The 101,503-nt window shown below is 36.3% G+C and overlaps 4 protein-coding genes, 1 long non-coding RNA gene and 1 pseudogene across 11 annotated transcripts; 2 read left to right on the top strand and 4 right to left on the bottom strand.

Annotated features, from left to right (window-relative positions):
- Nucleotides 1-10,121: 10,121 nt before the first annotated feature.
- On the bottom strand, nucleotides 10,122-76,255 carry LOC104237899 (disease resistance protein At4g27190-like). Of its 7 annotated transcripts, XR_011404270.1 has the most exons (4): nucleotides 27,378-27,993; nucleotides 24,802-27,254; nucleotides 11,499-11,566; nucleotides 10,122-10,363 (listed from the first exon to the last, which is right to left on the bottom strand). XR_011404270.1 is itself a non-coding variant. In XM_070165000.1 (3 exons), exon 2 carries the CDS (start codon nucleotides 26,651-26,653, stop codon nucleotides 24,842-24,844), a length of 1,812 nt encoding a protein of 603 aa, XP_070021101.1. In that variant the 5' UTR covers nucleotides 26,654-27,254; nucleotides 76,244-76,255; the 3' UTR covers nucleotides 10,123-10,363; nucleotides 24,802-24,841. The 7 variants fall into 7 exon arrangements, 6 of the variants coding, with proteins under 6 accessions (XP_070021101.1, XP_070021097.1, XP_070021098.1 ...); XM_070165000.1 differs by lacking the exons at nucleotides 11,499-11,566; nucleotides 27,378-27,993 and adding an exon at nucleotides 76,244-76,255 and having other exon boundaries at nucleotides 10,123-10,363; XM_070164996.1 differs by lacking the exon at nucleotides 11,499-11,566 and having other exon boundaries at nucleotides 10,123-10,363.
- Nucleotides 14,796-15,170, bottom strand: LOC138882638 (uncharacterized). The gene has a single exon (XM_070163243.1). The coding sequence runs from the start codon at nucleotides 15,168-15,170 to the stop codon at nucleotides 14,796-14,798; it is 375 nt and encodes a 124-aa protein (XP_070019344.1).
- LOC138882637 (uncharacterized) lies at nucleotides 31,200-34,565 on the top strand. The gene is made up of 3 exons (XM_070163242.1): nucleotides 31,200-31,296; nucleotides 31,399-31,982; nucleotides 34,551-34,565. The coding sequence occupies exons 1-3, from the start codon at nucleotides 31,200-31,202 to the stop codon at nucleotides 34,563-34,565; spliced, it is 696 nt and encodes a 231-aa protein (XP_070019343.1).
- Nucleotides 54,058-68,588, top strand: LOC104237897 (nudix hydrolase 8-like; annotated as a pseudogene).
- Nucleotides 68,820-77,638, bottom strand: LOC104237900 (disease resistance protein At4g27190-like). The gene is given in 3 exon segments (XM_070165002.1): nucleotides 68,820-68,959; nucleotides 69,916-72,385; nucleotides 77,371-77,638. Coding segments are annotated over 2 exon segments (2,466 nt in total). The 5' UTR covers nucleotides 77,407-77,638; the 3' UTR covers nucleotides 68,820-68,959; nucleotides 69,916-69,955.
- A 20,658-nt stretch (nucleotides 77,639-98,296) lies between these two features.
- LOC104238539 (uncharacterized) lies at nucleotides 98,297-100,817 on the bottom strand. The gene is made up of 2 exons (XR_713903.2): nucleotides 100,236-100,817; nucleotides 98,297-98,616 (listed from the first exon to the last, which is right to left on the bottom strand). It is a non-coding gene; the product is annotated as an uncharacterized lncRNA (long non-coding RNA).
- Nucleotides 100,818-101,503: the final 686 nt, after the last annotated feature.

Here is a 101,503-nt window from a genome sequence, read left to right as displayed (position 1 = left end):
TCGAGAAGGGGTGTTTGGCCTATTTGGCATATGTTCGTGATTCTAGTACTGAGGTTCCTTCTATGGATTTTGTACCTGTTGTTCGTGAGTTTTCTAAGGTATTTCCTTCAGACCTACTAGGTATGCCACCCGATAGGGATATTGACTTCTGCATTAATTTGGCTCCGGGCACTCAGCCCATTTCTATTCCGCAGTATCGTATAGCCTCGCCTGAGTTGAAAGAATTAAAGGAGCAGTTTCAAGATTTGTTGGATAAAGGATTTATTAGACCGAGTGTCTCGCCTTGGGGTACACCGGTGTTGTTTGTTAAAAAGAAGGATGGGACGATGAGTATGTGTATAGATTACCAGAATTCAAACAAAGTCACCATCAAGAACAAGTATCCATTGCCGATGATTGATGATTTGTTTAATCAGCTTCAGGGTGCCCAAGTGTTTTCTAAGATTGATTTGAGATCTGGCTACCATCAGTTGAAGATTAGGGCATCTGATGTTCCTAAGACAGCTTTCTGCACTCGTTACAGGCATTATGAGTTCTTAGTCATGTCATTCGGGTTGACAAATGCCCCAACAACTTTCATGGACTTGATGAACCGAGTGTTCAAGCCTTATTTGGATTACTTCATGATTGTCTTCACTGATGATATTTTTATTTACTCCCGCAGGTGAGAGGAGCACGAGCAACATCTTCGAGTCGTTCTTCAGACTCTGAGAGATAGTCAGTTGTATGATAAGTTTTAGAAGTGTAAGTTTTGGCTGAGTTCAGTAGCATTCTTGGGTCACGTCGTATCAGCAGAGGGTATTCAGATAGATCCGAAGAAGATAGAGGCAGTCAAGGACTGGCCTAGACCCATATTAGCTACAGAGATCCAGAGTTTCTTGGGTTTGGAGGGTTATTACCATCGTTTTGTGGAGGGGTATTCATCTATTTTGGCCCCGATCACCAGGTTGACCAAGAAGGGTGCCTAGTTCATATGGTCGGACGAGTGTGAGGCGAGATTTTAGAAGCTCAAGACAGCTTTGACCACAGCGCCGGTGTTGGTTTTTCCCACAGGTTCAGGGCCATATATAGTTTATTGTGACGCATCTCGTATTGGACTTGGTGCGGTGTTGATGCAGGATGGCAAGGTCATTATTTATGCTTCGCGGTAGTTGAAGATACATGAGAAGAATTATCTGGTTCATGATTTGGAGTTAGCATCCATTGTTCACGTATTTAAGATTTGGAGGCACTATCTATATGGGGTGTCATGTGAGGTGTTCATGGATCATAAGAGTTTGCAATACTTGTTCACGCATAAGGAGCTAAATTTGAGGTAAAGAAGGTGGATGGAGCTATTGAAAGACTATGATATCACCATCTTATATCATCCGAGGAGGCCAATGTAGTGGCGGATGCTTTGAGTAGAAAGTCAGTCAGCATGGGCAGTCTCGTGTAGATTCCGGTCGGTGAGAGATCGCTTGCTTTGGATGTTTAGGCTTTGGCCAATCAGTTCGTGAAGTTGGATGTTTCTAAGCTCAGCCATGTGTTAGCTTGCACAATCACTTATTCTTCTTTATTGGAGCGTATTCGAGATCGGCAGTATGAGGATGTAGCACTCATTTGTGTGTCCTTAGGGACATGATGTAGCACGATGGTGCCAAGCAGGTTACATTAGGAGATGATGGAGTTCTGAGGATGCACGGTCGTATTTGTGTGCCTAATGTGGATGGACTTCGTGAGTTGATTTTAGAGGAGGCCCACAGTTTCCGGTATTCTATTCACTCGGGCGCCGCTAAAATGTATTCGGACTTGCGGCAGTATTACTGGTAGAGGCGGATGAAGAAGGATACTTTTGCATATGTGGCTCGGTGTTTGAATTGTCAGTAGGTAAAGTACGAGCATCAGAAGCCTGGTGGTCTGTTTCAGAGGATTGAGCTTTCTAAGTGGAAGTGGGAGCATATCAGTATGGATTTCGTTGTTGGACTCCCGCGGACTCAGAAGAAGTTCGATACAGTATGGGTTATTGTTGATAGGCTGACCAAGTCAGCGCATTTCATTCCTGTGGCAGCCTCGTATTCTTTCGAGAGGTTAGTTGAGATCTATATTCAGGAGATTGTTCGTCTTTATGGTGTGCCCGTGTCTATTATTTCTGACTAAGGTATGCAGTTTACCTCACATTTCTGGAGAGCAGTTCAGCATGAGTTGGGCACACGAGTCGAGTTGAGCACAATATTTCATCCTTAGACGGACCGACAGTCCGAGCGTACTATTCAGATTTTAGAGGATTTGTTCTGAGCATGTGTTATCGGCTTTGGAGGTTCTTGGGATCAGTTCCTGCTTTTAGTAGAGTTTTCCTACAACAACAGCTACCAGTCGAGCATTCAGATGGCTCCCTATGAGGCACTATATGGTAGGCGGTGTGGGTTTCCAATTGGATGGTTTGAGTCGGGAGAGGCTCGGTTGTTGGGAATAGAGTTAGTTTACGATGCCTTGGATAAGGCTAAGATTATTCAGGATAGGCTTCGTACAGCTTAGTCTAGGCAGAAGAGTTATGACGACTGCAAGGTTCGTGATGTGGCATTTATGGTCGAAGAGCGAGTGTTGCTCCGGGTGTCGCCCATGAAGGGCGTGATGAGATTTGGGAAGAGGGGCAAGCTAAGCCCTAGGATCATTGGTCCTTTTAAGATTCTTGATCGAGTGGGAGAGGTGGCTTATAGACTTGCGTTGCTGCCGAGTTTGTCAGCTGTGCACCCAGTGTTTCATGTGTCCATGCTTCAGAAGTATCACGACAATCCATCCCACGTGTTAGACTTCAGCACTGTCCAGTTGGACAATGATTTGACCTATGAGGAAGAGTCGGTGGCCATTTTGGACCGGCAGGTTTGTCCGTTGAGATCGAAGAGTTATCCTTCTATTAGTGTTTAGTGGAGAGGTCAGCCTCCCGAAGAAGATATCTAGGAATCCGAGTCCGATATGCAGAGCTGATATCCCCATCTTTTCCTCGACTTAGGTACTTCTTTTCTATGTCTGTTCGTGGACTAACGATTGTTTTAGAGGTAGAGAATGTGATGACCCAAAGGTCATCACTTATTTTAAAAGTAAATGCTATGTTTCGAGGTCTTAAAAACCTTTTTTATCTTACCTCAATTTGCGTGCGCAGTCTGTGCATATATCTGGAATGCTTCTATGTGAAAATTTGATAGAAATGCTAATTTGGCCTTTAAAAATTGAATTTAAGTTGACTTCGGTCAATATTTTGGGTAAACGGACCCGAACCCGTGATTTGACGGCCCTGGAGGGTCCATAGAAAAATATGGGACTTAGGCGTATGCCCAGAATTGAATTCCGAGGCCCCAAGCCCAAGAAATGAATTTTTGAAGAAAATTGTTTAACTGAAGTCTTAAGAGTTTTTGGAAATTTGAACGTATTTAAAATTGATGGTATCGGACCCGTATTTTGGTCTCGGAGCCCCGTACAGGTCTTATATGGTATTTAAGTTGAGCTTGTAAAATATGGTAAGAAATGGACTTGGTATGATGTGAATCAGACCCTCGGTTGTTAAAATTTGAACTTAAGAGTTATTGAGATTTTCTTTGATTTTGATGCTAAATTTGTTGTTAAAGATGTTATTTTGGCGGTTCGATCGCACGAGTAAGTCTGTATGATGTTTTTGAGTTAGTGTACATGTTTGGTTTTGAGCCCCGAGGGCTCGGGTGAGTTTTGGATGGGCCACAGGATGTTTTTACACTTAAGAAAAAATGCAGGTTTGTTGTTTCTAGTGTTCAGGTATTTTGTTCATTGCGTTTGCGTTACCCCAATCGCGAACGCATAGAGTTAATTAGTTGGGGGTCATTTTGTGCTATGCGATGCACCCTCCCCTCCGCGATCACGAAGTGCAACTGGGCCTGGGGGGAGGGGAGCCCAGTACTCTATGCGAACACAGCCTTGCAACCGCGAACGTGAAGGCCACTAGCCTGGTACTCTATGCGAACGCGGGCAGGCCCACGCGAACACGATGAAGGCTTGCCCAGCTATATTGAATCAGATTTTAAAATGGGCATAACCCTTTTCTTCCTATTTTTCGAACTACCAAGCCCTAGAGACGATTTTCTTCACCAAAGTTCATCCCCTAAGTGTTGGTAATCAATTCTAAACTCTACTCCTTCAATACCCAACTATTTTCATCACGTTTTAATCAAAAATCAAGAGTTTTCATGGTAGAAATTAGGAATTTGGGTAGAGTTAGGGCTTTTTGAGTAATTAGAATTTAGACCTCGTTTTGGGGTCGGATTTTGAAACTAATTGCATACTTGGGCTCGTGGGTGAATGAGTGATCGGGTTTTGGTCCGAACCTCGTGTTTTGACCAAGCGAGCCCGGGGTCGATTTTTGACTTTTTGGGAAAAATGACAGAAAACCTATAATTAAGCATTGGGTATGAATTCTTTAGCACTTATTGATGTTGTTAAATTAATTAGGACTAGATACAAGTAATTTGGAGGCGAGTTCTTAAGGAAAAGCAGTGTTTGAGGCTTGAGTTGGTCGTGGAGGTTTGAGGTAAGTGTTTGGTTTAACCTTAACTTGAGGGATATGAGTTGTGTCTTATTTTTTATGTGTTAATTGTGGAGTACGACATATAGGCATGATGACGAGTGTCTATACGTCGGTGTCAAGCATGGTCGTGAGTCTCATATTGTAGTTGTTATGACTCCGTTGTGATTTATTAAATGCCTAATATAATGATTTTCATTGTTCGTTCCCTTGCCGGGATGTTATTGTTTATGATATTGTCTCCCTTGCCGGGATGTTATTGTTACGACATTGTCTCCCTTGCCGGGATGTTATTGCTTAAGATATTGTCTCCCTTGTCGGGATGTTGTTGTTATACTCTTGTTCCCTTGCCGGGATTCTTTTATGATTAATGTTGATTTGTAAATGGGATCGGGTGGCACGCCACCACAGTGATATTTGAAATGGGATTGGGTTGCACGCCTGCAACAAGATATATGAAATGGGATCGGGTGTCACGCCTCCATGGTGAGATATGAAATAGGATAAGGTGGCACGCTCCACAGTGAGATATGAAATAGGATCGGGTGGCACACCGCCATGGTGATATATGAAATGGGATCGGGTTGCATGCTTGCAACAAGATATATGAAATGGGATCGGGTGGCACGCTGCCATGGTGATATATGAAATGGGATCGAGTTGCAAACCTGCAACAAGGAAGAAATGAAAGTGAATACTGTGTTTGTTTTCCTTATTCTGGTTAGCATTTAAATTTTTGTTTCTTTACATTCCTCTTTTGGTATTCTGTTGATATCTGATACTCCCCACAGCATGTTTTCCCCTCCCATCTTTAGCTGTAATTATCTGCTTTTATTTTTCTGCTATTTATGATTTAACTGCACATGTTTATTTGGTAGACTGGTCCTAGCCTCGTCACTACTTCATCAAGGTTAGGCTAGGCACTTACCAGCACACGGGGTCGGTTGTGCTGATACTACACTCTGCACTATGTGCAGATCCCGGTGTTGCAGATTTTGGACCATAGTGAGGTGGCTGTCTTCAGTCCATTCAGGCGAGCCGAGGCAGTCCTGTAGGCGTCCGCAGGCCTTGGCATCTCCTTCTATCATTTCCTTCTGTTTTTACTTATTCAGAGATAGATTCGTGTATTTCTATTCAGACTTCATTTTTAGTATTCATAGATGGTCCGTGACGTTGTGATATCAAATTCTAGGTAGAGTTGTACATAGACTTCCGCAGCTTGTATAAATCTAAATTATCAAATTTCATCTTCCACACTGTTTTTGTTATTATTATTTCCGCTGCTTTTGTTATGTTGTTTTGAAATTACTAAGGGATTAAAAAGGAAAATGGTTAAATAATTGGACTAATTGGCTTGCCTAGCTTTCACTAGTAAATGCAATCACGACTCCTGATGATGGGAAATCTAGGTCGTGACACTTGAGGACGGCCGTCCGCAAAACAAACGAAATTGAACTACTAAAATTTTGAGACCATAAGACCTTAAAGGCAATCCTTGATTTTATAGGCCATGGACACCCCTCTCAGGGCTCGAAGTGAAAGAAAAAATAAGCCCAAAGGGCAAGTTTCGAACTAAGGAGGCTACGGCCAAACTAACGTGGATTGGAGATGTCCAAAATCCGTAACAAATACAAAGGCCTAAGGGATACTTCTACTTCGAGTTCGAGCATGTCCTCACTCGATCATAAAAGCCTAAGGGCTATCTTAACCCGAATTCGAGCAAACTCTCACTTGGGGATTATCTATAAAGCCTAAGGGCTAACTTTGCCTCGTATGAGCAAATCCTCACTCGACTATAAAGCCTAAGGGCTAACTTCACTTCGAGTTCGAGCAAGTCCTTACTCGATCATAAAATCCCAAGGGCTATCGTAACCCGAGTTCGAGCAAACTCTCACTCGGGGACTATCTATAAAGCCTAAAGGCTAACTTTACTTCGAGTTCGAGCAAATACTCACTCGACTATAAATCCTAAGGGTTAACTGCACTTTGAGTTCGAGCAAGTCCTCACTCAATCATAAAAGCCCAAGGGCTATCTTAATCTGAGTTCGAGCAAAGTCTCACACGGGGACTATCTCTAAAGTTTAAGGGCTAACTTCACTTCGAGTTCGATTAAGTCCTCACTCGATCATAAAAGCCCAAGGGCTATATTAACCCGAGTTCGATCAATCTCTCACTTGGGGACTATCTATAAAGCCTAAGGTCTAACTTTACTTCGAGCTCAAGCAAATCTTCACTTTACTGTTAAGCCTAAGAGCTACTCAAACTCTAGTTAAAGTGGTCATTCGGGGTCCATCGATCTCGGTCGAAAGAACAAAGCCCGAGCATGGATTACTTCAAAGGTCTCCCTCCAAAACTGACACTTGGTGCACTCCTTAGCCCGAACTTGAGCGGTTTCTTTTTGCTGAATAATTTTAGATGTTTTGGCTATTTTGTTTTCGTAAGCAAGGAAGAATAGAGATTGGAATATTTGGTATTTCGGGAAGAACAAGCAAAGAAAGTCAAAGACTCAATTTGTTTCTTGTCTTTACACTCCAAAAAACTATGGGACTATCTGTATACTGTCAAAATTGGGCTTGTATAATTTTGCATGATTGACCGAAATCGGGGTGGTAGATCAAGGCTCGGTCTCAGTTATATCGGACCATGATACACATATGGGTTGGTAAGCTCGTGGATCAATGGTTGATCAAGATCGAGATTGAAATAGGAAAGAGATCGAACGAGATCGAAAAACACCTACCAGGTCGAATAACAGAAAGCCGAGATATTCGTGATCGGGCAAGGTTTGTGGTGGAAACCTCGACACGTATCAAGTTGGGACTGGTTATTTAGCCCATTATGATATTTACTTCCATAATTAGAACTATACCATAAATAGGATTCCTCTATTATATAAAGAGGGCCCTAATCATCTTATAATAATCTTACATTCACGCATATTAAAGCAATGCAATACTTTATGTCTAGCTTATATTCTTGTTCATTAGTTTTCTTATTTCTTAACTATTCGGATACTGATCAGTTCGAGGGCACTCAAGCTCGAGGGCTGAATACTTTCCAACAATGGTTTGCTTTATCTTACTGTTAATTTCTATCACTAATCTTTACATTTATAAATTGGTATTTGGTGAAAGCACGTGTCCTTAAAACCATATTATAAGTTTAATTATTATCCAATTTTTAGGATAAATATTAATTTATCTAATTTATTGATTGACGGGGTTAATATTGCTCGTAGCCTTCTCCCAAAGTACAACTCGCCTATTCAAGCTAAATTAACGCCTATATTTACATGGAATTAGGATTAACAAGAACGCATTTATAATTCCCGTATAATAAAAAAGCAAGGCGATTAGTTATATTCCTATCCTAACCGCAAATTCGTTCCCGATACTCGAGTTCAAGATCTTGGTCTACTCAATCTTATATGCAATCTAGAATTTCCTCTCCCGAGTTCAATCCTAGATTCGTAAATAATATTCAATTGGTGATCAAACAATCAAATAATTAAGCACAAGATTGAATAAATAAACCAATATGATAAAAATAAGAACAATTCAAGTTTCAAACTACAACGTTCATCTAACACCAAAAACTCTAGAACTAATAAACTATGAGATTAAAGGAAGAGAAGAGAAGAAAAACTAGTTAGATGCCTCCTCCAAACGTGGTGTGTATTCCTCCACATGAATTCTCCTTCAAAGTCTGTTAGATATCCTCCAAATTAGGTTTAGGACCCCTTTTATACGAGTTGCGGGGGGGGGGAGGTCTTGGGCCGAAATAACCTTATTCCGGGCGAAGTTGGAGAGGTTTTCCGTCACCAGCGTCCAGATCAACGCCCCATGCTGGCCCTGACGCTGGATTATTGAGCATTCTACCTGGAGCGCCACATGCGGCATGGGGCGCTGCCTGTGGCGCTGAAAATTCAACCTTTTTTTTTTCCGTCCGTTTTGGCTCTAATCTCGCACCTTTCGCCCCCAATTACTTCCGGATGATTCCTACATATACAAATACCACAAATAAGTATAAATCAATAAATTTCACATTCGAAATCTACAAAACACGAGTAAAATTTGCGGCAATATACATATACGTATATATACTTTAAGCTAAATATCAATTGACATAATTGATCAATAGATATTCATGATAGCAATGGAGTTCTTTAAATTGGATGTTCTTTGGATTTTAGCCACATAATATTTGTTGACACTCCAATATATACATACTTTATTACATCAGCTTTATAGGGTATGGTATATAATGTTGATTAATGATTGCAAAATATTTACCTATGAGGCTATGAATCAAAATTAATTATAGGAACTTTAACATCTTATGTATAGTTAATAATATTATTCTCCATCTATACATCCAGGAAAATGACACAGTCGCTATTTAAAAAATTAAAATTTCTTAAACAATGTGTTTTCAAAAATTGTTTAAATACTTTTAACTATAAAAAATGATAATTCATACGGAGTAGTATTTTTTATGTAACTTTTAAATATGACTTTATTTTTTTATAAAATTTGAAAATTAAGAACCAACTTCACATTAAAATTTTCTATTTTTTAGAAAAAATTGAAAATTTACATTCGGCTTTACATTTTAAAAAACTTCATATTAATTCAAATTACGTCATTCTTGTTGATAGGAAAATGAATTATTCACGAAAAGGAAAGAGAGACGTCCACCTAAAATTAATTATTTCTCCAATTTATCAAAGGATAAGATAATAGTGCTAACAACTAAATAATTCATAATTAAGATAAGCAAATAATCAGGAAGCATGATCTACCTACCTGTTTTTTGAAAGTAATGAAAGATGACCCAAAAATTATTTCTTTTTCTGTCTCCGAATTCCTTGATAAATAGTTACTTGCATCTTGTGTTTATGGGAGCATCTTGTATTATAATACCGAGTTCATTTGAATCCTAATATTTTCTATGCGGAATATAAATTTATTTGAAAAATTTACTAAAATTTACAACAAAAATAAATATGAATTCATAACTTTAGGGGTTGCTCTAATGGTAAGCAACCTCCACTTTCAACTAAGAGGTTGTGAGTTCGAGTCACCCCAAAAGCAAGGTGGGGAGTTTTTGGAGGGAAGGATGATGATAGTCTACTTTAGAAATAGCCTCTCTAACCATGGTAGGGGTAAGGTCTGCGTACACACTACCCTTCCCAGACCCCACTAGTGGGATTATATTGGGTTGTTATTGTTGTTGTTGTTGTTGTTGTATAACTTTAAAAAATATGAGGTTCAGTGTTAATAATTTTCAAGGCTGAACCCATAAATTTTAAATCCTTAATCTGCCTCTACTTAATAAACAATCTTGTTATATTTTGCTTTTAATGTAGTTTATTTTCTTTATAAATCTGGATTTGGTTCTGTGAAAATAAATTCTATGATAATTGTAATAGTGTTTGGTTTGTGATGGAATTTTGGCACGACCCCAAAATCAACCCGGTCGTGATGGCGCCTATCATAGAACTAGACCAGCCGACACAAACCCAAAACCAATCAATTTTTATTCTTAGGATAAAATCAAAGATAATTAACAATAAACCTTTAAAAAATGTTTAAAACAAAATAACAGTGCAGAAAGAAAGCCCGACATCGGGATGTCACTAGTCATGAGCATCTACTATCACTGTCTGACAACATTAAGACCAACATGGTCGGGAAAATCACTGAATACAACTAAGGGAGAATGTGGAGGGAGGAAAGCAGGGCTGCGATCGCCAGACAACTACCTTGCTAACTCCGTTTAACCTGCCACTGAGTAATCAACACCTGCCATCGGGTTCAGAAATTCCTGAATCTGCACACAAGGTGCAGAGGGAAATGTGAGTACGCCAACTCAGTAAGTAATAAAAGTAAATAGAGACTAAGCAATAAGAAAAAACATAACCCATATTATAACACCACAATAAGTACAGTATGTTTCCAAATAGTATATAAATCAAATCATCTCGTTAAAATTCCAATTTCAGTAAAAATCCTCTGAAAATGTCTTTCAATAATTTTTCAAACGAAGTGATAAAATAATGAGTAAAAATAGTGAAAACATAATCAGCCCCTCAGGCAAAACTCACTCGTATACAGCCCCTCGGGCAACATAAATCACAAACTGCCCCTTGGACAAGACATGTATCATAAACCACCCCTTGGGCATAACATCAATAAGAACCAACCCCTCAGGCTACTTCACAGTCACTCGTAATCAGCCCCTCGGGCACAACATGAATCAAGGTCAGCCCTCGGGCAACATCATATCACTCACTTTGGGTACTCGCGTTCACTGGGGGTGTTTAGACTCCAGATGGGCTCGTACAGCCCAAGCTCTACAACAATCCATCTCGTGGCATAAATCAGTCAGTCCCTCGGCCTCATAACAACAAGCCACCTTATGACATAGATCAATCAGGCCCTCGGCCTCACAATATCATGAATTAGTAACAACCTGCTGTGGCGTACAGCCCGATCCCATAACATCCTCACAACACAGGCCCTCGACCTTACTTAGTCAGAAACCTCTCAAGCCACTCGGGCTAATAATAAAATAAGGTGTTCAGCCCAAAATATCATTTATAGTATCAAAACGGAGTAAATAAGGCTGAGTTATGAAATCAGTAAAACACTACATGACTGAGTACATGTATTAAGTCAAAACAGTAAGAAATAGTAGTAAAGCCCCTAAGGGTCCAAACAGCTTGGCATAAGGCCCAAATATGGCATTCAACCCAAAATATAGTAATACTTTCCAAAGCACAGTAGTATCAAATAGTTTTCAGTCAAATATGCGACTTAATAGTCGTACGGGACGGACCAAGTCGCAATACCCAGTGGTGCACGCCCACGCTCGTCATCTAGCGTGTGCGTCACCTCAAAGTAGTGAAATGATGTGAAATTCGGGATTTCATATCCCCAGGACAAGATTTACAGTCATTACTTACCTCAAGCCGGACAAAACTCTAACCCGCGATGCCCTTACCTCTCGACTCGGCCTCAAATCGCCTCGAATCTATCCAAAATCAGAATCATATCATCAATACATGCTAAAGGAACAAAACCTATGTAAAAATTATCAAATTAGATCAAAAATCCCGAATTTGCTCAAACCCGGCTGCCGAGCCCACGTCTCAAAATCCGATAAAAATCACAAAACTAGAAAGATGATTCACTCACGATTCTACCCATATCAAATTCACCAAAATCCGGCGTCAAATGGACATCCAAATCCCTAAAACCGATTCTCCAATTATCTTCCATTTCCCCCAATTTACACCCCAAATTCCCAAATTAAATGATAAAACTCAAGACACAATCTTGGAATTTAACCAAATTTGAGTGAAGATCACTTACTGTCACGACCCTAAACCCGGACTCAATCGTGATGACGCTCTCGTGAAGACAAGGCCAGTCGACACAACACACAATTCATTTTAAACAGTTAAATAGCATAATTAAGTCATGAACATGTTCAAATCCCAATAGAAATAGTAAAATAGTATAATTTGCGGAAAATCAACACTGGCCGACATCGGGGTGTCACCAATCATGAGCATCTAACATAAGTCTAGAACTATGAAAGGGGAACTACACAGTCTATTACAATATCCGGTACAAGAGAAAGAAATATAATAAGAGGGAGAAACACTGGGCTGCGAACGCTGAGCAACTACCTAGTGAACTCCGAAAATTTGCTAGAAGCTATGAACCCTCGCTAGCAAGACCTAAAATGCCTAAATCTGCAAATAGGGTGTAGGAAGTAAAGTGAGTACTCCAACTCAGTGAGTGATAATAATAAATGAAGGCTGAGCGATAAGAAATCACGTAAAAATACAACAACATGCTATAAGGAGGCAGAGTAAAACCAGTAAAATATAATTAAACAGTGAAATCTCATAAAACACCTTTTAACAGTTAAACAAGTAAATGAAAGGCAGCTAGAAAAGATAAACACATAAAATCTGCCCCTCGGGCACAATGTCAACAGAATCAATCCCTCGGGCAATAACATGGAACAACACCAGCCCCTCGGGCTATATCTTATATCACAATGGGTACCCGCGCTCACTGAGGGTGTGCAGACTCCTGGAGGGGTCTTTACGGCCACAGCGCAATATCAAGCCATCTCGTGGAATAATCACATAGGCCCTCGGCCTCATATCAACAAGCCACCTTGTGGCGTACAAATCTCAGGCCTTCAGCCTCATAATTAAAATCAGTGTTTCCTCACAACATCGGCCCTCAGCCTTACTCAGTCAGAATCTCATAGCCCCTCGGGCAACAGTAAAACAAGGTGCACAACCCAAAATATCATTTAATGTGTTAAAATAGAGTAAACATGGCTGAGTTATGAAAACTATAGAAATAGCATGACTGAGTTCAAATGTAAAGTCAAAATAGTAAGGAAATATGAATAAAAATCCCCTAAGGGTTCAAATAGTTGGCACGAGGCCCAACTATGGCGTTCAATCCAAATCATGATAATAGCAAATAGTTTTCAGTCAAATACATGGTAAAACAGTCATTTGGGATGGACTAAGTCCCAATCCCCAACAGTGCACGACCCCACGCTCGTTATCTAGCACGTGCGTCACCTCAATATAGCACAATGATGTGAAATCCGGGGTTTCATACCCTCAGGACAACATTTACAATCATTATTCACCTCTATCCGGTCCGGACTCTAGCCTACGATGCCCTTTCCTCTCGAATCGGCCTCCGGATGCTCCAAATCTAGCAAAAATCAGAATCGAGACGTCAAAATATGCTAAGGGAACGAAGCCCAAGCAAAAATAATCAATTTACAACATAAATCCCAAAATTGGTCAAACCCGAACCCCAGGACCATGTCTCATTCCGACAAAAATCACAAAACTAGAATCCTTACACTCTCACGAGTTCATACATAACAAATGCATCAAAATCCGACCAAAAACGACCCCTCAAATCCTTAATCAAAGGTCTCCAATCTTAAGCCCTAGTTTTCCCAATTTTTAACCTTTAATTTCCATTAATCTTAGGCCAAATTAGTGAAATAATACCATAGGAACGAGTTTTAGGTCCAAAATCCTTACCTCAATGAAGTTCCCTTGAATCCTTCTTCAAATCGCCCAAAAAGCTCCAAAGACCGACTTAAAAATGGTGGAATAGCTCAAAAATCACGAAGGAATGAATTTTGATGCTCTGGCCCAGGCATTTCGCATCTGCGGCCCCCTCTACCGCTTCTGCGGTAATGCTTTTATGGTCCAAGATGCCGCTTCTGCGGTTTTCACTTATTCCCCAGCTTCTGCATCTGCGGTGCACCTTCCGCACCTGCGCCATCGCAGGTGCGGCTCCTCAGCCGCTTCTGTGGCTCCAGCCTTCATAGCCCCTTTTCTTCTTCTGCGACTCCTAAATCGCTTCTGCGTGACTGCACCTGTGGTCCCCTAGCCGCAGGTGCGGTTATGACAGCAAATTCCACACTTCAGCTGCCAAACCAAATTTTCAAACTCTCCGTCAACCATCCGAAATCACCCCGAGGCCCCTGAGACCTCAACCAAAAGCACAAACATAACCCTTAACCTTATTCAAACTCGTACCAATCTTTAAAACAACCCAAACAATATCAAATAAACCAAAACACATCGAATTCAAGCCTAAGTTTCCAAAATCTTCTAAGTTACGCTTTGATCAAAAAACCAACCAAACCACGTCCGAATGACCTGGAATTTTGCACACACATCCCAAATGACACAATAGAACTATTGCAACTCCCGGAATTCCATTCTGACCCCTATATCAAAATCTCACCTAACAACCGGAAAACGCCAAAAATCCAATTTCGCCAATTCAAGCATAAATCTACTACGGACCTCCAAAACACGTTCTGCTCACAGTACTAAGTCCCAAATCACCTACCAAAGCTATCCGAACCATCAGAACTCACAGCCGCGCCCTTTCTTACATAAGTCAACATCCGATTGACTTTTTCCAACTCAAGCTCACTCAAAAGAGACTAAGTGTCTCAAACATTACCAAATCCTTTCCAAACCCGAGCCAACTAATCCGAAAACACATAAAACCGATAACCAAAGCAATAAAAAGCAAAAATGGGGAAAATAGAGCTATAACTCATGAGACGACTGGCCGGGTTGTCACATCCTCCCCCGCTTAAACAAACGTTCGTCCTCGAACGAGTCAAGAAACATACCTAAAGCCTCAAACAGGTGAGGACATCTGCTCCGCATCTCCCGCTCGGTCTCTCAGGTTGCCTCCTCCACGGACCGACCTCTCCACTGCGCTTTCACTGAAGCTATATACTTTGATCTCAACTTTCGAACCTGACGACCCAAAATAGCTACTGGCTCCATATCATAAGTCAAATCAACATCTAACTGAACCGCGCTGAAATCTAGAACATGAAACGGATCACCAATATACTTCCGAAGCATAAAAACATGTAACACCGGATGCACACTCGACAAGCTGGGTGGTAAAGCAAGCTCGTAAGCCACCTTTCCAATCCTCCGAAGCACCGCAAAAGGCCCAATGAACCTAGGACTCAATATACCTTTCTTTCCAAACCTCATAACACCCTTCATGGGTGAAACCTTCAATAGAACCTTCACACCAGCCATGTAGGACACATTCCGAACCTTCCTGTTAGCATAACTCTTTTGCCTCGACTGCGTTGTACGAAGCCTCTCCTAAATCACCTTCACCTTTTCTATTGCATCCTGAACCAAGTCTGTCCCCAATAGCCTAGCCTCACCCGGCTCAAACCAACCAACTGGAGATCTACACCGCCTCCCATACAAAGCCTCATATGGAGCCATCTGAATACTAGAGTAGTAACTGTTGTTATAAGCAAACTCTGCGAGCGGTAGAAACTGATCCCATGACCTTCTAAAATCAATGACACAAGCGTGCAACATGTCCTCCAATATCTGAATAGTGTGCTCGGACTGCCCGTCCGTCTGAGGGTGAAAAGTTGTGCTCAACTCAACCTAAGTACCCAACTCTCGCTGCACAGACCTCCAAAATTGTGAAGTAAATTGGGTGCCCCTATCTGAAATGATGGAAATTGGGACACCATGAAAATAAACAATCTCCTAGATAAAGATCTCTGCCAACTGTAAGCACGTGATTTTTGCCTTATGAAAGAATTACTCCCAAAAAATTCAAAGTAAAACAATTTTCCTTTGTGTGCAATTTTTGTTATTTTTGTGGTATTTTTGTATAATTATTTGTATTTTTATGAGTGCATGTTTATTTGTTTTAATTAATAAAAATATAAAATATATCACATTTTCATTTAGTATTTAATTAAGTTTGTTTTACAAAAAAATGAAAGTCACAAAAATAGGAATATTTTGCATTGTTAGCATTTAATGTCAAATTATGCAATTTTATTTTAATTGGTGTTTAATTGTGTATGATAATTTTTGTTAGGAGTTAATTTAGTTTGTAGCTCAATTTAGAATTTTAGTTTTATCAAAAATAAAAAAAAATAAAAAAAAGAGGTCTATAAAACGTTAATATTTGAATTGAGTCTAATATAGCTATTTTGACTATTTTACCTTATTTCTTCGCAAAAGAAAAATTACAAAAAAAATATATATGTAATTAGCTTATGTATTTCTCATAAACTTGAAAAAATACAAAAATAATACCTTATTTTTTATACTTTATATAATTTCGAAAATTATAAAAATGTAGTTTTATTAATGTTTTGTAGTCATTTTAAACTTAAAAAATATAGAAATAGTACTTTATATTTTTATCGTTGTATAATTTCGAAAATTATAAAAAAAAGAGTTATTAACGTTTTGTAGCCATTTTAATCTTGAAAAATACAAAAAATAGTACTTTATATTTTATCTTTATATAAAAAACGAAAATGACAAAAATAGTTTTATTTATGCTTTGTAGCTATTTTAATCTTGAAAAATAAAAAATAAAAATAAAAAGAAAGAAATAGTTTTGTTTTAAAAGTTAGTCTTATTTTTGTAGTTATTTTGCTTGTATAAGATTAATTGAATAACATCGTGTTTTATTCTCGGGTCCGGGCAAAAGAATAATTTGGGTTTAAACTACCCGTTTTTAGGCCTAATTTTCGGACCTAGCCCATAATAATCCGAGTCCACCACACATGGGGGACACGCATGGGGAACACGGACGGAACACCACACACGGGGAACCCCACCATGCATGGGGGACACAAGTCTTGGACCCCTAAACGTGGGGTACATGTCCTTTGTACAAGGACAAAACACATGGGGGATGGGAAATGAAAAAGGCTGAAATTTTTTGACAAGGGGGGACAGAACGTGAGAAAAGAAGAGGATTGAAAGAATTTTAAAAGCAAACAACTTTTTAAGAAAAGGGAAAGGGACAGAACGTGAAAAATGGAGAGAAGGAAGAAAAAAGCTACTGTTCATCTTTTTCTTCATTTTTGAAGAAGAAGAAAACTGAAGGAAAACCCAACCCCACTGCTTCCTTTTCTTTTATGTCCAAAACAACCTCACCACCACCCATTTTTGCTTCCGTCGACCACCATCCCGTCGACCAAACCCCACTGCCCAACACCCACCAAACCCCGCTGCTCCTCACGAGCAGTGCTGCCGCTACTGCCCTCCCGCGTCTGCTACTGTTCCCCATCGACCACGCCTCACTACTTCAGATGCTCATCGACCAAACCCACTGCCCCGTCGCTGCTGCTTGCTACTGCTGCTGCCCGTCGTCACACCCCAGCCCGTCGAGCAGCAGCTGTTCGCTGCTGCTGCTGCTCCTCACGACCACCTTGTCTCCTTCCAGTCAGTCCGCCACAGTCCAAACGACTAGCTTCTGCTTTGTCCTTTTTCGACGTCCACAAAATAGTCCGTTCGACCTCCAATAGTTCAAGTCCGAGTTTCAACTTGGGTTCGTTCAAGTTTTAGATTTTTTTTTCTCTTTCAAGATTATTTAGTTCATTTGATTTATTTTCTGTTATGGTTTTTGGTTTTAAGTGTTGTTTGTAATCTTGTTTTTGTTCATTCTATTTTTCGGATTATTGAATCTTTGTTTAAAATGTTATTTTTGTAAATCTTGTCTTGCTCATTAGTTCTCCTTCTTCTTCAAAGACCTTTTATTTGGTCAAGATTTTTCTTCTGTTTGTTTGAGTGTGCGTTGTAAGCTACATTCGATTTGAACAACTTCGTCGAATAGGTAGTTTATGACTGCTCTGTTTGGACGAATACAACATGAATCACTTCGTTGGTCTGTTTTGATGCTTGAATCATTTGTGTGAATTTGACTTAAGGATTGGTTGTAGCTATGTAGTGATTTGGTGTAGTTGTAAATCAGAGAGGTTTAAATACAGATTGCTAAAAGTGAGGGCAAGACAATAATAATAGGGAATTTTCAGGGTTATTTTTGGGTGTTAAATTTTTTTAAATGTTTAGTGTTAGTAGTCTGCCAGTTGAATATTCAGTGTATAATTAAAATTAATGAATTATTTAATGAAAAGGGAAATAGCAGTGCAGAATACATCCTGTCTGGTATCTTTAAAGGTGGAAAAATCAGAAAATAAGCATGGGATTAATGATAAAAGTGTATAGATGCACATGGGAGGGAATATACAGGCTGAAAGTGAAAAACTTTGAATAAATAATGTTTAGTTCTAGCCTATAAATAGGAGGAGTTGATATAGAGATAAGGGGACTGGAAAATTTAGAGAAGAAATTTTTTTCAGAACTTCAAAGTGAGAAATAGGCTAATTTTTTCAGAATTAAAAGTCAGTCTTTGAGAGCTAAAAATTGAAAGTGAGGTCCTTTTCTTTACTACTGAAATCAGAACTTTGTTACTGCTTCTGTGGATTGCGTTAGTGCTATTGAATTTTTAGTCAGGCTTTCCGGGATTTTTCAGTTTGGTTCTGACCATTGTTACACTGGTTATTGCTGGTTTTTGTTGCTGTTATTTGCTGTGGGATTCTGTTGCTGTGCTACTGCTGTACATTGTTGCTCCTGACCTCTTTTCTCTATTTGTAATTCGAATTCCAGGTACACATTTGTACACTCTCGGCTTGAAGCGAAATGAAATATTAATCAGGCTTTGTTCCTGTTGAATCCCTCCTGTTTAGATTTGTGTTTGAATATAATTTTCCTTTCTTTGTATAAAAATGTAGTCGATTAATTAATGAGTAATGGGGTTGCATATGTATAACTTCTTCATCTAATAATGTTAGTTTAAATTAATCAAATACTAGTTAATTTGTTTTGATATTATGGTGTGTCAATCTCATGTTCTAGTATTATTGAATAATAGAATATAGAATGAAAGCAGTTTTTCTTTGTACAAACTCGATCGCAATTTTCCATTCACATTAGCCGTAGACTAATAACTAATAAGTTATATTTTTCAGCATGTAATTAATTGAGAAATTTTCTTTTATTTTTAGAGACAAACTTAATAGAAGAAATGTAGTCACTGTAGGTTTATCCTTAAAAAATAAGAATGAGATGAGCCTCGCCAAATAAAAATACAAAATTGCGGGGCCCTCAGTAAATATTTGCTTTAAAATTGCTTAGACTTCGGGATGGATCGTTTAGTAAAATTCCACGGCCCTACCAAAGTAGATGATACGCTAGTCGCTTTAGGCGCGCCTTTAATAATTTAATTTTCTTAAACTCGGGTGCACATTGATGTGACCCAAATCCAAATCTCAACGGAGTCAAAATGTGTCGACGACCACGGGTACATTGATTGTAACGCGGTTCGGGATATATTTTCACAACGTTGCAATTCCTTGTAGAAAATAATAATAACAATTATGAAAGCGGTAAAAAGTTAAAATTTGCACATAAGTTCATATTTGTATAAAATCAGATAATCAAGCCGAATATAACAGTTGAGCGACCGTGCTAGAACCACGGAATTCGGGAATGCCTAACACCTTCTCCCGGGTTAACAGAATTCCTTATCCGGATTTCTGGTACGCAGACTGTAATATGGAGTCATTCTTTTCCTCGATTCGGGATTAAAATTGGTGACTTGGGACACCCTAAATCTCCCAAGTGGCGACTCTGAAATAAATAAACCAATCCCGTCTCGATTGTCCTTTAATTGGAAAAACTCCCTTGCACCCTCGCGGGTGCGGAAAAAGGAGGTGTGACAGCTCTGGCGACTCTGCTGGGGACTTGGCCCAGAACCACTGGTTCAGGGTTAGAAGTCGAGCTTAGAATAAATTGTTATGTTCAGCTTTATCTGATTTTGTTACATGATCTGTGCTTAATGTGCTAGCTAATTCCTTTTGCCGCTTTGATATTTTGTGAACTGTATATAAACTGTGCCGAAACCCATCTTCTCTCTGAGTCTTCTGATTCATGAAGAAGGGTGTACTTCGTACGACTTCTTTTCTGTATAGTGTCAAGTCCCAATTTAGAACGAGGTTTGGATAAGTCGCAAAGCCGGTGAAGCTTCTGTATTCCCGGACTGCCGCCTCCTCCTCGGCTCGAGCTGTCCGCTATTGAAGCCAGGTCTCAGACTGTGGTACAAGAAGTTTGAGTCTGTTATGGGGGAGCAAGGCTACAAGAAGACTTCTTCAGATCACTGTGTGTTTGTACAAAGATTTTTTGATGACGATTTTATCATCCTCTTGCTATATGTGGATGATATGTTGATTGTGGGCAGGAATTCTTCTAAGATTGACGAGTTGAAGAAACAGTTGAATAAGTCTTTTGCAATGAAAGACTTGGGTCATGCTAAGCAGATTTTGGGCATGAGAATTACTCGTTCGAGAAACGAAAGGAAGCTTTACTTATCACAAGAGAAGTACATAGAACGTGTACTGGAGCGCTTCAATATGAAAAGTGCTAAGTTGGTTCGCACACCTCTTCCTGGTCATCTGAAGTTGAGCAAGAAGATGTGTCCAACAACAACGGAGGAAAAAGAGAGAATGGCCAAGATTCCTTATTCCTCTGCCGTTGGAAGTTTGATGTATGCAATGGTATGCACTCGACCAGATATTGCTCATACAGTCGGTGTTGTTAGCAGATTTCTCGAAAATCCAGGAAAAGAGCATTGGGAAACTGTAAAGTGGATACTCAGGTATCTAAGAGGAAGCTCTCATGAATGCTTATGTTTTGGAGGGTCAAATCCAATTTTGAAGGGCTATACAGATTCTGATATGGCAGGTGACCTTGATAACAGAAAATCCACTACTGGATATTTGTTTACTTTTTCAAGGGGAGCTATATCATGGCAGTCGAAGTTGCAGAAGTGTGTCGCACTATCTACAACTGAAGCGGAGTATATTGCGGCTACTGAAGCTGGCAAAGAGATGATATGGCTCAAGAGATTTCTTCAAGAACTTGGATTGCGACAGATGGAGTATGTTTTCTATTGCGACAGTTAGAGTGCAATAGACCTGAGCAAAAACTTCATGTACCATGCGAGAACAAAACGCATTGACGTCAGATATCATTGGATTCGTGAGCAAGTGGAGAACGAATCATTTCAAGTCAAAAGGTTTACACGAGTGAAAATCCTGCAGATTTGTTGACCAAGGTGGTACCAAGAGACAAGTTCGAGCTATGCAAAGAACTTGTCGGCATGCACTCAAACTAGAAGATAGTGCTACCTCCTCTAGATGAATGAGACTGGAGGGGGAGATTGATATGGTGTCCATCTCATTCAAATGATTTGGTAGCCAATTTTGTTGACTTGGTTTGGTTTGGTAGCCAACCTTGTTGAATTTGTATAATTTGGTAGCCAATTTTATTGACTTGGTTTGGTTTGGTAGCCAACCTTGTTGAAATTGTGAAAAGGGTGTGTAAATTGTCAAATATTGTAGGCTTTAGAGAGTGAGGTTTTGGCTATAAAAGGAGAGCTTTAACTCTCATTTCTATACACCAACAAAGAGAGAAAAGAGAGAGCAAGGTATTCCATAAACTATAAGAAAATAGTTTGTGAAGAAAAATAGAGTGTGAGAGATATTGTAGTGAGGTGGAAAAAATCAAAAGAGTGTTTATTTCTTTTGAGGGTGTAGTGGTCTTAGGAGTATTTTTTACTCGTTACTACACAGTGTAAAATTCCTCGCTATAGTGATATCAGTTGCTCTTCTTGGCCGTGGTTTTTTTCCCTTATTCAGAAGGGTTTCCACGTAAAATCTTGGTGTCATTATTGTTGCATTTCTATTCTTGCTGATTTAACCATAACTTAGTGTTCTGCGTTTATCACTAATACCGTGAATACTATTTTTACGGGGTTTATTCCCAACAGTTATAATTAATTATAGACTCTTGAATTAATTATTATATATCAATATGGTACACAATGTAACATTTTGGTATGCTATACAAATATATCTTATTTGATAGTTAAACTCAATAACAACCCAAATTTCAAAAATCTACTCCAAAACCTCCAGCAAATTGACTAAAATTTTAGCAACAATATATAAATTGTCTTTTATGCTACTTCAACTCAATTTCGACTCAAAATCCAAAAGTTTACTCCAAATCTCGACCAAATTAACTCAACATTTAGTTACAGTTGTCAATTGATATTTTAATCACACACCAGTCCAAATCGAATCAAACAATTACAAACTCGACAAATTCAATTTATGATTTTCAACTTTAAAGGTTTTTCAATGGTTGATCTAATTTTTCTTACAATAAATCACTAGGAACTTCTCAAAAAATATTTGAAATAATTACTTGTAACACTGCACATACAAAATAGTTATTTAGCTTATCATTAAACCATATCAAATCTCACTCATCAAAATCACAATAAAAACCTGGGCAGTGACTCGAACAAACTGGGGCGGATTTACCTTAGGCCAAGCGGTATCACGTGACACCGCTTGGTCAGAAATTTATATTAAATATGTATATATAAGGGAAAATTTCACATAAGAACAACTGAGATCCCTACCTTTTTATTTTATAGCTCATATTTCAATCTACAACCAACTAGCCCAAAAATAATAGGCTAAAGATTCAATATCCAACTCCAATAGGTTCTCAAAATTACTATTTAATTTTTAAAAAGGATTGCTGAAACTTTTAAGTTAATTTTCGAATCAGTAACTGTAAACCAAATATTAGTTCAACAAACTAAATCCATCTAGATAGTAAAAATTAAATTTTTAACAAGCTGAAATATGTAGGTTTAGATTTCGAATTTGATTTTGTGAGAAATTTGGAGTCGGTATTATCTAAAATTGTTAGAAACAATATAAGGAGGTTGTATATAAAATTTGAAGTCATTTAATGGAGATTTGGACTGATTTTGAACAAGAATTGCAACTGAAAATCGTGGAAAAAGTTCGTCTACAGACGTTTGTATAAAGGTATATAAAAGCGTATAATAGTATATAAGATGTATTTATATACTCATACACACTATTATACAAGATTATACATAATTATACAAAAACTAACTTCGTCTTCTTCATTGCGTTTTTTCTGAAATTTAACTCAAATCTTGCTCAAATCTACTCCAAATCACTTCAAATTTAAATTTTGAACTCCTTTTGATATTTTCAATCAATTGGAACAACACCCAATCCAAACAACTAACAAACTCAAAAAAAATTATTTTTGAAACCCAAGCTTTGAATGGCCTTCAATGGTGGAATGCTGAATCTTTAATTTTTTTTACATTGCAACCAGGTGACACAGGGGAGAAGCAGTAATGCGGACAACTCCTTGAAGCATATGTAGAAAATGTGAGAAGAAAAGAGAGTGAAGGCAATGTTTGTGAGAACATAAATTTAACTCCATAGCTTTTAGAAGCAATGGTTGAAAGAAAACAGAATTTGAATTTTCTATTGTTTTCAAAATATGTATAATATAGGCTATGTCAAATAAAACTTAAAAATATGGGCCATTTTTTGTTATGGTGTGAAGTCTAAGTGTATTTTCTTATAATTTTTTCTATATATAATTAAAAGACAGAAACAAAATACAGTAAAAAAACTTCAAGTGACACCACTTGAAACAAAAAACTGTCTAGCTAAACTGGTCCGACGCCTTGTTTTTCTAGTATAGGTCGTGAAGCTTCATTTATTGTCGAACTGCTCACTTCTTAAAAGCACGAGAAATTTTATTTTGAGTGAGATATGCCATGTAATATTTGAGTGAGGGCATTAATTGCTTGCCAAATGGCACCTGTGGGACCGCAATTAATTTAAAACTAAAAAAAATACTCCCTCTCTCTCCATTCACCAAACCGTTCCCCAGTGCCCCAACCCCCCTCCCCCCAAAACGCGCTCCTCTCTCTTTCTTCTTCTTCCTCCTCCTCCCATCACCATATAGAAAAACAACCCATCTACTATTATCTTTTTCGGTTTCAAAAAATATTTCAAGTTGCTCTGTATTTCAGTCTTTAAAAACAGCTTGAACACCGTAGAAAATTAAACAAAGCTCATGATTCGAAACTTTTTCGGTATTTTTAAGTTTTCTAGACCTAACCCATCAAATTAGAAATCAATAAAAAAAAGTGAAATATTTTGTATATATACACAAGATTAGAGAGAAACATACACGTGCAAAAAAAAGGTAACTTTTCACATTAGTAGATCGATAATTTGGGGAGGGACTATATTAATTTTACTAATAATTGTTGAACCCCAGTAAATAAAAGACTCTTTCGTTCTTAATAGAGGGGACAAAGATACATGGCTGTTGTGTTTGAATTTTTGAACATAAAAGTTTCATTAGTAGATTGTGAAATTGTGAAAAGAATATGAGGAGATTTGACAGAGGGGGTGTATTGGGAGGAAGAAGAAAGTGGAAGATAGAGAAGCGGGGAGGGATGAAAGGGTGGTGGGGGGACTGGGAACGTTTTGGTGGAGAAAGAGAGGGAGTATTTTTTTTTTTAGTTTTTCATTAATTGAGGGAAGAAGGGATTAGAGTATTTTGTTGCTTGCTTCTTCAGAAGAAACGGGAAGAAGGGAAAGGGGAAAGGGAAGCTTAAAGGAGGAGAGAGGTTGGTAAGGCAATTGACAAATGGGTGGACGGGTAATAATTTTGGTTGAGTTAGGTATGTATAGTAATTATTATTGGGTTATTATTTTAGGTTTTGTGGGCAGTTAGTGTAGTTTCCTCAAATAAATGAAGAAGTCTCGGAACATTATGAACACTTTCGAACAAAAAGAAATAGTACAAAATCAATGCCCAAATTATTAGTTTTTTTAAAAGGATGCTAGTGGGCGAATAATCAAGTATAGTACCAAACATTTTCATAATTGAGAAATCTAAAAATTTATTGGTAAATCACCTGAAATGTAGTGGAAGTAGCCTCAACTTTGATCCTTCTGTCAGTATTGAACTGGTTGGAAACAATGCTCTAAATTTGACTTGAAGTTGTCGGAATCCCATTCCAATTGGTTCCACCATTTTGATTCTCCTCTTATTCCTTTGACGTTCTTGGAAGTTTGAATAGACAGAGGCAGTTTCTTTATTTGGTTGCAATTTGTCAGGCTAAGCTCATCCAGGTGTTCCCACATATTCTCTGGCTCGCCTAGAGTTCTTAATTTTGGACAGCTACTCAACAGAAACTTCCGAACTCTTGGAATTTCTGAGTTGACAAGTGTCGTCTGACTTGAGCCGCATTGCACAAACAACTCTACCAGCTCAGTACAATAGTGAATTTTAATATGTTCCATGTGATTTGGTACAGAAAAAGCTCCACCAACGTTAAACAGACATCTCAATCTATGACAATCCGAAATATCTAGTCTGCATAATTTAGAAAATCTTAGACCCAGAAGATGACTGATATCAGATACACTCTCTAAATTATTTATCCCGGCGAGGCAGAGATATTCCAGATTTGGCAGAGGGTCAAACCGTCCGCTTCCTTCTTCGGCTGGTTTGAAATCACAATCACAGTAATGTACTATAAATTGTTTTATTCCACTAAAACTGTTGTATGCAATCAACTTCCTGAGACCCATGCAGTTAACCAAGTACAAATTTGAAGCAAACTGCAACATGCCTGAGAGCTCTCCCTTACTGAAAATTTCACAATTGGAGATAGTTATAGTCCTTGGTGAACTGTAGAATTCTACAGGCATCCAAGTGAAATCTTCCCCAACTACAATGTGAAAACTTTTCAATCTAGACATCCAGGTGTGGTCTCTATTAGAAACTGATGACCTATCCAATCTGATGTAAAGAGAGGTCAGCTTCTGTAGAGAGGAGAGCTCATCAAAACAAGTTGATAAAAGACGGCAACCCAGCACATCTATCATTTCAATGCTTGCCAACTTGAGAAGAATTCCTTGGTCGATGCTCTTCAAATGAATTGCAGTTAAACAACTCAGATCTGTCAACTTGTCCATTCCTTGCGGCAGACGATGTAACCTTATATCATCACAATCAAGCAATTGCAAATTGCAAAGATTACCAATAGGTGGTAACTCTGTCAACCCGCGGCAATCTATTAGTATTAGAGCACGTAGTTGATATAAACTATTGATGGAAGAAGGCAGTGCTCTAATATCAGTTCCACTCAGATTCAAAACTCTTAGGGCTGGAAATGCCAAAAAGAACGTATCGGGAATTTCCGCAAGGCCACGATTGTCTTGCAAAAGTAAAGTTGTTGTCTCTGGGCATTCCATGAAGGAATCAGGTAAACGTTCAATTTTGTTGCTTACAAAAGACATTCTCTTGACAGAAGCTGACATTTTAATATGTGATATCTCAGACAATCCAAGTCCAGCTTGAATAAGAGAGTTGTGCTTCCCCAAGGAATTATCTATCCATATAGCAACATCGCGAACCACGTCATGCATCTTTACAGAATCCCACTCATGGCCTTGTAGTAAGCAGGCATCTTTTAGAATCTCAATCATTGTAATTCCCCTGTTGTAGGCTTCTTCATATGTGTTACGTTCTCCAAGGAACCCCTCCGCCCACCAACAATGTATGACATCATTTGGTAAAATAGCCGCTGGATATAAGGAGCAATACAAGAAACAACTTTGAATGTCACCTCCCCTTTTGTTCACATGTTTGCTTCTTTGCTCTGAGGATAATTCAATATCCTGAGATTCTAAAGAATCAAAACTCCACTTAATGACCTTGTAAACATTATCTTTTACATTTGTGTTGTGAGGTTCACACATTCTAAGTGATTCCAAAGCTCGACCCTCTTCTTGCCTCTCATAGATGCTCCGATGACAGTGATTGCTAAAGGTAATCCATCGCACTCCTTTGCAATTTCCTTTGCAACTGGTTGAATATGCTCCAGATTGGCAATATCTCCCGCATTTTTGACAAACATTTGCCAAGATTCATCTTCATCAAATGTCAACACCTTCATTTCGGTGTCTGTTTTCATTTGCCTACAAACATCAACAAAACGAGAAGTTAAAATTACCTTGCTTCTTGCGGGAACTTCAGGTTGGGGCACACCTACATGATCCAAATTTATAGCTTGCCAAACATCATCGAGTATAAGAAGGAAACTCTTTTCTTCCTTGAGCCTCTTATGAATTATGCCGGCAATGCGTACAACGCTTTCCTCACTGTCTACCTTTAGGTTTAATCTGTTGGCAATTTGTGCTTGAACCTTTCTTATGTCTATTGGCGGTTTGGGCACTGTAACCCATATCACAACACTAAAAGACAGTTTAGAGCTTCACGTCTTTAGGAGCTCATTGTTCAGATTCTTCACCAAAGTCGTTTTGCCGCTCCTCCCATTCCCCATACACCAATGATGCATACCTGAAAGGATTCAAATTACCCAAAAAGAAATTTACCCACAAGTCATGGATGGAAAATTGATTATAAAGAAGAATTTTAGCAAACTAGAGCAAAAAATTGGTTTAAGTTCAACAATTAGTTTACCTTATCATCTTCTAATAGTTGTAGGATTTCGTTGAGATTTCTTGTTGCTGTTGACTGGCCTTCTATTGATGGTCCTGGGATGTACTCCACTTTTTTCACCTGGTAATTTTCTACCACCAAACTGGATCCAAAATTTTCTCCCATTTTTTTATGCTCGGAAAGTTGATCTCGCATGATTCGTGCTTGAGTGGAAACTTGCGAGCGAAGACTGCAATTTGGACAACATTTATATGCAACCCTCTTAGCCGCTGCAATGTCTTCTTTCATAGATTCCCAGTCAGTCTCCAGCTTTTGAACATCTTCGACCCACTGGAGAACCTCTGGTTTTGGTTTATAGCCTTCTCCCTCAGCTCCTTCCACCTTCCCTTTGATATCATCTCTAAACTTTGTTAAATTCTCCATTTCCTCTCTTACACTTTCAACATTTGATGTGAAACGGACAGTATTTTCAATCTTAGGATAGATGCATTTACACACCTTCTTCCCCGCCTCAACAACAAAACCACCTACTGCATTAAAAATTATTTCCATTGAACAATTCCTGAGACTAAAATTTTCGCAACTAGACAAGAGTTTTTATTTTATATTTTGGACAGGAGCAATTTATTGATTGAAAGTTAATCATATGATCTAGGATTTTTGTCATTTATTGCACTTAATTTGCAATATACTATATGTAATCACCACTAATATTAACAATACAATAAAAATACGAAATTATAATAATTATATATATATACTATATTAAAAGTTGACATCAAATGATGAAAGATGACATAATTCTTCTAATCAAAGGGTGGCATGAATAAAAAAATCATGCAAAACAAAGACCATGAATTTTTTTTCTGAAGTATTCATAAGAATACGTGTTGATTAGAGTAACCATTAAAAGAATTAGATGGGTGTACATGGAGAGTTGAGAACACTCAATTATCTGTTTCATCGGTTATTTCTTTTACCAAATTAAATTTTTTATTAATATAACAATTTGAGAAAAAAAATGCTTTGGGCATTATAATTGGCAACAATATAATTTAGAGTTGTCCATGAATACGACACTTAGAATATGTTATGTAAGGGGATGCTAGCAGAGGCGGATCCAGGATTTTAAGTTTATGGGTTCCTGTCGCAATTTCAAATTAATATACAATAATAATTGGGTTCACAAATAGATATTTATAGATATTTAATAAATTTGTAAACAAAAATACAGAGTCTACGCAAAAGTTACTGGGTTCCCGGGAACCCGTATACTACACGCTAGATCCGCCCCTGGATGCTAGGCTTATGATTGAAAGCCAATATTGAATTTAGTGGAGGCTAATTTCAATGGAGCAATTAAGTTAAACGTAAAATTCAGGTGGAATTGAATAAATATTGTCAAGTTAAGAAGGTCCCGATTTATTCGGAATATAATTCTTATATTCATTCATTCCAAAGTCTAGGGGCTTAGTTTAGTTAGCTTTCTTTATTAGTTATGTATAATACAATATACTAATGTCGCCTTCTTTATTTTGAGCAGCATATTAATTATTATTAAATAGAAATAAGTAGCCGATGATTATAAATCTATATATCTATATATATATATGGCAAAAAAAGTGCTGACTTGGCACCTCTCTTTGGCCAAGAAACTCAATTATCTTTTTTCTCCCTTTTTTTTTTGACTTTTCCCATTCATTTCTCCATTTATCTTATTTTTAATATAGTCCAAAAAGTCTTTAAATGCAATTAGTCAACCTTTTACCCTCCACTATAACTGTCTTCATTATTAGATATCTTAATATGTATTTATGTATTCTTTCAAACTTTTTCCCTCCCCCACGTTGCTATAGCTTTGTTAGCAGCCAACTATAAATTAAAACAATCTACTTTGTTAGCAGCAATCTATTCTCTCTTTCTCCCGTATTATTTTTTCATGTTATAATTTTTGAACATATTTTTGGAGGTTTCAGATGGTAACTAATCAAGAACATCATCTTGAAGAAAATTTATAGTGAAGGCGAGCTCTGAGGATATATATAGGGTTCAAATGTTTGACGACTTTTGGTTGTAGGTGATGTATTGAGAGTTTAATTTTATTATAAGCCATTATGTAGAGCTTTGCGAGGTAGGCTCTTGCTGAGATTCAATTCTGTGAACGCAAAATAAGTTATCCTCTCGGTGGCATTACATGGTATATTTTCCTCTTTTTTATTTATTTACAATATATCATAGTGTCTCGATAATCAGTAATTCAGTATAGCATGTATTTTACCTCACCAATTGAAGCAATTTGATTGTTTTTACTATTAATGGCATATATTTTTTTTCGAATGTATTTGCTTTCCTGTCGTTTAAGTTATTACGCTTCAATAAGGTTCAAAAAATTCTATGTTACCTATATGTCTTCATTATCTAAATTACAATAAGAAAAGAATAAATAATCATAATTTAAAATTTGACTTCATTAGTATTTTTATTAGTTTGCAATTTATACTCCGTAACTTAGAATTTTAAAAAGAAATTAAAAGAAAGAAAAATTGATTTATTGAAAGATGCTTTGACTAAATAGATAACGCTTGTGGGGGATCGGAGATGATGAATCCATATTAGAGTGGTGGAAGAAGGTTTTAGGTGTTTTATGTGATGTTTTGCTTTTATTATTTATCTTTTACATTTTTCTTATCACAAAATCTATCTATCTATCTATATATATATATATATATATATATATATATATATATATATATATATATATATATATATATATATATATATTGTAAATGACAGTCATATACAAGTTTAGATCTCCTGCTTATATACACTCATCATTAATTTGAATTGGATTTGATTTTAGGAGAACGTCGTATCAATGAAGTTCTTGAGAACGCAAATACGATGTCCATCACATCGTGAATTGAAGGTTTTATTGTTTTAATAGAGAAAAATAGAATAAATTAATGCTTGATTATTGTAAAAGGTAAATCAACATTGAAAAGGTATTTACATTTGAGAAGGCAATTCATATTTTGCTTTGTCAGATCTTGTGTACTTTATATTTATATCTTAAATAAGTAGTATACATTTATTCACACACATATTCACGCCACTAGATGTTTAACTTTATAGACGAAAATTTCTATTAGATGAATATGTTTCCATCTTATCCCAATTTCCCTCCACATTTTAGGTATTATTATGGTCCTTTCATTTATTTTGTGTGCGAAGTATTCTCAATTTTTGAGGTTTTACAAGTATTTTTTTTTTTTTTGTTTATGTGAGGAGGATTCTTTCTTCTCTTTATTTTATTTTTGCTTAACATAATATCATAAAATACAAACTACTACTCTCTCTATATATATATATAAAGAAAGAGAAAACTAAAAGTTGTGTTGGATTTTTGTCTGCAATAGAGAACTTTTTGTTTGTTGATAGGGATTAATGATGATAAAACCATAAATAAAAAAAAATTAATTGTGTTACGACAGAAGATATACAAAAGATGAAACTAATCAAAGCGTACTACGTCCACTATCATTCATTATATGCTCTTGAGATCAATAAATTTGTTAAATCTCACTTTTGCTATTACATAAAATTTGATATTATTCCTAGAGATAAAATACTAGAATAAGAATTATATTTCAATGGCCAATATTAAGGATGCCTTTAAAAGTTTCACGGCATGAATTATCTCAAGACCATGAGTTTACAAATTAATTTTTATCTCTTTTAGGCTACTTCTTTAGTGTTTATTGACCTAGAAAATCGTATGACAAGGTTCCTAGAGAAGTTCTATGGAGAAGCTTGAAGGCAAAAGGTGTGTCGGTTCCCTACATTATGGCGATTAAGGATATGTATGATGGGAAAAAGACACGGGTTAGGACAGTAGGAGGCGACTCTGAGGATTTTCTGGTTGTTATGGGGTTACACCAAGGTTCTGCGCTCAGTCCGTTCCTATTCGCCCTGGTGATGGACGCGTTAACACATCACATTCAAGGGGATGTGCCATGGTGCATGCTATTCGCCGATGACATAGTTCTGATTGATGAGTCGCGAACCGGTGTTAACGAGAGGCTGGAGGTTTGGAGACAAGCTCTTGAATATAATGGTTTCAAGCTTAGCAGGACAAAGACGAAATACCTGGAGTGTAAGTTCAGTGCTGAGCAGAGGGAAGTGGGCGTGGATGTGAGGCTTGAATCACAGGTCATCCCGAGTAGAGACAGCTTCAAGTACCTTGGGTCGGTTATCCATAGGGGAGGGGAGATCGACGAGGATATTACACACCCAATCGGGGTAGGATGGATGAAGTGGAGGTTAGCATCTGGAGTATTGTGTGACAAGAGAGTGCCACTGATACTCAAAGGTAAGTTCTATAAAGCGGTGGTTAGACCGGCCATGATGTATAGGGCTGAGTGTTTGCCGGTTAAGAAATCACATATCCAGAAGATGAAGGTAGCAGAAATGAGGATGTTGAAGTGGATGTGCGGGCATAGTAGGATGGATAAGATTAGGAATGATGATATTCGGGAGAATGTGTGCGTGGCTCCCATTGATGACAAGATGCGGGAAGCAAGGCTCAGGTGGTTCGAGCACGTTCAGAGGAGAAGCCCATATGCTCCGGTAAGGAGGTGCAAACGGCTGGTGGTGGAGGGCTCGAGAAGAGGTAGAGGGCGACCTAAGAAGTATTGGGGGAGGTGATTAGGCAGGATATGGTGATGCTTCAGATTTTCGAGGACATGGCACTTAATAGGAATATGTGGAGGTCGAGTATTAGGATTGTAGGTTAGGAGGTAGTTAAGTCTTGTCTTACGCCATAACTTTGGGAGACTATTGAGGCCCATTGACCTGGTGACGTGGCAGGCCTTGATGAATAGGGATTGTCTTTGTCTTTTTTCACAATTTTTTGGAGTTTTCTCTAATTTATTCTCATTTACCTAAGACAAAAACCACAGTTAATTTATTAGAAAAACCCAAACGTTTCCTCTTTTTTTCACCGCCAGCCGTAACCCTACAATTTTTAACAAGGTCTTTCTTCTTCCTTACGATAATTCAAAACGATGATCCCTCTTCTCTCTCTACTATGAAGGAAAAAAAGTTGTTTCTGTTTTGTTTCATATATTTCTTTCTTCTAAGTTCGAACAACCCTTTTCTTTTGACTCCAATCTCTAGAAATCTATCTATCTCACTGTCAGAATTGCAGCAACCATCATCTGAATCGGAATTCAAAAGTTCCCATTTAAGTTGGTAAATTAAGAAGAAGAAGAAGAAGAAGAAGAAGAAGAAGAAGAAGAAGAAGAAGAAGAAGAAGAAGAAGAAGAATCCTGGTAGCTTTTTTGTTTTTTTAAAATCTATCAAATACAAAAAGTTAATTTCTTCTAAAATTTCTGGACCGAAATGTCTCTTTCAAATCTGATATTCTTTTACTTTCTGCTCTCTTGATATTGGATTGTGTTTCTGGTATATGTCCTCTCCAAAGGTTCAAAATTTTGGTAGTTTGACTTCACTTTCTTGCTGATTCGACCACAAAGTGAAAGAGACTCGTCCTATTCCAGGAAAAGATTAACCATTATTATCATTTGTTGGTAATGTCTTTCTTCTCCCTTTCTCTTCTAAGTTACTTTTTTTATTAAGATCTACTTCTACTTAATTATTGTGCCTACTATCCGAATCTTTTTACTGAGACACTAACATAAACTTACGAATTTGGTAAGTTTCTAGACCAATATTAGCTATCTTAATGATAAATATTTTATTGTTAAAATATATTCACACTCGACGTTTGTACCATCTTAGTAAATTTATAATATGTTTCTTTACATAATCGTTAGAACTTAATTATATCCAATCAATACGTTTTTTTAGATGGAAAATAGACAAACACATTAATTTGCTGATTCTTTTGCCCATGTTCTTTTATTTTCTTTAGTGGTAAACGAGAAATGGTATTGATTTGTGTCAAAGTTTTACAACGAAAGCAATAAGGTAGACTGGTGCCCTGCTCTTTTCATTGAGTTTGTCCTTCATTTGGTTAATTCCATAAAAGTTGATATAATTTTTTTGGTTTGGATTATATTAGTATCATGTAGCTAATCATATGTATTAGTCAATTAGGATACCCGGAATAAGTGTTTTAACTTTTTTCGTGGCTGAATTTTGACAATTGTGATTGAAAAGCTTGAAACTTTACTCACCAAATTTGATAACTTTTTCTTACGGTTTATATGTTGGTTGTATATACAAATTTATGTGCTTTTCAAACGAAAATACATTATGTGCTTATTTTCCAACTTTTGAAGTGTTTCCCATCTCTCTCATATATATATATAGATAGAGAGAGAGGTGACGTGACACCTCTTCTAAGCCAGGATCTCTATTTATTTTATTCTCAAATATTTGTCTTTGTTCTATTTTTAGGATGTATTAATTTATTATTTAAAAGAAGAAAAACTAATTTGATATGACTTCTCTAAATAGTTGTGTCCAATCTAAATAAGTAATATACGTACGTTCTTTCCTCCCCTTAAACTCATTCATAACATAATTACTTCCATATTTATTCGTTTTTATTTCCCATTATTTTGATTAGTTTTTAATGTGTTCTTTTGTAGTTCAAGTCTATTACTTGACTTTTGAGGTTTTGGTTGTAATATATAGGGATTTTAGAAGTTTCAGTTTTTCATCACTTCCCAACATGATCAAAGGGGCATGAGAGTCTGGTAAAGGGCACTTGGTAATAGCTTTTTGTTTTCTCTATTGGTTGGTATATATTTTTTGCTGCGTCTTGCATATCTTTGTTAGCATTAAAATATTTATACCTGTCAATCATTACATATTTGTGAATGGATCTTTCCTAAGATATCGTTACAAAGTTTCTTGCTTTTTAGGTATTCTAATTACGAGTTTATGTTTTGAAAAAGAACAATATTCTATCTTCCATCTTTGGTATAATTCTGCATTTTCCTAACTTTTTTTGGTCTGGTATCACTCTAATATTTGCTTTTTCTCTTTGATTATTTATTCTTTGTATTTATAGTTCAAGTTGTGTTAATTTATAGGAATGTGGTTTATGCGTATTAGAATTTGACACTATCATTATTATGCTATTCAGATTGGTACAACTTTTTCATACTTGATTGGTGTTTATTTCATGTATCTCTGTATTAATATTTTTTTTACTTTTTATATCAGGTTTTGGCAGAGTAAAGAGTCCAAGCATGTGGACTCCAGTGAAAAACTTTGACCATTGCCTTTTCCCGTTCTATCCGATTTCACAGTGTTTATCTTGAAAGTGGAATTAGCTTTTGGCACAGTATGAGTCCAACCATATAGATTCAGGTGAAACTTTTATATCTTCTTCTTCCTTCCTATTTGGCTTTCCAATATTTTCTTGACAGTGTTATTTGCAAGAGACGGACTGAAAAAAGAAAAACTTAGATAATCAGATTACTATATTTAATTGTTGAAAAGATTGAAAGCACCACCAGTTAAGAATTATAGTCCTCTTTCCCTTTCTTTCTTAAGGCAAAAATTCAAGTAGTGACTAATTATAGAGAAGTTGAATGAATAAAGAAAAAATTGAAAGAAAGAGATGAAGTGGAGGGGAGGGGAGAGGGGTGGGTCAGAAAAAATCCAAAGCGGGTTTCAAAGATAATAGATCAGATACTTAGAGTGGGAGAAGGAATTGGTTTCTTATGATCTGCAGAAGTAGTATAGAAGCCTCTGTAGACACGTAGCAAAATATATTTTTCAGTCTATTTCTCAAGCTATGTCACCATCATCAAATAACCAACCATTTTTATTTATTTATTTATTTATCTCTTTTGGATTTCCTCTGGACATGATTTTGTTCTAATCTATGTTTGTTTCCTCACTTTGTTCATGGTGTTTCGAGTTTATTTTGGCAGTAGTAGTGACATTGTTAATATGTCTACATTTAGTCATCTATTTAATGGCATGGAAGCTTTCTCTCTAATCATACATCTCATAGGTTTTATGTTAGTTTACTTGCATACTTTTAGACCTCTGTCGAACTTGTGCTCTGTTCATAGCGAGTGAGAAATTATTAGTAGCTCCATTTATATATAAGGCTTATATTAGTTCCATGTTAAAAATGAGTTGAACCTAAAAGTTTAGAGGATTTAAAGGGGAAAAAACTCGAGTATGATATCTTTTAGCTTCATGATTCCTTTGCTTGCTTTAATTTTTTATCCAATTTGTACAGTACTTGATAAGTTTATTCAAGTACAAAAGGTACACCTTTAATATTCTGATAAGGTTTTTCCTAAATTGGATATGCTGATTGAGAACTCCTTCCTGCTAATTTTTCTCTATCTTATTAGTTTTGGAGTTGAATGTTCTGCACTCAATATCTCTTGGTTTTCGGCTTGATATTTCGAGATGGATATAAAGCATATCTATATTGTAGTCTTGCATGTATGATGCTACTGCAACTTACTAATGATATAACTATTATTTTTATGCAGGGTTACAGCTGAACATTCAAATAATAACCCTCCAAAGCAACAATGACAGTTGCTAATGTGAGACATGGCCAAATGGGGAATAGTCCTGCAGACTATAAAGAACTTATAAAAAGTCTGACAAGAAAACGATGAAGTCTTGTAACTTTTGTTAAAAGAAAATTCATATATATTGCAATTGAAACAAATTCGAATTAGTATTGAAGTGAGGAAGGTGTTGTGAAAAGCTTATAATCATCCCATGATCCAAACAAAGGTGTACCATCCTTTTTTTTTTAAAAATCAATTTAGTATATCATTCTTTAATTTACACTCTCAAAAAGAATATGTAATTTTTATGATTTCTATTTGTGATAAACGTTCAACTCATTGAGCAAGAGGAAAAAATTTGTCGCTCTTATATTCGTTGCAAGTGCATTACCTCCTTTTGTCGATTTTGTTAGAGAGATGTTGAGAGATTATACTGTAGGAATATATATACCACAGCGGAAGCAATAACAGAATCTTATTCACGTGTAATCTAAACAACTAGCACGTATGGAGATTTTAGGATTACCTCTTGAAGCGTAAACACAACAAATCTATGTCGTTCTCCAGTTCCTCAGTTGAAAACACACCAGCAGATTTCCACAGTCTTCTACTGTGTTACCCAAACAATAACCGAAAATAGAGAATTTTGGGTGGGCAAAACTAGTAGAAACCGCAGTCATAATCGTGTCCAAAATGTCCAGCCCTTATATCCATATATATAGCTGCGTTTTAGGTCAAAACCGTTTTCAAAACCTGTTAGGTTTCCTTCTCCCACTAAGGGACGGTTTCCACGTTTTCTTTCCCACTAAGTAACAGTTTCCACTATTTTCTATTATTTAGGCACAGTAGGGACCACAGAATTTAATTAACAAGGCTTCCTATTATGATATTAATTTCGAAATTCTGAAACTAATTTCCATCATAATAAATTACGAATTATTCCACTAAAAATTCGTAATTGCACTCCTTAGTTCAATTTCGAAATTCTTCCATAAAACCTTATTTAACTCCCCATGTTAAGATTCAGATACTAATCAATCAAATTAAATTACTGACTATTTAATTTATTGATTACTTCCTTTAGACTTACACTTAACTTATTTCATGTGTCGGATACAAAATCCACCGGCCGGGTTTACACATGAAAACTTATAAGCTTTCATAAAGGAGTATCATCAATCTCAAAATCGAGACATGGATTCCATCAACTAATTATTACTTCGCCAATGTATATCATTGTTATCCAATTTACCAGGCTTATTGACTCGCGAAAGAATCTCGCTTTTTAATAAATCAAAACAACAAGTGACATACACAGTTAATAATAATTATATCAGGATTAAGAGTATAAATACATTAAATGGACTAGAGAAAGTACTTTATAAAGTCAGTATAAAATACTCATCTCTACTTGATCCGTTCAATACATACAAAATGTACTAGCACAAGAAGTTGGAATTAAACCATTCCCATAATCAAGATAAATTATATTTAATCTTGTGCTACAATCATTCCGATGATTTGTCCAATTCCATCATTAGATTGTGAACATTAACTTTTATGTCTTACAAGAACCGATGATTTAATCTTCCGTGTATAAGCTAAACTCTATACACTAAATCATCTACTATGTAAGCAATGGACGCACAAACCAACACATGATCTATTTAAAATGAAACTTTATTGAATTTAAACAAGTAAATAAATAATTGTTCATAAAGAATACTATAACAATACGCATGGCTTATAGTATATTCTAACAATCTCCCACTTAGACTAATAACCATGCGTCTACAATTTTGACACCCATTCCTTCTACATGCTTATCAAAAGTCTTCTGTGGTAAGCTCTTAGTAAACGGATCTGCCAAGTTGTTCTCTGACGCAATCTTGGTGACCACTACATCCCCTCTCTGCACTATATCACGAATTAAATGATATTTACGCTCAATGTGCTTTGCCCTCTTATGGCTTCGTGGCTCCTTTGAATTTGCAACCGCACCACTATTATCACAGAAAAGCGTAATTGGCGCTTGAATCGAAGGAACCACACCCAACTCTCTCAGGAAGTTACCGAGCCAAACTGCCTTTTTGGCTGCCTCAGAGGCTTCCACATATTCGGCTTCCATGGTGGAATCAGTAACACAAGTTTGCTTGATACTCCTCCAACTTATGGCTCCACCTCCAAGAGTAAACACATTACCTGAGGTAGACTTTCTAGAATCTCTGTCTGATTTGAAATCCGAATTAGTATACCCAATAGGTACCGGTCATCCGAATGGTAGATCAACATGTAATCCCTAGTCCTTTTCAGGTACTTGATTATATGTTTAACCACCGTCCAATGCTCTTTCCCAGGATTAGACTGAAATCTGCTAACAACGCCAACGGCAAAGCAGATATCAGGCCTAGTGCATAACATAGCATACATGAGGCTCCCCACAGCTGATGCATAAGGGACCGCCTTCATCTTTTCTATCTCTTCATCAGTCTTAGGAGACTGATCTTTAGATAGAGAAATTCCATGTCTGAAAGGAAGGAATCCTTTCTTGGAATCATGCATGCTAAACCTGGAGAGTATTGTATCAATATAAAGACCTTGGGACAAGCCTAATATCCTTTTCTTGCGATCTCGCAAGAGTTTGATCCCAAGGATATGAGCCGCTTCTCCCAAATCTTTCATATCAAAATGTGTGGACAACCACTGCTTAACTGAATTCAACATGCCCACATTATTTCCTATGAGCAGTATGTCATCTACATATAAGATCAAAAATGCCACTTTGTCCCCATCCAACTTTTGTATACACAAGATTCGTTAAGACACTGATCAAAACCAAAAGTTTTAATCGCCTTATCAAAACAAGTGTTCCATGTCCTAGATGCCTGTTTTAGTCTATAAATGGACCTTTTAAGCTTACACAACATGTGCTCTTTGCCACTTTCCATAAAACCGTCTGGTTGCATCATATAGATGCACCCATCAAGACTTTCATTAAGGAAAGCTGTCTTGACATCCATTTGCCAAATATCATAATCATAATGAGCAGCAATGGATAAGAGAATCCTTATAGACTTAAGCATGGCTACCGGTGAGAAGGTTTCCTCATAGTCGATCCCTTCTTTCTGAGTAAACTCTTTCGCTACAAGCCTTGCTTTAAAAGTTTGTACTTTTCCATCTACACCTCTATTTTTCTTATAGATCTATTTGCATCCAATAGGTTTAACCCCATCAGTTGGTTCTATAAGATCTCAGACCTGATTAGAGTACATAGACTCCATCTCTGATTTCATAGCAGCAACCCACTTATCGGCATCCTTATCATGTAGTGCTTGGTCGTAATTGACAGATTCGGAGGTAGGCTCCTCAGGGATCCTATCATATGATTCTCCTAAGAGCGTATAACGAACTGGCTATCTTATTTCTCTCCCACTACGACTACGCACTACATCAGTTGCAACTACTTCACTTTGATTTTATGGTTGAACCACAACATCATCAGGAACTTGAGTCTTCATGCTATCCACAGGGATATCAACGACTTCTTCCTGTTGTGCAGTCTGCTCAACATGACTCCCACTACTTTGTGGTAGTATGACTGCGGGCACTTGTTCTTGTGGGACATTAAGTATATTGACATTTCTCCCACTACTAAAGTGCAATGGTATGTCAAAATTGACTTCCGGGGTTTGGATATGGTCGTTTTGATTTTCAGATGACTGAGTTTCCATTCCTTTGCTAAGTTCCTGTAAAACGAGTTTACTTCTAGGAACATGGTTCATCAAATAGCCCTCTTCTAGAAACTTGGCATTTGTGCTAACAATTACCTTTTTCTCTTTAGGACAATAGAATAAACCACCTTTCATCCCTTTTGGATAACCTATAAACACGCATACATCCGTTCTTGCCTCCAATTTATCCGTTTTCCCCTTTAGCACATGTTCCAGACAACCCCAAACTCGAATATGCCGCAGACTAGGCTTGCGCCCAGGCCACAATTCTGTAGGAGTCAAGGGTACTGACTTTGAAGGAACTAAGTTCAGAACATAATTCGTTGTTTCTAAGGCATGTCCCCAAAAAGACGAAGGCAAATCGGAATAACTCATCATTGATCTAACCATTTCCATAAGAGTCCTATTTCTTCTTTCAGCTACACCATTTTATTATGGAGTTCCAGGTGCAGATAATTGAGATGTAATTCCACATTCTGATAAATAACCAATGAAGTCCGTAGAGAGGTACTCCCCACCACGATCAGATCGTAGTGTCTTGATATGTTTATTATGTCGCTTTTCAGTCTCAGTCTTGAATTCTTTGAACTTTCCAAAACATTCAGATTTCGACGCAACAATTAAATATATCCATATTTTGAGTAATCATCTATGAAAGTCACAAAATACTCAAAACCACCTCTTGCTTGGACATTCATTGGACCACACAAATCATAATGAATTAACTCTAATTTATCACTTGCCCGATTTCCTTTTGAGGGGAAATTTCGTTTTGTCATTTTTCCTTCTAAACAAGATTCACAAGTTGGTAGTGCCTCCACTTTCAATGAACTTAAAGGTCCATCCTTGACCAACCTGGAAATTCTGTTTAGATTTATATGACCCAATCGCAAGTGCCATAAATATGTTTTACTCAATTCAGAAGAACGTTTTCTCTTACTAGGTAAATCAACATTATTCAGTTCTTTAGGTGGTAACAGTTTAGGAATAGAGTCGACAACAAAAAGATCATTAATTAATGTAGCCGAAGAGAGATAACGTTTATTATGAGTAATAACACATTTATCAACGTCATGACAATTAAAATCATAACCATCTCTCATAGCGCTAGAAACCAAAATCAAATTCCTTCTAACGGAAGGTACATATAATATGTCTTTTAAAGCTAAAACTCTACCACTACCAAACGAAATACTAATATTTCCTAATGCTAAAGCTGGGGTTGCTGAACCGTCTGCTTGATAAACATTGATTTCTCCTCTACTTAGCCGCCGCGTTACCTGAAACCCCTACAAATAAGTGCAGATATGATTAGTGGCTCCCGAATCTACACACCATGACATGGTAGAAACAGCCGCTAAAAATGTTTCAACGACAAGTAGATGTAAATCACCTGGTTTATTTTTCAGCTTGGCCAGATAAGTTGGACACTGCTTCTTATGATACCCGGGCTGCTTGCAGTGATAACACTTGCCCTTAGCCTTTTTCACACCAGCAGTCACGCCACCAACAGAGGGTTTTTGAGCTTTTTTCTTTTTCTGCCCGCCTCTCGGCTTAGAAGAAGAACCTGCCTCAAAATTCAATGCCACAGGAGGAGCTTGGGACTTGATAATAGTCTCTGCCGACTGCAGCTCATTCAACAATTTCGTAAGGAACAAATCCATTTTGTTCATGTTATAATTCAGGCAAAATTGCTGAAAACTGTAAGGCAAAGTCTGCAGGATCATTTCAACCTACGTGTCCTTATCAATGTTAGCTCCAAGGACCTCCAGTTCATTCAGAAGACTCATCATCTTCAGAACATGGTCCCTGACCGATGAACCTTCAACCATTTTGGTATTCATAAGGGCTTTCATGGCAGTCTGCTTAGCTGCACGATTCTGAACTCCGAACATTTCTTTGAGATTTTCCAGAATGTCATAAGCAGACTCCATCGACTGATGCTGATGTTGCAGAACATTCGACATGGATGCCAAAATGTAACACCGCGCCATCTCATCAGCCTTAATCCATTTCTGGTAAGCCTTCTGTTCATCATCTGTGGCATCATCTCCAGGTTTTTCTGGACACACCTCATCGAGCACAAATTTGTACTCTTCAGCAATTAGAACAATATCCAAATTTCGTTTCCAATCAACATAATTTGGACCCTCAAGTTTGTTTTGGGTAAGAATGGCAGTAAGGGGATTGAAAGCAGTCATTGTCAATCTGGGAGACATTAAATATTTAAATAGATCAAATCAGTTTGTATTATGAACATTAAAATTCAAAACACATTATATATATACAATCTATGCACCTTGAACAACAAATTTCGATGGGAAAGAAGCTATTCTTGCAATATACATATATAATGACAGATTTTCACTCCATAAACTTAAACAGGTCATACTCAGATGGAGAGTAAACTGTTAGTTTAAGCCAAGTGAATATCAACATTCAACATATATTAGTCCCATTGAACCAACATGCATACTCAGATGGAGAGTAAATACAAATAATCATTGACTAGTATAACATAGTGATTATTCATAATATTTTTATCTGATATGGAAGAAGACCTACGTCAACGTGTAAAAATATTATATCACTAATTTTTTAAACCCGGGGACCAAGGGAATTGATCCCCACAATTACTGGAATTAAAAATAACAAAAAAAATTCAGAATTTTAGAAAAACAGCAAAAACACCATCTAAACGACCCCAAAAGCCCAAAAAACGACTTCACTCATGACTCATGAGTACTGCTCACTGGGCCGTTTCGCATGGACCTGCCAAGTTTCAGGTCAATCGGAGTCCGTCACCTTTTTGACCTCCGATTTTCTGCCCTAATTCGGCAAAACTTGTTTTTCTGTTTTACATGATAAAATTCAACTTTCAGATTATTCTAACTCAATATCACCAATATTAAAAGGATACATCAAGTTTTCAGAATAATCAACACAATCCATAACAGATAATCACACAAAAAAAAAACAGTGCAGGTTTTCAGAAAAACAAACTTTGCATGTAATTCAAAACTTGCATATAGAACATGATATTAATCCTTATGGTTTATCCTAATTATTTAATTAGACGTGAGTAGGCTCTGATACCAATTGTAGGAATATATATACCAGAGCGGAAGCAATAACAAAATCTTATTCACGTGTAATCTAAACAACTAGCACGTATAGAGATTTTAGGATTACCTCTTGAAGCGTAAACACAAAAAATCTATGTCGTTCTCCAGTTCCTCAGTTGAAAACACACCAGCAGATTTCCAAGTCTTCTATTGTGTTACCCAAACAATAACCGAAAATAGAGAATTTTGGGTGGGCAAAATTCTAGTAGAAACCGCAGTCATAATCGTGTCAAAAACGTCCAGCCCTTATATCCATATATATAGCTGCGTTTTAGGTCAAAACCGTTTTCAAAACATGTTAGGTTTCCTTCTCCCACTAAGGGACGGTTTCCACGTTTCTTTCCCACTAAGTAATAATTTCCACTATTTTCTATTATTTAGGCACAGTAGGGACCACAGAATTTAATTAACAAGGCTTCCTATTATGATATTAATTTCGAAATTCTGAAATTAATTTCCATCATAATAAATTACGAATTATTCCACTAAAAATTCGTAATTGCACTCCTTAGTTCAAATTCGAAATTCTTCCATAAAACCTTATTTAACTCCCCATGTTAAGATTCAGATACTAATCAATCAAATTAAATTACTGACTATTCAATTTATTGATTACTACTTTTAGACTTACACTTAACTTATTTCATGTGTCGGATACAAAATCCACCGGCCGGGTTTGCACATGAAAACTTATAAGCTTTCATAAAGGAGTATCATCAATCTTAAAATCGAGACATGTATTCCATCAACTAATTATTACTTCGCCAATATATATCATTGTTATCCAATTTACCAGGCTTATTGACTCGCGAAAGAATCTCGCCTTTTAATAAATCAAAACAACAAGTGACATACACAGCTAATAATAATTATATCAGGATTAAGAGTATAAGTACATTAAATGGACTAGAGAAATTATTTTATAAAGTCAGTATAAAATACTCATCTCTACTTGATCCGTTCAATACATACAAAATGTACTAGCACAAGAAGTTGGAATTAAACCATTCCCATAATCAAGATAAATTATATTTAATCTTGTGCTACAATCATTCCGATGATTTGTCCAATTCCATCATTAGATTGTGAACATTAACTTTTATGTCTTACAAGAACCGATGATTTAATCTTCCGTGTATAAGCTAAACTCTATACACTAAATCATCTACTATGTAAGCAATGGACGCACAAACCAACACATGATCTATTTAAAATAAAACTTTATTGAATTTAAACAAGTAAATAAATAATTGTTCATAAAGAATACTATAACAATACGCATGGCTTATAGTATATTCTAACATATACAACAAGCACTAAGATTTCATTTGTGCTATACTTGATTGTTCTGTGTATACTTCCTCAAATGATCATGATATGATAGTGACTCAATTAATTCTCAAAGTCAAAATTTTAGTGGACTTTCGAGTGGTTGTTTCCATTTCAAGTGTATGTTTCAATTAGTTCAACTATAGATATCTTTTACCAAGTCTATCATATGGAGGATAATTAAACCTCGATTTTTTATTTATCATTTTACTTAAAACTTATATGTTCTATCTCCACTTTATTATCAGATGATATATTTCATAAATTTAAATGTCTGTTACAATCGCGCGAAGCGCGAGTAAATTAACTAGTGTAATAATATTTATATGCAAATATTATCTTATAATGATCGTAAATACTTAAAAAGGGTGTGTTTTTCGGAGGCTTGTCATAATTCTGTTGGTAAACAATCTTTTTAATTTGCTATAGCCGTTGGCTGCTTTTGAAATCAGCATATACATTTATATAAAAGCTTTTTTACTATAGCCGTTGGGTGTGCTTTTGAACTAATATTCTGCCAAAATCTTCTTCTTTTTCTTTCCTTCCAACATTGCAAATATATTGATGTTTCTTTTCCTTCAATCTTCTACTCTAACATTTAAATTTCTTTTTATTGGTTCAGTTTTGTGTTAAAAGAAATTAAAAGGTATAGCTTTGATTTTTTTGGTAGGCAGTGTGTATTTAACAATTTTGTACCATGTGGGAAATTACTATCCTAAAAATAGCTTTTTGGAAATGCCTAGCCTACACTTAATTTATGTTTTCATAAAAATCTCTTGCATCATGATCATTTCACACACACATCCAATTATCTTGATCTCAATAAATAAATAACTATATGATGATTCGCATTAATTGATCACTCACTCACATAAACTTGTACGTTATTCTTTCATTATTTATTCAAGATTTTGTCTAAATAATATTAATATTATTTACAATATCATATATTCCATCACTCGACATACACGTGCAACGCATGTGCCGAGAAAATAGTATATATATATAATAGTTTATTGTACCAAGTATTCCTCCACGTACTCTAGGGATGGATCAAGTGCAGAGGTTACAAATTCATGAACGCAATAATTTTTGCCTAGATCCTGTATTTGTATTAAACTTAAAATCGTTGTAGGAACCTACAAATTTTAAATTCAGGATCCGCTTCTGATTTACCAGAGTCCTGACAAATGATGATTCATATGAGATTCAACAATTCTGAACTAGAAAACACTCGGTTTTCATTTATTGTAGGTGTAACCAACTTGCTATAAAGGATATAACAAAAAGAAATAATAGAAAAAGAGCCCCAAAATAATGATCTTTATTAGTGCGTAAACTGATTATATACCACCACTGATAATCACCAAAATCAGCGATATTCAATGGGCGAAGAGCACTATCTCGAGTAAAAGCTTCCACGACCGGTTAATCAAAATGAGGACCCCAAATTGCATGAGCAATAGGTCATACATGTAAAGAGTCCTGTACCCACGACTCAAAAATTTCCTTATCAAGCTACATGAAACAAATTTCCGGAAGTCCACATAAAAATTATTGCTAAGTGGCCGAAGTGAGAAGCAAAAATATTCTGATAAAGATGTTCTTCGATAATATCATCATGACTCTCGAAGTACTCTACCACTTTTACAAATCTCACTCATATAATCTCGATTATTTTATGTTAATGTAAACACTTTTACCTAGATAACAAAGTATTTTTTGTTCATTCATATTCTTACTGCAGGTAAATTATTTTGATATTTTTCTTTGCGCGTCCTTAGTGGATCTTAAATGCGTAATGAGTGGATTTCATTTTTTTAAATATTTTTGAAAAAATGGTCCAATTTACCCCTCAAAGTTTTGACTATAATTCTTAATTACCTTTATGTTGGAGCTCTTTTAGGAGTCAAATAAAAAACTTTCTCCTAAACTAGTAATGTAATATTAGAGAAAAAGTTTAACGAAATAAAAAATAGCTTAATTTAGAAGATTACAACAAATTTGATCCATTTTCTTATTTTATTTACCATTTATTTATAAGATATTTCCTTGCAACTTAGGATTTTGTTGACATAACTAATCAATTGATATTTATTCTCCATTTGTACATCCAGCAAAATAACACAGTTTGTAATGACCCAAAAGGTCATCTCTTATTTTAGAAGTCAAATATGTGTTCTGAGGCCTTAAAAACCTCGTTTTGTCTTACCTCGATTTGCATACACAGTCCGGGCGTATATCCGGAAAGCCTTTATGTGAAAATTTGAGAAAATGCTAAATTTGCCTTGAAAATTGAATTAAGTTGACTTCGGTCAATATTTTGGGTAAACGGGCCCGGACCCGTGATTTGATGATCCCTAAAGGTCCGTAGAAAAATATGGGACTTGGGCGTATGCCTGGAATTGAATTTCGAGTTCCCTAGCCCGAGAAATGAATTTTTGAAGAAAATTGTTTAACTGAAAATATAATGGTTTCTAGAAATTAAAATGCTTGATTTTGATGGTATCGAGCTCGCATTTTGGTTCCGGAGCCCGGTATATATTTAATATGGTATTAAGTTATGTCTGTAAAATTTGGTAAGAAGAGGAGTTTGTATGACGTAATTCGGACCCTCGGTTGTGAAAATAGAAACTTTAAGAGTTCTTGAGATTTTCATTAATTTTGATGCTAAATTCGTAGTTCTAGGTGTTATTTTGGCGATTTGATCGCGCGAACAAGTCCGTATGATGTTTTTAGACTTGTGTGCATGTTTGGTTTGGTACCCCGAGGGCTCGGGTGAGTTTTGGATAGGCCACAAAATATTTTGGACTTAAGAAAAATTGCTGGTGTGTTTCAGGTCTGCAGGCTTCGCGTTGGCTCGCAAATGCGAGCATCGCATTTGCGAAGACCCTTTGCATTTGCGATAAAAAAGGCTGGGAAAGGGACCTTCGCAATTGCGAAGTTCATCATCGTATTTGCGATAAGAACATGTCGCAATTGTGAACAAATGTTCACATTTGCGATAATAGCAGGCCTAAAAATTCTTTGCAATTGCGATGTAACATTTGCGGGGTTCGCAATTGCGAACCACTGATCGCGAATGCGATAACTGCGACTGTTCAAAAAGAGTTTTAGATGGGATTTCAACTCATTCTCTCAAATTTTCAAACCCTAAGCTCTCATAGGTGATTTTCCAAAGAAACGTTCTTCCCCAAATCATAGGTAAACAATTTCTAACTCATTTCATTCAATCTACTTCATCTTTTTACAAGATTTTATCACAAAATCTAGGGATTTTCATGGGAAATTGGGTGTTTTTGGGAATTTCGAAATTTGGTGATTTAGACCTCAAATTGAGATCGGATTCCAAAACCAATTGTATATCCGGGCTCGGGGGTGAATGGGTAATCGGGTTTTGGTCTGAACTTCGAGTTTTGACCAAGCGAGCCCGAGATCGATTTTTAACTTTTTGGGAAAAATGTTGGGAAACCTATAATTAAGCATTGGAATTGAGTTCTTTAGCATTTATTGATGTTATTAAGTTAATTATGACTAGATACAAGTGAAAATTGGAGGTGAAATCTAGAGGGAAAACGATATTTGAGGCTTGATTTTGGACGTGGAATTGAGGTAAGTGTTGGATCTAACCTTAGCTTGAGAGAATAGGTATTGTTGTCTTACTTGCTACGTGTTTAATTGCTGAGTACGATGTATAGGTGTGGTGACGAGTATCTATACGTTGTTGTTGGGTCATAGCACGCAAATGAGCTTTATACTTGTAACTATTGTGTCTCTTATCACGTATTATTCGTGCGTGAGCTGGTTACTCTTCGTGTGGAACAAGTTTGGTTATATTTTCTTGTTATTGGGTAATTGTTGAGTGTTGATTCAAGTTGAGACTTACATTGTGAATTTAACTATTGAAACGAGATTGGTTATAGTTGATTCCCTTCCCGGGATATATATTGTTTCTATTGTTTGGGTGAGAAAAGAGTGATAAAGCACGAAGGGTGATGTCGTGCACATTCATACTTATGTATATGGTGAGGAAAGAGTGACAAAGCACGAAGGGTGATGCCGTGCACATTTACATTTATATTGATGCATATGGTGAGGAAGAGAGATAAAGCACGAAGGGTGATGACGTGCACATTTCTATTATTCATATGGTGAGGAAGAGTGATAAAGCATGAATGGTGATGCCGCACATATTTTTATTATTGATTGCATGGTGAGGATTGAGAGTAAAAACACGAAGGGTGATGCCGTGCATTTTCTATTTGTTGTGATTATTTGTTGTTATCGGTTCAAGTGCCTTAATTGTTTCATTTCCGTTATTTCTATGTTTCCTTATTCTGGTACCCCAGAGCATGTTGCCCCTTATCATTAATTTCTATTTAGCTTCTATTATTGTTATTCTGTTAGATATTGTTTAACCGCATAGGTTTATGTTGGTTGTCGTGTCCTAGCCTCGCCACCACTTCGTCGAGGTTAGGCTCGATACTTGCCAGTACATGGAGTCGGTTATACTGATGTTGCACTCTATACTTTCTGTGCAGATCTCGATGCTGGACCTTAAAAGTAGTGCTTGGGTTGCTACCTTCAGTCCAGTGGAGACCCAATATAGTTCTGTAGGCATCCGTAGGCCCTGGCGTCCCCCTTCTATCCTATTTATTCTCTGTTTATCCGCTTTACAAACAGATGTATATTTCTTTGTTCAAACCATTGTTTAGTATTCGTAGACCATCTGTGAGTTGTGACACCAGTTCTGGGTGGAGTTTTATTACGGTTTTATTTTTTGTATTAAGATAATCTGTTAAATTTTGTTCTTCAGCATTCATTCCGCTGATTTACTTTTGTTACTTGTAAATTGTTAAAAGATAAAGGAAATAGGTGAAATAATTTGTAACGTTGGCTTGCCTAGCGAGTACAATGTTAGGCGAGTATCACATTTGCAAAGACCCTTCGCATTTGCGATAAAAAGGTTGCACAGGGGACCTTCGTAATTGCGAAGTTCATTATCGCATTTGCGATAATAACAGGTCGCAATTGCGAACAAATGTTCGCATTTGCAATGATAGTATGCCTGAATATTCTTCGCAATTGCGATGTAATGTTCACATTTGTGGTCACAAATGCGATAACTGCGACTGTTCAGAAAGAGTGTCAGACGGGATTTCAACTCATTCTCTCAAATTTTCAAACCCTAAGCTCCCATAGGCGATTTTCCAAAGAAAAGTGTTTTCTCCAAATCATAGGTAAACAATTTCTAACTCATTTCTTTCAATCTACTTCATCTTTTTACAAGATTTCATCACAAAATCTAGGGATTTTCATGGGAATTGGGTGTTTTTGGGTGAAATTTGAGAATTTTGAAATTTGGGGATTTAGACCTCAAATTGAGGTTAAATTCCAAAACCAACTGCATATCAGGATTGGGGTGAATGGATAATTGAGTTTTGGTCCGAACTTAGGTTTTGACAAAGCGGGTCCGGGGTCGATTTTTGATTTTTTGGGAACAATGTTGGGAAACCTATAATTAATCATTGGAATTGAGTTCTTTAGCATTTATTGATGTTATTGAGTTAATTATGACTATATACAAGTGAATTGGAGGTGAAATCTAGAGGGAAAGCAATATTTGAGGCTTGATTTTGGCCGTGGAATCGAGATAAGTATTGGGTCTAACCTTAGCTTGAGGGAATATGTGTTGTTGTCTCACTTGCTACGTGTTAAATTGTTGAGTATGACATATAGGTGTGGTGAGGAGTATCTATGCATTGTTGTTGGGTCATAGACTCATAACATGCAAATGAGATTTATACTTGTAACTATTATGTCTCTTATCATGTATTGTTCATATTTAAGCTAGTTACTCTTCATGTGGAACAAGTTTGGTTATATTTTCTTGTTATTGGGTAATTGTTGAGTGTTGATTCAAGTTGAAACTCGTGAATTTAACTGTTAAAACGATATTGGTTATATTTGATTCCATTGCCAGGATATATATTGTTTCTATTGTTTGGGTGAGGAAAGAGTGATAAAGCACGAAAGGTGATGCCGTGCACATTCATACTTATGCATACGATGAGGAAAGAGTGATAAAGCACGAAGGGTGATGCCGTGCACACTTACATTTATATTGATGCATATGGTGAGGAAGAGAGATAAAGCACGAAGGGTAATGCCGTGCACATTTCTATTGTTGATTGCATGGTGATGATTGGGAGTAAAAACACAAAGGGTGATGCCGTGCATTTTCTGTTTGTTGTGATTATTTGCTGTTATCGATTCAAGTGCCTTAATTGTTTCATTTTTGTTATTTCTATGTTTCCTTGTTATGTTACCCCCATAGCATGTTGCCCCTTCCGGTTAATTTCTATTTAGCTTCTATTATTGTTATTCTGTTAGATATTGTTTAACTGCACAAGTTTATATTGGTTGTCGTGTCCTAGCCTCGTCACTACTTCGCCGATGTTAGACTCGACACTTACAGTACATGTGGTCGGTTGTACTGATACTGCAATCTGCACTTTCTGTGCAGATCTCGATGCCAGACCTTGTGAGTAGAGCTTGGGTGGTTGCCTTCAGTCCAGTGGAGACCCAAGGTAGTCCTGCAGGTGTCCGTAGGCCCTAGCATCCCCCTTCTATCCTATTTCTTCTCTATTTATCTACTTTACAAACAGATGTATATTTCTTTGTTCAGACCATTGTTTGTAGTATTCGTAGACCATCCGTGAGTTGTGACACCAGTTCTGGGTGGCGTTTTATTACGATTTCGTTATTTGTATTAAGATAATCTGTTAAATTCTGTTCTTCCGCATTCATTTCGCTGATTTACTTTTGTTAACTTGTAAATTGTTAAAAGATAAAGGAAAAAGGTGAAATAATTTGTAACGTTAGCTTGCCTAGCGAGTACAATGTTAGACGCCATCACGGTCCCTACGGTGGGAAATTCGGGTCGTGACACAGTCGTTGTTTAAAAAGTCAAATTTTCTTACACAATGTGTTTTCAAAAATGTATAGTATTTTTTATGTAACTTTTACATATGGCTTTATATTTTTTTTAAGATCTGAAAATTAAGAACCAACTTCACATTAAAATCCTCTATTTCTTAGAAAAATTGAAAATTTTATATTCGCTTTACATTTAAAAAACTTATACTATTTCGAATCACGTCATTCTTGTTGATAGGAAAATGCATTATTCATGAAAAGGAAAGAGAAACGTCTACCTAAAATTAGTTGTATGTCCCATTTATTAAAGGATAAGATGACAATACAATAAGAGTCCGTTTGGCTTAGCTGATTTAGAGTAGTTGATAAGCATTAGCTGCTGAAAAGCACTTTTAAGTGTTGAAACTGATTTAATAAATAAGCAGTTACGTATTTGGATAAAAGTGCTGAAATTAATAATAAGCAGCTGAAACTGTTTGAGTTAAAAGTGTTGATAAACTATTTTTATGTTAAAATGACTTAAATGACTTTATAACAATTTACACTACTAAAAACATCATTTTCTTCAAAAATTTAGATTCTACATGGATTCAAACACAAAAATAACCTATTTATCATGTTATTTTAATTATAAAAATGATTAGGTAAATTTTTTTTTTATAAATATAATTTATGTTATGATAACTATACAACCATAAATTAGAACGGGTGGAGTGTAAATTAACAAAAGTTAAGAAAAAACCTTAAATAATGCATACATTATTTGTAGAGAAGAAATATGCACTTAATATGTACTCCATTATTTATCAAGTATATACAACGTAAAATTATACAACTAAAAGAGTAGGAATCATATTTGAGGCTAACAGTACAAGTCACATATGTATATCAATATGAACAAGACAAGTGAATCTCATTACCTCAAATTGCCGACAGAAACGGGCTGGAGACTTGCAGAGGCACAGGCTGCTTAGGTTTGAAGAACTGAGAGAGAGTGAAACTATACGAGGGGTTTTGTTTTAAAAAGAAGTATTTTAAGGATAAAATAATAAATATTTTGGTCAAACCTAAAATGCTTATAAGCTGAATTTGATAAGTTGGGGGAGACCAACTTATGACTTTTGACTTATTTTTGGCTTATAAGCACTTGACTTAAGCCCTTTTAATTTTACCAAATGCGTAGATAAGCCAAAAACTGTTTATAAGCTAGTTTGACCAGCTTATAAGCTTAGCCAAACACCCTCTAAATAATTCGTGATTAAGATAAGCAAAAAATCACGAAGCATGATCTACCTACCTTTTTGTTTTTGAAAGTGATGAAAGATGACACTGCGTACTGTATCAAAAAATTATTTCTTTTTTTTTCTGTCTCCAGATTCCTAGATAAATACTTATACACACCCGATATTTATGGGCGGATCTAATGTTGTGATATCGGTTCATTTGAACTCAATACTTCCGATGTGGATATAAATTTATTCTAAAAATTCGGTAAAAATTACAACAAATAATATATATGAACCTCTAACTTTAAAAATTATTAGGTCCAATGCTAACAATCTCCAAGGTTGAAACCAAAAATTTTAAGAGAAAATGACACTGTATAGCCGCTCACAAAATAGTAGTCGAAAAATATATATTTTTTGTATATATGTACAAAATTTATACAAATTTTATATTCTTTTTTCGCTACCAAATGCAAATAGTTTCTGGTACGGACTAAAAGTGAAAAAAGCCTAAATTTTGAATCCTACATATTTCTCTGCCGATATAGCCTAATAAACAATCTTGTTTTATTTTGCTTTTAATGTGGTTTATTTTCTTTATAAATCTGAATCTAGTTTTGTGAATAGATTCTTGGATAATTGTGAGACAATTTGTTTGGTTTGTGATAGAATATCACATCAGAAATGATTGTGTATTTTTGAACTCTTTATATAACTTGGACAATCTTCAATCTTTGAGCTAGAATTTGGGGTTGAGTTAGTCATATAATCCAAAGTTCATTCTTATCATGGTATCAGAGCTAAGCCCCTAATGTTGGATTGCTTACACTCCAGTTGGCAAGTCTGGACATGCATTAGTGATGAAAGCTTTACGCAACACGAATTCAGATTAATCAGGATTGAATGCAATGGTAGGAAGCACGTCTACTTTGATAAGCTTTCCGCAATGCGAATTCGGATTAATCAGGTTAAGTGCACATACCCGATAGCAAGTTGGTCTTCAATCTTTGAACTAGATTTTGGGGTTGAGTTAGTCATATAATCCAAAGTTCATTCTTATCGTGGTATCAGAGCTAAACCCCTAATGTTGGATTGCTTACGCTCCAGTTGGCAAGTCTGGGCATGCAGTAGTGATGAAAGCTTTACGCAACACGAATTCGGATTAATCAGGATTGAATGCAATGGTAGGGAGCGCGTCCACTTTGATAAGCTTTACGCAATGCGAATTCGGATTAATCACGTTGAATGCACATACCCGATAGCAAGTTGGTGAAACCCCCCCCCCCCCTCACACACAAAAAAAGAGAAGAGTAGAGCTATACTCCTCTCCTCTGCCTCTTCCATTGAGCTTCCTCTTCACACTAACTTTACCTCACGCTGCTCTTTCCTTTCCATTTCCTCTCAGTTTTCCTTTCACTTCCCTTCGTTTTCTACACTAAAGTTAAAACAAATAACTTTAAAAAAAATCTTTTTTTGTCATTTTAATTTATTTTATACAAGGTTCCTTTTCAACCACATGCCATATTGCCAAAAACATAGACATCTGCTTTAACTTTATGTCAATTTCCATGTCATAATTCATCTCCTTTGTATACTATCTTCTTTGTTTTTTTTAGTTACAGTTCTTGACTGGTTTTGTTCAAATTTTAGTTTTCTCGGGGGGGGGGGGGGGGGGTGAAAGAAAATATCTTGTTTTTAGCATTCAAAAAACGAATCTTCAACTTTTCTTTTTAATATATAAATTACGTGGTTTCCTTATCTGGGGTTATTTATAAAGCTGTCAAGATTTTGGGTTTTCATTTGGACTGTGGAACTGAACTGAAGAATTAGTTTAAATGGAGCTGAAATATGTTGATTCTAAGGCAATATCAATGTCTAAATCAGTTGGTATGGGAATGATGAAGTTTTCTAGTTCATTTTTAGACTCGAAGCTCGAGTTTGGTGTCAATGTAGCTCCCAAGTTTTGTTCCCGTAAAAAAATGTGTAAGCACATCGTCATAAAATGGAACAGAGAAAGTACTATTTTTGTGCTTAGACTATTTACTTATTGTATCCAGATTTTGGAGAAACCCAGACATAAGCTACTTCTTAGAATAGTTGTTTCTGCTATGTTGCTTGGACCCTCCAAAATTGTTGTCGCACCAGTTTCGGATCCTCCAAAAATGCATATTGAAAGGATCCGACACACACCTGGTGGTATTTTTCAAGAGTCCGAGCGGGTTTAATTTTTTGATAGTTGAAGTGAAGAGGAGAGTATGTTTTGAAGGACAAAGCATTAGCTATGCAGATAAAAGCATTTCATGTTTGTCATTTAGTTGTTGTAATGTTTGTTGGGTGTTTCATAGTTAACTCGAGTTCAAGTGTTCAATAGGTGTAAATCTTAGTTGAGGTGTCTAAGTGAAAAAATCAGGCAAGTTTAAGGGGCCGTATGCATTCAGCCTCATTCGTTCCGCTTCTCTCATGTACTAAGAGATTTGTGTTTCTTGTTGAATTATGTGTCCAATTTGTAGACGTTGTGGTCACACAATTCAACATGGAATGAGATTTCAAGTCCTGACGCCATCGATTAACATAATATTTCTGCGTTCTTAGCTAAGAAAAAAGTATCATGCTCGCAGTTGAATCATACTGTCAACATAAAAGTGGTTTCTCTCTAATATTTCCAGTCATCCGTTTTAGACGAGCTTAAGTTTGTGAATTCAAGTAAGTCCGCTCTTGTCAAAATGGCTCTACAATGAGGCAATATAAAGCGCATAATTAGCTTTTAGAGATGCATTTCCTGTTTCTAATGCAGTCATTAAGAAGAATATTATCGACGCGTTATTAGATAACATCACTGCTGCTGCTAAATGAGAATGTTGCTGTTTGTATCTGACAATGAAATTGAAATATTGTAATGTTCTGTTTTACCTTCATGACTTTTAGTGAAGGCTTCTTATTTAAGAACTTCTTATGATGCTACAAGCTCAGTCACCAAAAAGAATTTCTTAGTGGACACTTTTTCTTAGAGATAAATGGTACAAACCGTACAGGTTTGATGCCTCTGATGATGAATATGGAGGGGTAATCGTCAACGCAGAAAGACTACCATCCAATCCAGCCAAATTTACGTCTGTGCTTCGTGCATCTCTCGCTCATTGGAAAGTGAAGGTACTTCATTAGCAGCAACTACTATATTAGAATAGTCGCAAACTTCATGAGTAGATTTGTTGTCTGGTGTTGATTACTACATAGTGTTATCAAAGGCGAAAAGTGCAAAAAGGCTCTCAGGTCCTTTGGAGCTTTAAGCACAGAGCAAATAAAGTGTGTGCTTTAGTGAAGAAAGGCGCAAATGGGAAAAAGTATAGTCCAAGACTAATGATTATAAGCATGAATTGAAAATATACGGACAAAGAAATTGAAAAAGATCTACGACAAAGTGAAATATCATTTGTTTAGCATCGCTTACACTCATTGGCAAGGAAAGTACACCTTAGAGCCTTGATGACAACCCTAAAGTGCCTGCTAAGCGCTCAACATGTTTTGAGCCTCGCTTCAAGATTTAAGCGCGCTTTTGACAACATTGTTACTACATGGTGGAAGCCATTGCATTTTCACTTCTTTTCTCTTTATTTTCAACAACTCTTGTGATTATAAAACACATTTTGAATGTTTTCCAAAAAAATTCACCATTTTTGTCAAATATCATTAGATCTTATAAAACACATTGAGCTAATTAATGACTCCCATTGCAGGGGAAGAAGGGAGTTTGGCTTAAGCTACCAGTGGACAAATGTGATCTAGTTCCTATTGCAATAAAGGTATTATATCACTTTTCTTAAATCTGTAAGTTTTGGCGTTAGTTCTTTTGATATTGAATGCTGGCTAAAAATAATGGTCAAACTCTAAATTTTTGTAGGAAGGATTTCAGTACCATCATTCAGAAAAAGGACATGTCATGTTGACTTATTGGATACCAGATGAACCCTGCATGCTTCCTTCTAATGCATCTCATCAAGTTGGAGTTGGAGGTTTTGTGATCAATGATAAAAATGAGGTGCATATTTTTCTATTTGGATGAATCTCCTATTAACACGTATAAGCTTATGAAGATCATTATGCTTGAAATATATCGAGGGTCTATTGGAAATAGCCTCTCTACCTTCTTAAGGCAGGGGTAAGGTCTGCGTACACACTATCCTCCCCAGGAAGTGGATAGTTTGACCCTCTGCCAAATCTGGAAAGTCTCTACCTCACCTGGATATATAATTTAGAGAGTGTATCTGATATCAGTCATCTTCTGGGTCTAAGATTTTCTAAATTACGCAGACTTAGATATTCTCTGGTGTGTAAGCTTGAGATGTCTCTTTAACGTTGGTGGAGCTTTTTCTGTACCGAAGCACCTGGAACATATTGAAATTGTCAATTGTGATGAGCTGGTAGAGTTGTTTGTGCAATGCGGCTCAAGTCAGACGACACTTGCCAACTCAGAAATTCCAAGAGTTCAGAAGTTACTGTTGAGAAACTGTCCAAGCTTAAGAACTCTAGGCGAGCCACCCAATACGTGGGAACACCTGCAGGAACTTACGTTGATAGATTGCAACCAAATAAAGAAACTGCCTCTGTCTATTCAAACTTCCAATAACATCAAAGTAATAGGAGGAGAATCAGAATGGTGGAACCAATTGGAATGGGATTCTGACAACTTCAAGTCAAATTTAGAGCATTGTTTCCAATCAAATTAATACTGACAGAAGGATATCATTATTTAAATTGCAAGTAAAACACCTTGGTAAAAAAGAAAATATCATATATAGTATAAAAAGGTATTACAGAATTGGGGGATTGAAAATAACAACAACAAGCCCAGTGATGTCCCACAAGCAACAAGTGGGGTCTGGGGAAGTTAGTGTGTATGCAGACCTTACCCCTGCCCTTGGAAGGTAGAAAGACTATTTCCAATAGACCCTCGGTCAAGAAAGATAATTGGGGGATTGGAAATGGAAAGGTAAAATTGGCATTGCGTAAGATAGGAGGGTTAGAATGTCTTGTGTTCAAAGTTGAGGTGTTCTATTTTTAACAGTTGTAGTTTTCACCCTTTTGTAGCTAAAGGAAAAAGGTAGTCATGAAATGGAAGATATTTACATTTGAAATGTCTGGAAGTGATGATACAAACGGTTGTAAATGGTTTTAATACAATTCCTCTATTTTCTTTTCCTTCCTTTCCCCATATTGACTCAAGCGAATTCTTTCATTACCTCCCTGGACTGATCACTTTTATAAGGTCTTAGATCCACTCTTAGCTTTACCTCGGGAAACTTATACTTAATAAAAACAGATTTAGGGTGTATTTGGTAAGATAAAAGTCATTTTCCAAAAAATATTTTTCAAAAAATGACATTTTTTTGAATTTTTTTATCATGGTAAATGTTTTTTATTGTTTGGTTGGAGAGTCCAGTACCCGCTGAAGTGAAATCCACTTCAGCATCATCAACAGGCACAGAAGAAATGGAAAAAATTGGATTTGTAGACTCTCCTCAAGATGGAGGGGAAGAAATATTTTCTAAACAGACTGATAATATTGTGTAAGTGTTATATGAAGTTCATACTTCAAATGTTACCAAGTATGTTGAGCTTGACTCATTGTTGCCTCATGCAGGAGTGGTCTAGAAAGGCATAAGAAGGAACTTCCTGCACCAGAAAAACAGAGTTTCGAGCCAAAGTTAATCGGTGGAGTTTGTTGTGATGCATTTCGTGTCTTATATTTTTTCAGCCAATAATTATTCCTTGTTTGTACTATTTTTCTTCTTTTTGGTTCTGATATTTTGATTGCTTGACTATATATTGAGTAATTTTTTTTGTTTAAGTTGTGTTGTGTAGTAAACTGGTGTTGTATCTGTGCTTAAACACTTCCGGGCATTCTTAAATTGTACATTCAAAAATTTGGCATATGTCCTTGCTTTTGTACAATTAGGAGCTAAAGTGCCATTGAGGGATGAAAAACTTTTTGGATAATCACTTGAAAAATATATTTTACATATATATAGAGTCAATATCTTGTAGATTACATATACACAAAATGACCAAGTGATGTTAGTCATTGTGAGTGGTGAAGTGTAATATCCATGCTGATTGTGATGCTAACTGGCTTGACAATTCAAATATGGATCATTAACTGTGTTGAAGTACAATGTGGAAAGTTTGTCATCAAATTTGGAAACCAGTTGATGGACAGACAATTCGCAGTAACGCTTCCCTAGTCGAGCGATAAAAATGTCAATTATTTTCTTGAACATGTCATCTCCTTGTATTAGGGGCTGCTTCACAAACTCAGCTAGAGGCATCCACTGCATCGCGAACAGAAAGGTAGGTTAAGTAAATGTGAGGTAGCATAAAACCACACACACTAGTCAGAATTGGGTCTGACTCAACTCCTAAAGCTAGATCATGAGGTGAAGATTGTCCAAAATCATATAAGAAAAGAACTATCACATTTTCCCAGTCAATATGAGATACATAACATCCCTTGCACGCCCAGGATTGAACATCTTGTGCGTGGACAATATAGTGTGGCCAAAGCCAAGAACATGGATGGGTGTGACACAAAGCCAAGAACAAGGATGAGTCTGAGTTTGTCTGAGTCTGATACTATGTTAACAAATATGGCCATTGGCCTAATTTAACATAAAAAGCTAGCTCGTCGGGCGAGGAAACAACAAATTTCCCCAACCCACGTGGAACATTAATCAATTTTTATTGCTTGTTAATTTATACAATATGCTTACCTTAGCGGCCTTAATTTCTAGATCATCAACCATGATCTGTTTTGACAAGGGTTTTAATAGGCAAACGAAGAACAAGTCCGACTTTTCAAAGGCCACGTTTTGTGCATGCCTGAAAGAGGACATTGATAGGTGTTAATTAAAAAATGGAGACTGTAAAATAAACAATTAGATTCCAAAATTTTACTAGCATTTCACTTGACACTTTAAACTAAATTTTGGAGTGTGATTGTCTCAAATAGCATGAGTGAGAGCAAGAAGCTCAATTAAGCTTGAAGATGGGACAGTTTTTATTGTAGTTGGAAGAAAATAAATCTTATATTTCTATATCAGATGCACATCCTTTTTGATCCATTTGTTACATCAGAAAACAAGAAGTATCCTAAATAGTGAAGTCTAGGGGAGCCTCGGCTCAATGATAAAAGTTGTCGCAGTGTGACTTCAGTGTGACCAAAAGGTCACGGGTTCAAGTCGCAGAAACAACGTAACCTATTGTATAAATTGCAAGGTAAGGCTATGTACATAAGACTCAATGTGGTCCGGCCTTTATTCGAACCTCACATATAGTGGGAGCTTAATATACTGGGCTGTGTTTTTTTAGAAAGCAAGAAGTATTCTAAACTTCTACATTCTTTGTGTGTCTGAGACAAAGTTTGCTCGGATACTTATCGTATCAACATTTCATGTTCTTAAAAAATAGCTAATATAGCTCTTCCTACCATTAAAAAAAGGTATAAAGTAATCACGATAACTATGGTCCTTTGAAGAGGAAGAATTTTGTTACCTGAAAGCCATAACCTCCACAAATTCAGTATCAATCTGGAAAGAATAATGAGAAAGAAAATTCTATCATTTTAATTGTTCATTATAGATTGCTTGTCCAAGTAAAAAATATGTTTAAGTGTGGATTTCTTACCCAAGTTTTCTCCTTCACTTCTCTCACAACTCCAGTAAAGATCTCCTCTGACTTTATTTTGACACAAGAACAATGTTTAAAGAGTATGAAGCAGATCTCATGTTTCATTATTTACCTCAGTCAAAAAAGTGACAAAGATGTTAAGGTCAAATTGTAATACAGGAACATACCTCAAGAATGAAACCAGTTCGTATTTTCCATAAGCCTGAAAGAGCCGGCGCAAAATGTTTCTCTTGTACGATGAGCACCTAAATCAGTATTTTATTAGGCTATGGGACAACACCACCAACAACAACAAAAAATACAGTGTAATCCCATGCGTGGGGTTTGGGGGTAGTGCGGCGTACGCAGACCTTAACCCTACCTTAAGAATGTTGCGGAAGCCAAATGTATATAGTGTGAATAAGTCACAACTACTATACCAAAAATTATGACAGCCACCAAATAATAAATAAGACAATAAAGCAACAATAAAAGGAACACCAGAATTTACGAGGTTCGGCTAATTTTGCCTACTCCTCGGACACAACCAATATTTTATTCCACTCCAAAAATACAAGTGAAATAATACTAAAGAGAGAAGATACAAATGCCTTAAACAGATGAGAAGGCAAATGAGAGGTGTGTTTAAATCCTAAACATTAAGTCTTCTTTTATAGGGGGAAATCCCCCCAACCCTTCTTTTCCCACTGATGTGGGACAAAAGGTTTTGCCAAATTCAACAAATCTCCACCTTGGCAAAATTTCACATCTTCAATTTTCTCTCAATAACAAATTTTGATTGTGTCTTCATCTTCAATCTTCAGTTTTCAACAATGTTGATCAAATCCAAACAATGTTGAAACTTGACCGCAGTCACCACCTTTGTCAGCATATCAGCAGGATTCTCCGTAGTATGAATTTTCTTCACTGTGACTCCACCTTCTTCTATGATTTCTCGTACGAAATGATACCGAACATCAATGTGCTTCGTCCTTGCATGATAAACTTGGTTCTTCGCTAATTGAATAGCACTTTGACTATCACAAAAAATTGTGATACCTTTTTGTTCAACACCAAGCTCCTTTAGCAATCCTTGAAGCCAAATTGCCTCTTTCACAGCCTCTGTAATAGCCATGTACTCTGCCTCTGTTGTAGACAAAGCAACTGTTGACTGCAAAGTAGACTTCCAACTAACTGGTGCCTTTGCAAAAGTAAACACATAACCAGTAGTTGATCTTCGTTTGTCCAGATCACCCGCAAAATCTGAGTCACAATATCCAACTACAGACTGATTGTCTTCCTGCTCAAAAACTAACCCGACATCTACAGTATTATGAATATACCGTAGAATCCACTTCACAGCTTGCCAATGCTCCTTCCCTGGATTGTGCATATATCTGCTAATAACTCCAACAGCTTGTGAAATGTCAGGCCTTGTGCAAACCATTGCATACATCAAGCTACCAACAGCATTTGCGTATGGTACCTTTGACATATACTCTCGTTCAGCTTCATCCATTGGCGACATAATAGTACTTAGCTTAAAATGGGAAGCAAGTGGAGTACTAACTGGCTTAGTCTTGTCATCTATGCCAAAACGTTGAAGTACTCTCTTCAAATATTCCTTTTGAGATAAACAGAGTTTCTTTGAACGTCTATCTCTAATTATCTCCATGCCAAGAATTTTCTTTGCCTCACCCAAATCCTTCATCTCGAACTCCTTCTTCAGTTGAATTTTCAACTTATCAATTTCTTCCGAATTCTTGGAAGCTATCAACATATCATCAACATATAGGAGAAGATATACAAAGGAACCATCTTTAAGCTTGTGCAAATACACACAATGATCGTATTTGCTTCTCTTGTACCCTTGCCGCAACATAAACTCGTCAAATCGCTTGTACCATTGTCTAGAAGATTGTTTCAATCCGTACAACGATTTTTCAAGTTTGCACACCATATTTTCTTTTCCAGCAACTTTGAATCCTTCTGGCTGAGTCATGTAGATTTCCTCCTCCAAGTTTCCATGTAAAAATGCAGTTTTTACATCCATCTGAACTAGTTCCAAATCCAATTGTGCTACCAAAGCCAACATAATTCTAATGGAGGAATGTTTTACAACTGGAGAAAACACTTCATTGTAATCAATTCCCTCCTTTTGAGCATATCCTTTGGCCACCAATCTTGCTTTGTAGCGAACATCTAATTGGTTAGGAAATCCTTCTTTCTTTGCAAATACCCATTTGCACCCAATTGCTTTCTTTCCCTTCGGGAGATTGGCCAATCTCCATGTATGATTCTGATGAAGGGACTGTATTTCATCATTCATGGCAATCCTCCACTTATCTTCTTCTGAACTTTGGACAGCGTCTTTATAAGTGGTAGGAACATCATCAGCTACAATTGAGGTTGCACAAGCAACCGTCTCTATGAGACGAACAGGTTTCGTTATTGTTCTTTTTGGCCTGCTGGTTGCTATTGATTCAAGTTGTTGTTGAGGTTCCTGAGTTGGAATCTCCTCTACTGGCTCTCCTTCCAGAGGGTAATCTTCATTTGTTTCCTCCTCTGCTTCTTGTGTAGGAAAAATAAATTTTCCCTCAAACTCCACCTGCTTAGAAGCACCTTTATTTTGTTTGGTATCTTCTGTTACCTTATTTACCATAGCAGATTCATCAAAGGTAACATCTCTGCTGAATATTACTTTCTTTGTCATAGGACACCATAAGCGATATCCTTTGACTCCAGAAGTAATTCCCATAAAAATAGCCTTCTTTGCCCTTGGATCCAATTTTGACTCTGTCACATGATAATATGCAGTTGAGCCAAACACGTGCAAAGAGTCATAATCTACAGCAGGCTTTCCATACCATTTTTCAAATGGTGTCTTGCCATCAATAACAGCAAATGGTAAGCGATTAATGAGGTGGCATGCATATGTAACTGCCTCAGCCCAAAATTCTTTGCCCAAGCCAGCATTGGACAGCATACATCGTACCTTCTCCAGCAAGGTCCGGTTCATACGTTCTGTCACTCCATTCTGTTGTGGTGTATGTCTAACAGTGAAGTGTCGGACGATGCCATCATTTTCACAGACCTTATTGAAATGATCATTTTTGTATTCACCTCCATTGTCTGTGCGAATACACTTGATCCTCTTGCCTGTTTGATTCTCCACCATCGTCTTCCATTTGAGAAAAATTCCCAACACTTCATCTTTGCTCTTCATTGTATACACCCATACTCTTCGGGAAAAATCATCAACAAAGGTTACAAAATAGTGCTTCCCACCCAATGAAGGTGTTTTGGAAGGACCCCAAACATCAGAGTGTACATAATCCAAAATGCCTTTAGTATTATGGATCGATGTACCAAATTTAACCCTTGTCTGTTTCCCTTTAACACAATGCTCACAAAACTCCAAGTTGCAAGCCTTGACTCCTTTTAACAATCCTTGATCTGATAGAGTTTTCAAGGATTTTCCTCCAGCATGTCCCAAGCGCATGTGCCATAGCTTGGTTGCTTCTGCCTCTTTGTCGTCACTGGATGTCACTGTCGTTGTCCCAATAACTGTACTGCCACGATAGCGGTACATATTATTATTCTTCCGATTAGCCTTCATTACCACTAGTGCACCGGAGCATACTCTCATCACTCCATTTTCTGCAATGATTTTGAACCCTTTTGATTCAAGGGCTCCCACAGAGATGAGATTCTTCTTCAAATCTGGTACATATCGAACATCTGTTAATGTTCTAATCATTCCATCGTGGTTCTTTAATCGTATTGAACCAATCCCATATGAGGTAAGAGGGCTGTTATCCGCTGTGTGAATAATTCCATATTCTCCTTCTTGAAAATCCACGAACCAGTCCCTGTTGGGACACATATGATAGCTACAAGCCGAGTCCATCAACCATATGTCTGATGATGTTGATGACTCTGTTGTAACTAATGAGAAGTCTGAATCATCACAATCAGCTACATTTGAATCCATAATGGCCTTTCCATTATTATATTTGGCCTTATTCTTCAACTTCGGACAGTCTTTCTTCCAGTGCCCTTTTTCTCGACAAAAGGCACATTCATCTTTGCTGGGTCTGGATCTTGACTTGGATCTTCCCTTCTTTGTCCTCGTTTGATTTTGAGGACGACCCCTCACAAATAGTGCTTCTCCTTCTCCGCCCTTCTGTTTTTCTCGCTTTCTTTGTTCATAGCTGTACAAAGCCGAACAAACTTCTCTGAGAGAAACTTCGTCATTTCCATGGAGTAGAGTAGTTTCAAGGTGCTCGTACTCATCAGGAAGTGACGCCAACAACATCAAGGCCAAGTCACCATCATCATAAGTTGTATCCATATTTTGCAAATCTGTGACCAACTTATTGAAACTGGTGATATGTTCATTCATCGTGGTACCAGGAACATAGGTGAAGTGAAACAGTCTCTTCTTCATGTACAATTTATTTTGACTGTTTTTCTTCAAAAATTTATCCTCCAGTGCTTTCCATAATTTACTTGCAGAAGTTTCCTTTGTGTATGGATATTTCTGCTCTCTAGCAAGGTAGGATCGAATGGTACCGCAAGCAACACGGTTGATAATTCTCCAATCTTCTTCTCCAATAACATCTGGTTTCTTTTCTTCAATGGCCAGATCTAGCCCTTGTTGAAAAAGGACATCTAGAACCTCGCCTTGCCACATCCCAAAATGTCCGGACCCGTCAAATATTTCTACCGCAAATTTCGCATTTGACACAATTCTTGTCATAAGCGAAGATGCCAATGATGACGTGTTGTTGACACTTGATGTAGATTCTTCTTGTTTATTGTCTCCCATATTTGACACAAATATTATTTAATAGCTGACGACACAAATCAAGATTATTTCCTTTCTGATGTAGAAGATCAGACTAAGCTGCAACCACAGAGCATACTCAGACAGAACCTTGACTCAGTTACCAAGATAAATCTTTTCTGATGTGGAAGATCAGACTATGCTGCAACCACAGAGCATACTTAGACAGTACCTTGGCTCTGATACCAATTGTTGCGGAAGCCAAATGTATATAGTGTGAATAAGTCACAACTACTATACCAAAAATTATGACAGCCACCAAATAATAAATAAGACAATAAAGCAACAATAAAAGGAACACCAGAATTTACGAGGTTCGGCTAATTTTGCCTACTCCTCGGACACAACCAATATTTTATTCCACTCCAAAAATACAAGTGAAATAATACTAAAGAGAGAAGATACAAATGCCTTAAACAGATGAGAAGGCAAATGAGAGGTGTATTTAAATCCTAAACATTAAGCCTTCTTTTATAGGGGAAAATCCCCCCAACCCTTTTTTTCCCACCGATGTGGGACAAAACGTTTTGCCAAATTCAACAAAGAAGGTAGAGGAGCTGTTTCCGATGGACCCTCGACATATTTCAAGCATAATGATCTTTATAAGCTTATACATGTTAATAGAAAAATATGCACCTCATTTTTGTCGTTGATCACATCTTATAAAATACATTGAGCTAATTGATGACTCCCATTGCAGGGGAAGAAGGGAGTTTGGCTTAAGCTACCAGTGGACAAATGTGATCTTGTTCCTATTGCAGTAAAGGTATTATATCACTTTTCTTAAATTTGTAAGTTTTGGCGTTAGTTCTTTTGATATTGAATGCTGGCTAAAAATAATGGTCAAACTCTAAATTTTTGTAGGAAGGATTTCAGTACCATCATTCAGAAAAAGGACATGTCATGTTGACTTATTGGATACCAGATGAACCCTGCATGCTTCCTTCTAATGCATCTCATCAAGTTGGAGTTGGAGGTTTTGTGATCAATGATAAAAATGAGGTGCATATTTTTCTATTTGGATGAATCTCCTATTAACACGTATAAGCTTATGAAGATCATTATGCTTGAAATATATCGAGGGTCTATTGGAAATAGCCTCTCTACCTTCTTAAGGCAGGGGTAAGGTCTGCGTACACACTATCCTCCCCAGACCCCCGCTCATGGGATTACACTGGGTTTTCTGTTGTTGTTGTTATTGTAGTCCCATAGCCTAATGAAATACTGATTTAGGTGCTCGTCGTGCAAGAGAAACATTCTGCGCTGGCTCTTTCAGGCTTATGGAAAATACCAACTGGTTTCATTCTTGCGGTATGTTCCTGTATTGCAATTTGATCTTGGTCGCTTTTGAGTTTTGACTAAAGTAAATAGTGAAACATAAAATCTTGATACTTGACTCCTTAAACGCTGTTCTTGTATCAAAATAAAGTAAGAGGAGATCTTTACAGGAGTTGTGAGAGAAGTGAAGGAGGAAACTGGGATAATAAATCCACAAACATATTTTTTTTACTTAGATAAGCAATCTATAGTGAGAAATTGTAATTAAAATGATGAATTTTCTTTCTCATTATTCTTTACAGATTGATATTGAATTTGTGGAGGTTATGGCTTTGAAGTAACAAAAATCTTCCTCTTCAAAGGACCATGAATTTTTCACGATTATATGCCTTTTTAGCTCTAGGAAGATCTATATTAGCATATTTTATAAGAACATGAAATGCTGATACGATAAGTATCCGAGTAAACTTTGCTCAGACACACAGAGAATATAGAAGTACGATTTGCTAGACTTAACTGTTTAGGACACTTCTTGCTTACTAAAAAAGGACAGCTTAGTGCACTAAGCGCCTGCTATGTGCAGGGATTGGGTAAGGTCGGACCACATTGGTTCTTATGTATGTAGCCTTACTTGAAATTTCTACAATAAGTTGTTTCTGCCACTTGAACTTGTGACCTCCTGATCACACTGCGACAACTTTTATCGTTGCGCTAAGGCTCCCCTACACTTCATTGTTTAGGACACTTCTTGCTTTCTGGTGTAACAAATTGATCAAAAAGGATGTGCATTTGATGTAGAAATATATGATTTATTTTCTTCCAATTACAAAAAAACTGCCCATCTTCAAGATTAGTTGAGCTTCTTGCCCTCACTCATGCTATTTGAGACAATCACACTCTAAACCTTAGTTTAAAGTGTCAAGTGAAATGCTGGTTAAATTTTGGACCCTAATTGTTTATTTTACGGTCTCCATTTTTTAGTTAGCACTTATCGATATACTCTTTCAGGCATGCACAAAACGTGGCCTTTGAAAAGTCCGATTTGTTCTTCGTCTGCCTATTAAGGCCCATGTCAAAACATATCAAGGTTGATGATCTAGAAATTAAGGCTGCTAAGGTAAGAATATTGTATAAATTTAATAGGCGATATGAAAAGATTTGATATCTGTATTTCCTTCACTAAGTGATATATTCAGTCTAATTCATCCCCTTTATACTTTTTATTTCATCCACTACGTGTATTTTATGGAGGAAAATATTGATTAATCTCAAGAAAATTGAGAAACTACTTATTCCGTCATTTCAGAATATGGGCCATTAAAATCTAACATTAATATTTAGAATATACTCATCTATTGGCATTTTCATTCTTGTTTAATGTTCCACATTGGTTTGGGAAATTTGTTGTTTCCTTGCACGATGAGCTAGCTTTTTATGTTAAATTAGGCCAATATTCATTTTTCTTAACATGATATCAGACTGAGACTCAGACTCATCCCTGTTCTTGGCTTTGCGTCACACCCATCCGTGTTCTTGGCTTTGCGCCACACTATATTGTTCGTGCACAAGATGTTCAATCCTGGGCTTGCAAGGGATGTTAAGTATCTTATATTGATTGGGAAAATGTGTTAGTTCTTTTCTTATATGATTTTAGACTGAGACTCAGACTCATCCCTGTTCTTGGCTTTGCTTCACACCCATCCGTGTTCTTGGCTTTGCGCCACACTATATTGTCCATGCACAAGATGTTCAATCCTGGGCTTGCAAGGGATGTTAAGTGTCTTATATTGATTGGGAAAATGTGTTAGTTCTTTTCTTATATGATTTTAGACTGAGACTCAGACTCATCCCTGTTCTGTCTCAGTACTCATCCCTGTTCTTGGCTTTGCTTCACACCCATCCGTGTTCTTGGCTTTGCGCCACACTATATTGTTCGTGCACAAGATGTTCAATCCTGGGCTTGCAAGGGATGTAAAGTGTCTTATATTGATTGGGAAAATGTGTTAGTTCTTTTCTTATATGATTTTAGACTGAGACTCAGACTCATCCCTGTTCTTGGCTTTGCTTCACACCCATCTGTGTTCTTGGCTTTGCGCCACACTATATTGTTCGTGCACAAGATGTTCAATCTTGGGCGTGCAAGGGATGTTAAGTGTCTTATATTGATTGGGAAAATGTGTTAGTTCTTATATGATTTTGGACAATCTTCACCTCATGATCTAGCTTTAGGAGTTGAGTCAGACCCACTTCTGACTAGTGTGTGTGGTTTTATGCTACCTCACATTTACTTAACCTACCTTTCTGTTCGCGATGCAGTGGATGCCTCTGGCTGAGTTTGTAGAGCAGCCCCTAATACAAGGTGATGACATGTTCAAGAAAATAATTGACATTATTATCACTCGACTAGGGAAGCATTACTGTAGATTGTCTGTCCATTAACTGGTTTCCAAATTTGATGACAAACTTTCCACATTGTACTTCAACACAGTTGATGATCCAGATTTGAATTGTCAAGCCAATTACCATCACAATCAACATGGATATTACACTTCACCATTCGCAATGACTAACATCACTTGATCATTTTGTGTATATGTAATCTGCAGGGTATTGACTCTGTAAATATGTAAAATATATTTTTCAAGTGATTATCCAAAAAGTTTTTCTTCCCCTCAATGGCTCTTTAGCTTAATTGTACCTAAGCAAGGACACATGCCAAATTTTTGAATGTACTACACAATATAACTTAAACAAAAAATTACTCAGTATACAGTCAAGCAATCAAAATATCAGAACCAGAAAGAAGAAAAATAGTACAAACACGGAATAATTATTGGCAGAAAAATTACAAGACATGAAATGCATCACAACAAACTCCACTGATTAACTTTGGCTCAAAACTCTGTTTTTCTAGTGCAGGAAGTTCCTTCTTCTGCCTTTCTAATTCACTCCTGCATGAGGCAACAATGAGTCAAGCTCAACATACTTGATAACATTTGAATTATGAACTTCATATAACACTTAGACAATATTATCAGTCCGTTTAGAAATATTTCTTCCCCTCCATCTTGAGGCGAGTCGACAAATCCAATTTTTTCCATTTCTTTTGTGCATGTTGATAATGTTGAAGCGGATTTCACTTCAGCAGGTACCGGACTCTCCAACCGAACAACGAAATACATTTACCCGGATAAAAAAATTCAAAAAATGTCATTTTTCGAAAAATATTTTTTGGAAAATGACTTTTATCTTAGAAAACACACCCTTAATCTGTTTTTATTAAGTATAAGTTTCCCGAGGTAAAGCTAAGAGTGGATCTAAGACCTTATAAAGGTGATCAGTCCAGGGAGGTAATGAAAGAATTCGCTTGAGTTAATAGGGGAAAGGGAAGGAAAAGAAAATGGAGGAATTGTATTAAAACCATTTACAGCGTTTTGTATCATCACTTCGAGACATTTCAAATGTAAATATCTTCCATTTCATGACTACCTTTTTCTTACAGCAGTTTTTTTTAAAAAAAAAAAAAGAAGAGAAAATGGTTTATGATCCATAGGGTAAAAATATGCATTTTAAAAGGTCAACTGAGACATGAAAGGGGAACGCCTTTTGTTCAAAGTTGAATGGAGAGGTTTATCTTTTGCTACAAAATGTTTGAATCGGGACATATCTCAAAGCTACACCAGTAGACTACCTTTTCATCTTTCTTGTAAATGAGTTTTGACGTCTAACAGGAAATAAATGAAGAAGTCTAGGAACATTATGAACACTTTCGAACAAAAAGAAATAGGACAAAATCAATGCCCAAATTATTAGTTCTAAATAAAAGGATGCTAGTGGACGAATAATCAAGTATAGTGCCACTGACATTTTCATAATTGAGAAATCTAAAAGTGTATCGGTAAATCACCTGAAATGCAGTGGAAGTAGCCTCAACTTTGATCCTTTTGTCAGTATTGAACTGGTTGGAAACAATGCTCTAAATTTGACTTGAAGTTGTCGGAATCCCATTTCAATTGGTTCCACCATTCTGATCGTCCTTCTATTACTTTGATGTTCTTGGAAGTTTGAATAGAGAGAGGAAGCTTCCTTATTTGATTACAATCTATCAACTTAAGTTCCTGCATGTGTTCCCACGTATTCTCTGGCTCGCCCAGAGTTCCTAATTCTCGTAACTCTCTTAACCATAACTTCCGAACTCTAGGAATTTCTGAGTTGGCAAGTGTCGTCTGACTGGAGCCGCATTGCACAAACAACTCTACCAGCTCATCACAATAGCTAATTGCAATACGTTCCAGGTGATTCGGTACAGAAAAAGCTCCACCAACATTAAAGAGACATCTTAATCTTGCACAACGGGAAATATCTAGTCTGCGTAATTTAGAAAATCTTAGATCCAGAAGATGACTGATATCAGATACACTCTCTAAATTATTTATCCAGAAGAGGCAGAGATGTTCCAGATTTGGCAGAGGGTCAAACCGTCCACTTCCTTCTTCTGCTGGTTTGAAATCACAAGAACAGCCACTTACTGTAAGTTCTTTTATTCCATTAAAACTGTTGTATGCAATCAACTTCCTGAGACCCTTGCAGTTTTCCAAGCACAAATTTGAAGCAAACTGCAACATACCTGAGAGCTCTCCCTTACTGAAAATTTCACACTTCAAGATAGCTATATTCCTTGGTGAAAAGTTGAAATCTATAGGCAATTTAGTTTCCCCAACTACAATGCGAAATCTTTTCAATCTAGACATCCAGGTGTGGTCTCTATTAGAAACTGATGAGCTATCCAATTTGATGGAAAGAGAGGTCAGCTTCTGTAGAGAGGAGAGCTCATCAAAACAAGTCGATTCAAGACGGGTACCCAGCACATCTATCATTTCAATGCTTGCCAATTTGAGAAGAATTCCTTGGTCGATGCTCTTCAAATAATTTGCAGTTAAACGCCTCAGATCTGTCAACTTGTCCATTCCTTTCGGCAGACGATGTAACCTTGTATCATCGCAATCAAGCAATTGCAAATTGCAAAGATTACCAATAGGTGGTAACTCTTTCAACTCCTTGCAACTTTGTAGTATTAGAGCACGTAATTGACATAAACTATTGATGGAAGAACGCAGTGCTCTAATACCAGTTCCACTCAGATTCAAAACTCTTAGGGCTGGAAATGCAAGAAAAAGTTCATGGGGAATATTTTGAAGGGGATAATTATCTTGCAAAAGTAGAGTTGTTATCTCTGGGCATTCCATCAAGCCATCAGGTAGACATTTAATGCCGTTGCTTATGAAAGATATTCTATTGACAGAAGTAGACATTTTAATATGTGATATATCACTCAACCCAATTCCAGCTTGAATAAGAGAATTGTGCTCACCCCCAAAGGAATTAGCTATCCATATAGCAACATCGCGAACCACGTCATGCATCTTCACAGAGTTCAACGTATGGGCTTCTAGTAAGCACGCATCTTTTAGAATCTCAATCATTGTAATTCCCCTGTTGTAGGCTTCTTCATGCGTGTTACGTTCTCCAAGGAACCCCTCCGCCCACCAACAATGTATGAGATCATCTGTTGAAATAGCCGCTGGATATCAGGAGCAATACTAGAAACAACTTTGAATGTCGCCTCCCCTTTTGTTCACATGTTTGCTTCTTTGCTCTGAGGATAATACAATATCGTGAGATTCTAAAGAATCAAAACTCCACTTGATGACCTTGTAAACCTTATCTTTTACATCTGTGTTGTGAGGTTCGGACATTCTAAGTGATCCCAAAGCATCTTTCCAAAGCTCGACCCTCTTCTTCCCTCTCATAGATGCTCCGATGACAGTGATTGCTAAAGGTAATCCATCACACTCCTTTGCAATTTCCTCTGCAACTGGTTGAATATGCTCCAGATTGGCAATATCTCCCGCATTTTTCACAAACATTTGCCAAGATTCTTCTTCATCAAATGTCAACACCTTCATTTCGGTGTCTGTTTTCATTTGCCTACAAACATCGAAAAAACGAGTAGTAAAAATTATCTTGCTTCTTGCGGCATCTTCACGTTGGGGAACACCTACATGATCCAAATTTATAGCTTCCCAAACATCATCGAGTATAAGAAGGAAACTCTTTTCTTCCTTGAGCCTCTGATGAATTCTGCCTGCAATGCGTTCTACGCTTTCCTCACTGTCTACCTTTAGGTTTAATCTGTTGGCAATTTGTGCTTGAACCTTTCTTATGTGTGTTGGCGGTTTGGGCACTGTAACCCATACCACAACACTAAAAGACAGTTTAGAGCTTGACGCAGCAGTCTTTAGGAGCTCATTGTTCAAATTCTTCACCAAAGTCGTTTTGCCGACTCCTCCCATTCCCCATACACCAATGATGCATACCTGAAAGGATTCAAATACCCAAAAAAATAATTTACCAAATGAAAGATGCAACAATGGCTTTACAAAAGGAATCTAGAAACTTACAGAAAAGAGGCATAAGCTTTGATTATTCATTCATAATCTCCTAGCTGAAGGATGTCGGGGGTCTATTGGAAACAGCCTCTCTACCCTAGGGTAGGGGTAAGGTCTGGGTACACACTACCCTCCCCAGACCCCACTAGTGGGATTATACTGGGTTGTTGTTGTAATCTCCTAGTTGAACTATTTCAACTTAATCTCCACTACCACCTAAAGAAAAGATATAGTAGCCCTCATTTATCTATCTACACTATATACTATTATAAAAGCACGAAGATCCATAAATGTTGATCCACTTTTTTAACCATTAAAAATAGATTTCAAATTGGACAGAATGGTTGTACTTACTTTCCTAATTTTTTAGAACTTTAAAATCAACTAAAAATTCGCATTACAAATATTTCTTTATTTGAACTGTGTAGGAATTCCTAACGGTTTATGAATTTAAAGACATCTTAAAGGTAAAAGTCTAGGGATTCGTCAACAAATAACAACAACAATAACCCAGTATAATCCCACTTAGTGGGGTCTGAGGAGAGTAGTGTGTACGCAAACTTTACCCCTACTCTGGGGTAGAGAGGCTGTTTCAAAATAGACCGCGGCATCCTTCCCTCCAAGAACTTCCCACCTTGCTCTTGGGGAGACTCAAACTCACAACCTCTTGGTTGGAAATGGAGGTTGCTTACCGTCAGAATATGTCATTTGAAAGATTCAAAAAAAAAGACATTGGTTTAGCTCACTTGTTCGGATTTTAAAGATGATGATAGTAATAGATTGATCCCAGTTATATGATTAAGAAAAATCTGCAGCTGAAACCTTCACTTCAGGATCGATTGAATATATTAATTTAGCTTAATCTAGATCCTTCTCTATAAGCACTTTCAAAAAAAATCACGACTGTACTGGTGTACGAAATGAGTATTTTTCGAGTAAGTTTTTTTATCCTCGTGTGCATAAAGCATAAACTGACACACAAAGTTGCATCCGATTATTTATTTTTTTAAGAATATATGTCAGACCCATCCTAAACTGAAACAAATTGCTACATTGTAAATCCATTGGTCAACTTATAGGTGTAAAGAGTCACAACAGGAAGAAAATTAGAGCTTTTAGTCTAGAGGGGAAAAAATTACATAAATTAATTATAATTAAATTTTTAAAAAGCTCATTCTTTTCTTTTATTTATTATTTAAATATTTATATAGTTTAAGGTTATGAATTGCTAATTGTTTTCCATAAAACATGTTTTCAGAAAATATAAAACAAACAAAAAAAATTGCCCAATTAAACTAGAATTATATGTTTGGGAAGTCCTAATTTTAATAGGAACTGAATATAGACATGAGAAAAAAAACGTTGCAATTAGCTAAGAGATCAACTTCTTTTTCTAATTTTAACATGAATTCCATAAAACTCCTTTCAGGATTGTATTAACGGTGGGGTCCAGCCCATATGTGAAAGAAGAAAAGCTTGTTCTTTCTTCCTTTGGTCAAGCCAGCCAATTTAGAAAAGATTTGGGCGGCTGATTTTTTTGTAGTAGTGTTGATGTATACATCAACATAGGTATTCTGCAGCTATAAATAAGTGTCTCTACCTTCATTGTAAGATACACCAACAAAAGAGAGAAAGAAAGAGTAAGGTTTCACAGACAGGGTATAAGAAAATAGTCTGTGAGAAAAATAGAGAGTGAGTGATATTGTAGTGAGGTGGGAATATCAAAAGAGAGTTATTTCTTTTTGAGTGTTGTAGTGGTCTTTTGAGTATTTTACTCGGACCTATAAAGAGTAAAATTCCTTACTATAGTGATATCAGTTGTTCCTCTCGGGACAGTGGTTTTTTCCCTTATTCAAAATGGTTTTCCACGTAAAAATCTTGGTGTCATTGTTACTCTTTTATTCTTGTTAATTATCGTATCTCGGTGCTACGTTATTATTCCGCTTTTATTACCGTGAATATTAATTTTGTAGGGGGCTTATTCCCAACATTAACGTAGTGATTACAGTTGTGAAAGAATCCTAAAACTAAACACACTTAGCGTATTCTTCTTTTTTTCGTTTATTATTTTTAAATTTGAGTTAGTCAAGAATTCCTTCCTACTCATTAACAGGCAAAATAAGGGGATGAGGACTTCTATAGGGTAGTTTTTTCCTTTGTTGAGTTAGGTATAAAGAAAGAACATTTATTATTTTTAAGAACTTACGCTTTTATTTTAATAACTCAAATACAATTTTTAGTATAATATTTATTGATTTAAAAGTATATAACAAATATCTAATTATTTTAGATTCAGTATTATATCTAAAATAACAATAATTTTCTTAAGATATTCCTGAATAATACGACCTTCAAATTCAACTAAATACATGTGCAACACATACCTTTTTATTTGATTTTTTAGTTTATAACTCAAATACATTTTGACATAATATTATTTATGTGTCTTTTTTTATTTATTATCATTAATAAGGATACATGTGCAATGCACGTACCCAGAGATTAGTACCATTATATAGCACGAAACCTCAACACTAAATAGTGGTCGACCTTTTAACCCTGTAAAATATATTTTCCATTGGACAAAATTATAATTTAATTATTTTTCTAATATCTAGGAATTTAAAATTAACTAAAACTATGATTATTAAATCTTTTCTTATTTGAGTTACATAGGAAGTCCTAATATTTAAAATTTTAAAGTCGATTTAGATTTTATCTTATATAAATCTTTTCCTTATTTGAACTATGTAACATAACTATAATTTCCATGCTAATTTTCTAATATTTAGGACTTTAAAAAAAACTAATTTTTAATTATAGATTCTTCCTTCTTTGAACTATATAGGAAGTCTTAACACTTAGAACTTTAAATATCTCTCTCTCTATATATATATATATATATGTATGTATATATAGATATAGATATGTATGTATGTATTTGAACATATTTCCTACTCAAATAATTTTGGATTAACTAATTAGCAAAAGAATTAACTTTAGTCATTTTCCAATATTATCATACAAGTAAACTTATTTTTCAAGTAGATCAGGTATATTAACTTGTTTCCATAAAAAGAGCATTGATGGTGAATAAATTTAGAAAGTAGAGCAAAATTGATTATTGTATATTCCTAAAAGTCAAATTGGTAAAAATGCAAACTTGACGGAACAAGAATATTGAAATGTAGATGTTAAAATATATTCCAAATGAGTTGACATTTATCACCTTTTCCTTTTGCATTATTTCAACAAATAATAGTTTCTTATATTTCTATTATACATTAAGTTATATATTGTAAAATATAACTCAACATTAGTCATTTCTTACCTTATATTGTCACTTAACATTTTTTTCCCTATGAGCTATAGAGCCAACCAGTGGCGGATACACATGGGGTTGGTGTCACGTGACACTGCTTCGCAAAAAAAAATCATTAAATAATTTTTAAATGATAAATTAAAAGAATAAATAACAGATAAACTAAATTGAGTGACACCGCTTGGACAAATGAGGTGCTTCAGTCTAGTGGAAACACATGTCACTATGTTACTTAACTATTGTTAATCGATAAATAAAATTTTCACCAAATAAAAGAAACCAGTATTTGAGAAACAAATAAGTGGAAAAAAAAAATTGGTGTAATAAAAAGAATTTTTTTTTCCGAAAAGATATTTCTTTCACCAATTTAAAAGAAAAGTATCTATACTTCATAATTAGCTTAAACTGAATGACAATTTGAGAAATGACAATTTGAGAAATTAACTCTTTAATTCGAACAATACCTTATCATCTTCTAACAATCGTAGAATTTCGTTGAGATTTTTTGTTGCTGTTGACTGGCCTTCAATTGATGGTCCTGGGATAAACTCCACTCTTTTTACCTGGTAATTTTCTACCACCAAATTTTGTTGCGGATAAGTTTTTTCTATCCATCCACTCCTAATCAGAGGTTGCAAGAGGAATGGCTCAGTGCTCCGTTTTCCTTCTTTATTTAAGAACTTGTTTGGATGGTTGTTACCTATTGTATTGTATCGTATTGTTATATTAAATACGATATTTATTTTTATTGTTACTTAAATTTTATTGTACCGTATCGTTAAATCCATTGTTACATAATAATGGAAAGTGTCACTTTATGGAACGACCGATTTGGTGTGGTCGCGTTGTTACCTTATTTTTTTCTCTTATCTTGTCCTTCCTTATTATTAAATAGTTCTACTTTATTATTTACCCTACCTTTTTATATAATAATTCTATCTCTTACCTTTCTTATTCTTTATAATATTGCAAGTTTATTCTTCATATTGTTGGTGCATAACATCATGCAATGACAACAATCAATACAATCTAACCAAATATTGTATAATAATAAAACGATACAGTTCAGTATAATATAATATAATACTATACGATGCATCATCATACATAACAACCATCTAAGCGAGCTGTAAGGCAGAATTCCAGGAAAATCTTCAATGAATTTTAAACAATTGTTGTGGAGCCTCTTCAGTCTTGTGAGATGGGACAACCATTTTCTTTTTTCTACTATTTAATTGACAAAGCAAACATATAGAAAGGAAAAGCAGAAAAGGAAAGTCCACAGCAAGAGAATTTTGGATTATATAATAACTAATATAAGAAGCTTAAATCTTTTTATTCCTTTATTCTAGAGACAAGACTGAAGCGAGGGCTTTTCTCATTTTTATAATATATGCCTTCAATATTTAATCTTACAAAATCTATTTGAATTTTCCTTTTAAAGTACCACAAGAATCTATGTGATCCATTCTTTTAACTTTTTTAACATAATTTCAAAGAACCCAAATTTACCAAGAAAGCTCTAAACTTCAATCAATCAAAACCCTAAATCAATTACTAAAATACCAAACCAGAAGAAAAGAAAATTAACCTGATAAAATTTGTTCCTGAAACACATTAACATCATCGATTAGGTTGTAATTTGATTCGATCTTCAGAAAATTCTCTCTTTGACGAATGATTCAACCCGAGTCTGCTGGTTTTGCAACATGTGAACTAAGGCGTTGAACAATTCGTTCCATTTCTCTGTATCTGAAGAATTTTTTTGCTCCTTTGAGCTTCGCCATTGCAAATCGATAAAGCTGGAAAAGGAGAGGAAATGGCGGGTGGGACCACTGAGTTCCAAAATAAAATTGGAACGCCAAAATAAAATGTAAGCTATTTATACAAGCGGAATTATTTCTGACAAATTGCCACTTTTAACATCTGCTATTAATATAGTAGCCACAGTTTAAAAGATATCAAAATTTAACCACTTTTTTATACGAAAAAAATGTTGGATAAAAGATACCAATGAACTTTGATACGGAACAAATTTAGCAAATTATGCTGGAATTCGAAAAATTGACAAATAAAACACCAGTAAAATGTGTTGGAAGTTAGAAAAATTTAATGGAGTTTCAAACCCCATGATTGAAGAATAGATTACTTCCGGAAAACAATGACAAAAATTACTACAATTGAGTCTTTTCTTTTCTTACTTTAATTAACTATGATCTAATTAAACATTTTTATTCGAGCAGAATACATAATTACCCCTTTAACTTAGTCCCAATTTTTCTAAAATGTGACTTATTACTTTCTTTTTCACTTTTTCGCCCATCATCTTCTACTCATCATATTTTTATCATTTTTGGGCCACCAAACAACCATCAAACTAAAACCACCCGTTGAATCATCAAAAGAAACCACCAAATAAACCATTACCAGACCACCAACGTCCAACTGAGAAATAAATAAATCATACAGAGCTTGTTCCCAAATAGTGAAAAAAAATCGTGAAAACACTAGTCTAATTTTCCCTTTGCTTTCTTATGTAAATAATGAAAATTTTTAAACCCCATTAACAATACTATTGTCCTTGTTTAGAATAAAAGTTTCAAAGCGAAAAAATTGCTCAAAAATGATGTAGTGAATATTCTGACAAGAATAATAGTCTCAATAAAGAAAAAAAATATAGATTTGTCATCGAAGTAAATTTTTAGAGAAAACATAATGGACGACCTATTATTTTCTTTGACTCAACTAAACATTTTTTGTGATTGGATTTTATTTTCTATGGCTCAAACAAATAATTTTAGTAAAATAAAAGAGTTGGGTTTGTGGTTAATGAGATATAAACGTGTAACGACTCGATCGGTCGTTTTGAGCATTTGCACTTCGCTCGGTTGTTTGAGGGCATGAGTAGCCATGTATGATGTATTATGACTTACGTAAATCGTCGGTTTTGGTTTTCAGGATAATCGGAATAGATTCAGAAGAATGATTATCAGCTTGAAGCTTTAAATTTGAAAGGTTTGACCAAGTTTTGACTTTTTAGTATTTGTTTCGGTTAGCTCAGTTAGGTGATTTTGGACTTAGGAGCGCGTCCGGATTGTGTTTTGAAGGTTCGTGGTAGAATTAGGCTTGAATTGACGAAATTGAAAATTTGGCAATTTCCGGTCGGCAGTGAAAATTTTGATGTCGGAATGGAATTTCGGGAGTTGGAGTAGGTTCGTAATGTCATTTTTGTGATATGCGTGCAAAATTGGAGGTTATACGGACGAGGTTTGATAGGTTTCGGCATCGGTTGTGGAAGTTTGAGGTTTTAAGTTCATTAAGCTTGAATTGTGTGTGATTCATGCTTTGTTATTGTTTGATGTGATTTGAGAGCTCGATTGAGTTTGTATGGTATTTTAGGACTTGATGGTACCTTTGGTTGAGGTTCTGGAGGTCTCGGATGTGTTTCGGGTGAGTTTTGAGCGAGTCCGGGCATTTCTGGAACTCTGATATTGTTCTGGTGCCTTGAAAACGCGGACCTCGGCAAAATTTCATGGACTACGAAAGGGGGGTGCGGACCGCATAATGTTGGTCACGGCCGCACTCCAGAGGAAGTTCTCAAATTCACTGGTCCGATTTTGGAAGCCTATATCTTTTGATCTACAAAGAATTTTGAGATGATTCAAAAACAAAAGTTGTAGCCCTTCATGACTAGTTTTCATAAAGGTAAATAAGTCATTATTTGGACATCTGTAGAGAAAGTTATGGCCAAAATAATAAATCCTGACAGTGTAGTCACCAAAAAGTGCGGCCACACCATTTTTTCGCGAACGCCAGGCTTGTGAGGCGCGACCACGCTTAGAAGTTCGTGGACCGCGGTGAGGAAGTTTAGAGAACACTATATAACCGAGGGTTAGGATTTTATTTCACATCTTGGACATTGGGAGCTTGGTTGGAGGCGAAATTTTGGGAGTTTTTGAAGAAAATTATCTGGGTAAGTAATTCTAACTCGGTTTTGGCTAATATTTATGAATATATTATTGAATTCATCATTTGATTCGTATTGGGATGGAATTTGTGGGAAATTGGTGGAGTTTCATAAAATAAATTTTTGGGAATTAAAAGCTTTTTGAGGTCAGATTTGAGTGAAACTAGTATGGTTAGTCTCATAATCGAATGGGTTATCGGATTTTGCGACTTTTGTCACATTTTGAGATGTGGGCCCGACTTTTGAGTTGACTTTTTGATTTTTGGCCTAAAGCTTAGCATTTTCTTATGGGATTGATTCCTTTAGCTCGTGTTGATTGTATCGAATTATTTATGACTAGATTCGAGCATCCAGAGGTCGATTTGAGGGGCAAAGGCATCGCAGAGTAGGATTTGGCGTGGTTGAGGTAAGTAACGCTTTCAAACTTGGTTCTGAGAGTTCAAAACCCTGAGCTATGTGTTATGTGATCAGTACTAAGGTGACACAAATGTCAAGTGACGGGCGTGTGGGCGTGCACAGTGAGAATTGTGGCCTGGTTCATTCCGTGGCACTCCGTAGTGACTCTTCTTGTTGATATCCGTGTTTCTATTATGTGACTAAGTAAATGAGCTGTAAATTATGTTAATTATCATGTTAGGGCTTCATGCCGATGTGAACACCTAATTTTTGACAACATTTAATTTTTTATCACTTCTTTTATGTTAATATTTTAGGGGGTTTTAACCTACTATTATTTTAGCTTTATTACACTTTTTATTATAGGATAAAAAAACCAAAAAAAAAAAGGTGAATTATCACTATTAATATTATTTTTTTGTTTTTTTATATTAAAAATCCGAAAATATTTATTTATTTATTTTATAAAAAAATAATAATTTCGGGAATGATTTAAAAAATAATAAAAAGGGAAGTATTGAATAAAAAAATATATAAAAGTAGAAATAGGTAGAATTCTCTTTTTTTAAAAAGTAAAAGAATGTAGAAAATTTAAAAAAATAAAAAGTTTTGTGGAAATTTTAAAAAAAATAAAAAGTAAAAGAAGGTTGGAATTAAAAAATAAATATAAAGGTATCTGAAAATTTAAAAAATTTAAAGTAATTGAAAGTAGCATTTTTAAAAGAAAAAGAAAAGATAGTGGTTTGTTTTTTTAAAGAAAAGTTAAATAAAGTGAGATTCTCTTTTAAAAAAATAAAAAGTGGGATTTTAAATAAGATAAAAGTAATTAAAGTTGGAATTTTAAAAATAAAAGTGAATAAAGATGGGATTTCTTTTTCTAAAAAAATAAAAGCAATTTGTAAGTGGGATTTCTTTTAATTAAAAAATAACAAAATAATAAAAAAAACAAATCTGAAAATTTCGAAAATTTTGCTATAAATAGAAGAGAACATTTAGGAAGAAGTGATTTCAAAAAAAGAGGAAAAACTAGATAGAGAGAAGAAAAAAAGAGGGGGGCGGAGAGAGCGGTATACACACATATACACTCTAGATACACTGGATATACAGGGACATAATTCATTTTGGATAGAGTAAAAAAGATAGAACCAAATTTTCTGAAATATTGAGAGCGGAAGAACACCATAGAGAGTTCAAAGCTAGAAAGAAAAAAATAAAGAGAGATTTCCGGACTATTTTTCTTCTCCATTTTTACTAGTTTTCTCCGTGTTGCTGGGATTTCTGAATTTAGGTGTTGAAGCTACTGTGTTGGGCTTTCTACTGCTGTATGTTGCTGTGTTACATACTACTTTGCTGACCTTCTTCTTCTTGTATTGACAATACCAGGTACACAACTGTAACTTGGGCATATTGTAAGCTGAAATGTGAAAGCATGAATACATATGAAGAATGAAACTTTGAAGTTTTAATTTAGCTTTTTCTTTCTTTCTTTTACTAATTGTATTTAGGCTATTTCATATATTATTATTCTGTAAATTTCTGTTGCTTTGCATAACTAGGCATCTTGTAGTGATATATTAAATAATACTTTGCTTTAGCTTGATTATTAGGTAGTATATATTTAAGCATGCTCATTACTGTCAAACTGTTTAATAATTGGAATAAGAGGAAAATAACATAAGTTGGTCTTTAGTGAATCGGCTTGGCAAAACTGATTAGTTCACTAGCTATGAAGGTTTTAATATTGTCAACATTAGGTTAATCGTGAACATGTGGCTAAATTTAGTTAAAGCATGAATTTAAATTAATTTCGCGAATTAGGCATTATGGCATGATTTGAGTTCAAACAAGACGAGTTAACGTTTAAATTTAATAAACTTTCGAATATGCATTAGTAATTAAGATTGATTCTAGTTTCAAATAGTTGTAAATAATTAATTCCAACGGTTCAAGTCATCTAACAATGCGAGTTTAATCTAGTTATAGGATAATTAGTTTCTTTTGAATGTATTATTTGTCGATTCCGTATTTTATTTATAATTTCAATTTTAGTAATATTCCTTTCCGTTAACATTTGTCTTAATCTAGCATTTAATATTTTACGCCTTTTTTTAAGCATGTAATTAATTAGGATTTTTTCTCTTTTATTTTAGAGACGAATTTAATAGAAATGTAGTCACTTTAGGATATCCTTAAAATAAATGAGGCTTGCTTCGCCAAAACAAATACAAAATTGCGGGGCCATCAATAATTATTTGTTTTAAAATACTTAGACTTAGGGGCGAGTCGTTTAGCTAATTACACGGCCCTACCCAAAATAATGATACGCTAGTCGCTTTAGGCGTGTATTTAATAATGTTATACTCTTAAATTCGGGTGCACATTTATGTGACCCATATCCAAATCTCAACGGAGTTGAAATGTGTAAATAACCACGGGTACATTGATGTGACGTGGTTTGAGATACGTTTTTCACAATGTTGTAATTCTCTGTTAAAATAATAATAATAATAATAATAATAATAATAATAATAATAATAATAATAATAATAATAATAATAATAATAATAATAATAAAAAAGTGGTAAAGAGTTTAAAGTTTGCACATAAGTTCATAATTGTATAAAATCAGATAATCAAGCCGAATATGACAGTTGAGCGACCGTGCTAGAACCACGACACTCGGGAATGTCTAACACCTTCTCCCGGGTTAACAGAATTCCTTATCCGGATTTTTGGTGCGCAGACTGTTAAACAGAGTCATTCTTTTCCTCGATTCGGGATTTAACCGGTGACTTGGGACACCATAAATCTCCCAAGTGGCGACTCTGAAATAAATAAATAAATCCCGTTTCGATTGTCCTTTAATTGGAAAAAACTCCCTTCCACGTCCCTTTTGGGTGGCGCGGGCGAAAAAGGAGGTGTGACAGCTTTGGCAACTCTACTGGGGAACGAACCCAGAATCTCTGGTTCAAGGTTCAGAATTCGAGCTTAGATAAATTGTTATATTTGGCTTTATCTGATTTTGTTACATGTTTGGGCCTAATGTGCTAAATGCTGCTTTTACCGCTTTGATGTTATCTGAACTGTATATAAACTGTGCTGAAACCCTTCTCTTCTTACTTACGGGGATATGCTTGCTGGTCGAGACTCCCTATTCTATTAGTGTCAATACCCGAAATAAGAAAGAGGCCGGATAAGTTACTAAGCCGGATGGCCTTTTGGTTCCTGGTACGTAGCCCCCTCCTCGACTCGAGTTGTCCGCTCGGGTACACAGTCTAGAACATATACCCATGATAAACCTAGTATAACAAAACCTCATGACCGGATCCCTAGTACGCTTATTTGCATCATGTTGTATTTGACTTAGGGGACTCAACACAGGGGTTGGGTCCGTCTAGGACAAGTAGCCTGAAATGAAAAAGACCATCCTGATGCATCCTGTTTGTTTTGCACATTTATTTGCTTAAGATCTGCATGCTGACCGGTTTCTGAAATCAGGAATTTTTGAAAAATTGTGAAAAAAAAATATAGTAGTGTAGGGAGATAACTACTTATTTTTTTTAGGAAAAAATAAAACCAATGTCCAAGTAGTGTCAAAACCCTGCCGAAATTTTGAATTTTGAATTTTTTTTTAGTTTGATTTATTGGAAAAGAAAGGAGTATTGTTTACAAAGTTTAGTTTATATGTGGCGAACTACGCTGATTTGATTCTCACCGGATGTGAGATACGTAGGCAGCCCTAATCATCCAACCTCCTCTTTTGCTAAAATAACCAAACAACAACAACAACAACGACCCAGTATAATCCCACAAGTGGGGTCTGGGGAGGGTAGTATGTACGCAAAAATTATGTCAAATTTTAATTTCATCATAAAGAAGTCGGGTGATGCTGTTTTGTCAAAACATAGCCGAATGTTCCCGAAAGGGACGCCGGAAGGCTGACTTTGCATAAACAGCCATCTTTGGGTCATTTTTTTAAGATTTGGTCTAATTGACCCACACAGCCTTAAAAATCTTCGTCCCCGAGACGCTGAAAGGCCGTGTTTGCAATATTGAGTTTTCTATTTTGAAAAACGATAAAAGGTCATAAATATGTAAGGTGACGCTGTTTTGTCAAAACGTAGCCGAATGTTCCCGAAAGGGACGCTAGAAGGCTGACTTTGCATAAACAGCCACCTTTGAGTCATTTTTTTTAGATTTTGACCGATTGACCCACACAGCCTTAAAATTTACGTCCCCGAGGCGTTGAAAGGTCGTGTTGGCTATATCGGGTTTACTATTTTGAAAAACATGTCAAAACTTTTGTCATAAATAAGTCGGGTGATGTCCAATCTCTCTTTTGCAAAAATAGCCAAAAAATGTCGAATCTTTGTCATAAGTCGGGTAATGCCGCTCATGTCAAATATAGCCAATTGTTCACAAACGGAACGCCGGAAGGCTGATTTTGCATAAACAACCATCTTTGGTTATGTTTTGATTTTTGACCCTCGCAACCTTAAAATCTTCGTCCTAGAGGCGCTGAAAGGCCGTGTTTGCAATACCGGGTCTTTTTTTCTAATTTGAAAAAAAACACAATAAAAGATGCATAAATAAGTTGGGTCACGCCGTTTTGTCAAAAATAGTCGAATGTTCTCGAAAGGGACGCCGGAAGGCTGCTTTTGCGTAAACGACCATCTTTGGTCATTCTTTTGGGTTGCGACCAGTTATCCCGCACAACCTTAAAATCTCCGTCTCCGAAGTGATGAAAGATCGTGTTTGCAAAACCAGGTCTTTTATTATTTGAAAAACAAGAAAATAGTCAGTGGTCAAGTGAATACCGTTTGGTTTTTAGTTAAAATAAGTCGGCCCGGCTTCGGTGATGTCTTAAACTGTTCTTGCCGAGATAGCCTTAGAGTATCTTTGAGTTGTCGAAGGGCTATTTTCGTAAAAGAACAAACAAGTTTGTGAAAGGTCGTAAAATAATCCTCCCCGGCCTTAAAATTCATATGAAATTGAGAAGGGGCCACGCTGAAAAATAACCATTTGATTAAAATTGGCATATAGGGGAAGAAATCCGGTTGTTTGTTTTTGAGTTTGTAATTCTTTTATTAGAGTATGCGGGTTATTTGATTTTCGAGTCCGTTTGTTGTCTTTTGTCAAAGTATGTTAGTATGGTCAGTTTTTAAACTTTTGTAATCAAGTTTGTTTTATTATGAAAATTGAAAATTCCAAAAAATATTTTATTATTATTTATCTTTTATTGGTCCGAACTACGCAAGGTCTGATTCATGCGGGGACATGATACGTAGGCAATCTACATAAGGTTCGACCACCGCTAAAAAAGAAAAAGAGAAAATGAATAAAAGAAAAGAAAAAGAGAGAAAGAGAGAAAAAGAAAAAAAGAAAAAAAAGAAGAAAAAGAGAGGTTTCTGAAACACTCGAAAGAGGCACAAATAAAATAAGCCGGGATGATGCATGCGGTAGGAGCAAAAACATGTTAGAAATGGTTAACTGCCTAGGAACATTGCATCTCCCAACGTGCAATTGCAATATCTTTTAAAACTCTAACACTGAAAAGTTTGTTGTTTTTCCATACCAGTTAGTTTGTTAGAGCGTACTGGCACTATACCATTATCAAACAATATCAAAAGGGTCTATACCAGAAAGCATGACTGGCTCAGAAAATAGTGTTGAGTCGGAAAAGACGGCACATCAGATGATAAAGGAGGCGATGCCCAATATGGAAAAAAAGAGATTGGAAATGAATGAAATGCAGCTAGCCATGGCTAAGGTGCAAAAGGGGCCCGAACCACCCGTCACTCCTACTCCCCCACCGGGACACACGCCGGAATACCCTTCCCCCGGCCCTTCAACAAGCTTCCCAAGCCACCACTACTATCAGGGGAGAGATGCCTATGATCCCCAAGCTCCGCCACCGATTCAGAACCCTCCACCACCAAATGTTCCTGTCTTTGTGGCACCTCCCCCAGCCACATTACAAAGATCGTCTAGTGAACCACTGTTCCAAGTTCACGACACCCAATATTTTCCTCTTGAACCCACTTTTAAAGCTCGTGAGCCATACACATATACACCCCAATTTGGGATCCCAGATGAAGCTGAGAAACCGGTTAAGAACACAGAACATGAGGAGGTGATTCGAAAGGTCAAAAGCCTGGAGCAATCCTTCAGGAACATGCACGGGTTAGGCCACCAGGTCAGCGTGGCCTACAAGGATCTATGCCCTTTCCCTGACGTCCAATTGCCGGCAGGGTTCAAGATGCCCAAGTTCGATTTATACGAAGGGCATGGCGATCCTGTGGCACATATACGGGGTTTTTGTAGCAAGATGAGAGGAGCTGGTGGCAAAGACGAGCTGCTGATAGCTTACTTTGGCCAAAGCCTAAGTGGGTCAGCACTGGAATGGTATACAAGACAAGATCCGAGTAGGTGGAACACCTGGGACGATCTAGCACAGGCTTTCGCAGGTCACTTCCAGTACAACCTTGAGATAGTCCCTGACCGTCTCACATTGCTAATGTTTGAGAAGAAGCCCGGGGAGAGCTTCCGGGAATTTGGGTTCCGGTGGAGAGAACATGAAGCCAGAGTTGATCCTCCAATAAGGGAAAACGAAATGGTGGACTGTTTTCTGCAAACTCTAGAGCCAACATACTTTGGTCACTTGGTGACGTCAGTTGGCAAATCCTTCAATAAAGTAGTGAAAATGGGAGTTATGATAGAAGAGGGACTTAAGTCCAATAAGATCCTGAGTTATTCGGCAATCAAGGCAACAACTCAGGCCATTCAGAGCGGCACGGGAGGTGCGCTTGGAAAGAAAAAGAGAGAAGAGGTCGTGACAATAGAGGCAGGCAACTGGTCCAGATCGAGAGGTCCTTCCCCTCGCTACCAACCCAGACCCCATCACCCAAACTACCCTCACACTCCAAATTACCCTCCACAACCATACTACCCGCCACAAGAACCACACTTCTCCGTACACCAAGCCCAGATATACACTCAGCCTCCGGCTCGCCCGCAATGGTGCATGCCGGTTCCACAAAATACATACCACCTCCACAAAACACCTATCCGCCGCCAAGGGCCTACAGGAACCCTCCAAGGGCAGGTTTCCGGGGAATCAAGCTTTCAGAAATGAAAGAATATAGAGAACATTCACTAAGTTAGGAGAAACCTATACTGCCGTGTTCCACAAATTGAGGCAGTTAGGCTTGTTGAGTCATGTTGAGCCCAGATTGCCAAATACCTTTCCCAAAAATATGGACCACTCGGTAAGCTGTGAGTATTGCTTGGGGGCTCCCGGACATGATACCGAGAAATGTTGGAAGTTGAAACATGCAGTGCAAAATTTTATTGACACCAACAAGATTGAGGTTCAGACACCAGAGGCACCCAACATCAATCAGAACCTGTTTCCAGCACACCATGAAACCCACATGATCGAGCTAGTGCACGAAGGAGGGGAGCTAAAGAAACCCTCACAAACAGTGATGATGATTCGTGCCGGTTCAAAAGAAAAGTCGACTAGTGGAAAAACGGTGGCATAGTTGGAAAAGGTAGATGACAAGCCAGTTATGGTATTGGGAAAAGGGTCCATTGGGCCAGATGTACAGTTTATGGGGCTGAAAGCAAAAATCAACAATTGAATGACTACTCCTCTTCCAATCTGAAGAGGGTCTTGGTAGTGGGCTCTGATTTTCTTTCTTGTTGTCTGGATTATTCCAGGGTTGTAATCCAGATTTTTTTGTGCTCGCCAAAGTTTGAAACCTTGCTATCCCGTATTTTAATAAAGTGAAAGTTCTTTTTCTTCATTCCTTATTTTGTTTTAATTTTTCTTCTTCTTTTTCTCTTTTGAACAATTCTCTTTATACTGGTTCTAATGACATGGCATGCACGACGGATCTTCAACCTAGTCTAAAAAAAATCAATCTGATTTCGAACTTATAGTACAAGATTGTGATGATAAGTCGGAATACGATGAAGATGAAGCCTTCAAAGAAATTAACAGAGAGTTGAGCCAATTTGAAGAAAAAAAAAGGAAAAAATCAAGCCCAACTCAAATGACACGGAAGCCGTCAATCTAGCGGATGCGGATGATATCAGGGAAGCTAAGACAAGCGTCCACATTGAACTAAACATCAGGGAAGAACTAATCAAAGTACTTATTGAATTCAAAGACATTTTGCATGGTCATACGACGATATGCTGGGTTTAATCACCAATCTAGTGGTTCACAAATTGCCCACTGACCCGGCATTTCCTCCCATCGAGCAAAATTGAGGAAGTTCAAAACCGACATGAGTGTGAAGATTAAGTAAGAAGTAACCAAATAGCTGAATGCTAAGGTTATGCGGGTCGCTCCATATCCTGATTGGTTGGCTAATGTGGTGCCAGGGCCAAAAAAGATGGAAAAATTAGGGTGTGTGTTGATTATCGCAATCTGAACAAAGCAAGCCCAGTGGCGCTTTATGTTTAACAGATATCGAAGGGAAATGCATCGATATGGCTATCAATTCTGACGCAGTTAAGAGATATTATGTATGATTTCTTGTAATTGTAATTGTTGTTTGTTTGTACTTAGCATTTATCGGAGAATGAAGTGACGAAGGCAATTCTTTCTTCTATCCGAACACTTTATCCTTTGCTTCCTCTTTTGAGCCTTATTTATTCTTTCATATCCCTCTTTTTGGAATCAGTAATGAAAATGAAAAAAAAATAATGATAATAAAGACAAAAGAAAAGTCACAAGAAAAAAACCCAAAGGAATTGGGAACTACGTTTGACCTGATTCCTCAAAGAAGGATACGTAGGCGACTCACGGCTCGGTCATGGTGTAACAAAAAAAAATCCCCAAGCAAGAAAACTGGGGCAGAAGTTTGCGTTTATAATTTTGGGAAAGAAAGTTGATTCCAAGAGTTGTAATGTTTTACCCATCAAAATTATTTTGAACCTCTTGTTACCCCTTTTCTTTTAACCATACACAAAAACCCATATTGATGTCCAAAAAAGACCTCCCGATCAGTATCCGAGAAGTGCTAAATCAATGCAAATGGAAGTCGGGAATAACACTTTGATCCCCAGCAAAGAAGAAGATCATAAGCTGGAAATGAATTGATAGCCGAAAGAATCCCCAATAGAGAGAGTCTCATCGGTGAAAACCTTCACAGGCACCATAAGGCGACAAAAGTTGAGAGAAATGAGAGAGTCTTATTAGTGAAAACCCCTCGAAGGGCACTATGAGGTGACAAGACAAGATTGGCGGAGAGGATCCGCATTTGGCAAAGAGTTGAGTGCCTGTTTATCCCCAGCAACATGAGGCCGTCCGAAAGGTTAATTGATACAAATAGACTGGGTTGATTAATCCAAAATGCACGACATGATCGTTGGGATCGGTTATATCATTCAGATAAGTTCTTTTCTTTCCTTTTCCCCAGCATTTGTTCAGAAAGACTTCTTCTTTTTCTATTTTTTGTGATCATCACTTTTTCATTTCTTGGTTTAAAGACTTTACCTCCCTAGCAGTTTGTTTTTAAAAGGATTTTCAGAGCTTACTACCAGTTGCCAAAATGATGCAAAGCAAAATGCGAATAGGACAGGCTAAAGATAAGGCGATAAAGCAAAAAGAAGTTGGTCACAAGACCAAATGATGAATGGGTCTAGATCCCAAGAGGACCAAATTTCCAAGGGAAGTTGGAGAAAAACAGAAAAACAACAATTGAGAAAATTGTGGATCTAATTCCAAGAGGGCCCCAGTAGATCATCGAGATGTAGGAGCATCCCCAACATATTTTCGACCAAGTTCCAAGAGGGTCGGACAACACAGAGTGGGGAAGGAAGAAAATTAAAATTCATCCCCAGCAAATTAATCCCGAGCAAGTTTTGATAGCGTAATGAAACACAGAGCGGGGAAGGGAGAAAGGGAAAAACCATCCCCAGTAGGAGTGGCACGACCACTCACCATGTTTTAAAACTAACAAATTTTCTTTAATTTGAAGCAGGAAAAGGAAATCTTATTAATGGCGAAAATACATGCCACAAGGAAAAGCACCAAAACTGGGGCAGAAAATTTTCTGCCATTGTCGAAAATTTTCTCGGAGGAACGAGGAAATCAATTCAAGTTTTAAGATATAGCAAGACAACACGATTTTAAGAAAAAGAGTCGGAGGTAAGACAATTTCAAGTTTTGAAGATGGGTTTATCCGCCCTCGAATAGGATACTTTTGGGTTCATCCGCCCCCGAATAGGATATTTTTGGTTCATCCGCCCTCGAATAGGATATTTTGGGTTCATCCGCCCTCGAATAGGATATTTTGGGTTCATCCGCCCTCGAATAGGATATGATGGGTCATCCGCCCTCGAATAGGATATTTTGGGTTCATCCGCCCTCGAATAGGATATTTTGGGTTCATCCGCCCTCGAATAGGATATGATGGGTCCATCCGCCCTCGAATAGGATATTTTGGGCTCATCCTCCCTTGAATAGGATATTTTGGGTTCATCCGCCCTCGAATAGGATATTTGGGTTCATCCGCTCTCGAATAGGATAATTTGGGTTCATCCGCCCTCGAATAGGATATTTTGGGTTCATCCGCCCTCGAATAGGATATTTTGGGTTCATCCGCCCTCGAATAGGATATTTTTGGGTGCATCCGCCCTCGAATAGGATATTTTGGGTTCATCCGCCCTCAAATAGGATATGATGGGTTCATCCGCCCTCGAATAGGATATTTTGGGTTCATCCGCCCTCGAATAGGATATTTTGGGTTCATCCGCCCTCGAATAGGATATTTTTGGGTTCATCCGCCCTCGAAAAGGATATTTTGGGTTCATCCGCCCTCGAATAGGATATGATGGGTCTATCCGCCCTCGAATAGGATATGATGGGTCTGTCCGCCCTTGAACAGGATATGATGGGTCTGTCCGCCCTCAAATAGGATCTGACCTCCCTCGAATAGGATATGATGGGTTTATCCGCCCTCAAATAGGATATTTTTGGGTTTATCCGCCCTCGAATAGGATATTTTGGGTTCATCCGCCCCCGAATAGGATATTTTGGGTTCATCCGCCCTCGAATAGGATATTTTGGGTTCATTCTCCCTCGAATAGGATATTTTGGGTTCGTCTGCCCTCGAATAGGATATTTTTCGGTTCATCCGCCCTCGAAAAGGATATTTTGGGTTCATCTACCCTCGAATAGGATATGATGGGTCTATCCGCCCTCGAATAGGATATGATGGGTCTGTCCGCCCTCGAATAGGATATGATGGGTCTGTCCGCCCTCAAATAGGATATGATGGGTCTGTTCGCCCTCGAACAGGATATGATGGGTCTGTCCGCCCTCAAATAGGATATGATGGGTCTGTCCGCCCTCGAACAGGATATGATGGGTCTGTCTGCCCTTGAATAGGATATGATGGGTCTATCCGCCCTCGAATAGGATATTGAATTTAATCCTTCCTCAAAAGGACACTTAATTTATTTCGACCCAAGTGGTCCTGCTTGTATAAACATTGCCAAAATATATATTTTCATAAATCATTGCCAAATGCATTTTATTTTCAAAGTTGCTGATGAAAGTCATGAGCCCGCCTGGAGAATGGAGGGCATTAAATTCTAAGATTGTTGAAGAAGTCAGGAGCCCGCCTCGAGAATGGAGGTTGTGTCATCTTTCAAAAGTCAAGGTGGAGTCAGGAGCCCACTTGCAGAACAGGGGAATACATTGAAGTTTGAAGTCAGTAAAGGAGAGGATTACAACAAAAATTCCCAGCAGAAATCAGAAAGAAGACCACAAGTCGAGCTAGAAGTAAAGAAATACCAGAGGAAACACAAAGCAACAAGGCAGCAACAATCACATGACCAAGCTCGAGAATAAATCTTTGTAATTCATAGATCATAGCTTAGTATAACTTCTTGTTTTCTTTCTAGCAATGGTGTAATAAGGAGATCGAAAAGCAGTGGTAACAGCATGCAACAACAGTAACAGTAACATCGCAATCCCATGGTAGTCCCAGCTACCAAAACTTTCTGAACTACACGCGACCTGATTCCCTTATAACCAGGGATATGTAGGCTGTCCAAAACCAGGACTCGGTTGCGCCTTTCCTTTTTTATTTTCTTCCTATTTTGAATAACGATATGATCAAAAATTAGTCGCATTGTTCACTTTATCTTTGCCCGAAAGCTCTTCGTGTTTTCGAGCAAAGAGGGGCAGCTGTGAACACCTAATTTTTGACAACATTTAATTTTTTTATCACTTCTTTTATGTAAATATTTTAGGGAGTTTTAACCTACTATTATTTTAGCTTTATTACACTTTTTATTATAGGATAAAAATCCCAAAAAATTAAAAGGTGAATTATCACTATTAATATTTTTTATTATTATTTTTTGTTTTTTTATATAAAAAAATCCGAATATATATATATATATATATATATATATATAGAAAATATATATATATATTTTTAAAATAATAATAATTTCGGGAATGATTTAAAAAATAAGAAAAAGGGAAGTATTGAATAAAAAAATATAAAAGTAAAAATAGGTGGAATTCTCTTTTAAAAAAAGTAAAAGAATGTAGAAAATTTAAAAAAATAAAAAGTTTTGCGAAAATTTTAAAAAAATTAAAAAGTAAAAGAAGGTTGGAATTAAAAAATAAATATAAAGGTATCTGAAAATTTAAAAAATTTAAAGTAATTGAAAGTAGCATTTTTAAAAGAAAAAGAAAAGATAGTGGTTTGTTTTTTTAAAGAAAAGTTAAATAAAGTGAGATTCTCTTTTAAAAAAATAAAAAGTGGGATTTTAAATAAGATAAAAGTAATTAAAGTTGGAATTTTAAAAATAAAAGTAAATAAATGTGGGATTTCTTTTTCTAAAAAAATAAAAGCAATTTGTAAGTGGGATTTCTTTTAATTAAAAAATAACAAAATAAAAAAAAAAACAAATCTGAAAATTTCGAAAATTTTGCTATAAATAGAAGAGAACATTTAGGAAGAAGTGATTTCAAAAAAAGAGGAAAAACTAGATAGAGAGAAGAAAAAAAGAGGGGGGCGGAGAGAGCGGTATACATACATATACACTCTAGATACACTGGATATACAGGGACATAATTCATTTTGGATAGAGTAAAAAAGATAGAACCAAATTTTCTGAAATATTGAGAGCGGAAGAACACCATAGAGAGTTCAAAGCTAGAAAGAAAAAAATAAAGAGAGATTTCCGGACTATTTTTCTTCTCCATTTTTACTAGTTTTCTCCGTGTTGCTGGGATTTCTGAATTTAGGTGTTGAAGCTACTGTGTTGGGCTTTCTACTGCTGTATGTTGCTGTGTTACATACTACTTTGCTGACCTTCTTCTTCTTGTATTGACAATACCAGGTACACAACTGTAACTTGGGCATATTGTAAGCTGAAATGTGAAAGCATGAATACATATGAAGAATGAAACTTTGAAGTTTTAATTTAGCTTTTTCTTTCTTTCTTTTACTAATTGTATTTAGGCTATTTCATATATTATTATTCTGTAAATTTCTGTTGCTTTGCATAACTAGGCATCTTGTAGTGATGTATTAAATAATACTTTGCTTTAGCTTGATTGTTAGGTAGTATATATTTAAGCATGCTCATTACTGTCAAACTGTTTAATAATTGGAATAAGAGGAAAATAACATAAGTTGGTCTTTAGTGAATCGGCTTGGCAAAACTGATTAGTTCACTAGCTATGAAGGTTTTAATATTGTCAACATTAGGTTAATCGTGAACATGTGGCTAAATTTAGTTAAAGCATGAATTTAAATTAATTTCGCGAATTAGGCATTATGGCATGATTTGAGTTCAAACAAGACGAGTTAACGTTTAAATTTAATAAACTTTCGAATATGCATTAGTAATTAAGATTGATTCTAGTTTCAAATAGTTGTAAATAATTAATTCCAACGGTTCAAGTCATCTAACAATGCGAGTTTAATCTAGTTATATGATAATTAGTTTCTTTTGAATGTATTATTTGTCGATTCCGTATTTTATTTATAATTTCAATTTTAGTAATATTCCTTTCCGTTACCATTTGTCTTAATCTAGCATTTAATATGTTACACCTTTTTTTAAGCATGTAATTAATTAGGATTTTTTCTCTTTTATTTTAGAGACGAATTTAATAGAAATGTAGTCACTTTAGGATATCCTTAAAATAAATAAGGCGTGCTTCGCCAAAATAAATACAAAATTGTGGGGCCCTCAATAATTATTTGTTTTAAAATACTTAGACTTAGGGGCGAGCCGTTTAGCTAATTACACGGCCCTACCCAAAATAATGATACGCTAGTCGCTTTAGGCGCGTATTTAATAATGTTATACTCTTAAATTCGGGTGCACATTTATGTGACCCAAATCCAAATCTCAACGGATTTGAAGTGTGTCAATAACCACGGGTACATTGATGTGACGTGGTTTGAGATACGTTTTTTACAATGTTGTAATTCTCTGTTAAAATAATAATAATAATAAAAGTGGTAAAGAGTTTAAAGTTTGCACATAAGTTCATAATTGTATAAAATCAGATAATCAAGCCGAATATGACAGTTGAGCGACCGTGCTAGAACCACGGCACTCGGGAATGACTAACACCTTCTCCCGGGTTAACAGAATTCCTTATCCGAATTTCTGGTGTGCAGACTGTTAAACAGAGTCATTCTTTTCCTCGATTCGGGATTCAACCGGTGACTTGGGACACCATAAATCTCCCAAGTGGAGACTCTGAAATAAATAAATAAATCCCATTTTGATTGTCCTTTAATTGGAAAAAACTCCCTTTCGCGCCCCTTTTGGGCGGCGCGGGCAAAAAAGAAGGTGTGACAGCCGATACTGTTGAGACCCGAGTGGCCGTTTCTTGTTGTCATCTCATTAGTTTCATAAATATTCTATACTCAGTCTTATTCATGCATATCATATCATGTCTCAATCTCAGTTGTTATTATGTTGGCACATCATATCATTGTTTCGGGCTAGTTTTATGGCATTGTGAATCCATGTGTGTGAGACTGGAGAGTGATGACTGAGTGAGACCGAGAGCCTGATTATAAGTGATAATTATGGGATCGAGCTGCTCGCCGCAACGGTTATGTTTATGATTGTGATAGCGCTTGGGCTGTAGGAGCCCCTCCGGAGTCTGTAACATACCCCTAGTGAGCGCGGTTGATTATATTCAGGGATGGATCTTCCCTTGGTATGGAGATGGATCTTCTCCATGTGGCTAGATTAGCCTATTTTTCCTCGGTACTGGAGACTGATAGTCAGTGATTTATATATTCCGAGATGGATCTTCCCTGGGCCGTGTGAGCCATATACAGTACCAAATGGTTATGAGGTTATTATCATCATCTAGAGATGGATCTTCTCCATAGGGCTGGATTGCCCTTCCTCGGTACTGAGTGATTGCTGTCAGAGATGTGTGTGTATATATATATATATTCCGGGATGGATCTTCTCTGGGCCGTATGAGCCATATACAGTATTGTGTGGACGCGCATTTGGGATTGTGTGCATATGAGGAACTCATCATGGTGCATTACGTGTAGCATGTGCATTGACATGTAGATGTAGCAGAGTTATAGTTCCTTACTATTTCATATTTGCTCTGTTTCACTGTTTTGAGCTGTATATTAACTGAAAGCATGCCTACATTTTTATACATTATTTCTACTGCTCCTGATGAGGTTGAGTTCGTCACTACCATTCAGTCCATAGTTTGGACCTGTTACTTACTAAGTTGGTGTATTTATGTTACCCCCTGCACCTTGTATGCAGATCTAGGTACTTTCGATCCCAGTGGCAGTCACTGATCGAGGTTGTAGGCTTTGGAGATTGTCGAGGTATCTGCATGACGTTCGCAAGCCTTGACCCCCATCTCTATTCTAGATGTGTTTCAGTTGTATTCAGTAAACATTGTAGTATACTATGCTATTTCTCTAGACGCTCATGTACTCCGTGACACCCTGGTTTTGGGCTGGTTGAATCGTATTATGAATTTTTCTTTTATGTTTTAAACAGTTTATTTTAAACGATAAAAGCTTTCCGCAAATATTTCCAATTTTAGTATTGTGGTTTGGATTACGTTTAGTTTTGGGTCGTGACAAAATGATGGGTCCTTGAAGGAATGGAGAAAAAATTATAGATGGAGTGAAAGAAAAGTGGAGTAATGGAGCTTGGTTGGCCAAAAATGGAATTTTTCGGCTATTGTTGTTGATTTTCTGGTAAAGAATGCTTTTCTACTTGCTTCTCACGCATTTGATGAAGAGTATAATCACTTTCTACACCATGTCAGCAAAAACAGGTGAAATAATTCCATTTCAAAATAGTTCAAGGAGGTTATAGAATTCCCGCAGAGTTTAAATGTGTAATTGATAAACTGAGATTAGTTAAGGGGTGGTTATGTATTCTCCCTTTTTATTTGTATAGTTCAAAATGATACAAAACTTTATTTATATAGTTTTTAGAGTTAATACTAAATAAATTTTGTCATAAAAAATTAAAATATTTTATTATCTCGATTTCATGCTGAAATTTAGACACATTAACGTTTACGTTTGCCGAAAATTAGTCATCTGGATCCTTGTTATGCTCGTTTTTCTCCTAATATCATCCTTTGTTCCTTTCATGGTTCTACATGGTATTGATTATTTCTTTCTTCCTCAACTTTTAGAGTGTTTATAGTAGAATCTGGTTTTATTTTTTCAAAATGTTTTATTGCTTCTGCCCCATTATACGAGACAGTTTAATTTTAAACTTACTATTTACAATAACAACAGTAACATACCCAGTGCGATCCCACAAGTAGAGTTTGGGATGATAGAGTGCACAAATGCATGCATACCTTACCATATTTTGTGTGAGGTAGATAAGATGTTTCCAATAGACCCTCTTATCGAGAAAAATGTTTTCAAAACATATTTAAAAAATGCAAGAGTAAAGAAACTATGATGAAAATACTAAAAAAAAATATTGACAACAAAAATAGTACCATAGCAAAAGCAAAAGAAACAACAGTAGTAATAAAAGTTAAGAATAAGATAATAATAAAATAATAATAATAATAATGATAATAACAACGACTGTCACACCTCCTTTTTACCCGAGGGGGATATAAGAGAGTTTTTTCAATTAAAGTGACATTAATCGAAATGAGATTATTTTATTTAATTCAGAGTCGCCACTTGGAATAATTTATGGTGTCCCAAGTCACCGGTTTATTTTAAATTCCAAATCAAAGAAAATTGACTCTATTTTTGGTCTGCGAACACAGAAGACCAGGTAAGGAATTCTGTTAATCTGGGAGAAGGTGTGAGGCACTCCCGAGTTCTGTGGTTTTAGCACGGCCGTTCAACTATTTCATAATTGGCCTAATTATCTGATTTATTACTTGTTTTAAACCTATTGTGCATTTTTAACTTTATGATTGCTTTTATTTGTTTATGAAATTATTTCTGGAACAAGTTACGATTGTCGTACACTTGTTTGTTTTTGTACACGTTGTGAATCGTGTCATGGGAACCGTACGCACAATTTACAACATGTGTATTTTATTATTGTTCGAAGTTGTGGTCGGGTCACATGAAATATGCACCCGAATTTGAAAATTAAGTATCATGATTATGCCACGGAAACCATACTCATTGCCATGATGATTTATTTGAACGCGCCTAAAGCAAACTACGAATGTTTATGCGATCTAAAGTTATGATATTTAAATAGGTTATGTTGTGCATAATGAAATATCATTGAAACACTTTGTAAAGTAATTTGATTCTATTATTATAAAGAACGCGTCACAGAACGAGTATAAGTTCATATCAACAATATCACTTTTAATAGGTATGGCTAGCATCAATTCTGTTTTGGGCTAAATGAATTGACGTGGATACAAAACATGGACCAAAGGTTTGGAAATGACACTTTGGTACTAAAACGTGACTGGGCTGCAGTAGGCTATATCAAGCTTTAAATGATACAATCAGAGGAGGAAACAGAAATGGGCCTCTGTCAGAGCCCAAGTAGCGTTCAAGTAAATTCCATTTTTTGGGGGCAGCATACTTCACGTAGGGATTTCAAAACAAGGATCATATAGAATCACATTTGAAATAAATAATGAAACAAGAAATGGGCCAACCAAAAGAAAGATGTACAACATGGACAGAAACTCACACCACACACTTCAATTATATTACAACTAAAAATAAGAAATGATATTACATAGTCCTGCTGATTGCACTTGGTGCACTAAATAAATTACTATACAACTTCAAACTAACAATTACAATTATGTGAAGTGTTATGGCCTGATTCTGACCCCGTCTGGGCTAATTGATTTAACAAGCAGGGATCCCGTTTCTCCTTTCATTACTGCCCGGTTGGCTTGAAATCTAGTCAGTGATGGATTTGATCAACTGGTGATCAAATCCAATTACTGCTTAGCTTTGTCTTCCACATGCCAATATCAAATCAAAATTACACATTAATTTCATGAACTAACACTCAAGTAAAGCAGTAGCACTGTTTCCATTACATGCTTAACATTTTTTTAAAGAAAAGATCTAGACTTTGATTGAAGGAATAGTGTTGAAACACTCTTCATTATTGAGTCAAGCAAAGATAATTTAAACCTAACAAACAACCTTCAGTAGTGATAAACCAATTTTAACCACAAGAAACCAAACTTGCACATCTCATGGACACAGAAAGAGTAAAACTCAGATTTCAGAAGTTCATAGCCAAGCTAACAACATGAACTATTCAATACTACACATAACTGAATTTTAGTTGAAGACAAAACAGATTCCTAGCACCTTTTACCATTAAACCTCTAAAATCCACATGTGTCTCATAGGTTGGATAATAGAACCTTCATGAAGTCAAGACATTATACTTAAACATTCAGCTTACATACAAAAAGGAAAACTAACCAACCAAACAAGAACAATCCAACCAAAATGCAGCAGGTAACTCAAAATGGAACAAGCCTTACATTTTCATATAACTCAAAAGAACAACAGCAAGTTTACATATCTAAGAAACAACAAGGAGCAAAAGAACACAAGGATAAAAGGATAAATCTCTGAATTTGGGAACAACTAAACCCAGAATATCACAGCAGCTTGATTGAAAGAACCAGCAAACTCAGCAACCAAAATAGTAAATCCCAACAGAAATCTGATGTACAAATCAATGTAGAAGACCCAGATGGAATTCTGAATTTTTCTGTATTAAGTATTGTGTGCCTATTTTGAGAGTGAATATGCTGATGAAAGAATGCGTGTGAGTGAGTGAGAGTTTGTTCTTTATATAGAGTGCACAAAGAAAAGAATAAGAGGGAATACTCTATCCTAAAATTCAGAAATGTCAGCTGTAAAAAAGGACAGTACAACATCTTTTTTAATAGATTTGGTACAACTATCCTTTTACTCTATTTTCAGCATCTTTTAACACCAAAAAAGGGACAACTGTCCAATACTAGAAACTTCTGATATTTTTTTACCTTATTTCTGACCTATTTTTAATTATTTCATTACACTTTAGTCCCTATCATTATCTTCTAGAACCTTCCAGACAATTCTACATTGAGACTCCCTAATGTTTGTTTTCAATTGACCCCCTTAAACTTCTGTTATTACCCTTTCAATTCTTAACTCATTCGAACCTAAATAATCAAATAACTAAGAATAAATCAAGGTAACTTATTAAATAAACTAGAACAAATACCTTGATTAACCCTGAGCAAATGATTGAACTAGTGCAATAAACTAAAAGGCCTTAACTTTGCAGAGTAATTAATCTAAACAAATCTAAATCCAAGACAACAAACAAAAGAAAACAACAAAAGAGAGAGGAAAACCATAAGCAGTAATGCAATAACATTTAGTAGCTAACTTAATGAACCTACCTTTGATTAAATTAAACAAACTTATGAGTTAAACTAATTGTATGTAACTATCTAGACAGTCTTATCAATAAAAATAGAACAAACAAGAGAAAAATAAAACAATTGATAACGGTAAAAGAAATCAAGCAGAAAAAGGAAAAAAGAAAGAAAAGAGGTATACCTAAACCGGATTCTGCCGATTTGAGACCAAGTCGCCAAAAGTCCTTGTGCCAAGAGACCCATCCAAAATTTGAGTTCCTGATAGGACATCTTGACACGAGGACCTCTGAAAAACCAGCTACACCAATGGCCATTAAGATTTCTGGGTTCTCTGATTTGAAAATCGAAAGATTTTGAAAGGGTCTTTGGATTGAAGGTGAAGGGAGGTGTGATTCTGGGGAGGTTTGGAGGTTGAATCGGAGAAGAAAGAACTTTGTCGGAGTTCTAGCAAAGTCAGTGACGTTCTTGACCGGATTTGGTGTCTGTCAAACGTTATGAAACCAACATCAATCAATAGCTCTCAACAAGAAAAATCAATTGATGTAAGTTATAACGAAAAACAGACCCGATTTAAATCAAAGAGAAAGCAGACCTAGGTTTTCACTACTTCTTAGATCTGAAATTCAATGGGTTTGGTGAGGAATTAGGGAAAACTAACGGTGGATTAGTGAATAGGGAGGCTGGGGATTGTGGGGTGTTAATTTGGAGTGGTTTGGGGGTGGCCATGCCGTGAGGCGATTTCCGGGCGGCGAAGGACGGCGGAGAAGGTGAAGAGTTTAGGGGCGGCTAGGGTTAGTCTCTAAAAGAGAGAAGAGAGAATGAGGGGGTGTTTTGGGGTTAGGGGGTCCATTCGTACAATTATAAGGGGTGTGGGTGTTTATTTCTAGGCCGTTTGATCAAGGAAGATCGACGACTAAGATCGCCACTACTAAAACGGCGTCGTTTTGTTAAGTGGGGACTGGACCAATTTTTAGAGGGTTTGGGTTGGATTAGGGCGGCTTAATGAGGAAAATTTGGGCCTAGATCTTATCTTGGCCCAAATCAGGAACCAACAAAAAATCCTTTCTCTTTTATTTTTCTTTGATTTTAAAAATCCTAACTTAATTAATTAAAAACCTAGAGTAGGTCTTGAATTAAATCTAGTTTGTGAACTAAACTTAATTAACTATTCTAATATTTGAACAACTAATCAATTTTAAAACTAATAAAATAAAATTACTCATTTAAAGATAAGGCTAAAATGTAACATGACCAATTTGTTTTTGTGATTTTCTGTTTAATAAATGCAATTAACTTATGTAATTAAATTCTAAATGCAATTAAAGCCTTAAAATACTATGTAATGATGATTTGATATTTTTTATATTTATGATTTTAAAAATATTAAATGTGCACAAAAATACAAACAATTAATTAAGAAAACCTACAAAACTAAAAAATAATTTAGAA

Source organism: Nicotiana sylvestris, chromosome 12, assembly GCF_000393655.2.
Source record: "Nicotiana sylvestris chromosome 12, ASM39365v2, whole genome shotgun sequence".
NCBI classification, from domain to species: Eukaryota; Viridiplantae; Streptophyta; class Magnoliopsida; order Solanales; family Solanaceae; genus Nicotiana; species Nicotiana sylvestris.
The sequence above is the reverse complement of the archived record's forward strand: the minus strand, read 5'-3'. Positions and strand labels throughout refer to the sequence as shown.

Bases quoted from the DNA above. Each gene is read 5' to 3' on its own strand.
- LOC104237899 (XM_070165000.1), bottom strand. From the start codon at position 26,653: ATGTGTGAACCTCACAACACAAATGTAAAAGATAATGTTTACAAGGTC.
- LOC138882638 (XM_070163243.1), bottom strand. From the start codon at position 15,170: ATGGCTGGTGTGAAGGTTCTATTGAAGGTTTCACCCATGAAGGGTGTT.
- LOC138882637 (XM_070163242.1), top strand. From the start codon at position 31,200: ATGGCGATTAAGGATATGTATGATGGGAAAAAGACACGGGTTAGGACA. The intron at 31,297-31,398 runs GTTCTGCGCTCA...CCGATGACATAG, and splicing joins TGTTATGGGGTTACACCAAG to TTCTGATTGATGAGTCGCGA.